General features: G+C 41.5%; 1 protein-coding gene and 1 long non-coding RNA gene across 5 annotated transcripts; one reads left to right on the plus strand and one right to left on the minus strand.

Annotated features, from left to right (window-relative positions):
• Nucleotides 1–41895: 41895 nt before the first annotated feature.
• On the minus strand, nt 41896–42600 carry LOC117723764 (uncharacterized). The gene is made up of 2 exons (XR_004608738.2): nt 42290–42600; nt 41896–42166 (listed from the first exon to the last, which is right to left on the minus strand). It is a non-coding gene; the product is annotated as an uncharacterized LOC117723764 (long non-coding RNA).
• Nucleotides 42080–109039, plus strand: Npr3 (natriuretic peptide receptor 3). 4 transcript variants are annotated; one of them, XM_034523320.2, is made up of 8 exons: nt 42080–42204; nt 54349–54471; nt 65821–65987; nt 91635–91770; nt 98695–98789; nt 100906–101041; nt 102732–102819; nt 103802–109039. In XM_034523320.2, exons 2-8 carry the CDS (start codon nt 54357–54359, stop codon nt 103911–103913), a joined length of 849 nt encoding a protein of 282 aa, XP_034379211.1. In that variant the 5' UTR covers nt 42080–42204; nt 54349–54356; the 3' UTR covers nt 103914–109039. The 4 variants fall into 4 exon arrangements, with proteins under 4 accessions (XP_034379211.1, XP_034379210.1, XP_034379206.1 ...); XM_034523319.2 differs by lacking the exon at nt 42080–42204 and adding an exon at nt 42602–42663; XM_034523315.2 differs by lacking the exon at nt 42080–42204 and adding an exon at nt 43088–44381.
• Nucleotides 109040–144179: the final 35140 nt, after the last annotated feature.

Below are 144179 nucleotides of genomic sequence, written 5' to 3' on the forward strand. Positions count from 1 at the left end.
CCTTTGACTACTTGTCCTTGCTAAGTGGGGTCTGAAGCAATCTGCCTTTGACTACTTGTCCTTGCTAAGTGGGGTCTGAAGCAGTCTGCCTTTGACTATTTGTTCTTGCTAGTCACCATTGTGTCTGTGTCCTGTGAGATTATAAAACTGAAATATGTTGTTAGCCACATGCAAATGCTGGTTCACAGTCATTTTCCTTGAGATCAGAACTGGCATCTTGATTTGGATGGATATTTTTGGTGGCTTCTCCCATGCACAGATACCTTCTCTGTTACTTCGTGAAGAGACCAGGCCAAAACAATTCAAACCCTTCCACTCTTTCTCTCCTTTGCTCACAATGACCAGGGACAATCACTAGGAAGTGATTTTCACACTACCATTGCAACAAGTGTAAAGATGAGTTCTCTAGGGCTTGCCTACCTTCCTCCAACTCACTTAAGACTGAGGACACCTGTGGGAAAGCAAAGGAAGTTCTAGGGCGTTTGATGCACAGTTACTCTTCCCCTGAGAGGGTAAATTGCATCAGTAGGCGCTCCATGGGCTGTCCTAGAGAGCAGAGGATGCCCTTGAGAGGAAAAGACAAAGAACATGTCTATGGAGGAAAGAGGGGTTGACCTTGGGGATTTTCTTAAAGAGAATACAAGGTCTAATTAGGACACACAGGAAAGGCAGTGACCCTACAGAAGCATCATAATCTCACTTGGTTTGGGGCAGAATTATACAATAGAATGTTATGTTATTATTTTTAAGATTTTAATTTAGCTATTAAGTAGAAATGAATTGAAAAATCTTATTTTGTAGCTTAGTCACATCTTACATTCTTAGTTGGCACATGTATTAGTCAGAGGTCTAATGAGAGAAACAGAGCTGAAAGAGTAAATATATATTCATATCTACAAATCTAAACATATATTTGTAGATATGAATAAATATTTGTATATATGAGTATATACAAATATGTATAATGTGTATATGTATATGTACATAAATATGTATCTATGTGTGTATATATACATATACACATTTACACTTAAAGGGAATTTATTAGAGCAGCTGACAGGCTGTGGTCCAGCTAGTCCAATAATGGCCATCTCCCATGAGTAAGTCCAAGAATCCTGTATTCAGTCCACAACTCTGGATGTCTCAGCAGGTCTTCAGTATCTGTCACAATCCTGAAGAAGTAGGTTCTAATGCCAGTGAATTGAGACTGAGAGCAAGCAGGTAAAGAACAGAAGCTTCTTTCTTGCTTGGGCTTTGTATAGGCTGCCATGAGAAGGTGTGGCCCAGGTTTAAGGTAGGTCTTCTGACCAAAATTGATCTGGACTTAAGGTGAGTCTTCCTACTTCAAATGATCCAGTTAGCTAAAAACCTCTCACAGGTGTGCCTGGTGACTTCATCTTAGTGAATTCCAGATGTAGTCAAGTTGGCAACCAAGAATAGGTATCACACTTAGGTGACTAGTGGTCACTATATGAGGATGATGAAGGTCTATATAGCAACTGCTTAATGTGCCATGGTGCTATTGTGCTCTCTGGATCAATTAGGCCATATGTTGGTATAGGTAAGAGGCCAGAGATTCATGGGTTTCTAGGAGCTAGACATGGAAAGAGAGTCCATCGTGGGGCTCAAGTATACTGTAGGAGGGGCTGTACCATGGGACTGGCCAGCTTGAAGAGCTTGTGCCCTGCGTTAACAGGCCACTACTGAGCCACAGCCAAGGGCTGCTGTCTGGAAATGTAGGCCCAGGGGTGCTAGATCTTAACTTTAACTTTTATTTATTTAGTTTTTAATTTTAGTGATTGTAATGAATGTGTGTGTGTGTCCGTGTTCATGTGTGCACTTGTGTATATGTGTGTGTGCTCATATGTGCAATGTGTATGTGTGTATGTTCATGTGTGCACATGTGTCTGTGTTCATGTATGTAAATGTATGTATGTGTTCATGTATGCACATGTGTGTGTCTGTGTTATGTGTGCACATGTGTATATGTGTGTGTCTGTGTTCATGTGTGCACATGTGTGTGTCTGTGTTCATGTGTACACATGTGTGTATATGTGTGTTCATGTGTGCACATGTGTGTATGTGTGTGTCTGTGTTCATGTGTGTAGAGGACTCTGAGGCCACCCTGGGCTATATAAGATCCTGTCTCAAAATCAATTGAACAAACAAACAAACAAACAAACAAATGAATGAACATAAAAGAAGGAACTTAATTTAAGAATTCAGCACTGAGAAATTGCTGTATCTTTAAGTTTATTAACTACTATTTTTATAATTATTAAAATTTATTAAAAAGAACTTGCAAATAAAAACATCATAAACCAACATTAACCTGGTCCAAAATCTATACATCTCAGTGAACTTCTATTTAGTTTGTGTCATTATATTGTATTTATTTGTTAGTTCCGGTAGTGTAAGAAAAATGATGCATTTGGGTTTTGAATTCCAGAATTGTGTCTTAGTTACGACTCAGACATTCTGCTGATTGTCTTAAAACTGTTGTTTTTATAATTTTTTTTTGACATGACACCAAGAATGTTGGGGAAAAAAGAGCAGATTGAGAAACTTGAGTCAAACTGAGGCAAACGCCAGCAAATTTCATCCAACTGTAGAGGGAACTTGCAGTGTTCATCAGCTCTTGCAACAGTCTGGATTTCTGTCTTTTAAATTTCACTGCAGTAGCTAACATTTATTGACGGACCGCTGTGTGGTCTCAGCTAAGAGCTCCTATATAGGGATAAATTCACCATTCTCATTCCTAAGCGTTACAAGGTTGAGCATCAGAAATACCACTAGCAGTTTCTTCTGACCTGCTGTTCAAGTTGACAAATGATGAACAAGGGTTTAATATATTGCAGGTAACAGGTTAGGTGTTTGAGACTCATTTTAGGCTTCAAACAAATCAGCTTATCGAGCAATGTCGTAAAGTACCACCAATGTATTTGCAGATACAAGAACTCAATTCTTTCTCAGAAAAGAAAACGCCATTAAACCACAAACATACTGTCACCGTTTGATCACAGGGTCCCTTTCTCTTTGGAGATCTGCTGCACACAGTGTACTTTGTTCAAGCCATCACAGAACTTGTGGAGATGAGGCAAATGTTCAAAAGAAAGCTTTATTTTATGTTTGTTTTCAGACAATGATAGAAGCCAGGAAGACAGACACACTCCACAGTGTTTCTTCAAACAATCAAACATCTATCTTTATGCCCGTAGAAGAGAGTAGTCCTCACCCATCATCAAGAAAATGCCTCTTTGCAACAGATGGAGATCATTACAGGAAATCACAGCCAACCAAAATGCAGAATTTATCTAGAAAACACTCCCACTTTTCAGCTCAGGGAACATTGCAGAGACGGGATAGAAAGATTGTCAGAGCTGGAAGATCAGAGTTTGCTGTGAGATTTTATCTCCTGGCAATATCAAAAGCCTCACCCATAGAGTCTCACCAACTTGACTGTCCAAACATGAGATGAACAAGGATGACAGAAAAGAACATGGCAAACGGGAGGGAGAGAAACCCACAAGCCTCAACCCTATACAGGGAGCTATGTGCAGTGGTGGAACGCTGGGATAGGGGAAGGTGGTCTTCCAGGGAAGAGCACAACAACTGGTTGTCCAGTGACAAACAGTCAGCCCTGGAAACAAGCATACAGTAGTGTAATATGAACTGAACAGGCTATATTTAGAAATATATATGTTTATACATATATGCATGTAATAATTAGTAAAGAAAAGAGGCTATTAATTTGAAGAAGAGTGGAAAGGGCTTGGAGAAGGGAAAGGGAGGGGAGAAATGTAATTATTTTACAATATCATAAATTAAAAAGGGAATAAAACTCATTAAAAAGTGTTTTATTTTTATGAATTCAATTTGGAGTAATTAGTCATGATGACAGGAAAAAATTTCTTCAGCCCAATGATCTCTTGAGCCCCGCCATCATTCAGTCTACCATAGGTTCATCAGGAATCACATGTGTGCATGGCAGGGTACCACACGGGTCCCGAAGGATGAAGAAGTGGCAAGTGTTGACCTTGCTTCCTTCTACCTTCTGAAGGTTTCCAGTCATGGCCTTCACTGGGTTGAGGCATCTTCTGAGGAACCATTGTAGGTGGTTTAGCCTAGTGCATTATGGGAGAAGGATGGCTGTGTGATGTAAACAATTTGAGCGGACGTTTGCTGTGTGTGTTTTAGAATATGAGTTCCTGAGTGGTCACAGGCCTTTGAGGAAGGATGTGAATAGGAAAAACATGGCTGTCCAAATGCCCATGTGAATTCAGTGTGAGGAACCAGAAGGAAAATGTCGTGTTTAATGATTCAGTAAAGATGAGGAACAAATCCATGCTTTCTGGTTAAACATGACCTACTTACAGGGAAGCAGAGAGAGGCAAAAGTCTGTGTGTGTTTGTGTGTGTGTGTGTGTGTGTGTGTGTGTGTGGTTTGCTTGTGCATACCAGTACAAATGTAGAGGAATCTTTAAAGCAAGTGGACTTGACTGGAAAAGGGAAAGCTGAATGCGTTGGGGAACTTTAAATAAAGGCTCTACTATGGTGCTAGATCTCGTGAAGGACTATGGGCTTTCATCATGTTAGGGAATTAACTTCCATTCTCTTTCACATTGTACAGGTTTTCTAATTTCTGCTATTTCCCTTTGCTATTAATTTATTTCATCTTTTAGACCACCCATAGAAACCACCCTCTCCCATCTAACATTCCCTTCAGTTCTGTGTCATCTGTTAGGTGACAGTGTCTAACGTCAGTAGATGTCACTAAGAGTCAAGGAGTTCACTCAATGAGCCTTTGGGTAAGGAGCTTTGTGTTCCCTTTCATGGATTAACTCCCTTCTTGGTTGGCTTTATAAGGCCTAAAGCCTGTGCGTAGTAATGTCCTTAAGACAGTCTTATAGCCTTCTCTCCATTTCAGGTGTGACGTCATTGCCAGGGTCTGTGATGACTGGCCCTCAGTGGCCTCTCGCTGCAGTGCATTGCCTCACACACTAAGAAGCCCCAGTTGCCCTTCAAGCCTGATTCAATGGCGTATAATGGTATCTAACTCTGGCCTGTTGCCCTCTGGACACAGAACTTAAGTTGTAGCCAAAATCTTAGCTCCGAAGATGGAGACGGGATCAGGTACCACACGGTCCCAAGTGTAGGAGCCAGTCTGAATGTGTCCTGTCACTTGATAGCAGACAGACGCTCCTCATGAGCTACTCAGGACTCCAGGCGCCAGGAAGTAAGTTGAGGTCAGGGAGTTTGTTTTATCTACTGATTTGGAAAAATATTTAGCCTCCCTGGAACAGGGATGTACATTCCGTGAGCCTGAAGCCATGAAATTTGGCAAGTCCCGTATCAGATGCCTAATACTGTTATACAACACAGTCTCATTTAGATTGTAAGGCTGCCAGAGGGACTTAGGTCTCCCCCTAGGACCAAAAGTCCCCTCTGACAATTCTTTGGGCTCAACAATCAATTACAATTATTAGTAACCATAAGAGTGATATCCACTGCCCAGATTTGACCTAAAGGTCAATACGAACAGCTTTGCATAATTAGACATTAGTATTTGCCCAGAAGGACATGGGGGTGACTTGTATAATGATTTGGCTGTTCTACAAATAAAAACAAATAAATCTGACACTATGAGTAAGTTGAAATCCTCCTGAACTATATGCTTTCTCTCTATCGGCTCTGCCTATTAGAAAATGAAAGGAAGCTTCCTTGTTATCTTTTACCTAAGAGGCCATTATGTGTCTCAGATGATACTTTTTCCAAACTGTTACAAAAAAAAATATCACTTTAATTCTGCCACTTAAATCCTAAGGGTGTGTGTGAATCCTCAAGGACAAGCTCTTGAAGCTGTGACAGTAACACAGTTTGGGAACAACATAAAATGGAAACCCTTGTGTTCAGCACTCACCCTTCAAAGCCTCAATGACAACCGTGCATATTTGCACGGGAACAGAGTTGTCGGAAGAGCACCTGTCATACAGTTGAGCAGAGCTGGACTCAGCTTGCAGCCCTTAAGACTCCTCAGTTGTCTTATCTGGGTGTTCCATGCATTTCAACACAGCATACTTTCTGGAAAGCTACTTGTGAAGAACACGGAGAGGTCACGAGAAGAAAGACTACTTGTAGTTAAATATGTTTGGAGTTGCTCTGTGGAATAAAATCCCACTGGCTTTTGAATTGCAGGCTTCCTCAGGGCCTTTGAGCACTAATGTAACTCCCAAAGAGGGAGAAATGTGTAAATTAAAATGCAGCAAATAGCTAAATGTTGCCCAAGCTTGCCCAACTATAGAAACTTTTTTTTTTCATTAAGTATTTCACGGGGTTTAGGAATTCGGGGAAATGACTATGTCTCTCAGGACTCTTCAGGTCAAAAGTGATAGAGGCCAACTACTAGCTCAGGCAAAATGTGGAAGCTATTTGCTCTGGGAACTGAGTCAAAATCAGGACAAGGGTAGGGATAGTCTTGTGGACAAGTAGAAGAGTTTATATTTATAAACTACTTTTACTTATTACATTTATTTAAAGCATGTTGAGGTTTTGCATGCTATGACACCCTTGTGGAGGTCAGAGGACAACTTGCAGGAGTCAGTTCTCACCTTCTACCACGTGGAGGCCTAGGGTTTGAACTCAGGTCTTCAGGCTTCGTGGCAAGCTCCTCTCCCTGCTAGGCCATTTTGTCTGTCCTATTATTTGGTGTTTACTGTGAGATGACCATGTGTCAGGCATTGTTCAAGATGCTAGATATGGATAGATTCCTTTCATTCTAATATCTCCATGAGCTAAATACCACTGTAACCTCCTCTTCACAAACAAGAAACTCGACTCCAAAGAAGGCAAGTTCTCCATGGTCACTTGGGCACTCAGATGTTAGCCTACACTTGCAAGCACTGTGCTTCTCATGGGACTGAAATGCAGTCAAAGTTCATGTTCTTGCCATGACTCTTCGGTCTTTGGCCTACTTCATTCTCGTCAAGGTTTTCTCATGAGATCAGAGACCTGGCTGTCTTCATTGTGCCCCTTCACCTCCTTCAGGAAAGGGCACCTCTTCCAATTTCTATGGAAACATTCTGGCAACAGGCTACTCTAAGATTAGATGCTGACTTGGGTCATTTGTTCAATCTTGGGCCAATTGCCAGGTTGGGGTTGAGGCAAGCACACCAATCAGTTCAACTCACTATCTCTGGAACACAGGGGCCCTGTGATTAGCCACATTCACTACATCAACATGGTCATGGTCTATGGAGAACAGTTATTTAAGAAGGATGATGTGTTCTCAAGATAGGAAGTCTAGGGCACTGATATTATGAACTCTAACCTTCCCTGAAATCTGTTGGTTGGTTTTTGCTTTTTGAGACAGGGTCCTGACAGGTCCTAAAAGCCTGACTCTCTTGATTCTGCCTCTGAAGTATGCTGTGATTATAGTCCACAGTATCTGTTTGTCTCTTGTGGGGTCTTCTATGATCAAATCATTTATACATATATGATCATATATGTTTGCAGTAGAACTAACATAATTCCTGGCATGGCAATAGGTAGCAGGCAGTTCATTGTGTCTACTGTTTTATTCAGTCTGCAGAGATAAAGATCTTTCTTTTGATGGGGGGGGGAGATGCTAACTCTTCCAGGTATAAGAATGAGCAATGAATTACAATGAATGCTACTTTTATGTAGGTCTGAGAGGTAAAAGGAGACCTTGAAGGCTGAATCGAAGTCTAGGTCTGAGAAGTCTGCATAAGCTCGAAGACACAAGAAGAAAGGTCACAGAAAGTGGTCACCAGATTCGCATTGCATAAAGCAGAGACATGTTCATGGAGCAGGCCAGAGGCCAACATTTGGAGGCCCAATCTAGATGAGAGGGTACAGGGTCACAGGCAGAGATCTAATTTAAATCAAAGTCTGGAGGGTCCCTCAGGGGCTGGAGTGAAGGTTTCCAGGAAGTTGGGGCAGCTCTCAGGTGTAGAACAGGATGACAGGGGACTCTGAAGATGCTGTGAAATGAGGCTGTATATACCAAATTAAGCAGACAGAGCTAGCTCCATTTCCTAAACAGGGAAGATATTTGCCCCAACACACATTAATTTACTTTCCACCAGCTGCACCTGTAGGGTTTGCAAGGTTACTGTTCATTGTCCACAGAAGCAAACTCTCAAGTCACATAATAGGGACATGAAGTATGCATTACAAAAACTCCCCTGGGTGTCTTCCACAGCGTGTTCCCCTCCCCAGCACCTCTTATGAGCCAGCCCTGTTCCTCCTCTATGAGGAACAGTGAGTCTTCTGTGATTGTCTATGAGGTGAATACTCTATGACCTTGATTGCTCTAGCAGATCCCAGTAAACCTAGTAGCTTACACAGTGTGAATTTATTATCTCATGGCTGTAAAAGACAGATGCTAAAAGTCCTTGAACACCAAGGTGTTGGGAAGGCTGTCTTCTTTTTGAGTGTCCCTCCCTCATTCTTCCCAGCTTCTAGATGCATCCAAAGTACTTGACTGTCAGTACCCTTCTTCCATCTTCAAAGACAGTGGCATCATACTTTCTAATCTTTGACTCTGATCCAGTGATTCCCTCTATTATGGTTAATATTGTTCATCAACCTGACAAAATCTACAACCACCAAAGACTCAAGTCTCTCGGCATGCCTTTCAAGGACAAACTTTATTACGTTATGATAGGGAGACTCACCCTAATTGGGCGACACCATTCCCTAGGCTGTGGTCTTGAGAACTCTAGATGAGCAGCAGATGATTTGAGGATAGATGCCTGAAGATCCTGCTGCCATGACTCTCTTCTCATGAGCGACTGTAGTTTGGATGTAAGCCCAAACAAATCATTCCTTTCCTAAATTGTTCTGGTCCTGCAGGGTATTTTATGGCAGCATCAGGGAGATAGTCTAGACACCATACTTACAAGGATCCCTGCAATTACATTGTATTTACTGCTTTGGTTGGTGGCATGAACCGAGGAGAGTGGTGGCCTAAAAATATGGTGGACTAAAGTCTCATGCAATAGTCAACTTTTCAGGGCACCAGACAATTTGTATCCTGAGGGTTAGTTGAGCAAAATTGATGAGTTTAGGCTGTGTACAGTCACAAGGATAACCTGTGCTTGGAAACATTGAATAACAAAAGCAAGATTAATCTGAAGCAAAACCCACTCCTATTTACTACACCCAAGGGGCACAGAAGCACAGTCCAGGAAAAACCCATGGTATGGAGAAACAGGTTAGAAGGCTTTTGTCTCATTTCCTTGGAGTCATCTCACAAGTACTCAGAAATCTCTTCACACAGCTTTACTCATGGACTGTATTCTGAGAACATTGGATTTATCATCCCTGATAACTAAGAATAATAACTTCATCTCAAGGTCTTTAGTCGCCCATTAAGTGACTTCTGTCATGGGAAACACAGGTGTCAGAGATCTGGGTATGACAGTCTACGGATGGGTATGTTAATCTGCCTGTCACAGTTGTCATGTTTAAATTTGAACCTCTAATAGCTTTACAGATTTGACATGTATATTGTTTCCTAAATGATTCAATTGGTCTGTCCTACATTTTATAAGCATTTGTCTAGATACACCTAGGATGGGGGCTGCATATCTTGTTTTTGTTTTGTTTTGTGGAGGAAGATGGAGCTAGAAAGTATTTGCTGTTTCCAAAGTTTTGTCATTATGGCAAAACAAACAAACAAACAAACAAACAACAAACAAAAAACCCCAAAACAAAAAAACCCAAAAAACAAAACAAAATAAAACAACAACAAAAAAACCTAACAACCTCCCACACCCTCCAGTCCTGAGGTAAAACAACTTAGAGGCAGGAAGATTTGACCTCTGTTTCACTGTCAGGCATGGGTACTGGCCTCAGCATGGAGGCCCACCAGCGGTGTGGAGCCATCATAGTGTGCCAGTATGTGGTGGTCAGATGGGAGAGAAAGAAGCGGAGCAGCCTGAATACTATGAAGAAAGATGGAACTGGAGACTTGAGTGTGGCGAGGAGTAGCCTGTTGTGAGTGGCCAGCCCCCTGATGCTATGGTGAGGCCCCAGCCCGAGCTGTCACTGAGGGACATGTCTGAGTATGTGGCTATGCTGCGGCAGGTGTTCATGTCTATGATTCATATTGACTAGAAAACGATGGGGGTGTCCCTGGTTGGGGCAGCCACCGGGGACTGCGCGGATGTCTAGGAGCTGGGCATGACTGACGTCACACCCCACTGGATGCTGTGCTCTGGAGAGTTTGCCCCATCTCTCACTGGCAGAGCAGGCCCCGCACCTGGTCCAGGCAGTACAGTGGAGTTGGTCCTGGTGGTGGGGTTGTGGGTGAGCCGGCCCCCAATTGCATGAGTATAGGAACGCTGACCCTGCTACTCATCTGCTGTGGGGTCGCATAGGCACAGAGGTGATGCTCCTCATCCCCCTCTTCCCCTTCAGCACAGTCATGAGCTCCGTATAGCTAGTCTTGCAGCTCACCAGCTGCAGCACTCTGGAGAGCGGGCCCTACACCTCCTTTAGGCAACATGACGGCAAAGGCTTTGATGAGCCAGCTCCAAGAATGGGAGAGTAGGAGAGCTGGCCCAGCCCCTCACAGGCTGTAGCATTTGACAGGGTGGGGCCTGAACCTTGACTGGGCAGTACAGTGCAGCCAGCTCTGGCGGCATGGTTGCTGGTGGGCCAGCCTGAGGGTACGAGAGCGGGCGAGCTGATGCTCCCTCCTGCCAATGGTGCCATTAAGCAGTGCTGCAGAGCTCCCCCTGGTGATGCCGATAAAGAAAAGCCAGAAGGGTGACCAGCTCAGCTACCACCCAGACCCAGATCCAGGCCTCTGAATTGACCTATCCCCAAATTTTTATCATCTGAATGGTTGGAGAGCATTAAAGATCCTGCTGTTCCAAAGCTGCCGGATCTCTATGACACAGGGCAAGAGAAGGAGTCCCAGTGAGGTTCCAACATTGATGGTGTCAGAGAAGCCAGAGATCATGAACCAGACCAATGCATTGCGATGAACATTTGCAAGTGAAGATGTGTGGACAGAGGGAGATACTGTGGGACACACTGTGACACACTACAGCTTCCATGATGAGATGTTTTCTGTGCTTTGTTTGTTTGCGTGTGTGTTTTATTTTGGTGGGAAGGTTGCAAGGGCAAAGGGCAGATATGAGAGGACAGGGAAATGAGCGGAACTGGGGTCCATGATGTGAAACTCACACACAAAAAAAATCAATGAAAAAGTAAACAACAACAAAACAATTGCCATTTTGAAATTTAATGCAACCTTCCCTTTCTGCCCAGCCCACTGGTACCTTGTGTGCTTACCATTCATTATCATGGTGTAGTATTATTTTCCTAAGATCACACGTGTGTGGCTCCCTACACCCTGCAGAGTAGAAGAATTCATAGTTGAAAAACAGTACTTAGTGGAGCTGAGTGAGATTGGACGTTGAACTCTCGCACGGCTTTTATGCCAACTGGGTTAGAGCCGTAAAAATAACAGATTTGAGTGGTTGTTGGGTGACACAGCTCTTCTGAGCAAAATTAGGAAAGTTATCTTGTTCTTTGAGTGGGCTAGCCCTCATTGGGCACATGCTCCTTCTGCACTGCCCCACAATCCTCCCGACTCTGGAACAGGGTCTCACTATGTAGCTCTGGCTGTCCCAGAACTTACTATGTAAACCAGGCTAGCCTAGAACTCACAGAGATCCACCTGCCTCTACCTCCCAAGTGCTAGGATTAGAAGTGTGGACCACTCTGCCTGACTGGGTGTGTGCCTTCATGGAGAACACACCATGCCTAACCACATGTAGTTCTGTGATGGTTTCAATAGCATTAAAAAATTTAAATTCATATATAATAATTGTGCTGACATGAGTACATGGTGATATCTTGGAACATAAATATAATGCACAATGGATAAAATAAGGGTAGTATGTGTATCTTTCTCAACCAATCACACTTATTGCGCTGGGAATACTCAAAATCATTTTTTTGTAGGTGACTTGAACGTGTATACTTGTATATAATTTATATGTACAATGTGTACACATTAAATCACGATTACCTACAATCCCCCTACAGTAGTATAAAACGTTAGAGATGGGCTCTCGCTGGGCGGTGGTGGCGCACGCCTTTAATCCCAGCACTTGGGAGGCAGAGGCAGGCGGATTTCTGAGTTTGAGGCCAGCCTGGTCTACAGAGTGAGTTCCAGGATAGCCAGGACTATACAGAGAAACCCTGTCTCGAAAAAAATAAAAATAAAAAAAAAAAAAAAAAAAAAAAAAAAAAAAAAAAAAAGAGATGGGCTCTCCTGTCTTAAGTGAATTTCCATATTTGATGATCGCTTTCAACATCTCTCACCCCTTAACTCTCTCCAGGCCCTGGTTTCTCTTCTGTTCTCAGCTTCTATGAGGTCAACATAGCTCCCACGAGCGAGTGAAAACCTGTGGTGTTTGTCTTCCTGTTGTAGCAGAGAGTTTTTGCTACACTACTTTGGGTCCCGGCAGATTTCATACCCGCACTCACCCAGAAGCTATCTTTGGATCCACAAATGAAAGACACACACACACAATAGCTTATTTTTAAAATGTCCTGGCTACCTCAAAGGCTGGACACACCTAAACCTGCTACCCCAGTGGCCACTCACCCGAATTCTCACAAGGCTCATTCCTCTTCTGTTCACACTGCCCATGCCCCCAACCCCCATCCTGGTGATTCTGCTCCGTTCCTCTCTGGGTCTTACCCACTCAATTCTAAGTGTCCCACCACATGCCCAGTCATTAGCTGCTGGTATCTTTATTGATCAAACAAAAACCAAATGGGGACAAAGGACCTTCAGCTTTTGGACACACAGAGTCCCAATTGAATCAAAGCATTAGCGCCAATCTCCAGCATCCTGTGTCTGGCTGATTTCACTTAACATAGGGTTCCCCTCAAGGCTTATCCATGTGGCTGCAAATAACCAAACTTCATGGCTGTATAATATTCCATCGTGCATATACTCAGCATTTCCCATTGGTGAATGGCTCCAAATATGATGTCCATGGCAGAGTCTGAGGAAGCAAGCATCTGCTCAGGGAGGCAAGCCACAGAATTGCTCCGAGGCACCTGAATACAGAGGTGCATGCAAGGTGGTCCTGCAAATACCCGTAGGTGGAGATCAAATAGCTTCAGTGCCAAGCTGTGCCTCCCGAACACTGCATGTGCAGTGCTCACATGCAGGTGTACCCAGGAGGCTGAAAGTCAAAGGCCCCGGAAAATTGGAATTTGAAACTTAGTAAAACATGATATAAACAACTGTGTTAGAAATCATATGTCTTGTTACTCAGTATGCTCCCAACAGTCGACTAGGGTTAGCAAATTCAGAAGAAAAGGAACGGAAAATACTGCCCCCCATCCCTGTGCGAGCATGAATTTTGTTTTCAATAGAAGTGAATTAATGTTTAGGTGAGCTCTGAATACAGGTACAAATGCAGAAATCCTGCCAATACAGTAAGGAGAAGCCCTCCCCGCAGCATCTCTCTGTCTCGCTCTCGCTCTCTCTCTCTCTCTCTCTCTCTCTCTCTCTCTCTCTCTCTCTGTATTTAACAGGCTTTTCTGTGTGTGTGTGTGAAACTTTGAAGTTATGGAAATATGAAGCTACACTTCACTAAACTTAAAATTCACCTGTTATCAATGTTAATATAAGGTCACATGCTTGGGTTATAATCAGTGTTGATTGTTATTCCTGTTGTGGTCCCCTTTCAGGGAGGCCCTCTATCCTTCAAGGCTCCCTTGCTTTCTGACATGATGATTCCATCCCATGGATCCTCTGTGTCTCCTAGAAACTCTGGTTCCTTTCCCTGGACCCTAAAATTGAGATTTAAAAAAAATCATTGTAGATTTGTATTTGGTTGTAAAAAAAATCATAGAGGGATTTCATGTGACCCAGTTCCCTGAAATGGGAATGCTTGTACAATTATATCACAGTGTCACAACTGGGACACTGAAGGTTTAGCTGCCACAAGTCCCTATAGGTGATCTGATAGCCACACTCTCCTTTCTCTTTTTCTTTTATTTAGAGTTCAAGACCTGAGCTTTATGTGTATTTGTTGCTGTTGAGTATGGTTGCATTTAGTAAACTGATGATCTATCTATCTATCTATCTATCTATCTATCTATCTATCTATCTTATATAATGTATGTATAACATCTATGTATATATACATTATGTATGCATATGTATATGTATATAAATACACACTAATTACCGTATCTCTGTACCTACTTATAGACAACTGTGATTTCATAGCAATACCTCCAACCCCGACTCAACACCATAGGCTCACTCCTTTTACGTATTTGTACATGGCTTCTGTATGACAAATCTGCCTGTCTTTCCTACATTGTTTCCCCTTTGTCAGCTTTCCTGCATGTAACCAGATTCCAGTCACTTCTCCAGAGAAATATTCTCCCTTCTCCTGGTGTGCTCATTCCCAGCTGGGTTGACCTTCTACAAAGACATCTTCCTACTCTCATCCCAGTCCCTTATTGGGTGCCTTCTTCCTATTTGTGGTTTGTTTTTAAGTGTCAGTAGGATGTCCCCGTCTGCGAACACTGTGTTCTTGTTGCTACTGTTTTGGGCTGTCATGACTCGGTGTCACCTTGATGCTGATACCTCCATGTGCTGTTTCATCTAGAAACATTTTTTCTTAGACCCCTAAAGACATCAGCGGGGACTTCTCTATCAGTGTACTTGCTGAATGTGTTATTTGGTCCTCTGCATCACCACATAGTGTAAGCTGCAATCCTGTCCAGATCCTGATGCTCCAGGCAATACTCCTTTGCACAGCATCTTCCAGCATACAAAAGAAACAGTTCAAGGAGGAAGGAGAAGAGGAAGGGATGAAGAAGAGTTGAGTGTTCTCTCTAATAAAATCCAACCCTCTCTAGGAACAGGCTGAGCCATTTAAAAATAATAAATCCATTGGAAGACATCCCCCAACACTGGCTTCTCAAGACATCTTTGTGTCAGCGCTGGGCCCTGACTGTCAGACTCTCTTGCATAGATCATGGTTCCTTCCGTCTGTACAATCCCAAAGAGGTAGGCTTCTCTACGCTTCTGTTGCCTTTCTGGGCTTCAATGTAGACATGCTCAATGCTTGCCCTTTATTTTCTGTTTTAGATGTTCTCACTCCTACCATGTTCTTGATGCTCTAAGTCTGGGATTGACTGGGTTTGCTGGAACCAGAACCCTCAGACTTTCCAAAACGATACATAACAGTCAAAGTTTGCTGCCACAGTTTCTAAGGAGCTTGTGGGGAATAGAAATACACTCTTGTTCCCCAGCTGAAGGCTTGTGAAGGTTTTCTCTTGGTGGTGGTGGTCTTTTAGACTTGGCATCATCTCTGGTTCATAACAGACTATGAATGAACACTGACTGTGGTGTAACAAGTGATCTTGACTAATGGTGATCCCTGTGACCGGATGCTTGATGAGCTGGAACTGGAGAAGATAGGGGTTTTCAGGCTCTCGACTTTTGGTTCACAAAGCAGACACTCCATTTATACCAGGAAACCAGTCAGCATAGGCCTTGGGTATTGATGTGCAGCAAAGGAAGGCCCTCTTCTGAAAAGGAGAGGTGTGGTCTGTTGTTTTGTGTAGCTATATACCCACAGTGGCCATTTCTGAGGTCAAAAGTACCTTTGTGTCCTTCCTTCTGAGGAAGTTTTTATATCAGTAACACCACGGATGCTCAGAATACTGCAGCCATGGAAACCTTTGCCCCTAGACAAGAAGCTGAGACCCCAAGAGTCTCAGACACATGCAAGTTACAGTTTTTTCTTTCTTTGTGCTGAAGAAGAGGCAGTGCCAAGGGACATTTCTTGGAACACAGGGACTTGGGTGGGGTCACAGTCCATCCTGAGTTGGGAAGGATTGGATAACCCATTTGGCAAACACATACCAATTGAGAAGTTGAGGCTCAGGGTGGTCAAGGATGACATTCATGATCTCACAGCTAGTAAATGGCGAGGTCTCTCTGTTCAACCCTTGACCTGGTTGGGTTCAAAGTGCATCTGTTTCATCCCATTGCTTGGAATCCCATGAGCTTCCTAGTACTCAGATAATTACATCCTCAAGCATCCTACTCTTCAGATAATTAAGTCCATGATCTACTTGGCAATCTGCAGAAACTCTGTACCCCGAATTAATGCCAACCAAGGCTCAAACCACAGATTTTCTTATGTTTCTGAAGTTTTCTGATCTTTTTCGTATGACGTACTACAAAAGATGACATTTTAAAGTGAGAGATAATGCAGAACTATGTATTTTTTTTTATAACCCAATTACTAACTCATTTTAAACTGTGCAAACGAATTTGCCCAACTCCACATTCTTTCAGTATGACCAACTCCATCTTGGGAGTTTTCACACAGAGATATAAAATGTTGCCAGAACATTTTACTCTTAAGTGTGTTATTATTAAAGCAAAATTCTTTAAATTTCTGACCATGGAAGTTAAGGGTAATTGTATTTTATTTCAGATGAAACTAAACATTGCAGAAATGTTTCTATGAAGCCAGTCTATAGAAGCTAAGTAATTAACTGATGGTCTTGTTAACTCATCTGTCTTAGCCATTGTTCTATTGCTGTGAAGAGACACCATGACCATGGCAATTCTTATAAAACACTTAATTGGGGGTTGCTTACAGTTTCAGAGGTTTAGTTACAGGGAGGATGGCAGCATTCAGGCAGACATGGTAGCTGATAGTTCTACAGCTGGATCCATAGGCAGCAGAAAGAGAGAGTCTCTGGGCTTGGCATGAGCTTCTGACACCTCAAAGCCCATGCGCATTAACATATGTCTTAGGATTTTACTACTGTGAACAGACACCATGACCAAGGCAACTCTTATAAAGGACAACATTTAATTGGGGCTGGCTTACAGGTTCAGAGGTTCAGTCCATTATCATCAAAGCGGGAACATGACAGCATCTAGGCAGGCATGGTGCAGGCAGAGCTGAGAGTTCTACATCTTCATCTGAAGGCTGCTAGCAGAATACTGGTTTCCAGGCAGCCAGGAAGAGGCTCTTAAAACCACACCCACAGTGACACACCTACTCCAACAAGGCCACAACTTCTAATAGTGTAACTCCCTGGGCCGAGCATTTCAAACCATAACAATATATTTCCTTCAACAAGGCCATAGTTCCTAATCCTTTCAAACAGTGCCACTCCTTGTAACCAAGAATTCAAATCTATGAGCCTATGTGGCTATTCTTGAGCATACCACCACATCATCCAGTCAGAATCAGTTTGGTATTTAAGAGTGCCTTTTCTTCAAGGACAACACCAGAGGTATTCTTCTCTGATCTATTCCTAGTACCATTTGTCCATGCTTCATTTCATTGTCCAAAAAGAGTTACTTATACATTCATTTCATTGTAATAAAATTCATTACATTGTAACAAAATTCATTTCATTGTTACTTATAAATTTATTTCATTGTAACAAAAAGAGTTACTTATAAATCTACCAGTGATCATCAAAATAGTTCTTGTTTGAGATTGGAAAAAAAAAGAGTTTTTTTTTTTTTTTTTTTGTGGGTGAGGGCGTGGGGGGTGGGGGGTCGGAGGTGGGGGTGGGAGCAGGAGGAACACTTGAGGGATAAAGGCTCTTCAGGGAAGTGGGGTTAAGGAGTGAGATGGGAATCAACCAAAATGAAACCCCTGTGGATTTGTTGCCTTTAATAATTCTGATGGGGTTTGTGGGTTTTTTTTTTTTTTTTTTTTTTTTTTTTTTTTTTTTTTGCCAGTTTGGTTTCTAAAGAGAGGAAGGAAGAAATCATAAGGTTGGATGGATTGGGTGTTGTGGAGTATCTGACAGGAGATCAGAATGCACTGTTTGAAAAAAATTTAATAAAAAAATGTATACTCACAGAAAGTTTTTTTAAAAAAGATAATTACCATTTTTATACTATGGATGGACACCCAGTTAGTCCCCAGCATGCTAGGAAAAAGTCGTGTGGAGATTCTCTTAGAAAAAAAATGAAAATTTGCACATTATTACAGAATGACTGCTTTTATATCACACAGGAAAGTATTTATTTTTTAAGAAAGTTTTTCTTTTCAATTATAAGTTTCCTGTCCCTGTTTCCTAGATGTTATAAGTCATCTAACTCAGCCTTACAGTTTAGAATAATACTTAGAATTAATTTAGGAAGCCAATGTACAAAATGTCTTCTTTTGTTGATTTGATCTTTTTAGAAAAAACAAAAACTTCTCTCAAGCCTTCAGAACCATCTTAATTATGAAAGAACAGTTCCCCGTATGTGCCTTTACTTAGAAGAATTGCCAGAAAATTATTAGCTATTGATTTTATTGACATGTTTATCCTTATACATTACATAGCTTACAACCAGAGGAGTTGTCTGAATCCCAGTATGTACCATGAAGTCTGTTTATGTGGTTTTCCATACCATTTGACAATAAAGTTACGCCATTTTACAGGTGAATGTGTTAGTGGGAACAAGACACGAATGAATATACTCATAGAATCAGGGGGTTTCATGCACTTAATAAAATCAAGAGCCTAGCAAGTGTGTTTCCTTTGTACTCAACAATATGCAGAACACCGGGGCATACGAGCAATTAAAATGGATATAGCACTTTTACGCCAGCGACGTTTAGGAACTTATAGCTCGAAGTGATTCTAATGCCCTTCTAAAGGTTCCCCATAAGAAGCTCCACATTGTCAATGTTTCTAACTTGCACCCATGGTTCTAAGCTTAGCTCAGAAATGTAGAATCAGCGAGTTGTAAACCATCTGGGTGACTGTTTCATAACTGGCTCTTGCCTAGAATTGTTAAGGCCTTCCTTTGCTTCCATGTTTTCAGCTCCACATCAAATAACACTCACTCTAATTATCAGGGGCTAATAATTAGAAAACAGTAGAGATTGATGAGCAGACAATTTATTTATTTATTTATTTTTGAACAAAATAATGACCCAGCCTCACAGTTAGCCAGGCCCCAAGTGGATTGATGTGGTAAGCTGGTGGGCAGACTGAGTTATCACTGTATACAGCAGCCCAGTGCAGCCCAGCCCCACGACCCTTGCCGGGGTTGCTGTCCAGGCACACAGATTCGCAGCCCTTCTGTTTCAGGATGCAAGCTATTTGAGAGACATTGTTTTTGCTGCCTTTTTTTTTTTTTTTACTTGCATCTTAAAATTTATCATGGCTTTACATTTTATGTAAAATTATAAATCCGAGACTCCTTCCTGTCCAATTGCATGTTTATACACACCAAAATGCCAGAGCAGCGAAGAGTTATTTCAGTACTAGACAATACTAGACATCTGTGAGAGCTTTTCCTTGAAACTTTGTTTTTTTTTTTCCATTAAAAGTGGCCATTTGTGAGACAAGGCTGTATGCATACATGCCTGCTCTTTAAGAGCTGTCTCTGTAGTACGTTCCTGAGTATGTTTTTGGTAGTATAAGTCTGGCTTTTTAGATTACCGATACATTAAAGCTGCTACAACAGACATATCGATTTGCCTGCCCATCACCCATAAAACCTCTTGGTTTTAATCCCTGATTTCCTTTCTGGAAAGCAGTCTTGGTGACCTGTCAATCAGAGCCCTCGCCCCTCGCCGCGGCCCAGGCAGCCCTGCCCCAGGGTAAGGGCTGGACAGGGCATCCAAATGGTGTTGGTGAGAAGGCCCCACTCCGCTTTCACCATCGGCTTCCCTTCCCCTTTTTTCTTCTCTTTATGACAAGAAAAAGGGAGGTATGTTGGCATCAGGCTCCGAACTCAGTGACATCACATCTAGGCGACAACCGCCACACATTTCCCAGAATCCACGTGGCTCACCTTCCAACTTTACCTGCGAGAGGCTACACTACTCCCCATATAAATAGGCAGAGCACCCTGATCTCCCCTCTCTCTTTTCTCCCTCTTCTTGCCTTCACCTTTGCCCTTATCTCCTGAGTAAGTCTCATGTGGAGACCAACAACACCAACCACTTTATTTCTTTTCTCGGTCTTCTTACACCTACTCAGACAAAAATTTCTTTAGAAATTTACCTTAGAGATAAAATGTTACATAAAATGGGAGTTACAGAAGGATATGGATATTAAGTTCAAAACAATGTTTCATTATAATATACTCATTAAAAGTTGAAAGCAACAGTTCTTACATGGCCTTGCCTTATCATAGTGCACACCTGTGGCTTTATCCTTGGGCTTAAATTTTTTCCTTGAACAAAATTGTCCCAAGTCTATTCCCCTTTTTAGTGTGATTATGATACCTCATTGTATTCCTTATTAGGCAGGCTTTATTTACTATTCTGAGGAGTGGGCACATTCTATTCTTGATTCTAACTTTATCGCATCTTTCTAGCAACTAAGACCATCTCTAAAAACTTACCTCCTAAAATTATTTGAATCAAATCAGAAATTCTATAGAATTATTATCTATTTGTCTGTATAGCATGACTACAAGATACTACATCTTTGTAGGTCTGCATAGATCTGCTCAGAAGGGTGGGCTAATAGCTAGTTATTATATATATATATATATATATATATATATATATATATATATATATATATATATGCAGAAAAAGAATATTAACAGGAGAAATCTTTCCTAACATGTATTTTCCTGGGTCTTGCCTACTAGAACAAATTTATCATAAATTTTAATCCAAGGCAGACACATCTCAGGAAGATCATCTGATAGTTTTCAGCTTCTCTTATGAAGGCTCCTGACAGCTGGTACTCAACATGTGTAGAATTTTCTTGTCATCATTCTTTAAATAATAACAACTCTTCACATAAAATTACTTTGCATTATGTGTTATAAGTGACATAGAGATGATTTAAAATACCCAGGTATATTTTTCTGTTAGTATAATAAATGCATGAAGCAACTGACTTACAAAGAGAAAATATTTATCTTGACAGTTTTGGAGCATTCGTGCATGATCAACCAGCCCTTTGGTTTTGGATCTGTGTTGAGCATCACATCAATGCTGGAGCGTGTGGCATTTCATAGCTGCCAACCTTCTGAATGGGGAGCTAAAAAGAGAAAAGGACTTGTGTCTTACTACTGCCATTCATAGACATGGCCCCAGTGACTTAGAGACTTCTCCCTAGGACCCACCTCTCATTAGGCATGTGGTGGCATCGTGGTTGTCCAAATCATCTCTGTAATCAATGGAGCAGTGAGGTAAGGACACAGGGAGGTTGCTGGTGGTGGGACTTCATTGCTGCAGCAATAGTAACATTTTGTAAAGAGTGCACATAGTGTTGGGTGTCACATAGACAATTTCTTTCAAGTATGCTGTGCATGTTTACCAGACTTCTTGTGACCCTAAATGGTACAAGAGGAAGGTCAAGCTGAGAAAACAGAATTGACAAAGCACAGCAGGAAGCAGAAGGTCTTCAGATATCTTTGGAGGAATTCTCCCTCTTCTATCATCTTGGGGTTGGTCTAGCTGAGGAGACAAAGGGAAGAGTCACAGTACCAAGTGGATAGTCCAACTTACTAGATTTCTTACCTACAATAAAGTCTCCAGAGGATCTTGGACAGGACACTTGGGCAGACATGGACAAGGCTGAGAATGTGGGGCCTGAACATTCTCAATAACTTTCTTGTCAGCAGAGAAACAAACTCTCCTCCCATCAAAGACTTTTAAATAAGAACACCTGGCACTGGCCCTGTTGCTATTGGTACTACTCACTGCCTCTATGTCATTGCAAACTCTCTGATGATGGTGCCATTATTTACCTCTATGTCCCTGATAAGAACTCAGATGGCCAAGGTATCAGCTAGGTACCAGCTATATTGCCCAGTCTCGGGAGAGAATACTTATACACAGTTACGAGATGTCCTTGATCACTGTGTGCAGGAGTCAAGGAAGGACAATGACCTTGTTAAGGGACAAATGGAGGTAGAAGTGAAAGTGACTGTGTCAGGTAGAATGTCCCAAAGAAGCAGTCCTATTAGACCTTCCTCCTCACTCTTTAATGAGTGGTAGAGAAGGATGGAGAATGCCATCTACCATGCATCTTTATAATAATGTAAAAGTTATTCCTGTTATTTAGGTGATTCATCCGCTGACCCGTCTGTCTCATCACTTCTTATCAATGTCTCACACAGAACCACGCATGATATGCATCAATGATATAAATCTTCCCTTTGCATTTTTCATAAAACTTGACATATCAAATGATAATTTCCCTGTGGAAAATTTGTTTTTGGTTAATGCTGCCTAAGAACATTTGCTTGGTAGTTGTATTAATAATGTTGATTTTATTTTCAGTGTTTTACTTTGGTATTTTGCAGCATTTCGGAAAACGATTTCCATGTTGGTATAGCTTTCACGTTCAAACCAAATAGTCCCAAACATGTATTCAACAACATCCTTTCCCAAAATACTGCAAGGCTAGGTAGCAGGCAGAAAGCTATTACATCTACAACCCAGAGTGATCTGAAATCAACCTACCTACTCCATTTCAAACTCACTCAAACTTGCATCTTCTGCCCCTCCAAACATCATCATCATCATCATCATCATCATCAACAACAACAACAACAAAATAAAAGAGATGGGATCCAGTAGTGATGACTCCCTCAGAATGTGCCCCACTATCACAAATGACCTTTCTCTCTCTCTGGAGGAGAAGAGGAAAGACAAGAAGAAGTACTTGGTGCAGAGTCACAGTTTCTACTGTGACTCTGAATGAGACTGAGAATGGCCAGGATGCTACAACATCACCACAGTCATTAGCCATGTGCTAAAAAAGGTAGTCTTGTGTGTTGCCTGGACCACTGTGTTCTGTCAGCTGACAGGTGGGAAAGTAAGGCCAATAGTGGATGTTTTTTCAGGAGGCATTGCTAAAAGAACCCTTGATCAAGATGAGGAAACCATCCCAATAAACACATTTGGGTACATCTGTCCGTGTGTCTATCTGTCTACTTATTTATCTACCTAAGCTTCAGGCTAGCTTTCTTCACTGCTCCTTCAACTTTTGGTTGGTTTGATGCTTTATAGCACGAGCCTGCATGATGTAGTGTGTCTATTTATCTTGGGGGATGTAGGTGAAGACTTCTTTCAGACATGATTTTTTTTTTAATCTATCTCCTTAGCATATAGGATAAAAGGAAAATTTGGGGACATTTTAGAGTATTTTGCTTTTCTTCTTAAGCATAAACATCAAGACTTCTGGGGTCTTCCCAGGCCTCTGCCAGTCCTTTTCTTGCATGGTCTCCCAGCATGCAGCAATACCCACTTTGGGCTTGGCATCTGAGGGTTTACATGGCCCCAGCCTATGGTTCTGTGCACTGTGCAGACAAGGTTTTCTTCCATAATATAGAACATCCTTTGAGTATTACAATTTATTTTTGTTTTGCTTGGCTTTTAACTGGATCTGCATGGTGTTTCCTTGTTCAAAGGAAGAAAACAATGTATCATTTTGCTTCATCGTCTTTGAATGGCTTCCTGAAATGAATTTTAAGTGATGAAAATGTCTGTAGCCACCCAGATGCAAATTTTATACAATGTGGATCATTCCCCAAAGCCCAGTAACTGGATGTGTAAAGGATGTGTTACTAATGCTTCTTTGATCTCTGCATTCTGACAGCTCAGAAGTAACCCCCATCGAGAAACAGAAGTGTCTGCTCAAAGCAAGATTTTGGGACAGTGAGTGATTTACTAGGAAATGGTACCTCAAACAATAGAGTCGAAGGGACTAAGTGTTAGGAGCTATGTTTATGAAACTATTTTTAGTAGATTTTCAAGACTGACTTGTTAGATCAAATGCTGAACTGAGAAGATTCAATTAGCTTGTTGTTCAGCTGTTATAACATCCAGACGTAGAACTTCAGACACAGAACAGAAACTCCCAAAGTTCTTGATGATGTATCGTGAGATGCATATGTTGAGGTGGAATAGGTCCAGGAAGACTTGGTGTTTGGCTTGTTCATGTTTGGTGGCATCGAGCATTCACAATTAGCTACTCAGACCCTGTCCTCATTTCCGAATAGATTGGACTGGTTTAATCCTCCCAGTTCTATATTGTTAATAGTATACGTGAGATTCCTTACGTAACCCTTTCAAGTGGCTCCCTTTTGACTTTCAAATAGACAATCCCACTAATCGAGAACTTTGTTGTTTATTTTGATGTGTCAGGGTCTTAAGTCTAAGGCCTTGGGCCTGCTAGGCAAGCACTCTATTACTGAGCTACATCCCCAGGGACTGCTCTTAAGTTAACTAACAGTAGCTAACAGTTTTAACATATATGGAACCAGGTACTCATATTTTGTAACAGAAAGAAAAAGCTCTTTGACAGTGATTTTCCAAAATGTAGACGATGAACAATCCTCTGTGCACTAATGGAGCGAGGGAGCCCCATTAGTCAGACAGATGGAGACTGAGTTGTTTTCCAGGGTTGGAGTGCCAGTGAAGTGGGCAAGTTCTATTCTTGCTTTGTCTGAGTTGAACTCCCACTCCTCAACCCCAGGGACTGTTTTCTTAGGTAATTGGTTTTTAGAGTTAGACAGGATCCAGAGCCCATCCCTCCCACATAATGCCTGGGTGGCTACAAATAAATCATTAACGTTTTGGAGTGTTTGTCTACAGCGTCTCTGAATTGGAGTTGACAATAATGCCTATTTCAGAAAGCAACTGTAACAATGAAATGATCAAGGAGGAAGACTATCTTGTAGTACCTTCTACTGAGTAAGGGAATCCCTAAGAAGCAGTAGGGTCTGGAGGTACTGCTCAGTGGTACAGTGCTTGCCCGGCATAAACAAGACATAGTACTGAGAAGTAGTAGGTAACCTGAAAATGCAAATTAGTTTCTTTCATCTCAGCTCTATGTTCTGAGTATCTTTCAGGATTAGAGAAACTCAAGAAAATGTAAAGTCTGTTTGATAAGTCAGATAAAGGGAGGTGATCCAATAAAAGTGAAAGATGAGTTATTCTACAAGTAGAGAAAACAGACCGTGGTTGAACTTACAAAGGCAGAGAAATTGACTTAAGTGGTGGCTTACAAAAAGATAAATAAATAAATAAATAAATAAATGAATAAATCTGTATCACATTGAGAAAGAATGCAGAATTTTTATTCCCTTGAAGCCTTAATTCCCAGATACCTTGTTAAGCACAGGATAAAGGATGTGAGAATAATTTTGTTGGTGTCATCAGAAAACAGCCAGGAGGCTTCATTATCCTCTTTATGATGGCAAAGGTTCTTGGTCAGGCTTCCAAAGCTTTTCTTATCTGTTCTCTCTGGTAAAATCCAGTTTTATCAAGAAGTCCAGCTAAATTATGTATTCCCCTTGATACAGACGCCTCAAGTCTCTTTTGATCTCATTCCCCACCCCTACCACTCCTCAGGAGATGTCTGGTCATCGAGGCCAGCTTTCAGTGACAGTAAAATGAGGACAGTTTAGCCAGAATCTCTCCCTTGCTGAGCACGCCTTCAGTAATCTGCCAACACATTCTACCATGATCCCTGGCCTTGCATTCCTATATCTATTGCGGTGCCTTGACTATAGTGTGCATTTCTCTGCTTTATCCTATACCCCTTGCAATGCCTTGAATATGGTGTGCATTTCTCTGCTTTAACCTATACCCCTTGCAATGCCTTGAATATGGTGTGCATTTCTTTGCTTTAACAAGGGCCAGTGAGGATTTCTCTTATATCCATTCCTAGATACAAAACCACTAACTAAATTATTTTCTGCTTGGAGTGGTTATGTGCTATTTTTCTTTACTTTTCTTTTCCTTGCAAGAGTTCAACCCTTCTTTGTAACAGCTCTCAGCTGACACTCCCAGTGTTCCCCAGAGCATGGTCTTGATGGGCTATGGCAATACCTTGGAGGCCAAAGGGATCACTTTTTCTCTTCCAATTGTACCCATAATATGAGGTAGACTGTGGCTTGGACTTTGGCAATGAACACTTATTTTGGTTGATTTTCTGTGACGGACATTGTTCTTCTAGTATCTAGTCTCTAGAACTCTGGCTGGTTGGTCAACTCAGCTGTTCTGACTCAAAACTCCTTTCCATGCTGACTGATTCAATCTGGCTTCTTTCAGCTTTTGACTGAGTTGTTCTGCTTAGCCTCATACAACTTTGGCAATCTGTTCTAATCTTGTGGCTCCTTCTCATTCTCTGGCTCATTCTGCCTTCCCCTGTGTCTAGCTTGCTTATTTTTCTGCAACTGTACAACTGTCCCAGTAGAACTGCCTTTTCTTCTCTGACCTGCTCTCTCTTGTCACCTCTCTTTCCTCTCTGTTCTCATGAGAGTTAAGCATATGTTATTCTGTCAAATCTTTCTCTGACTCATCACTTTGTGTGCCACTCAACTAGACAGCACTTTCAAACATGGATGCTTTCTTTTACAAGCTAACTTTACCTTCATTGTTTGGGATTAAAGGTTGGGCTTGTATGCCAGCCAGAGTAGCCATGTTGCTGGATTAACACCCCAGTACAGTTCCATTTTGCCAAAGAGAACTTACTGAGTTTGATTTCTCTCAGAGGAAAAACTTTGGATGTAAGAAGCTTATCTGGGTGGCTTTGAGAACAGAGAGATGAGATTGGGGCTGAGGAAGTGCATAAACTTCTCTCTCACCATGGCCTTTGCAGTTAACCTTGAAAAGGGAAAGTGTGGGTACCCACATCTTAGAGACCCATCTTTCTGGAGTTGAACAGCACCGGACATTTATGGGTTGGCTCCTGCTTGTGTTGGGCTTATGAGGTTGCTCAGGGGTTTGACTATTGTCTGGTCTTTGTGGATGTCATTAGCATAAGCAGCCCCCTGTTTTGAGCAAAGACTCCATTCAAAGATGCAAGTTCTGACAATTGATTGTTGGCTACAGATAGAGACAGTAGAATCCAGCTGACATGGGTAGATGGGGATAGCATCTTTCACATTGCCTGAGCTGCTTTGAGGTTCTCAAGAGTCAGAACTGTAAGACATGGCATAGCTCAATTACAATAAGACCTGCCACTTCCAGGTCAGAGACACCACCACTATTACTATCTCCTGATAGTTCCATGTCTTCTGTATAGTTCCATCCACCTAGGTGTCCCTCTTTCTAGGATCCTGGTTCCCAATAAGAGCAGACCACACAGCTTGTATGCAGGTTGCTGAGGAAGAGGAGGATGGTCATTTCTGATCTGATGTCCATAGTGGGAAGTGGAGTACTGTGTCCCTCTTGCATCATCTGAAGCTGGACAAAAGAGTTGGGACAAAGTAGGTGAAACCTTGATCTGTATTCATTGGAACAGTCACTTTGACAGTTCAATTTTTACCTGCATTTATACTATACATCCAAACAAAAAGGTCACATACCCAACAAAATGTGTTCCTCAGTCAGTAAAAATTCATCCAGCATTTATGCCAAAAGAGGACATCCAAAACTGGGTGGTGGTAAACAGCTTTTGGATCAGCATTGGTAGGGTCCATTATTTCTCTATTTCTCTAGTGATTCTAGTTTATAATTTATGGACCATATTGCAAACCTACCAGTGAGAAACCCACCTTAAATACTTGCATATCCATGTTTATTGCTGCTCTGTTCAGAATAACAAGGAAGAGGAACAGCCTGGATGTTACTATCAGTGGATGACTGGATAGTAAAAATGTGACATATTTACACAATAGAATTTATCCACTGGCCAGAAAAAAAAAACATTTCAGAAAGACGGATGAATCTGGAAATTATTATAGTAAGCAAGGTGATCAAGACTCAGAAAGACAGACACCACAAGCTCTCTCTAACATGTGGCTCTTGGCTTTTACACATATATAGGTGTAGATGTAAATTGTAAATTGTAAAGACGTGCAGCTCGGGTGGGTGCTGTAAACTTTTGGCCACTAGCTGGGCCATCTTTCTAGTTCTTTCAATATTATTATTTTTATTTTTTTCTGAGTGTTTTATTTTACTTATTTTATTGGATATTTTTAAATTTACATTTCAAATGTTATCCCCTTTCCCAGTTTCCCCTCTGAACCCCCCATCCCATCCCCCTCCCCCTGCTTCTATGAGGGTGCTCCCCCCCAGACCTACCCACTCCCACCTCCCTGCCCTGGCATTCCCCTACACTGGGGAATCGAGCCTTCACAGGACCAAGGGCTTCTTCTCCCACTGATGCCCATCAAGGCCATCCATCCTCTGCTACGTATGCAGCTGGAGCCATGGGTCCCTCCATGTGTACTCTCTGGTTGGTTGTAAGGCCCTGAGCTGCCCCACATTGGGTGGCCAAACTGTAACTGAGCTGTCCCATGTTAGGCAGCCGAACTGTAACGGCCCGCTCTGTTCCGCAGGTCCGGGTCTAGCAAGAGAGAGTGTGGGGCAAGCGACTCGAAGAATGGAGACAAGACAGAGGGTCTGATCAAGTCTCAAGTCTCGTTTATTGTGTCTCTCTCTGTTCTCCGGTATTCTCTTTATTGTCTCCTCTTGTAGGGAAATCTGGGGTATTTATAGGCTTTTACCACGTGCCTTGTAGGCGTGTGAATACCACATGCCTTGCAGGTGTGGATATGATGTAAGCCTTACAGGCCTCTATAGCGTGGATAGCACGTGCACCGTGCGCCTTGCAGGCGTGGATACCACTTGCAGCCTTGCATCTGGGGACACTAAACATCAAAACAAGATATGTGGGATATCAGAGTGTGCTTCAGCTGTTGTAGGCTGTTGAAAAACAAGTCTCATGTCAGGGTATATGGCTTGAGATGGCTGCAAAGCTGATAGCCGCTTTCTGCTAGAAGTTGGCTCCCAACAGTTGATGGGCCATCTTTCTAGTTCTTCTGATATTATTATTTTTAATGTTGGAGTAGAAGTGATCTCTTTTGAACGATACAACCACTTATAACTTACACTTCTTTAAAATGTTCACACTAATTAGATCAATGTAGTGCAGGCTGGAAAATATAACTAGAATTTAATCTGTTTTTCAGGAGCTGGGACAGCATCAATTGAGAGATATGGCTTCTTTCTTCACTTGCTTTCACCTGCTGGTGTGGAAAGTTTCTGGTCCAGTTGATACATGAGGATGGGACAACAGAAGATTGGTGGAGGTAGAGAATGTACATGTGGCTTTAAGAAGTAAAAAAAAATTATGGGGAGGGGCATAGAGGAAACTTAATAATCAAACACAAAGTCATTTCCAATGGTTTAAAAAGCACATAAATCTTCCTGTAAAAGTCTGTTCTACTTGAAATATCTGTGGTGCTTCCATTTTCTGCAGCAAAGCATGACCAGCCTGGAGGAAAATAGATCTCAAAGAGGGAAAGGTAGGAAAGATGGCACATTTATTGGCTTCTGGTTTGTGAAATCTAATTAGCATCCAAGAGGACCCAGAAATTGCAGTAACATTAGCTGTGCATCCTAGACACCTGTAGGGATAAAATGTGGGAAATATCATGACTTTGTTTTCCATTTTAAATAAAGATGAGGAGAAACTCAACTTTAGGACTTAAAAATTCTTCGTTCAGTTTTCTTTTTGTGAGCAGGGTGGGTGGAGACCTTGGGAAACAATCAGGGGGTCGATTTGCACATTTCTTTTGGAGATTGAATCAACACAGCACCTCAGGCTCCTGTAGAGACAGGAAAGTTAGTGCTGAATGACTTTCAGATATGTGTTGTGATACCTGATGTAAACATTCATATCTGGTAACAACTTCTAACATTTCTTAGTTCTTTTTTTTTTAAATAAAAGTTTAAATAGTCGTAGGAGAGTCAGCATTTTGTTTGTAGTTTGAAACCATTGATGTCCATCCTCCTTTTCTTAGTTACACTGTTCTGGTGACTTCCTTCTAAAGTGTTACTCTCTTGTTCATCATAGCCATCACCTTAGTCCATATAAGAAAATATTATTTCCTATTTTGAATATTATAAAAAGCCCAATATTTTCCTCATGGTTAGACTCCTTCAGCTCCAAATGCATTAATATCAGGCTGGTATTAAAAACCATTAGTTACATCATTCTGTCTTTTTGCTCAGAGATGGCCAGGCTCTGCTCTGTAATTTTAGGAAGGTTCACGTTCAAAAATTCTGCTGAATACTTTCTCTATTTTCTTTTTGCTCTTCTCTACAAACCAACTTTTCCTGATGTTCCAACATGAACCTTTTCTCCTAATGAGTTCCGTCAGTCAGTGCCCAGTTAACCTACCACATGGATACAAAGCTCAGTGTTATGTTAAAAACCATGTTTGGAATATGTTTTGTTCCCTAGTGTCTGGGATTTCTCATGTTAGGCTTTGTTCATCTTTTGCAGAATGGCCCAAGGCTTATCTGATGACTCCCTAGAGTCCTGGAAGAACATTTACTTCTTGCCCAAGGATAGATAACTTAGTAACTTAGATGTTCAGTGTTTGTCCTACAATGCATTCAAATGAAAAGAGAACCCCCTTTGAGGTTTTAACTATGATCCCTCATGTATCTTCTCAGTTTGTTATTACCACCACCATCCTGGCCACTACACTGACTCCTTGACAAGCTACATACTTTCTTTGTACAGGCAGAGTCTGCTCCCCTTGCACCCCCTGGGTAACAATGAAACAATTGCAGATTTCAAAAGACATTTCTATGTAACAAGAAAGTACAAAAGAAAATAAACATTGAGTTTCAAGAAGCCACAAACAACCTAATTTATATAGTCCAAGTAACATTGTATCTTCACGCATTAGTCTGGATTAGGTTCAGATGTGTTGATCTCCAATTCAAAGAATAGTATAAAAGCTATCATGCTTGTAAAAGAAGACTATAAATCAATCAACAGAGGGTCCAGACACCATTTTTTCTTCTGTATGATCCCTAGTAGAGGGACTGGTAATCCCACCAGATGAGAATAAAACCACTACCACAATTTTTGAGCTAAAATTGAAGCAAACTTTATTATATAATGGCTAGGTCCATGGATACTGGTCAGGTCCAAACTGAGATCTTCAAGGGTGTGACACTGAATTACACCAGTCAGGGACTGTATATAAAGACAACACTCACAAGAATATGTACATCCCAGCTTTGCCCAATCAAAGACAAGCATACATCCTGATGTACTTCCTGCTTACATACCACCTGCTTATGTGAGGTTAAGCACATGCTGAGCAGTTGAGGCAATCAAGCTTGTTTACAGAAGCAGAAACACAAGGCTTGTTATCTTACATCAACAACAACATCCAGCATTTCAGGAAATTATTTATTCTTGGGCAAGTGGAGATTATGGATCAGAGGTATTTTTGTTTTATAGATCTCTTAAGCACAATAATTTAAGTTTAAGACATAACTTTAACCATCACAGGGCAAAATCCTCAAGGTCATTTAATATGGTTGCTAGAGATTCAGCTCTCTCACACACATTCCAGGAATGAAGAAGGGAAAGAGGCAAAGGACCTTAGCGACTGTAGACCTTTCCTCCACAGCATTCACTTCATTCAATTCACCATACTTAGTTTCAAGGGAGACATGCCAGTATAGTTTGTAAGCAGAGCATATTGCTGCCCTGAAAAAGTAGGACTGTTTCCTAGAAATGACAAGGAAGCTACATACATGATACAACAACAGGGTTGCCTAAAGAAGAGTTTAACAATGATACCATCAACAGACAAGCTATACTCTTTGTACAGGCACAGTCCATAATACCCAGGGAGTACAATGAAACAATTGCAGAATTTCAAAAAACATTACTATGTAACAAGAAAGTACAAAAGAAAATAAACATCAAGTTTTAAGAAGCCACAAACAACCCAATTTATATAATACAAGTAACATCGTATCTTCAGTATCTCCACCCATTAGTCGGGATTAGGTTCAGATGTGCTGGTTTCTGATTCAAAGAATAGTATAAAAGCTATGAGATAAGGTGGGAATCTCACTGTGACCTACCCCTAGACAAAAAACTATAAGCAATTAATGACCGACAAGAGAGGAAAATTAGTCTTTCCCAAGGATGAGCCCCCTAGTTGGTTATTCAAATACCAAGTGGCTAGTCCTAAAATAATATGGACATAAGCAGCACTAAACAGAGTGGAGCAGGCTGTGTTTATGCACTTACATGCTTATATAACAATAGTATTCAAAGGAGTGAGAGGGAGTGAGTGGGAGCCCGGAGAGTGTCCAAAGGAGGATGCATGGGAGGGAGGGGAGGAAAAAAAAGGGGGGGGGGGAGAAGTGATGTAATTTTTTTTAGTTAATTAAAAAAAGGGGGGTTATGTTTAACAAAGATAGAGGGGAGAATGGATGTTGACTGGGCATGCAATTAGCTACCTCTGCTATCACAGATCATTTCTACAGCAGACATTTCTACAGAAGACTTGTTCAGTAATGTTTCCATCTCTAAAACCCTGCTCCAAACTAAAACACCCATTGTCTTTTTGAGTTTTAGCTTTTTTGACAGTAGCTATGTGGCTACATCACTATAGAGCCCACTACCTGTTTGTACTATGTGTTGCTTCAAAAGAGGAGAGCCAGATGCCTTTCTGGGATTGTTATAGCTGCTTCAGTTATTGGCTTAATACTCATACAAATCACCAGTGACTTTCTGCAGGTCAGTTAATCACTTGTTTTGTTATTGTGACAAAAGCAACTCAAGGGAGGAAGGAAGGCTTTATTTTGACTTACAGTTCCAATGGAGAACAGTTGACTATAGCAGGAAAAGTATGGTAGCAGGAGGAGGCAGTGGCTGGTTACTGGTCCACAGTCATTAAGAAGAGAGTGAAGGATGCTGGTATGAAGCTAGCTCCCTCTTTTACATGCAGTTGCTATCCCAGCCCATGGAATGTTGCCAACTACATTTAGGGTTGATCTTCCTACAGTGATTAACCTAATATAGATAACCCTTTACAGTTGCACCTGGAGGCCTATCTCCATGGTAATTCTAGATCCTACCAAATTAATAATCAAGATTTACTATCACATTCAGGATATGGGGCAATGGAACTGTCCAGTGGCATGACATATTGATGTGCTATGCTCTCCACCAGATAATGTTCCTAACACCTCTCCACTTGTGGCCATGTGATCTATTGTGGCCAGTGAGACTTCAGTAAGTGTCACGCATGCCACAGACTTGAGAAGCACTTGTACACTGTAAGTTGCCTTACTAGAATGGAGTCACCACTCTCTAAGAAACCCAGGGTGACCAGGTGGAAAGGCTGTGTGGCTGAGAGCTGAAACCTTAGTTGATAGCCCTAGCTCTAGCTTCCAGGCAGTTAAATGAGGTTCAGCTTTAGCCATGTTAGCAATCTTAGAACAGACACCAGAAGAAATAGACAGCAGAAACTCTCCCCCAAAGACTTGAAGTAGATGTAATACATTGTTACTGTTTTAAGACACTAAATGGTGGGTTGTTACACATAGATTGAAAATGGAGACATTTTGGATATTGTTCAGGGAAATTATGGTTTTGGATTGTTTTATGTGCTAATTCTATAGTTTATGGTCTAAGCTTACTAGGCTAGACCTAAGCTTGACTAGAAGCTGTAGTTTGAAACACAGACAGCTGGCACTCTCTACTGCTGCTTCTGCATGTGTGGATTCAACCAACTATGGATAAATATATGCAGGAAAATACCGCACCCAGGTTGAATATATACATACTTTCCCCTTGTTATTACCTCCTAAACAGCACATTGTAAAACTATTTACATAGAATTTGCATTTTTATATATTACATGTAATCAGGAGATGATTTAAAGCACATGGATGTGTGGGTTAGACTAACTACTTTTTATGGATTTTGCTAAGTATCAGAATTCATAACCATGGCTGCAGAGGGAACACTATATTCAAAGGCTACCCTTTGGTTTGGTCACTCATTCATTCCTTCCTTTTCTTTCTTTGTAACAACTCTATGATTTTCCTTAGGGCAATCAAGTATTTGATTACTATATGAAATTCCTTTTACCAGTGTTTGAACAGCAGGAGGAAATTATGATAGAATGTTATATATTATGTACATCGAGGTATAGATTTTACATTTAACATCAGCATGAAGATGTATCCACATTCCCTGAGAAAACAAGACGTATTACAATATAATTTCCATATCAAAATGACATGCACAAGAAGCACACCCTCTCAAGGATACTGATTTATTTGTGGTATGCATTAAGCATTTGTGGAGGGAGGGGATATGAAATGAACATAGGACAATGAAGAGAAAAAGTCAAATTAAGGCAAGAAGCTTAAACTGTGCTAATTGAGCCTGATGGTGATCGAGAGTGTGGTTAATTAAAAAGTGTATGCCTGAAATTCAAGAAGAGCCTCAAAGGGTTCTCTAGAACATGGTTGGTTTGTGAACTGTTTGCAACTTGAGGCCATGTGTGCACTTACATTTACTGGATTATGAGGAACTTGTCAGGCTTCAAGCTAACCAAGAGTGTGCAAAGCCACAGGATTCATGTTAAAATTGAAGAGAAAGCACGACAACTGGATGAAGCAATTCTCCCCAGCAACTCGAGGGCGAAATTCGATGTCATAACATGATTACCAAAAATATGAGAGGGCAAATGTCAGGAATTTTCCTGATGTTTTCCTCATGGCGTTCTATTCTATTTTAGTCTCCTGTATCAGCTATCCATGTTTTAAAGCCAAGTGGAATGTACTTGCTGGAAAGAAAGAAAAAAAAACCCACCTGACAACATTACACATTATAATAACAGATATTTTCCACATCACCTTTAATTCATGGTCAGAGCATGATAAATGATAGTGCATAGATTAACTAATATACTTACTAACTTTTTCTCATTAGCAGAGATCAGGCACTGACTCTGAATAATGGTGGGCTGGTAGATCAACACAGTACAACCACTTAAAGCTGGTAGTTAGGGTCCTGGCCTCTCATATCTGAGATCGAACAGGATACTGTTTGAATGTTTTGAAAAATATAATTTATGTTTTGAAAAATATAGTTTGTGCTATATGAGCTAAATTCTCTCCAAATTATCTTCTTTCCTTTAATTGATTCATCATTTCTTTTCAAAAATCTGCTATATAGTGGTCTTTGTGTTCTTCAGATTTATCATTGTTAAAATAAAAATTAAAACGTCTCCAAATTGTTCTTGAGCGAGACAAGGTGTAGAAGTAACGAAAAAATGCCATCCCTATAATGTTTATATTCTATTGGCTTGTTTCTAGTTATTTTTGAGCATAAAATATTTGATACTATGATATAGTAATATCATAAAAATGATTTTTATAATGTTTTTTTGAAATTTGGTAAAATTTTGTCCTGATACTGTTCATCTGGACCTTAGGATATTTGACTGTTTTAACATGACAGTCTATCACACAGATTTAAATATAACTTGGGTCAAATAATATTCCCAGACAAAAGAAAAAATATCTGAAATGATAGATTAGAGCTTGAGAATATTTAAAATTTGACATTCTTTATTTTTAACCATAATTTTTTATTTTTGACATTATAATAATTATATTAATTCCTACCTTTCCCTTTCCTTCTTCTAACCTCTCTCATTTATCTCTCTTGCTGTCTCTCAATTCATGGCCCTTTTCTTCAGACATTTATACACATACACACACACACACACACAAACACACACATACAAACACATACACATAGACACAAACACACACACACACACACATGCACGCATAAACATCAATATAACCTGCTCAGTCTGTATAATGTTACTTGTATGCATGCATACATTCTAGGGCTGATCACTTGGTATGGGACAACATGTTGCAGGACTCTTTCCTGGGGAAGACTGTTTCTCCCTCTCTTAATATTCTTTAGTTACCTGGAGTTCTTAGTCTAGGGTTGTTGCGGTAATATTTTAAAATGGCGGCACCCTACTGTCTTGTGTTACAGAGCTGCCATGTTCCTGACTAGCCTAGGCCTGAGTCCATGAGTGGCAGTGGTGCTGCTTGGCTCAAGACACCCACTCAAGCGGCCAGAGACACTGGCCCTGCCACCCATGAGACACCAGCATGGGAGATGGCTCTGCCAATCTTCCATGCTGTCTCCACAAGGCTGGGCTGGGCCCAGATCATCCCACCATCCACTCCCACCCAGTAGAAATGAGACTCTAATTCTTAGATTAACCAAAGACTTTATATGTTTGGCAATGCTCAATAAATAACAAGATGCCCACACAATAGCAGGTGTTTCCCAATTAATTAACCTAGATATAAGTTGTTACCCAGGACTGCTCTCAATTCAAGCATGGTTCTCAATCCTCCTACATTGCTGCCTCCCTAGCTCCTCCTCTTCCATTTCCTTTCCTCTCCTTACTCCTTCTCTTCTTCTCCTTACTCCTTCCACCTTAGCTCCTCCCAATTTTCGGGGAAAATAAGGCACTACATAGGGTTTTTTGCATTTTGATGGACTATGGTTTTCTGTGATGATCTCTATCTGTTGCATATGGAAGTTTCTTGGATGACAGGTAAGAGTTACAATTACCCGTGGTCATAAGGATAGATATTTAAGATGAAGTTAAAGATGATGCTGGCTTAGTGAAGTGGTGGTTGTAGGTTCTCTTTCAGGATCCATGAGTTTTCTAGCCTGGGTAGTTGGCTAGGTTTGCAGAATCAGACATGATTTTCCTCTTGTCAAGTGGGCCTTCAGTACAACTTGAAAGCTGTTGGTTACTGCCAAGACTCGAGTGCCACTATTGCGGCCTTGGTGTTATTACACTATGCTGGTAATTGCTGTGGTTCATAGGCATATTTTTAAATTTTTTAAAAAAACTTTTCACACATGAGTATTATATTTACATCATTTCCACTTATCCAACTCCCCTATGTCCACTCCCATTCCTCAAATCATTGACCATATCTTCTGTAATTATTCTTGTCACACACACAGACATATACACACACACACACACACACACACACACACACACACTTCACTCTGTTTATTTAGGTTCATTATCATTTGCTTATTAGGTTTATTTAATGTTGCTTGTGTTTTATATCTGTTTAGGGTTGACAACTTGAGATTGGGTTACCTATCAGGGGTCTCATCCCTGGAGAAGACTAAGTCTTCTCTTAGAAGCTGTTAACTGCCTATAGATTTTTATCTAGGAGTGGGTTTATTCGAGATTTGCCCCATGACAATTGGTATTTTTTAAAAACATCCTTTAGATGTTTAAAAGGTATCTGTTTTATTGGACAAGAGCATCAAGCTTGGTGCCCTACATTTTTATAGCTTAAAAATACACTACATTGCAGCATCCTAATCTTCTGAGTTGTTTCTCTTCCTCCACCATATAGGTACTGGGGATTAGAATCATGCTGTCAGGCTTAGGAGCAAGTGTCTTTTTCCAGGGAGCCTTCTCTCGTTATTTATGGCAATGTCTATGATGTATGAAGAAAATCCATCCTTTCCAGTACAATCTTGTTTGCGTCTTGTGCAATCTGCATCCTGAACTCCTTCCTCCCCACCCTCAACATTCAGGGTTTTGTACTCATTTCTCCCCTTGTGTATTGCTTCTCCATCAGTTCCTGCTTTCTCTAGTTCTCTGTCTGGATTTCTGAGGGGTGCTGTATCAGTTATAGGCAGCTGCATGGTGGACGGGCAAATGAACTCCTACAGGAGGAATATTTATCAAAGCTCTTGTCAAGCTTAACAGGAAATATCTGGTTGGGAATCTAGGGCCAATATCAAAGTGATATTGCCAAACAGTTCCATTCATTATAAATTAGGTCACTTGTAGCAGTAAAGTTATCTTAAACAAGGTGCACAAGGGCTAAGTATTTTAGAGTTTTGAACTGATTTTTTTCATTCCTTGCAAATCACTAACTCAAAATCTATGGTGTGTAGCACTTTAAAAACCAGGGATTACAATAATTCCATGACAATAATGACCATTAAATAATTTCCAATTGTACATCAAGACGTTAGCTTCTACTTTCCCTCAATCTTATGTATACAAAATTAGATTAATATCTAGATTTAAAAGCTAGGAAATTGCTGTGTGTAGTGGTCACATCTATGATCCCAGATCTTGGTATGCAGAAGCAAGAGAACTAGGAATTCGAGGTCATCTTTGGCTATATAAGGAATTCAAGGCTAGCCCGGGCTACAATGAGATCCTGTCTTAAGAAACAAATGAACAAACAAAACAAACTAGAAAACTGAAGGTTTAATCTATTGGACGACAGCTTGCAGTCTGTTTGTGAGATTTCTAAGTGCATGCTAACTACTCTGGAGACTGAATTCCAACCTTCACCCAGATTTTTTTTTAAAAAAAGTAAATAGCAATACAACTTAGTGTGATCACAGACTTGAGGATTGCTGTGGTACTCAGATGAAAGAGCGAACATCTCTGAGGACTAGGGCCAAGTCTAAAAGCTTAAGGAGAAGAAGATCTTCAGATAGCAAAACCCAAAAGAGGAGGTTACTCACGTGCTTAAAATTCCATTGTATGTATTTATGCACTTTCTCAGATTCTTTTCCAAAGAAAGTGTACAGCTGGGCTGGAGAGATGGCTCAGAGGTTAAGAGCACTGACTGCTCTTCCAGAGGTCCTGAGTTCAATTCCCAGTAACCACATAGTGGCTCACAACCATCTGTAATGGGATCTCATGCCCTCTTCTGGCGTGTCTGAAGACAGCTACAGTGTACTCATGTGCATAAAATAAATACATCTTTAAAAAATAATTATAAAAATGTATACAGCTAAAAGAAAAAGAAAAGGAAAAAACCAACCAAATATAGTCAGTACTGCTGTATATGAATTTAAAGCACATATAGTTTTCATATTTTTTAAAATTACAGAGTGTCTATGTGTGTGTATGTGTGTGTGTGTGTGTGTGTGTGTGTGTGTGTGGTTGTAACATGAATGGAGATCACAGGGAGACTTCTTTCCTTCCTCAATATGCATTCTAAGGGATTGAACTCAGGTTATTAGACTTGGTTGTAGGTACCTTTCCTGTGCCATCTCCCTGGCCCATATACTTGTTTTTAGTATGTTAGACATGTTGTCTATAAATTAACAATACTATATTATTTGCATGTCCTATGTATGTACTCAGGCCAAGTCTTAGATGGGCAATATGGGTTTCAGAAATCTTTCTACTGTCACACATCCCAGAACATCTCCAGAGAAATGAAAACAGTATTGTAATAGATGGACAGTTCTGCGCTTTCAAGAGAAATCCCTGAAGGCCATATGTAACTATAGCTTCTAATTAAATTGAGTCATACATTTAAATACAAATACATACTTACTGTTATTTGTAAAATTGGCTAAAAAAAATCACAGATTTGTATAATAGAAGAAATAGGGCCAATTAATAGAGTCCTCCCAAGGAGAACGGAGACCTAGAGGCAAAATTCTAATTTAATTTTTTGGTTTCCACTGATTTTTCTCTCATTTCTTCAATAGTGTTCTCTAAAACATTAACTGTATGCTTATAAAGGAAAATCTCAGTACTCTCTGAACTTCAGAAAGGGTTTTTGGATTATGTGTCATGGCCTTTCATCTTTTCTGCCTCTAGGGGGAAGTGTGTTTTCAACAATTCTGTTTTGCAGAAGGGATTTTCTTGGGTCTTAAGGCTTCACTGTGGTATTCCTTAGTGTGACTTTTGGATTGGCTGGACAAGATGGAAGGACCTTGAAAAATCTGCAAGGACCCTCACTTCACAAGTTTCAGGCCAGAGTTCTGAGGCGGGGGAATTATGGAGAAAATTCCCCAGAAATTTTTTTTTTTTTTTTTTTTTTTTTAGTTCATTTCAAAGAATGATTCTTTGAAATGACACCATAGCTTCTCCATACTGTATGGCTGTAGCCAAAAACCACCTGGACACAAAACTCACTTGACAGAACTAGAAACAAAATAGCTCTTGGATATTGATGAAAACTTTTCTAGATCCTATCAAATGTCTATGAGTTTCTGTAAATCACATTTAACACTAATATGTTCAGGCTTTCAACTAGCTAATTTTATTCCTTTGTTTCCTTTGATAATTGGAGTTGATAACTGAATTCTGAATGTGAAAAACATGGCCCTTCCCAACTTCAGTGGTTAACTTTTTTTTTTTTTTTTTTTTTGGAGTTGAAAGGAACAGTATTTAAAACCTGAACTCAAGACTGTTTCTATTTATCTTTTTCGTTCTTGCTTTGCTAACATTTATGATAAAAATGTTACACAAGTTATATTTATTAAGTGGTGTCCAGTTTTACTGTTTTGGAAAGCCTGAAAATATGTTGTTAAGATATCACAAGATGGTGCTTATGTGTTTGTGTGTGTGTGTAGGAGTGTGTGTATGACTGTGTGTGTTACATTGCATCAAATTAATCATGGGCAAGTAACTCCTGTCTCCAGCTTTTTTTTTTTTTAACCTTTTATTGGTGACTGGACCTTGTAAAATGAAGTCACTCAGGCTGGCCTTGGATTATTCTGTAGCCCAGGCAGCCTTTGATATCCTCTGGAGTAGCTTGTGCCACCAGGCCCAGCTAGAAGTGTGATACAAAGAATGTTTCTTATAGTGGGAATCAGCTTGGTTACCAACCCTGTTTTATATAGTATTTAGGTGACTTTTCCCAATAGAAAAATATCCTGAGGAGACAAAGAGGTGTTTGAACGTATTATGTACAGTCTTTGGGTCACAGTTCTTCATTTTTCTGGCCTAAGAAGGCGGAACTACGTGATAGTTTCACGAGATATCACACATGATAGTTTCAGTTGGTTGCTCAAAGAATTCTGATGGAAAGTAAACAAACCCTCCTAACACCCAAAATATGTAAACAAAAAACTCCCAACATCATTCCAATAGGCTTGTATTACTGTTAATAATCTTGCTCTTGTTGGCATTGGAAGACGTTTCTTTTAAAATCTCAGCTTCTGTTCATTTGGAACCCGCAAGGATGTGATGAACAAACACACGGACAGCAACTTTGTGGCTCCCTTCCCTCTGTTTCTGGGTTGTTCCACAGTTTCCTGTTGTCTGTGCTCTTTAACAACAGGCTGGAAGCTGAGTGCTTCTACCCAAAGGCCACGAGGAGGCTATGGTGCTAGCCATAACCTTAAGCGGACTGCCCTGCTGTTGACCCAAGGGCGAGACTGGGCAGCGCCAGAGATGCAAGAGGCACTCCATACCCGGTGCCATTGAAATCCCAGACTCTTCCAGTGAGCCCACACCAAACACTGCAGAATCATACCGCTTTTGGCTGCTGTTACCCAGACACAGGGCATACCGGGTAGTAATAGGAAACCTCCGTCCTTCACGTCTCCTGGCAACCAGTTGAAATCCACTAAGACCCTCGGAATCCAGGATTTAGCTGTTGTCTTTTTTTTTTTTTCTTAAATAACTATGACTCTATAAACAAATTGCTCTCCCAAGAGTTCAGGAAGGATTTAATTGCTGCGAAGCGCTAAATGTCAGTTTCCAATGTAGGTGGATAACTCTTCAGAATTAAATTTTATGTATCTACCTCTCTTAGTAAGGGTTAGCAGCTCTAATTAAATAAACAAAAGCTCACCTAAGATTTAGAAGCCCCTACTTACAGTGAAGGCTTAGGGATCACTGTACAACTGAAATCTAAACAGCTCCGGGTATGAAAAGTTACCCTCGATTGCGTTTTCACTGCTAGAAAGGGCGACGGAGAGAGAGGGTTGTTAGCCAGGAGGAGGGCTGATGCCTGGATTTGCCATGTCCTCCGACACCTCGATTTATCACTTCATAGTCAAAAGAGAGCAAGGACACTTTAGGGGGCTCGTAACTATAAAAACCAAAACCAAAACCAAACCCAAACCCAAACCCAAACCAAACCAAAAACAAAACAAAAACAAAACAAAACAAAACCTGGGGGAGCGGATGAAGAATCGCGTTCACGTTCCTGCCGAAAGAGGGCGTAAGTTTAAGACTAATAGAATTCGAGCACACACTGAAGCCCAGCCAAATGAAAGAACATTTAGAAACATTTTAAGTTAACTTTAATTTGCGGGGCTTTGGTGGCAGAACTACCTTGTGCAACACAGCCTGTTCTCGCTGTAAATGTCTTTGCTGCGTCACCACTAAAAGAGGGTGCAGGGCCCCTCTGGACCTGCGCAGCTGCTCGGTCCTGAGATGCGCCTCTGGTCTGAGACTTCTCCATAGTCCTTTCCACTCCGCCTGCATCGCTGTCACCAGTGGGAAGACTGAGTCTCCCGGGCAGGACCTTTCTGGGCATCCCAGAATATCGGGCATCCTGGAACAGAAGCGCTGGGGTTGGCAGACTGCTTTTCGGTACTTAGGGATTCTCTGGGGGAAGATTTGGGGGTAAGGGGGGCGGGAAGAGTCCCTTTTAGTTGCCTGGTTTAGCAAATAGTACCTTTTGGGTGATGCTTTTCAAGATCCGGGACACTTCCCGGAGCGGAATCTTTCCCCCAGCATCGGAAGCAACAAGTTTCGCTTTTCTGGTCTCGGTGACCCCGTGGAGGGGCTGCTCACTGGGACACGGTGACGCTGCGTCCACTGTGATTCTAGCGTATCCCAACAGCCCAGAGGGAGGGCACCCACGCCGGGTGGGGGAAGGACCGGTGCGGGGACCGCTCAGGCCACACGGACATACCAGATCTGCAAATGAATCTTCCTGCACTGGGACCTTGTTCCTTGTTCCCTGACCTTGCTCCAGGGACCAGAAAGGTCAGGTGCCGGACAGGACTGGGCGCATCCAGACAGAACGTGGCCAGATCAAGAAAAGAGGTGAGAGCCTATGGAGTTTTGCAAGGAAGCCACCAATTTGGAGAAACGCCTCCCCTCCGTTTTTTGCAGAGAGTGTGTATGCGTGTGTGTTTTGTGCATGTGCGCGCGCTCATTTCTTTCCTTTCAAACATATGCACGTTAAAAAAAAAATCCCGAGACAGGAGAGAGCGGAGCCAGGGAGAGGCGGGGACCTTAGAGTAACGCTGCGCCGTGAGGGCTCCCGCGGGTGTAGACGTGGGCGGCTGCGGCTTTGGGCCAAAGCTGAGCACCGGCAACCAGTGGGGCTTAGGGACCCGGCAACCGCGAGTAGGCCAGGGGTGCGGGGAGGAGCCCTGATGTAAGAATGTTAATGAGAGACTCCCCCAGCCCAGCCCCCACCCCTCCCCACCCCCACCCACCCCACCCGCTGCAGAGACAAGTCCGGCCTCGGCGCGCCATGTGTGGTAACGCGCTGCGCCGCTGCCACGCTATTTAAACACCGGCTATGGATCCAGAAACCCGCGCGAATCAATGGCATCAAACGCGAAGGAGGTGCACCGTCAATTACAAGCACTTGGACAAGTTTAACTTTTTTTTTTCTTTTACAAATAAGGCCTTCAAACGCAACCTTAGCAACGCCCAAATAAGAAGCTACCTCTAAGCCAAATAGCCTATGTGCAAAGGGAGGGAGTATATATATATATTTATAATAAGCCTATATGTATATTACAGACGCACAGGTTTACATTCTGTGAACTTTTTTTCCTTTTTTCTTTCTTTGCTTTTTTTTTTTAAACCTAGGGACATTGCAGAGGACTCTTCCTCTCTATCTTTTGGCGCTTTACTGAAGGGGTATTCTGTTTTCTTGGAGCGCCCAAGGGGGCGCAGGGACAGAGGAAAGACAAGAGAGGGGAAGGAAAGGGGCAGGGTGGGTGGGGGGCAGAGGGCGAGCCGGCGGCCAAGGCGAGCGCTCTCTGGCAACACGATGCGGTCCCTGCTGCTGTTCACTTTCTCAGCGTGCGTGCTGCTGGCCCGGGCGCTGCTGGCTGGCGGCGCGAGCAGTGGCGGCGGGGACACCGGGCCAGGCAGCAGGCGCCGGGAGAGAGAGGCGCTGGCGGCTCAAAAGATCGAGGTGCTCGTGCTATTGCCCCGGGACGATTCGTACTTGTTCTCGCTGGCCCGGGTGAGGCCGGCCATCGAGTACGCGCTGCGTAGCGTGGAGGGCAATGGCACCGGGAGGAAGCTGCTGCCACCGGGCACTCGCTTCCAGGTGGCCTACGAAGACTCAGACTGCGGCAATCGTGCGCTCTTCAGTCTGGTGGACCGCGTGGCGGCGGCGCGCGGCGCCAAGCCGGACCTCATCCTGGGGCCCGTGTGCGAGTACGCGGCGGCGCCGGTGGCCCGGCTGGCGTCTCACTGGGACCTGCCGATGCTGTCCGCAGGAGCTCTGGCCGCAGGTTTCCAGCACAAGGACACGGAGTACTCGCACCTCACGCGCGTGGCGCCCGCCTACGCCAAGATGGGAGAGATGATGCTCGCTCTGTTCCGCCACCACCACTGGAGCCGCGCTGCCCTGGTCTACAGCGACGACAAACTCGAGAGAAACTGCTATTTCACCCTCGAGGGGGTCCACGAGGTTTTCCAGGAGGAGGGTTTGCACACGTCTGCCTACAATTTCGACGAGACCAAAGACTTGGACCTAGACGACATAGTGCGCTACATCCAGGGCAGTGAGCGAGGTGAGCAAGAGCGCGACAGGGGTCCTTGGCTCCGACTCAGTCGGTGGCTTCCCCCACCCCCAAACCCCACCAAGTCAGTCTTCTGCAGACCCCACCCTTCCCCGCAACCCGAGGACCGGTGGAGATTGCGCGCGGGGGCTTGTTCAAGTGTGAGCTGCCTGACCCAGGGGGCGGGCGGAGGGTAGCCCATAGCGGTGGAAGGGGTGTTCCTAGACAGTCCCGGGGAGGTGGACCTGGCCAGTCGAGGGGACGTCTGAGCCGATTGCTAGCGCCGTCCCAGGTATGACAGGTGTGGCCAAACACTAAGGGTTTTTCCCTCTTCAACAGCTCCGGGGTCTCAGGCGTCCCAGGAATTCGTTACCCTATCCATTGCTGTCGCGCGCCCCCTGGTAGGGCCAAAACATCTGGGGACGCCCAGCAGTGGCTCGCAGCTTCTTGACTAGCTGGGGGTCTCCCGGCTTCCCTGGCTGCTCTTTCCACAGACCCTAGGTCTCTTTTCAAAGCCTTCCTTTCAAATTCCTGCCATGTCCTTTTCTAGTGTCTTATAAACAAGCTTCTGTACAAGCACCAAAGTGCATCGCTGTGTCTGAATTCAGGCGACACTCACTTCCCCCGGGCGCGTCGGGCTTCGCAGCCTCCGAAAGCGCGCAGAGCTGAGTTTGGGCGGAGCGCGCGCTGGAGGATCGTGCGCGGAGCTTCCTTCCCACGGGTCCCCTTCCCGGCCCTTTCTCCGCAAGTCGCTGAGGGTTTGGAACAATTGCCAAACTAGACAGAGAGCTCAGTATTAAGGATTGTGATCATGGCTACAGGGAGTGTGGGAATCCCCCACTGCTGCCCAGGTTTCTGTCACGTAGATAGAGAGGGAGTCCGAATCCCAGCATAGGGCAGTGAGTCGGGACATCCCGGTTGGGGTTTGCCACATTCGAGAAATCCCGCCTTTGTTTCCCCTTGGTGCGCAGGCGCCCAGAATGTCCGAGGTATTACCCTGTTCCCATCTCCCCACCCCCCCACCCCCCGTCCCCCGCCGCAAAGCTTCCGATGTCCCCTGGTGAGACCTAGGGGGAGCCGAGCCAAGCCAAGCCAGGCACCCGGCCTGCCGGCGTTGGTCTCAATTCAAATGTTGAGGACTTGGGCTTGGCTGCTGTGGGACAGCATAACACTAAGCTTGCAGGCTCAGAACAGGTGAGCTGGGCAGAGGAAGAATGGGGCCACAGCTACCCCTCCTCTCTCCAAGTTGGCTACTCTACAGTGCGGACAGGGCAAGTTTCGACTTAGGAACTCCAGGCTGTCTGCACAGAATCACTGTTAGGTGCACAGACAGGGCGTTGGTTATGTAAAAGGAAAGTTCTGTCCTTCGGTGGCAGATTTGCCCCTGCTGGGCGAGAAACCCACGTCTACTTTTTCCCTCTACTCCCAGTCCTCAGGCTGCCGCACCCTCTCCCGGCACTGGGTACTGTTACTCCTTCAGTGCTGGGCTTCCAGAGCCTTAACTAAAAGCTGGAGACTTCCCAGGGCAGGCTGGGAATGGGGGCGTGTCCTCACGCCTGGCTAGATCGGAGCTTTGCAAATCCTGTCATTGCCTTGCTGAACCCAGAAAGGCCATGACCTTGGTATGGTGGCTTGGGATGAGAGGCCTGGCGGATTTGTCTGTTCTGCTGTGGGGCCTTTGAGCCGCACAGTGCTCTTGGAACCTTGGTGCTGGGAAGACCACAGTGTGACAGTGGGCTCGGGGTTTGGGGAGGCTGGTGTGTTTTGGTTTAAAAGGACTTCAGCCTGCGTACTGTCATTATTATTATTTTTAAATACACCAAGCTTGGTAGATGTACTTAGGTCTCCTCACGTTTTTTTTCCTCGTTCAATTTAGCGGTGCATGTTTGTTAGTCTGGTGTGTGTATTTTATAGGTGAAAATATTACGATATTAGGATTCTCTAAAATCCGTGTCAGCAGCAATTAGGCAGATTCTATTAAATATAAATAAAAATAGTTGCTTTGCCAGGCTGCCCTCAATTTCTTACTCTTTGTAGAGAAAGTTGAGAGCTCTCAGGGTGCTTCCCTGTAGACCTGAATCTCTAACTTCACCGTGGCCGCTCAAGGTGTTAAGTAGTAGGGGTGTAGTGTATGGTTTCAGTGGAGTCTGTGGCTCAGCCACTTGCTAGCTGGCGAGATCCTGGGATTTTAAACTGTACCTCAGCCTCTTCAGATCAAGCAGGCTTCCTGTACAGTCACATCTTGGGGATGCTGGAAGGGTTTAATGAACGAGGTTACCAGAATTCCCTGAAACAGTGCCAGACCCACGCAGTAAGTGTGTGGCTTCATTGTAGTGTGTCATTGTGCTATATTTGATAATAATCACCTTCACCTAGAAGGGGAAGCCATGTCCTGGAAAGAACTTTAGGCAGAGAAGCCCACACGTCTGGATTCAACTTCTCTGCCTTGCAAGGCACTGGGCTTGAAACGAAGAGCTAGATAAGAGAATCAGGCCTCTTCCAACTGCTATTCGGACCTGAGTCCTATTCCTCCAAATGTAGAAGTATCTGACAGCACTTCTGTCACAGAGCATCTACTACGTTGACAAGCCAGGCCATGCTTTAGAGTCCCTCCCACCCGTCTTTTGGAAAGAACATTTCAACTTTAAAATCAAATTATGGCTATCTGAATATTTCCACAGGTAAAAAGTGACCCGTGGCCATCTCAGTAATGTGACTAAATTTTCTTTTAGCTATGCAATGCCTTTTAGAAAGAAAAACTAAACAAACAAACAGTCCCCTCCAACGCCCCCCCCACCCCCGAAAATCATTCTTATCTCCTAGGGGATTTGTCATCTAAGTTAATTGAAAAACTTTAAAAAATCTAATATAATGAAAACACACACCTGAGTATGTGTGATTTAATAAAATAACATCCACCTCACAGCATGTATTTATATTCGCAGGTAAAATGATAACCCAGAAACAATTTCAACTCCCAGACATGAGGGCAATAGAGAGTTTCTCAAGAGCAAGCCAGCATCAGGCAGCCTTGAGTACCAGGACGCAGTAGATGAGATGTCACAAGGGTTGTTTGGCTGTGCATCCTTGTTTATTACAAGATGGTGACCAGTTTTTATATACAAGGTAGGGGGCAGAGGATACTGCAAGTGATTTTTTTGAATATTCTGGTCTTAAAAAAAAAGTTTCTGTGTTTAATTCCAGATAAAACTTTGAGTTGTAAGGAAAATATTATTTTTTCCCCAGAAATTCCACTGAAAACTAGACAAGGTCATTCTTTAGGCTAAGGTAGCTAAGCTATGCTAACCTTTTACAGTCAGGATTGGTCTATTTCATGTACTAAAGGTAGTTTACAAATGCTTTAGGATGTCAGTGCCAGAAATACATACATACATACATACATACATACATACATACATAGGATCTTAGATGGGCGTGGTGGCACATGCTTGTAATTCCAGCATCCAGGAAGCTGAGATAAAAGGCTAGTGAGTTCAAGGCCAACCTGGGCTATAGAATGTTCCCTTTCCCAAAGTATAAACAAACAAGCAATAGACAAATACTTTGTATTTAGTGCCAGATTTATTTTTACAGTTGGCTACTGATCTTGATACATCACAGGAAATGATACATTTACCATGAAAAGACAGAAATACATTTTTTAAGCAGAGAAGAATCCCTGTGTTATTGTGTTCATGTGCTTTCTAAGATGCAAAAGTAGAAGTAACTTACACAATTTTTTTTTTTGTATAAAAACTGGTTTTATTCTTTTAGTTTTTGCTATGTTATTATTTGGGCCTGGAGAGTGACCACAGAGATAGAAACACTCAATGAATACAAGAACAGCTTACTTTTAAATACTCTGGTCTAAATGACCAAATAATTTGTCAGCAGAATTTTAAAGCAAATAACTCTCACAAATCTCCCTAGCATACAGTACTGGGAAGAAAAGTGCTAAAGGCCACAGTGTAGAAGCTACAAGAGTCTTTGGAGTGGATAGAGCTTTGAAACCAGCAGAAATAAGGGCATGGTCTGTAGTTTGTAAAATGATATTTGTTACTTTGTAGTATAGGAACATAGAAATCTGCTTTTGAAAGAAATTAAGTTTTTATTTTTATCCAAGTTAGGTATGCATCTATGTAAAGTTAACTCCTCCCCACCAACCCCCCCCCCAAAATCCCCATGTTGTCTGGAAAAAATGCTTCTTGTCCCCTACTGCTTGTTTCAGACTTACCAGAGCATCTGACTCTTGTGGATGTCCCATAGCACTTTTCCTTTAGAACTCCAAATTATGAGCTACTTTCAACTCTTCTTTTCGGTTGTAGGTTTTACCTCATGGCATGCTTGTGGAGAATGGTTGTGTTCTCATCCACTACACATTCAAGTGTGTTCTTCTACTCATTCCTCCACTGTGATCATGTCAACATTGTTGTTCAGCTCAGTACTGATAGTCATGGTACTTTCTAAATGCTGTTCACAGTGAATCCAGTTGAGGATAAATATTTATATATATTCACATATATATGAATATTCATACATACACACATATATGAATATATATGTATATACACACACACATATCCTTTTTGTTTGTTTAGTCTGCTGTGGAGTGACTGCAAAAATCATAGGTAAGTTCTCTATTCCAGGCTCCTGAGCTGTTTTGGCTTAGTCATTTTCTTGGCATTCTATTCTATCATCATCCTGAGCTCTTTGTTTAGTGTTTCCCAAGACTTCCATCAGCTATTATTTTGAGCTTGTTCCCTGTGTGTCCTCCTTTCCTTGTTGGTGGACTATGTCCTCCAGGAGCTTTCTAAGGTTACATAGAGATACGTTTTGAAAGGTTTCGTGACTGAAAACGTATTCATTGTACCCTTTTACATAATTGTACAGTTCTGCACAAAACTCCATGCTGCAAGTAATTTTTCCTCCTCAAAATTTGATGGTATCGCTCCATTGGCGTCTAGATTCTGAAGTTGCTGTTAGTTCGAATTGATTTATTCTGGACTTAGAGTTTATTATCACCACCCCACCCCCACAAAATATTTTAGAATCTTCTTTTTGCTCTCAGTAGTCCAACACTTCATCACAGTGCACACTGCTTTTGCCTTGGTAGGTCCCTTTTCTCAGAAACTTACACTATGTATGTATGTATGTATGTATGTATGTATGTATGTATGTATGTATGTATTATTTATTTATATCCCAAATGCTGCCACTGTGCCGGGGCTTTCCTTGTAGAATTGTTTCCCCTTCATCTCTGAGAGGATGGTCCCCCACCCTAGGGCATCATGTTTCTTCAGGGTTAGGCACATCCTCTCCCACTGGGGCCAGACAAGGCAGCCCTCTGCTACATATGTGCCAGGGGCCTCGGACCAGCCCATGTATGCTCTTTGGATGGTGGCTTAGTCTCTGGGAGCTCCTAGGGGTTGAGGGTAGTTAACGCTGGTTCATCTTCCTATGGGGTTGCCATCCCCTTCAATCCTGGCCCCAACTCCTCCATAGGGGTCGCCACTAATGGTTGGCTGTAAGTATCTGCACCTGTCTCAGTCAGCTGCTGGTAGAGCCTCTCAGAGAACAGCCATGCTAGGCTTCTGTCTGCAAGCACAACATAGCATCAGTAATAGTGTCATGGATTGGTGCCTGCTCATGGGAAAGATCCCAAGTTGGGCTGGTCACTGGTCGGCCACTCCTTCAATCTCTCCTCCATTTTTGTCCTTGCATTTCTTTTAGACAGGAGTAATTTTGGGTTGAAAATTTTATAGATGAGTTGATGTCCCCATCCCTCCATTGGGGGTCCTGTATGGCTACTAGAGGTGGTCTCTTCACGTTCCATGTCCCCACTGTTGAACATTTTGGCTAAGGTCACCCACATTGAGTCCTGGGAGCTTCCCCCATCCTAGGTCTCTGGGACTTCCTACTCCCTTCAACCCTACCCCAGGCAGCTGCAGATTTTCCCCTGGCCCTTTGATCTCCTGTCTCTCCCCATACCTGATTCTTCCCTTAGTCCCCTCCCCCTCCCCTTTCCCACCCAGGCCCTCCTTCTGCTTCCTATGACTATTTTGTTCTCCCTTCTAAATGGGATTCAAGCATCCTCACTTGGACCTTCTTGTTAAACTTCTGTGGGTCTGTGGAGTATATCAAAAGCTAATGTCTTTAATTCTAAGAAAATTTCTTAAATTATTTCTTTGATGATTTATTTCCTTAATATTTAGTGTATATTTTAAACTTGATGTCAGACCATTTGTCTGATTCTTTCCATTTCTTGTCCCCTACATTTTGTCCTCTTTAAGAAAAATGCCTTTTGTTTGCTCTCCAAAATTACTATTGCATTAATTTTCTTTTTAGGTTTATTTTTTTTTTTATAATTTTATGGGTATGAGGTTTTTTTTGTTTTTGTTTTTTTTTTGCACAAATGTATGTCTGTGTATCACATGTGTGCCTGGTGCTCAGGTGCCAGAGGAGGTGATGAGTCTCCATGTGGGTGCTGGAAATCGAACCTGGGTCCATTGCAATAACAAGAAGTACTCTTAACCACTGGAGCCAATCCCCCAGCTCCTATGTTAAATTTTTCATCTGTGTGATCACACTTTCAGTATGCAGCATAGGCTCACCCTGCTCTGAAGAAAGAGCCCAGCATACCTCGCCTGCTCTTCTAGACTCTTCAATGAGATAATTTGTTACTTTCCGTCTTGCTATGACAAATGAGAGCTACTTGAGAGAAGAGGAATGCCAACCCATTGGAAGCTTTCTTAATAGAAGATCAAGGGCAGGGAAAGGAGATTTACCATAATATGTGCGTATAGACACCACTTGGAATGTGATTACCTCTCTTAATTAACATTTAAAGCCATTCCTGTGTATTTAACCCCTTTGATTACAAGAACATGCTGCATTAATGAGAAGCCATTTACGGAGGACAGTGTGACACCCAGATGGGGAGAGATGACACCTAGTGTCACAAGTTAAAGTGGAACAGGTTAAAAAAAAAAAGCCAATAAGAAGCACTCAGCATCAGCCATTATCCTTTCTTTCTGAAGTGTTATATTTTGTTTTCAAAAAATAAATAGTTATGTATTAAAACCAGGCTTGGTGGCACATGCCTTCAACCCAGCCCTTGGAAGGCAAAGGCAGGTGGATTTCTGTTATTGGCAGACATTTGCAGCCTGTTCTATATAGCAAGTTCTAGGACAGAACAGGGTTTTATAGAGAGATGCTGACTAAACAAAAAGTTGATATTTATATAATAAAACACATATTGATACAACAAAAGCAGTCTGCATTGACTCCCACTTGTGCAAGAGGATCGGCAGGCCCATTCTTCTGTCAGTCTCACCTACTGTTGGTAGGTCTGGGGAGCTAGGGAGTTTATCTCATGTGACACACTTCTGCACGTTTCTGTGCACTTCCTAAGTTGTACCTACTACCATAAGTCACTTGTGCTTGTCAACTAAGTAATGTGGTTACTGTATAAAATGATGAATTATGAGTAGGAACAGAAAACTATCTCAGAGAAAATAATTCAAGCCTTTTGATAAATTATATAAAGGAAGCCCAGTTCAATGAGGTATGAATGAGTCAACCCTGAAAGGTTGAGGTACACGATAAAAAACTAGGGTTCTTTATTCTGATGGCTTTGTTGGTGGTAATAAGTGATGTGAAGTGGTATTGCTTCTCCTTGATCTGAAACTAGATGATGATGATGTGTGGTATGGATTTGGGTTATTTGAAAAACAATGTCCTGCACCTGACCTTGTGGATGAGGGTGGTTTTTTTTTTTTGTTGTTGTTTCTTTTTTTTTTTTTTTTTTGAGCAAATCATATATTTGACACAAAATGGACAAGATTGAGAAGAATGAAAGTCTAAGCAGATAGACAAATGTCACTAACACACTTTCTCAGTCACAAATGGTTAGTAACACTTCAAGAAAAATTCATCATCAGAAGTCATGGTAGAAATAGGGGGAGAAGAAAAGAGGCAAAACAGGAACATAAAAAAAAGAAGGACCAGAGTCTGAGAATCTTTCCAGGACTTAGGGATGCCAGTTCTCTGGCCTCGGTACGGTCTGTTCTATCCTAGGGCAGGTATCGCTCTCAAAAGGATGCTTGGGATTAACACCTGGTGCTTTTGAATGCTTGAGTCACCCCACTGGCTTCTCTGATTCATGTTCCTTCCTCTGTAGCATCCTGCGACTTATAATTTGGTTCCCCAGTCAGCATGCCTAGATAGAGGCCATATTGAATGGCCTTTATTCATGACCATTCTAGCCCCCATGGAAATTAAGCAATCTGCAGTTTTGATAATCTATTTATAAATACCATGCAGGTTATTTGCCCATTCTGCCAGCAGAATCAGTTTCTACATGTAGCTATTGAGAGACACTGAACTCTAAACAGTTGATACAAGTTGATAAGACTTCCCCAGTGGACAGCCAATCGGACCTTCACGGATCCCACTGGAGATGCCCATTCTGGGAATCCGGACTCCTTGACTTGTCCAGCTTGAGCCTCCTATTAGCTATTTTATGAGATACCCTCCCTGTGATTTTTTTCCATTGAAGGACTTTGATCTAAAATGAGGGCCCAAGTTGGTGATTAGGAGCTTCTTTGAGACCTTCTTTATTGAGACATCTTGGGATTTAAAAAAAAAAATCTCAAATATGTAAGTATAATTCCTAAAGAAACAACACCTACTCTCGCAGTTATGGGCTTCAGGTCTTAAAACCGTGTTTTCTAGTGTGGTTACAGTGTGCATGAAGCCTTTCTATAGTTAAAAATGTCAGTCATATCCCGGCACGCTGAGCTAATGGGTGCAGGGAATGACAGACATATCAATTGGAACCCGGGCCTCCATGCAGGATGCCAAGGCTGTCCAGGCACAGCCTGCATTTGTTTTATGTCTTTCGGCACCTATACTTTTACAAAGAGCACACACCTCTCAGAGGACTGGCATGAAGCTTGGTAAGTCGATTTACGGCACCCAGGGTTCTGTGGGCCTCCTCTCACTCTTGTGTAAGAGGGAAATACAGTTCTCCTGGTCATGGGGTCTGTGAGCCAAGATCCATCAGATTGACTGGACAGTGGCCAAGATCCCCCACTTTACTGTAGCCTGTGTCTTGCTTAGGCCACGGGCAACAATCTCTTAAAAATGCTTCAAGCCTCTTACAGTGTGACTACAGACTGATAGAACACGGATTGTGTGTGCATAGGGAAGCCATTTGAGTAGCATACATTACTTTTAGCTTTCTCTTATTGCCTTTTTCTCTTATTTTAAGTCTCTTGCTGTTTAGTTTGTTTTATGGACTTGCCTTTGTTTCTCATTAATTTGAGTATTTTAAGGAGCATAGATGGGTCACTCATCCTAGGGTCCTCTAGGTTGGGTTTGATGTTGCTTCCTCCTGAACAGATGCTATTTGTATAATTTCCGGTCCTCTCTGTGTTCTATCCAGAGGCTGTTGTGTTTGTGAAGTTGGCTCCTATCACTTGGTTGTGGTGCTATTTGCTATGTTTTTTTAAAGTTAAAATGATACGTTTCCCTTTGTCCCTTTTAAATATGGCTTCATCTTAGTATTTAGCTACTCATAGGCAATTGTAGTTTGAAAAATTTAAATAAAAATTTCTACAATACCAACAATGTGTAGGTTTCAAGTTACTTTTGTGATAGTATGTTGTTATAACTGTTCTATTTTATTATTACCATTGTTAGTCTGTCACAGTGTCTGACTTAGAATTTAAGTTCTATCATAGGTATGTATGTTTAGAAAAAAAAAAACCATAGTATGTTTTTCTACCCAACTTTTGGGAATCCCATGGGATGTAAGAATGTCCCTCCTGTGGATAAGTGGGGACCGTTATTAGGTAGTTTATGAGGAGCTACTCAAGGTGATATAGATGACTCATTCTGTGCCCGTTGTCCCCTGGTTGTTTTGGTCTGCTTTCTGCCTTCTGTGTTTGGGTGACTCACACATTGTTTCTCTCCCCAGTGGTGATCATGTGTGCCAGCGGTGACACCATCCGGAGGATCATGCTGGCGGTGCACAGACACGGCATGACCAGTGGAGACTACGCCTTCTTCAACATCGAACTGTTCAACAGTTCTTCCTACGGTAACTGTTGCCACCTTCTCCAACTCCGTCAATGTGTCAGAAAGAGGAGGGAGGAAGAGTCGAAAACCTTAGATGCTCTTTTCAGTTACTGTGGGAGCCATAGTTGATTCTGGAAATTTGTGATTCAGAGCACTCCCATGCATAATGCCTCATGGTTTCTCAAGCTTTTCGTCTTCTCTGAGAATCCGTTGGGAGCAAGGAAGTTCTGTGTGCATCAATGTAGCCCATTCCTAACTCCACAGGAATGTACACGCAGGCTCCAGATGTCATGGTCAGGGTGGACTGTTGAAATAATTTAGGTGTGATTTGGGATAGAATTTTAGGTGGCAGGAACAGATTAGAACATATGTTATAGAATAGGATATACCAAGGTGTGGCCAAAGTTGGCATACGTATTGTTTCATAAAACTTTTAGTATATGATAGTATGTGACTATATATTTGTATTATACACATGTTTCTTATAGGCGGCAATACAAAAGAAAATTACGATCATTGCAAGTTGAGATAAAAGCATGTGGAAGTCTTTGTTCCTAATTCCTCTTCCTAGTAGCTTACTCTACCTTAATTCTCTCTTAAGCGAAATTTCATGAGCCACAGATATATAGGTCAAAGACATCTGTGATTCCTTAGAATGGATTTGGGGAAACTCCCAGGGTCTGTGTAATAAAGGAGTGATTTTTTTTAAAATTAAAATAAGTATTTATTTTTACCCATTTGGGTCATTTTGCCTGCATGTATGTCTGTGCATCACATATGTGCAGTGTCCAAGGAGGCCAGAAGAGGGCGTTGCATAGCCTGGGAACTAGTGTTACAAACCACTGTGAGCTTCCATGTGGATACTGGGACTTGAATCTGGGTTCTCTGGTAGAGCAGCTAGGACTCTTAACTGCTGAGCCATCTCTTCAGCACCTATGTAATGGAAGAATGCTTAAGGGGCTCACCTTGATCACAAATCCAAAGCCTTTTCCTTCCGTGGCAGTTAGGACTCTCGTGAAAGTAGTCATTTCAGGACTATAGGACATTTTCTCAACCACACACATTGTCTGCTCAAAGCTACACAGCTTTAGAGCTGTAAACATGCAGATTACAGATGGCATGTTTATGGCGAGGTCCACTTCGGAGTGCTTGCTGATGATATATAGTTATTTAGATAGGATCCAAGCCTTTAAACATTCACCGTGGTTTCCTGCCCCAATTTCCTGGTTTACTTAAGCAGTGATCATTGTGTATATACAGATAATATAACACACTTCTCCCGAGGATAAAGAAAGTTGATGAGACAAAAGTAGCCACTGCTTCCTGTGGTGGACAGCAAGGGGGTGTGGTGCTTGTAGGATGAATACAGAATTTCATTCTACTCACTAACATTCTGATCTTTCTCTCCCTCCCTTCGTTCTGCTAAGTGGAGTGTTGTTAGGCCAGAATATTGTTATACTAGTGGCTGTAGCACTGAGCTCTTTAACACAGGGATAAAAGGATGTTAAAAAAAAAATCAATTCTGTCTTACAAGGTGAAATATAGAATTTAAAGTGATGTGTAAGAACACATGCTATAAACAGACAAGCACCTTTGTGCACATTATGCATGTCGTAATGGATGCAAGTGTTACTGCTAGGATTGCTTTCATCTACAGATAAAACTTATGTCGCTTTACCCTGATATAACAATACATGAGCATTGCAGAAAATGTGGAAAATGTAGTAAAAAAAAAACTGGAAGGAAATAAGTTAAAATCCTGCAACTCAGACAAAAAGTTACATTGAGATTTCTTAGAAATATATGTTGTTTATTATATGTATGTATATTTCCCAAGAATAATTTTCAATAAAATGATAGTATTATGGTACAGATGCATACTATACCTTTAATCAATCTCTATTTCTTAACACCGCTTCTAGCCTTTTGTTATTAAGAACAGTGTATGCTGAATAGTCTGATGTATATATACTCTTATAGTCATAGTCATATACTTATGTATATTACATAATATAAATCTCTAGAGGCATAATGGTGGCTTAACGGTTATATGCAAGCATTGCTAGAAATTGTCACTGTTTCCCATACAGAGGTTTTACCAATTTATATTTTTATATACCAAATGATGAAAGTTTTTATCCTTTGTCAATCTTGTAAAATATAACTTTATCAGAATTTATTTTTATGTCCATAAGCAAAGTTTCTGTAGTTTTAAATTTTAATCTATTTCTCTCTGTGTGTATGTGTGTTGTATGTATGTTTGTGGTGTGTGTATGTGTATGTATGTGGTGTGTGTGTATGTATGTTGTGTGTGTATGTGTCTGTGGTGTGTGGTGTGTGTGTATGTGTTTGTGGTGTGTGTGTATGTGTGTTGTGTGTGTTTGTGTTGTGTGTGTATGTGTCTGTGGTGTGTGGTGTGTGTGTATGTGGTGTGTGTGTATGTGTTTGTGGTGTGTGTATGTGTGTTGTGTGTGTTTGTGTTGTGTGTGTATGTGTTTGTGGTGTGTGTGTATGTGTGTGAGTGGTATGTGTGTATGTGTGTGGTGTATATGTGTGTGTGTGTGTGTGTGTGCATCTGCTGTGGTAAGCATGTGGAGGTCAGATGACCATTTTATGGAGCCGATTCTCTTCTGCTTTTATGTGAGTTCTGGGGGCTGCACACAGACCATCAGGATTGGGTAGCAGGTGCTTTACTTACTGAGCCATTGTGGAAGCCCATTTTTATTTATTAATTTTAAAATTTTTATTACATTTTATGTGTATAGGGATTTTTCTTTTGTCTGAGCGTGTGCCCATGTACCACTTCTGTGCCTGCTGCCAGAGGAGGCCAGAAGAAGACACCAGATCTTCTGGAGCTGGAGTTACAGACAGTTGTAATCTGTCATGTGGGTGCTGGGAAGGAAACCTGAGTTCTCTGAAGGAGCAGCCAGTGCTCTTCATTCTGTGCTTCTCTTCAGCAACCCCTCCAGTTTTATTTTTAATATCTATATTTTAAAATTATATTTAAAATTTTAGAAACAAAAATTTAACCTTTTTTTTTTTTTTTTTTTTTTTTTTTTTTTTTTTTTTTTTTTTGCCAGTGTCTCTCTATGTAGCCCTGGCTGTCCTGGAACAGCTAGACCAGGCTAGCTTTGAACTCACAGGGGTCCACTGGACTGTCTTCCAAGAGCTGGCATTAAAGGTGTATGATGCCAGGCTTGGGTAAAATTAACTACTTTAAATAATTAAATTATTGATATGTTAGAAACCTTATTCCATGGGTTCAAGTTTTGTTTTCATTTTGTTTTAAATTCCTTCCTTCCTTCCTTCCTTCCTTCCTTCCTTCCTTCCTTCCTTCCTTCCTTCCTTCTTTTTAAATGTGTGTGGCCTGGCATGTGTGCATGTGTACCACATGTGTGCTTACTGCCCACAGAGGGCAGAAGAGGGATCTTGTTGTGAACCACATGTGGGGCTGAGCACCAAATTCAGGTCCTCTGCGAGAGCAACCAGTGCTCTTAACTGCCAAACCGTTTCTCTAGCCCCGGTTTTTATTTTCTGGAAAATTTAATCGCAAAATGGTTTTACACAAATCACGATGAATACTTGATGTTTCTGACTAAATCTGAGTCGTTCACTGCACATCTGCTCGGCTTTGGGCTCTGGTCTTAATTAGCCCGAGAGAGACTTTCCTATCTACGAACACATAACAGCTAAGACCTAAGAGTTAACAGCTACAGCTTTGATCTTTGAAAATGAGTCAATCTGCCCTCCTCTGCAGCCTTAGTCTGGTCTAGTGACTCATCCATCAGGCCGAGTAACAGATAAACACACTAGAGGATTTGGGTTAACTACCCAGCAGACATTATGAAGCATAGTAAGCATTTAACAGATGATATTTGTCACATTCATTATTACTTTTAGTTGGCTTTGACTACTGCAATGTTAAATGGAATGTTAAAAATTGTAGTTACGTTGTCAAACTTTTCTCTGGTATGTGTTTTATATACATATTTCAGGTGATCCGTTTTGCTACTCCATTCACGGGCTTACAGCTAATCCACCCTAAGGGGCTGTGTGCATTATGAATTATACTTGTAAATGAATAATCATACATTCAGCTACAGTGACGCACACATAAAGGTTTCTTGTACCTGAAAGAGCTCTGGCTGTGGGAAGTCCAGAGTAGGGATCTGATTTCCCAAGATCATTAGTGTTACAAAAGTCATAGGTTTCTTGTCTCCATTTTCAATATCCAAGGTTGTGACCACGACTCCTCAGGTCATTCCTTATTTCTGGTTTGAGCAGGTCAAGAATAGCAGACAAGAGAAGATCCTTCCCGCTGACTCTGTTCTTTTTGTTGGCTACTACGGAAGCTCTGCTCAACATCTGGTTGTACAGGGTTGGCTACTCCTGGATAAAATTCAAAATTGTATTCTCAGTTGGACTCTTTACTATCAAAACTTGAGTGGGATTCTGGGAGTAAGGAGGGAGGGAAGATGGCTATAGTGCGGTACTTTTCTGTGTCTTCCATAGACCCTGAGCATCTTTCTCCTCAGAGTAGAAGTGACCAATGACACCATCCAGTGGGCTTCTGAACTTTCATCCTGGAGTATAAGGGTTGACAATCTAACCCTCATTATCAGAGCTGTGATTCCAAAAAGGTTTTTCAACACCCACTTTTCCCTATGGTTCTTCACACAAACTGTATATTTGTTCTAGATCAGAGGTTCTCAACCTTCCTAAGGCTGTACCCCTGTAATACAATTCCTCATGTTGTGGTGACCCCCCCCCAACCATAAAACTGTTTTTTTTTTTTGCTACTTTGTAACTGTAATTTTGTTACAGTTATGAATTGTGATGTAAATATCTGATATGTAGGATATCTGATAATGAGACCTCAAAGAGGTCATGACCCGAAGGTTCAGAATCACTGCTCTAGAGGATGGTTATCTGTTGCCACTGGTACTTTTAGAAAACAGTTGACAGTGTGTCTTTGTTCTCTGATTACTAAATGTCTCAATCTTGGTAAGCCCTCCAGGCCTGTCCAAATTTTATGGCGATCAGAGTTCAGTGTATAGTACAACCTGGGGGAATTAAAGTGTTTAAAGAGATGTTAAGATTGTGCTTTAAAAAAAATCTAGAGAGTAGATGATAGTCTTACAGGTGTTTTTGTAGCACCTACCAGCATTTCTTTCTGGTCATATTAGTCTCCTTATTACCTTCTCCAAAGCTAAATAGTGGGAACGTACTTGCACAATCCCAACTGCAGCACCAGGATTGTTGCTGCGCTCACCTTGCCTTCCTGAGAACTCAGACAGCAAGAACTCAGGTGAGGTTTCAAGTAAAGTCGAGCACAGACACCATAGGAGGGATTGCTTTTATAATGCTTTGCCGTAAAGGCAATATAGGCACATTAAAGTCAATTAGGAACAAAGAGGAAAAAGAAAGGAAATCTCATATATTCCTTCGGCTGTGGTGGTTGCCTGGCAGGGTTAGGACTTCTCCTGGGTTTGCTGTGCTACTCTTTTCTTTTAAATTTATGCGTTGTGCTCTGCAGTCTTAAACCTTGGGGGGTGTTTCAGCTTTGAGTAGCTACACACAGGTTGGGCAAGGCTTAAGCATCTGGCCCCTGTTTGAATTTGCTCCCGTTTCTATGATCAATCTCCTGGATTCTTGATTTCCTTATTTGTAAGCATCGACTTTCAGTCTTTCTCATAGAATTGCTCAGAGGATTGAAGGATACCAGGCTGCGGGCAAAGCAGCTGTACAGAGCCCAGTGGAATACTGATGGGTGTGTCTGGGAGCCTAGCCCCTGGCCCTGTGTGACACTGGGGCTGTGGGGAGTGGGTAAGATGAGGCAAGACTAGTGCTTTTCTTTCACCGACAGTCACCAGAGCTGAAGAGCCGCAGAGGTCGACAGGCTGCCTAGGTTCTTGGGCAGATTCTGTGATGTCCTTTTAAAGACCTACTGTATGCTCAGTCCTTGTTAGGTGCTGGGAGTTGTAGGCTGTCCCAGTTATTGGAGCAAAGGCAGCAGTCACTGGAGCCATTGTCCTGGTTACAGAATTGCTAAGCATGGGCTTCCTTCCCTTTCATACATGATCTTGATTTTCTTCACTCAGTGCAAGAATGTTTAATGTTTATTAATTAATTAATTAATTTAATATTAAAGCCAAACAAAGCAAGGCAAAGCATGTGCTTTCCTTTACTCTGAAGTGGTGATGGAGAACCATCTTCTTTTCTAAGCTACTTCTCAGGAGCAGACTTCTTTTTCTTCTTAATTCCTTCATCAGGACAGTTGTGAAGATACTACACTGGGAGCTTAGGACGTGGCTTGGTGCTTAAAAGCTCTACCAGCCCATCATGGGGATTGGGGCTTAGATCTCAGTACCCACATAACGAACTGGGCATCTCTAATGTGCATGTCATTCTAACTCTCAGGGTTTTGATGTCATCTTCTGGCATTCATGTATGCACAGGTGTGCATAGATAGTCACATCTACACACATGTACCCCTCCACTCACATAGACAGACAGACAGACAGACAGACAGACAGACAGACAGACAGACACACACACACACACACACACACACACACAATTTTGTTTTCTCTTGTTGCGATAAAATAACCTGACATTGTTGGGAAGTCAAAGAGACAGGAATTTAAAGCAGCTTGTCACGTTACGTTCACAATCACGAGCGTAGAACAATGAATTGATGTGTGTAGGCTGGCACTCAGCTCTCATTCATACACCATCCAGACCCTCTGGTCCAGGAAATGATGCCACCTTCAATGGCTCTGATTGAGACTTCATTCCCAGATGATTGTAGATTGTGACAAGTTGGTAATTAAATAATCATCAATACATACATAATTTAAAAAACAGCATTACTATCTATCTCGTCTCCTGAAAACCATTCCTTCAAGGTCACAAGAAGCTTTTTTGACAAATTCTTTAGCCTTGGTGAGGGCCATGCCTCTGAATAATGCAGTTTAATGGCACTTTCTATTATAGTACCCCTACTTCCTTCCTACATTTTCCCTTTCCTTCCTTCCTTCCTTCCTCCCTCCCTTCCTTCCTTCCTCCCTCTCTCCTCCCTTTCTTCCTTCCTTTCTTCCTCCTTTCCTTCCCTCCTTCCTTTCCTTCTTTGTTCCCTTTCTTCCCTCCTTCCCTTCACTCTCTCCCTCTCTACTTTTCTCCCTTTCTCTCTCTTCTACCCTCTGTTCTTTTCTTCTTCTCTTTCTCTCTTTCCTTCTCCATCTTGTTCCACGTCTCCCACTTTTTTTGCACATGGCCTTGCTTAATTGCCCAGACTGGCCTCAAATTCATCATCCTGTAGTCCAGCCCTCTGAGTCCGATATGTATACAGTACCACACTGGGCTAACCACATTCTATTTGTGTTGCTTGAGTGACCACTGGTCACATGCCACACGTGGCTGACTATTGAACACTTGAAATGTGGCAAATGTGGTGTAGGAACTGAATTTTCAGTTCATTTGAATTTAAATCATAACACATGCAGCTGGTGGCTGCTACATGGGATGATATAGCTCCAGGGCAGCCCGGGGAGGTTTTTAACTATTCCTTTCAGGAAATCTTATGCTCCTGGTTTGGAGGCTTCTGTTAAACTTCTGGTTCTGTTCATGCCTCTGTGCCTCCTCACTAACAACAGTCTGTGCATAGTCCACTCCTTTTCACCTTGCACTTCTTTTGAGCAGATAGCCCCTGGGCTCCAACCCTGATTTCTGTAGGATTGACACTCAGTGTCTCTTTTAGCCATACTCTTTCTGGCTTCAGAGCTGTTTCCAACCTTAGCCTGGTGGTGGCCTTTGGGCCTTCAGAAGTCACTTTGGATCTGCAGTGCCACTAATCAACACTATCATTTCTTCCTCTCCTTCACTCTGCTTTTTCTTCCAAGGATCACTGTTCTTCTTCTTCTCCTTGATGCCGTTTGTGATACGTCTTCCTCTCTGTTGACCATCCCTCCCTAACCATTGTAGAGTTTGGGAATTCCTCTTGTACAGTTATCTTGTTTCCATTCTCACGGGTGCTATCTCCGATGTTTTTGATTATAAAAGTAGAAACATAGTTATTTTTGAAAAATGAACTATCATATTAAAATTCCAAAAAAAGAAACAAAAGGAAAGTAAAAAAGAAAAAGAAAATAAGAAATAAAAGTTCTTAGTGAGCTTGGCCTCCTAGAGGGCCTGCTTTGTGATTTTGGCATGTGACTTCCCACATATGACCTCTCTTAACCTCTTGCCTGGATTACTGTGACTGAGAATGCTCAGTGTCTCCCCACTCTAATCCACTGCTATCCCCTAAGGCATGCGCCTCTCCTGTCATTCTTCCATTCTGCTCATAAATCTTCAGAGGCACCTAGTTGTCTGCTGAATTAAATTTGTCCCCACTGATGGGACACCGTGCAAAATCAACCTCTGCTTTCCCCGTGTTCAACAGCCCCAGTGTGGGAGAAGAGCTCACTGCAGAAGAAGTTATGGCTGTGAACAGATATCTACCTGCTTAGGTTGGTTTGAATTTACTAAGCATTATCATTTCTACATTTTTCTAGAAAACCCAACCTTTAAAGTTATTATATTCTAGGTCATGCTTGCTGACATTATTAGACTGGATTTTACTCATTTTTTGAAAAATATATTCTTTTTCTTTTTATTTACTGAGATTATTGCTGCTCTAGTTCCACATATGTTTTCTAAGATAGCATAAAAGCCCACAAGGTTAAAAATTTCTCTTAAGTCCTTGAAGATAACAGAACTCTTCTCCACTGATGAAAGACTATAATTACCTTTGTCTAGAAACACCAGAATTTGTATGCATCTCTACTTATGCCTTCTTAAACTTAGCTGGGACCAAATTTAGGCATTCATGTATGATAGGAAAGCATCATGTGTTATGTCCTAGTTTCAGTACATCTTGAAACTTTGATTCAATCAAAACTGAGTCAGTATGGCCTAGAGTGATGGCTCAGCAGTTAAGAGAGTATGTGTTGCTCTTACAGATGATCTGAGTTAGGTTGTCAGCATCCATATTTTGCAGTTCACAATCCCTGTACCTGTAGTTTGAGGAGATACACTGTTCTCTTCTGGTCTCTGTCATTTGTATGCATGCGGTGCATATACAGATGATCATGCACACATACACATGATTAAAAACAAATGCAATGGAGAACAAGAAAATCATTCAATAAGTACTTACTGCATGTCTATAGGAAGTAGGCTCCTCCATGGAGACTCTTGGACTTTGGGGTCATCCATGGCTACTGACTGCAACACTCTCTGAATCTTGGGTACTGAATACCCTTCTGGGCTTGCTCACCGGTTCCAGAGCTGGGCATGGCTTCTATTATCTTGTAGTCTCCTAAGGATTTGGGAAAAGTCATAGAAGAGGAAGAAGAGGGAGGATGAATCTTGTTAAATTTTGTTTGGTGGCTTGAATTGAATTTTGTGGTCCTTGAACACAGATTTAGTCTTTAATGAACTATGTTATCAGCTCCGTCTTATTTATCTCTAAGTAGTTCCTGGGCATAGTAACCAATTAATTAATGGTTGCTATTATTAGGATTGTGATAAAACAGATGTTTCCATAAGCACACTCTCCACTTCTGTCCTTTCTCATCTTCCAGACTGAGGTCCATCTTCCACTCACTGCCTGCTGGATGCTATACACACTTGTACATTTTCCCAGTGGTATCGGCTCTGCCAGACATGCCTTTCCACTGTCTTGTCTACCTATTAAAATTCTATTTACACATTTAGGACCAGATTCTTTGTCTTCACATGAGACTGATTCTGTTTGAAGCTTGATGCCTCTTCTCTTTGCTTTGTTTTTCTGTCCCTGACTTTTATAGGAAGCTATTTGCTTGTTTTTATGGTTCAAACCTCATTTTCAAATTTGGCAGAGTCGCTTGAAGACATCTACGATGTCCTCTATGGGTATTACAGAGTCGTGCACATATGTGCACAGTTCAGTCAGATGCATCTGGCTTAAGCTGTGCTAGAGATCCCAGAGGCAGTCATTCTTTAGTGGACTTTTGGACTTTTAGAGTCTATACCATAGACCTGTCCACATGCTCAGAGGTCCCATGAGGTGATAGAGGTCCCCTTGCTTTGGAGCTGTTAGGTTCAAGCTACTGATGCAGACTGGGGCTTAAGGTGCACAGTTGATTTATGTGGTACTCTATCGGGCTGTTACTTTGTTTTCAGAGAGCTGCAGGATTTATGATGTTGATTCATTTGGAAAGTAGTTTATTATTATAACTTAGAAGTCTACCTTGTGTTTTGGGGCCCTTCAAGCCACCAAAATAAAATCAAGAGAAGAGAATGAGACTTCCCCAGATGATTAGCTTTCACTTTTGTGAGGCAAGAGCTGTGAAGCAAAGTGTCTCTGTGTTTCTGTTTCCACATCTGTCAAGTAGAAAGGATATTTTGAGGATTGAGTGTATACATATAAAGTGTTCAAGATATCTAGATATCTATCATCCATCCATCAACTGTGTGTTTGTGTCTGTGTATGTATGTATGTATGTATGTATGTATGTATGTATCTATCTATCTATCTATCTATCTATCTATCATGTATCTGTGTATCTATTGATTATCTATCAATTATTATCATCTATCTATCATGTTTCTTCTATTATTGCTATAAGTGTACTCAAAATATTCATGATTTTTACACACTGATTTAGCACTGTTTAGTAGTTTTGATGACCTTGCCAACACTGTAGAGATATAAGACCCCAGGTCTGCCCTTTTCATCCTGAAAGATGAAAGAATTATCACTAACCTCCAACTTTTAACAGAATGACTTTGTATATAATCTATCTGCATGCTTTACTGTAATCTGCCATTCTAGGACCAAATAGCATTATGTTTATTCAGCCACACTAGTGACTTGGTTCATTTCCATAATGGATTGTAGACATTTGATAGATAGACAGACAGACAGACAGGTAGATAGATAGATAGATAGATAGATAGATAGATAGATAGATTCATATATACATACACACAAACACACTCATAATGGAAAGTAAGTCTGAATAGAAAGGAAGAAAACCTTCCTTTTGCTTCCGCAGTGCTGCAGTTCCGGGGGGCTGACAATTGCAGCTCCATAGTTATTATAAGGCAATTACATCAACAGAGCTTGTCTGTCTCTCTCACATTTCAAAGGAACATGTGTCCTAAGAGACAGCTTCTCCTTTAATGATTTTGACATTGTCATTTATACCTAAGTGCAAAACTATGACAATACCTCTTGCCTCTGCTGCCAAAGGTACCATGTAGGGACACATTGCAGTCGAAACGACAGAATGGCCTCTTTATGGTGACTGGCTTGGAATTATAAATATTTTCATTTCTCCCGTAGGAGATGGCTCGTGGAAGAGAGGAGACAAACACGACTTTGAAGCTAAGCAAGCATACTCATCCCTCCAAACAGTCACCCTACTGAGGACCGTGAAACCTGAGTTTGAGAAGTTTTCCATGGAGGTGAAAAGTTCTGTTGAGAAACAAGGGCTCAATGAGGAGGATTACGTAAGTGCTTGATTATGAGCCTCGCCCTCCAGCATCCTGAAAGCAGGCTTCTAATTAAACCAGAGGTGACAAAGTGTCCCATTCTGAGCCATTCAAAAATTCCGAGTTCAAGTCTGAATGTCGCTGTCGCCTCCTGTGTGTGTGTGTGTGTGTGTGTTTTTTCCCCTGCCCACTTTTCCTCTTCCCAACCCCCACTCCATCCTCATTCCTGTGATTCACTTACACTTCTCCCTTGCAACTGCAGAAGGTGGTGGTGGTGGTGGTGGGGACTGCCTTTTCCTGGGGGTCTGTGATGCAGAAGAGGCTGTCTGTAGAGTCTCATCATTCACTAAGCTGAGAGGGTGTTGGGGGAGGGGGAGGAGGCAGTTGAAGGAATGCCCAAGCTTTGCATGGCTAATTTGTCCAAGGCTTGGTGGCAGAAGATATTTTAGGATTTGGAGCCACTTTCTTTGCACAATCTATGTCCTCTTCTTGGTTGGTCCGTTCCTGTCTCTTGCAGGCATTGGATTTTTCTCCTCTGCCGATCAAGCTGCTTCCTCCTTGGGTGTTCTAGGTCTTCCTGCCCCAGCAGTGTTTTTGTTACTAATGCATTTTAAAGAAGCTCAGCCTGGGCTAAGGGTCAAGCCCTTCCCTGTTGCTATTGTTCGGGCAGCCTTTGGCATAGTTAGCTATGTTTCTGAGACGTTCCCAGTGTCTTAATGGCAAACCCATTCTTAGGGTGGGATGAGCACAGGGCTTTTTAGTTACTGGGCTGAATGAGTGTGCTGGTCTGTCCCCGCCTCCTGCCAACAATGGAAATGAAAGGTATTTCATGTATGCCTCTATATTATTTTACCTAATGTTCCGTATTAACTGATTTTAAAGCTGGGCGACAGTGCCATTTTGTCTGGCTTACTTTCTGAAGTTGAATCACCATATGTTGTCTGACATAATGAGATACAGTCGACAGTCGGCTTCTCAGTAGACTTTCTGGACATTCTGGGTTATCAGTTATTCTTGTTCAGAAAGCTAAATCTCATTGAGAAGACATTGCTATGACAAAGATTCACAGTATTTTCCTAACTTTAGTATTTTCAGCAGTAATTGCATCTACGAATTATAATACTGCCTCTTCATGCCGACTTATAAAATTTATAATTTTAAGTAGAGTTGAGGTTATTATAATAATTTACTCTAATTCTGAAGATACCTTATTTCCCCCCCCCCTTTTTTTTTTCCAGTTCTGGGAGTCAAACCTAGGGCTTTGTGTGTGTGTGTTCCACCACCCAGCCTTTCCTTTCCATGTAGTGTTGCGTATAAGGTTAGTTCACACAGGTGGCTGAGCTGAGCTCTGAGAGAGCAAAGGAACTAGAGTCAGGAGCCTGGGCTCCCAAGGATGGGCCTTAGAATGTTGCAGTGGGTGGTGCTTCATCAGTGCAAGGCCTCACATGGACAGCTTTGCTCCAGGTTCTTTAGCTTCTCAGGTTTGTATTCATGGGCATATATGTTTGTATAGAATGTAATTTCATAGAGCCTTGTGTGGGCTCTGCACCTGTCTTCATCTCATACCCAGTAAGTGTGGTGGACTCACTAGTCCTCATATGCACGATGTGGTCCCCAGATAACCATGTGACTTCCGGGTAGGCTCTGATTTGTTTCCTTTAAACACATTTCTTAATGCTTATGTTAATGTGTCTACTCCTAAATTAAAGTTATATTTAGCTGAATTAAATTATTAAATCATTAATTATATTGAATGAAAATGAGATATAATAAATTATAACCTTTACGGCACCAGTGAGGATCCCAACAAGGTATTGAATCATCTGAGCTTTAAAATGTAACAGATTTCTTATCTGTGTCACTGCAGAGGACATCATTTTGTCTGGCTGATGCATGAAACATGGTGCTAACTGTAAGGGGTTGAGACAATATCTCAGATTGAGAAATTCCCTTTATTTTTCTTTGGTGATGGTTTTCTGCTTTTTAAAAATGACATGTTTTCTCAGCATAACAAATAAAAATGGCACAAGCATTAACGATTGCCTACACCAGGGTGAGGAAAGGCCGTGCACCTTTGAAGCTTTGCTTTAGGATTGAAAATTGAATGATATCCAGAATCCAATTTTATATTTATTACAGTCACATCCATATTAGCATGTTTCTAGCACCCCTGGAAAGGCTATGATCTTTTAAAAAAATGAGAGTATATGAAATTAAAAAAAATTTTTTACAAGCTACACTGCAGCACTAGAATGGCACAGAAAGAATAATTTTTAATAGTAAAATTATTTGACTATTTTAATAGCATAGTGATTTTATAGTTTTGCTTAAATTTGGATGCATTAATTCAATTTTTATGTGTACATGTGAGCATATGTGTGTACTAGCATGTGTGCCTGTGTGTACATATATGTTGAAGCCAGTGATCAATGTAGGGCGTCTCCCTCTCTCTCCATCTTACTTATTGAGGCTGTTTTTCATGGAACCTGGTACTTGTTGATGCAGCTAGCCGGCTGGTCAGCAGCTCCTGGGAATCTTTCTGCCTCTGCCTTCCCTAATCTAGAATTACAGGTTCATGTTGCTGTACCTGGATTTTTGCATGACTGCGAATGGTTGAAATCAGGCCCTCAAAGATTTTGCAGTAAGGACTCTGCCAACCGAGTGAGCCACTTACCCAGCCCCAGTTAATACAGTTTTGTTTTTGTAAAATTAATCTTCATTTCCATAACTTTCTCCCTTTAAAAAAAAATTAAAAATTTAATTGAGAAAAACAGGAGAAAGAGAGTCATTCCTCATTGAGGATGTGGCCATGTGGCCACAGGCAGGTTCCAGGCTTCAGTGTGTGGCCCTCAACCATGTACATGTGGACAACAATAACTGGGATTAGTGGCTTATAAAAAAACAGAAGACATGAAGGTGGGAACAAGTATGTTCAGAGGATATAAGAAGACTGGAGATGGGTGGGAGGTAGATAGGATTATACATATATATACATATGTATATATGTATATGTATATATGTATATATACATATATATGTGTGTGTGCATATATATATATATATATATATATATATATATATATATATATGAAATTCACAAACATAAAGGGAAAAAGGTGAGAAATGAAGATGAATGTACAGTTCCTCATTCCCCTTGAGGTAACATTCAGGAAGATTATGCATAAGATGGCAGCCAGGTGATTGGCACTGATATAGTCCACTCAGCACACTCAAGATTCTTGCTTCCTTATGTCGTGAGTGTGGTAAGCTCTGTGCTTTATCACCTGTGTAGATTTTCATGTTTGAATTCCACCCAATGTTTTGAATAATTTTTTTCTTTTCACTTTTTGAGACAGAATCTCATGTAACTCAAGCTAGACTTGAACTCACTATATAGTGAAAAATGGCTTTGAACTCCCAGTGTTTCTGCCTCAAACTCTCAAGCACTAGGATCACAGGTGTTGCTTGCAACACTTGGTGCTATGCTTATCGTGACAATCAGATTCTTTATTCTGTTACAAGCTTATATATTAGTTTGTTTTCTCATTGTTGTGTGTAGTGGTTTGATAAGAATGGCCCCATATGTGTTTGAATGCTCATATATTTGAATGCTTGGGTACTGGAGAGTGGTACTATTTGAAAGGATTAGAAGGATTAGGAGCTGTGACTTTATCAGAGTAGGTGGAGACTTTTTGGAGGAAGTATGTCACTGGGGGGGTAGGACTTGAGGTTTCAAAAGCCCACATCAGGCCAGGTTCTCTCTCTCTCTCTCTCTCTCTCTCTCTCTCTCTCTCTCTCTCTCTCTCTCTCTCTCTCTCTCTGCCTCTCTCTCTCTCTGTCTCTCTGTCTCTCTCTGTCTCTGATTGCACATCAGAATGTAGCTCTTAGCTACCAGCTCCAGAGTCATGCATGCTGCCATGTTCCTTGCCATGGTAGTAGTGGACTAAATCTCTGAAACTGTAAGCAAGCCCCCAGTTAAATGCTTTCTTTCTAAGACTATCCCTTGTCTGAAATGCTTAGGCCATAGGGGTTTCAGATTTATTTTCAATTATGATAATTATATATACACATATTATTTGGAATGCAGAATCCAAGTCTAATTGTAAAATATACTGATTCCTGTATACCTTAGACATATGGATTGAAGATAATTTTGTACACTATCTTAACTGCCCCTGCCTTTTGACTGCAAGCCACCACAAGATATGAAGAGCTTTTTATTTGTGATGTAATGCCAGCACTTAAAGTTTCAGGGATACTTAACCTGTTTTGTTCTTACATTTTTTTAAAAAAATTGCTATACTGGGAAGACATCAACCCTGCCCTTTTCTCATTCAGCCAAAACCTTTTCCAGGCTCTGTCTTTGTCAGCAAGGCTCATCAACAATGGGTTCTGTGTATGGAGCTCCTTAGGAACACAAAAAGTTCAGTTTCACAGATGGAGATAGTGTCAGGGTAGTAAAAGTGTCCACAAGAGGGGTTCTGAAGACAACTTGGGGTCATTGGTAAGTGCAAACTGAGAAGTAATGTTGCATTGGAGAGGCCCCTGGGGCTTGAGGCCTGGATCAGAAAAGGTTTTGCAAAGTGCCTGCCTGGCCTCCACCATTGGTTTGTATTGGGTCATCTACATGTGCAGTGGCTCTCTCTCAAGGGCATTTTAATGGAGCTGCCTAGCACTCTGCCCTAGGAGTGGTTCCAAGACCAGAGTGCTGGTATTTGGTTTTAGAATGCGCTGTATAGTGGCCAAGCTGAGATTAGTTGCATCCCCTGACTTCTGGGTCAGTGACTTTCTTTTTCCACTACATCAGTCTGATCCTCTTAACAACAATGTGCCCAATAAGGACGCAAACTTATGACCCAAAGATTAAGTGTATCAGGCCCTCTGTGTGTACCTGGCAGGCTGAAGTATTTCCTTTTTTTTCTCTGTACTCACCAGTCCAAAGTACACAGTTTTAACATATCAGTTTCCCTTTACTCTCTCACATACTTGACAAAATGTGTGAAGATTCACTGTCCTCTCCACCTGCAGTCACCCTTAGGCCACAAGTAAACCATCATTTTCTTGATAATCAGATATTGTTTATTGTGCTCTCTGAGGAGCACAACTGTGAACCCCATCCTGGAAAATGTGTGCTCTCAGATGGAATCCTAATCCTCTAAAAACTCATGAGTCCGAAGAAAATATCCACAACCTTGAGCTTGGAGGTCCCACAGTAAATACATTCCTGTGTCAGTTCACAGAAAATGTTATGTTCCTTAGCACTGTGACATGTAGATGGAACTCAACTCCAGCAGAATGCTGGAGACGGAGGGCCCTTTCGCAGGCTGTCAGGTCTCCATAGGAGCTTTCAGGGGATACCAGTCTTTGTAAGTGCACAGTATTTATATTTGGAGACAGGAGTCAGTGTTTTCACCTATGTGATCCATGTAGAAAAGAGATGAGAACCACTGGGCTAGATCATGGCTACAGCTGGATAGTATAACATTTGATTATTGTCCTGAGCCATGTTTATTTTCATGAGTAAGAACAATATTTGTGCAGGATTACACTGGAAAAAAAAAATCATTTCCCCAGAAGAAAAAGGAAGAAGACACTAAAGTACGATCTAGTCTTATATTTAGAGAAACCATTAGTTTTATTTCTGAGATGAAAGAGATACTTACTGACCTGTTCCCGTTTTACACATTCATTCATTCTGCACTAGTGAGTCAGCTGACTTTCCAAGACCTGCTGTTCTCACTACTATTTCTTAGGACTGGGTGAGCCAAAGTTGAAGACACTTTTCTTGGCCCTGGCAGCATCCCTGGGTTCTCCTTCCTGTAAATCCCACTCCTGGCCTTGATCCATTCTTCCTATTGTATTTGGCACTTTTGAGACCTATTCACAAGCTGGATCTTTAACAGTTGGCTTTTCCCTTGGGTGAACTTTACCTTCTTTTCCTGATGTTGTTTAAATAAAAATACCATAGATTTCCAGATTGAAAGGGCATGATACAATGAATGAAAAAAGTAGTATGTTCAATTAAAGATACTTTATAGTACCATAAGAATTACAGACATACATAAATTCTTCCCTGTCTCCTCCCTTCTGTGCTTCTGACTACACAGAGTTTATTATTGTTTATGTTTTTCCTAATACTGCCTAAATGCTTTTAAAATTGGTTATTTATGTTGTTATTCTTGATAGTAAAATTTTAATACTATATCTTGATTCCTGAAATGGAAAAAACTATCAAATTATTTGACACATTCCTTTCTTTGAAAATATTTTTTTTTTGTTAAAAAAGTTTTCACAAAATAAAGTTTGAAGAAAAGCTAAAAGATGATATTCAGAGGTTTTTTTTATTATTATGCTTGTGTAAAGATTACAGCACGATCATATATTGTTTTATGAGTACATGTTGTTCCTCCTGTACCTTCTCTGGAGTTTTATGACTGTTATATTATTTGTTTTCACATAGTTCTTACTATTTTATTTTAGTCCCTCAATAAAGGGTTTTATGTAATGACATTAATGTTTTGAACTTTATCTTTCTCCTCCAGTTAGGAATAATTTCTTATTTTAACATCAGTTTGGAACTGTCTTTTAGTTCTCTCTTGTACTGCATGATCATTTTCTTAAATATCATTTCTCCTTTCTTATTCTTAAAAATCTTGTTTGTTTTGAAGAAAGGGGGCATTAATGAGAAAAAGGTTTTGATACTTTACACATTATACAACATTTTGTATTATATTAATAATACTTTCAACATTAACTTGACAATTTAGCTGGGTATAAAATTATAGTTTAAAGATTATTTTTCAATAAGACTTTGATATCATTACTCTTGTTTTGTAGCTCTTATTGTATCATTTTAATTCTTTTTTTTAAATTTTCTTTTCTTTTCTTGTCTATCCTTTAAGGCTTTTAGTATTTTTTTTCCTGTATGATTGATTGCATCAGTGAGGATCTAGTAAGGAAAATAGAGCCAGTTCAGCAGGAGTTTAATAGAATGAACAGAATTCAAGGTGTTAGAAGAGCTGAGATTCCAAATGAAATAGTAAAGCAAGCCAGAAATTAGAAATTGCAAAAAACTCACCAGCATTCCTAGATCTAAAAGAATCAAGGAAGAGAGACTTTAATAGGTTCCCAAAGTTAGGGGTGCCTACAAAAGCTAGAAGGATGGAAAAAATATAGTTTTTACTAGAGATATTACTCAAGGCAAAGAGAGAGTTGGGGAGGGGTGCATGTCCTGGCTTTCCTCCTCCTGGTTCTGTTCTCCTGCCTGTGCTTTGTAAAGACTGAACTAATCAGGAGTCACATGACTGTGAAATACGACCAAGAGAAGTTATCTTTTAATGATATAAAGCAAAGTGAAACAGAAGAAGGAAGGGGAATAAATTAGAAAACAAACAGAAAACTGGATTGATTGGTGATTTAAAAATTTACAGTGTTCAGTCCTGGTGTGAGTATGTTTGCTTATCCATGTAATTTTTATATTTTGGGGGACAGGGTCTTGCACTGTAGCCCTGGTTAGGCTGGGACTCTGTGTAGCTCAGATTGTGGAAGTGTGGCAATCTTATTGTCTTAACCTCCCAAGTACTGAGATTACAGATGTGAGCCACTGTGCTGGGCTTGGTGTGTGTATTTCAAAATCTTGATGTCATGCCCTCCTTTTGTAACTTTTAGAGTTGAGTGTTAGCCATCCTTAGCTGATTATGATATTTTCTGTCTTATCTTCTAGTAAATGTGCTGTTACAGCAAGTGTTTCTTCTAATTCTGCCTTTTTCTTTTCATTTCTGAGAGACTGTTCTAACTTTCTTTCAAACTACTGGATTTGAAAAATGTCTGTTATATTTTTAATTTTCAAAAGCTTTCTAAGTGGGTTTGGTGGCACGTGTCCATGATGCTGGTACTTGAGAAACCAGGGCAGAAGGATCACCAGAACTTCAGGTCAGCTGGGGCAACACAGTGAGTTCCAGACCAGCCAAGACGATGTAGAAGATTCTGTCAAAAAAAAAAAAAAAAAAAAAAAAAAAAAAAAAAAAAAAAAACCTCCATTCTTTTTGCTTGTCTGAGTGGATCCACATTTCAAAAAGCACCTTAACTTTGGCTCTTGAACACAGAGGCTCATCTTCCTGGTATTTTTTCTATTATTTCTATTAGTTCTAGAGTATATGTTATTTTCATTTAATTTATCCAAAATTGAAGCTAATTTTGTAGCTGATGCCCTGTCATAATTTAATAAACAATAAAGATAAATATTATTCTGTCAAAAGGCACATCAAATGAGTTCTTTCTCACAATTAATGCTATTTACATTTGTTGAGATAGGATTCTTGCCATCTTTTTTATTGTCTTATTCGTCCTACATTGCCAGTTACTTCCAGGTTCTTATTTGTTGCTGTGTTGTTAACATTTATCTTTTTGTCTTTTATATCAGAAACATTTCATAAGTGTTTTTCTCCTTTTATTTCTGAGTGCACCATTCAGTACTCTCCAGGGCTTTGTGTATATAATGAATCTATCTAATGGTGGCCTATGTTGGAGTTCTATGAGTATCAACTCAGCTATTTCAAATTATCCCAAATATTATTGAGTACATTTTCTTATAGGATGGTCAATCTCATTAAAAAATTCTCTTCTGAACCCTCTGGAGGTCATTAGGCTGTATTAACTTTTGGGAGCCAGGAAAGGAGTGTCATCTAAGATCCCAGACTTACAATTGTTTACAACATTCTCAACTTCATATTTGGCCTATCTTCATCTGTTCCAAGCACACTTTTCTGTTCCTACATCTTACTCAGTGACATATTTGTTTTCTGCCAGGATGGAGAGGAACAATTTTTTTCCTCTCTGTGTAAGCTTGGTGGAGGGATTCTGACTGTGTGTGTGTGTGTGCGTGCGCGTGTATGTGTGGTAAGAGTGCATGTGTGTATGCGTATGTGTGTATGCAGGTGCATGTGAATATATATGTACACATGCATGTAAAGCTAGAGGAAAACCTGTGATATCATTCTTTAGGTGTCATCCAGTTGTATTTTGGAGACTGGATTTCTCACTGGCCTGGAACAGGCCTAGTAGGCTGGACTGGCCAGACAGAAAACCCTAGAGATTTCTCTGCCTTCTTGGTCACGCTTATCCTTTTTTTTTTTTTTAAGACCTGGATTCAGGGGGATTAACTCAGGTTTATATGCTTACAAGGCAAACACTGTACTAACTGAGACACCTTCTAAGCCCAGATCTGAATTTTCCAACATTTCTGTTTTTACCTGTACTATGCCCCACCTTCAGAAGTTACCCATGTCTCCAGGTGTGCAGCCATCAACTCCAGTGCCTTTACTTCTTAGAACCCCTTACTATACTCCCATGCACACTGCAGTTTTGGTTTCATAGGTCTATTGACCAGTTTCCCTTTCCCCACATCCAGAACTTTATGTTTCCACCTACAGTTTTCTTCTTGTACTTGCAGGCTTATAACTTACAAATCCACTTACTTTTTATGGGGATTCTAAGGGGAGTGTGTGGTTGATGAGAAGTCTTGCCTTGATTGTTTAATCTCAGTACAAGTATACAATGGTGTTGGTATCTTTTATGGGAGAGAGAGAGAGAGAGAGAGAGAGAATGTCAGAGTCTGAGAGAGGAAGTGAGTGAGTATTTTTCTTTTGGTCTAGAATTTTTTGACTCATTTGGTTATATTGTTCTTTTAATGGCTACTTTTTCTTGATTTACTAGATTAACATTTTTTTCTTGTCCTCAAAGGCACAACTCTGCCTTCTGTGATTATTTGTGTGTGTGTGTACATGTATGTGTGTGCATCTGTGTGTATTTTGTGTGTATGTGTGTGCATATGTGTATGTGTGCATGAATGTGTGTATGTATGCGCATGTGTGTATGTGCTTATGTGTGTGTATACATGTGTATGTGTGTGTGTTTGTGTATGATGCTGTTTTAAACCAAGGACTTTGTGTGTGTTAGGCAAGTGTTCTACCACATGCCTCTCTCCTCATCCCTCTTTTTACTTTTATTTTGCAGCATGACCTTTCTAAGCTACTGAAACTAGCATTAAATTAACCCTGTAAGACCATGTAGGCTTTAAATTTCCAATCCTCCCACCTCAGTCTCTCGAGTAGTGTGCATTATAGACCTGTGCCATCAAGCCATTCCTTCCACGACTCTCCTCTTTAAAACAACAGATGAGCCACATTGTGTGTGTTTGTGTGAATATGAATGTATATGTGTCCATGCCACACAATAGAGGTGGAGGTCAAAGGATATGTTTGGGGAGCTGGTTCGTGAGTTTTATCTTGTTTTAAGACAGGGTCTCTCTTGTTTTGGCCCTTGGTTCTATGCTCTAGGCAAGATGCACCATTAATTTCTGGGTGGTTAACTGTCTGGTCTCCGCTTTCCTTTTGAGGTAGGAATACTGGTGTTGAAGATTGCATTCAGCTTTTTAGACTTTTAGCTTGCATTTAGCTTTTTAGCATTAATTAATGCTAATTCTGGCATAGTTATATAAAAGTAATTGGAGACCTTGGTGTCCTGGGAGGGTATAATCTTCATTATGCTGGGATGCAGAGGTTGTACAGCCTTTCTAGATGCCATATTGTGAAGTAAAAAAAAAACTCAGGAACAAAACCTGAGACATACAGGAACATAAACACCTAGAATACCTTAGTATAGAGCTCTGTCCTTCCATCAGAACCTGAGCTAGCAGAGGCCACCTCCTTACTAATCTTGAGTTGCAGAGAGTATTATCCTAGTGCCAAAGGCTGGGAGGAAGAATCCCAGTCTTGGACTAGTGCACTGGGTTCAGGCTGAGAAAGCCCTCAATCAGGTTCCTCAACTTCTCTGCTTAACAACTGTAGATTCTAACCGGGTCTTCTCATGTTTGGGTCTCTGCTATTTAAAGCTCAAAGTTATTTCTGTCAAGTCTTAGTTTCAAAGTTAAGTGTCATTGTCATTATCTGGGTATGGAATTTGTTCATTTTTTATTGTAAAATTACTTTCTAGTTACCAAATGTGCAGGCCACCATAGGTTTGTACACACAAGTACACACACTGTAGGAGAATTTTATTACATAAGAGTATTCTGCTGTTCGCAATACCACATCAGAAATGCTTCTTGGAAATATTATTCTTGATTTAAAGTATACAGAACCAGCTTTTTCTTAAGCTGGCCACCAGCTCATTTTGTTTAACTGCAAAAGGAATCCCCACTGCTGGACTCATGTGTTAAGGAATTGCAATGTTCTGTGCCTAGCTTGTTTTACAAAGACACAGCCACAAGGCTTGGAGATGTAGAATTGCAGCCTAATTCTAAAGAATGGATCAGGATTCCTGTGATGAATTACACCAACAGTATCTTTCTGAGGACTAGAGTCTGAGCCCCAGAACCACCTGATGGGTGGTTCAGACTCTTGACTGTTGCTAATTGCTCTGATTCTATATGGGCAGCATAGCTTGTGTGGATTCCCTCAAAAAACAAACAACTGAATATTAAAAGAAAAAATGAAAAGAATGTGTAGTGTACATTTAAAAACAGACAATTCTGGATCTTAGTGCTTTGCGGTTTCAAGTTCAGTTTTACAGTTCTTAATGTGATCTGTTTTTAACTTGGGGTAGAATTTGGTAAATACCATTTTGTATTTCTAACCAGGTATTCAGAGCAGAAGGGGATTTTATGACCTGAGGTATTTGCTCATTTCTGGTTAGCAGGCCACCCATAGCTTGCTTTTTCCTTTTCTTTAAAAGTTGAAAATTTGACTATTTAAACAAATACTGAGGGAGAGACTGATGCTTGGAAGTGTGGCAGAGGAGATGGGGTGGTGTCTTGGGAGCATACTTCCCATCCCAGGTCTCCCTCTGAGGCTCCCAAATGAATTTGGGGTGGGGGGATGGGCGGCTTATCTAGGCATAGTATTTGAGAGAGACAAGGTTTAATAAATAATTGTTTAAAGAGGTAGGTGTGACATATTGAGACACTTAAAATGTTGGAAAAGAATACTGCAATTTCTCTGAAGGGGAAGGCCTAGCCATCATGGTATTTAATCTCAATTGTGTTTTGATACAAATTTTGCACAGAAGCTCTGTAGGAAGTGACATTAGTTGGAAATTATTGATCATCAATGAAATCCCGGCTGGCCATTTCACTCTCCTCTTGTCTCACCTCATTTAATTAGATCCAAAATTTCTTAGTTGAAGAATAGAAAAGTTAGGTCTTCAGCTAAACTAGTGAAAGAGAAAAGAATTCAGTTGATGCAAAATGTATTTGCCCACTCTGGCAACACTGCACAGTCAAGCCTTTCTGTGAGGGCTGCATCAGAATAGAGGGGGCTGCCCCTTCCTCTGCAGCTCATCTGCCTAAGCTCTCTCCTCATCTTCTCAAAGCCAGCCAGGGATGGTTTGTCCAAATGAAAAGGCCTTTTCAGATGCAGGAGGTCCTTGCTAATTTTATTTGTGAGACTAAAATCAAACCGCAAGCTGATTTTAACAATATAAGAATGATGAGTCTTCATGCAAACATATTTATAAGATTAGTCTTATTAGGAAAATGGATGAGGGATTTTATTAGGAAAAAAGAAGGGGGGATGGAGACATTGCAAGGGTTTTTTTGCTAGCTGAGAAATATCGGTTGGCCTTCAAAATGCTTAAAAAATGAAGATATTTGACTCAAAAAATCACTTTATTTTTTTTAAAGGGGGAAATGGTCTTTAAATTATTCTGGTAACTTTTAAGTAGTGTTAAATAGCACTAATAGACTATTTGAAGAAGTTGAAATATTCTGGGTTAAAGCGTTTTTGATTATAAATAAGTGCTCATTTACTTGTGATTGTTACACATCGGTAGGTGTGGCTTTCTAACTGTAAAAAGCTTTGACTTAGCACACTGGGAAAACACAAAGAGGCCCAGGGCTTATGCCAAACCAAGCATCCAGTTTCATTCCTTTGAAGGGCAACCTGTGCTTGGTGCTGTTGTTAGTGTTTGTGGTGATACAACTAACTTGAGACACAAGGATGTTTGCAGGAATGGTGATAACACACTCAAGTATGCACAAGTGAAATAGCAAAGCCACCCTCAACTGAAAGGCTAAGGAGTTTTCTTTTACTGTTTGGAGAAGAAGGGCATGCCAGCTCATTTGGATAACTTCCAAATGTCTGAAATACAATGTAATCATTTTCTGAGAAGTCTGGTCACCTCAAATCCATACTGTGGCACAAGACCAGTTTGACCTGTAGGAAGAATGTGTCTACGGCTGAAGAATGGCACTTGTGTGTGTAAAGGCTTTGGAGAGAAATATCAGAGGATGAAACTGCTTTTTTCTGCATTTCTCATTTTTTCTAAAGGCTTTGTGTTTACCTGGGGTCTTGCTACCCCTTCTTCACTCACTGAGGACTCTTTACGCAGTGATGTTGGGGCAGTAGATTAGCTTCCTCAGGAGACCGAGTTAAAAGAGAGAACCTGAAAAAGGAAGGTCTGAGGCAAATGAATATAGAGGTGGTATTGGTATTGTGTCACCAGAGAATCTTCTCTGAATGCCAGGCATTCCCCCTCTGCTGCAGGAGAATAGTAGTAGACCCACTCATGAAGTCACCCAATGGCTAGAGAGGAATATGGTGCTTTCATAATTTAACTTTCCTTACATGTTTGATTTTAACTCAGTGTCATAGCGAAATAACTTTGGACCTCAAGTCACTTGGCAGGAGCTAGAAGAAAAAGACATACGTAAAGACTTCCAGCTTGGAAGCAAGGAGCTGACCTGCCAATTTCAGCATCTCCAGCCACTTGGCTAACGGGGGATTCTGTTGTTGGATGCTGAGTGTATCCACAGGGGTTTGTAACTATAGGCCAGAGATCTGGTTCAGGAGGTCATTGTTCATTGATGCTGCTGTCTTCATGGGTACATGAGGAGGGAGAGCCCAAGGCAGTGGTTCGATAATGTTGGTTGACCTTGTTCAGCTCATGTTTAGACAACCACATTTGTGAGATGTTTGTGGGTATGCCTTTGAGGAGATATAATCTTATAGCAAACTCCTTGTTTCTCCTGCTCTTACAATCTTTCTGTGACTTCTTGCACAATGATCCCTGACCCATGTTAACGTGAAAGAGGTTGGAAGAAGTTCAGAAATCTCAGCCCTATACAAAGACCTATAGATATGTAAGGAATGAGGAGACAGTGGGAGATAGAGGTAGTCTTCCCTAGGGTAGAGCACATCGATTTTTTTTTCTAACACCAAGTGGTCATCCCTGAAAACACATATACAGGTGCAATTATATAGACCAACTAAGTTGCACTTATTATTTAGGAATACATACATACACACATACATACAAACATGCATGTAATAACAATTCATGAAAACAGAAGCCATGGATTTAAAAAAGAACAAGGAATATAGGGAAAGGTTTGGAGGGAGGGAAAGGAACACAGAAATGACATAATTATAATCTCAAAAAGCAAAAGAAATACTAAGTCAGCTGATGGGTGAGGTGGTCATTTTTAATTGTTATTTTGACATAGTGTAGAACTACTTGAGAAGGGAGATTCATTGAGGAATTACCTAGATTGGGTTAGCCTAGGGGCATGCCTCTGAGGGACTTTCTCCACCATGATAATTGATGTGAGGGAGACAGCAAGAAAAGTGGGCAGCACCAGTCCCTGGTCCTGGACTGTATGACCTAGAGGAGAGACTGAACTGAGTACAAATCTGCGTGTGTCTGTTGCTCTCTTCTGACTGTGGACATAACATGGTCAGTTTTTTTCACGCTCCGATCACCACAACATCCCTGCTACTGATGGAATACAGCCTAGGGTTGTGAGTTAAGTGATCCTTTGTCCCTTACTTTGCTTTTGTCAAGGTATTTTATCGCAGGAGCAGAAGTGAAACTAAGACAATGACCATGAATACAACCAATGGCACAAGGGCACCCGTGTGCCAGAAACTGTAATTTGCTAAACGGATAAAAATCATATTAAATTACTCTTGGAAGTCACAAAAAAAAAGATTAAAAAAGGGATTTTATAACTGTAAATGCACTGGGTGAGGGTGTCCGAAGGAAACAGCCCAGCAGCTGCAAATAGAACACCCTCAGGCATCATGTCGGAGTAGTTTTAGATGACATCTTTTCTGGGGTTCAGCAAATTGTGAATAAGAAGAACAGAATAGTATATTACTGAGGATTCAACCATTACAACCACCTTGAAATTTGAAAGTGGATTGAGCTTTAGGATATTATTATGAATGAGTCTGTATGCTCTAGTTGTCCACTGAAACAAACTTGTTTCATTTGATAACAATCTAAAAATGTTGGCCCCATGGATTTCGATTTAGAGGTAGGGATTTTATATTTGTTATAACACTTTGATGTTGGCTTCAATTTGAGAGCTTTATCAATGATTTCATCCACTCTGCCATCTCTGTGGGGTGATTACTAAATTACTGAAGTCAGTTATAGGTACTTCCGTTCTATCCTAAAGATCTTAAAGAGATTGGAATTTTTCATTAAGAAGTCCTGTGGATCATAGTAATGTAGTAACTTGACCCCTGTAATAGTATAGACACCATTCACCTTAATCTTTGGTCTTTCTCCTTTTCTGCACTCAGTGGTGACGTATATTGATGGCAACCATCTGCTCACTTCTTGAATTGGCCAGATTGAGGACTGTCTTATTTGGTGTCCTCTAAGTCCCTTCTAGTGACCACTCTATTGATCTATGAGACATCTGGAATATGTAGTTGAGATGAATGATGTTTGTTGACTGAGCCTCTGTGAATACTATCAAGCAGTTACTAAGCTTCTCCTTGAGGTAAAGTCCTAGGTACTCTGAGGACAGATCAGTGCCTGTGCAGGGCGCTTTTGATAGGTAAGGAATGAGGAGCCTTTTAAGTGAGACAAATAAAAGGAACACAAGCTTAGGAGCAGGGATGCATTAGACACAGCTGGGTGTTGGGCAATGAAGTAACAGCTCAAGTGGAGGCCTCCTTAAAAGAGTTGCTTGAAAAGATGTCTTTCTCATTTGGAGAACTTGCTCCTGCCCTGGCTGCCCAAATACCACCATGTGCAAGTTTCTCTAACCAGATCTCTGTGTCAAGTCTTCTTTCATGATTTCTCTTTTGTCACTTGTTCCACAAATATTGCTTCTTCACAAGTTTCTTCCTCTGGCCCCTTTTTCTCTAAACACATTGTGTGTGTATGTTTGTGTGCATGTATGTGTGCACACACACACATGTGCATATGAGTGAAGTATGTGCATTCATCTACAGGCAGGGGTGACTCTATAGATGACATTCAATTTGTGTGTCCTACTACAACCTGTCACCTGAGTGGCAGGCAGGCTTCTACTTGTAGTTTCCCATTGGCACCTGGACCTGAATGACATTTGTCTACCTACTTTGTTGTTGCCTCAACATGTCTCCATCCAGAGCTCTGAAGCCAAATACAGAGGAGGAGGGAAGTCCAAGTCCAAAGAGCTTGTTTTGCACTTCGAAGTGTATGGGAGGACAGGGGATTGTTCTAGTCCCAGGACTTGAGAGTTCCAGATTATGAATCATGGGACAGCCTTGCAAGCATCAGTGTCAGTAGCATCATTTCAGAGACTATGGGAACAAGGACAGTTAAATTCCCAGCTCCATAGATTTGATCGATCGAAATGTATTTTTTTGAACAAGGTTCTCAGGTAAACTATATGCATTAAAATGTTGGAGAAACATCACTTAGGAGTATGTAGCTCTGTGTGTGTGTGTGTGTGTGTGTGTGTGTGTGTGTGTGTGTGTGTGAGTTGAGGGGACCCACTGCAATGATGACAGCCAAAGTGGAGTATGGTGCTGAGTGAATGGGTGACGCATGGGGACACTGAAGTGGTCACTGTGAGTGCAGAGACAGAGTGTGGAGGAAGAATGTGAGTCAGTGCCAACTTCCCTAACTGTAGTTATGATGCTCTGGGAGTGGGTGAAGGCCTTTGTATCCCATGATTGTGGTATTTGACACAGACTCCTAATGCCTTTGTTTCTTGAGGACAGTATCTGGCTAGGATGCTCTTTAAACTCTGTCTTGACTCAATGCGTCATGACAGGTTCTTAAATAACAAGAGCTGACTTAAGAAGCAGAGAATTTAATGAGATTAAGCCTTGTTTTTTTGTTTATGATTTTTTTTAGATTCATGACAATTGACAAGTTTTGGTAACTATTATCTATTATTACATCTTCTATTTTATTGGCAACTGAAACATAGTGTTTATTAGAGAAGCCATCCTTAACGCCCCAGCTTTCCTGATGTGCAGAAAGCTGCATGCAGGCTGTTATGTGCTTACAAAGTCAAATTAAAGGAAGTGAATCTTTCGTAGGAGTGGAATACATTAGCCTAGTTTTTTTTGTAATGTTCAGTGCTTTTGGTACTTTCTCATTAACAAAAATTTGCCAGTGCCAAAATCACAATGATATTCCATTTTCTTTCAGAGTTTATAAAAGTTTTAGACAGGATGCTTATTTCTATGAGTTATCTCAAGTGGGTTTTTGTATCTGCCGTGATCTGAGAGTCAAACTTTAATCTTTCCTGATTGTTTTCTGTAGTCCTGCCACATGCTGGAAAGATTTTGTTTCCCCTGATGAGGTGTCTCAGTGAAACTCAGAAGACTGTGTAAGTGTGTGTGTGTGCGTGTGTGCGCGTGCGTGTGCGTGTGCGTGTGTATTTTAGATTATTTACTTTGTTCTATTGTTCTGATTTTCTTTACACAACACTCACTCTGTAGGCATGTAATAATAATATAGTATGCCCCGAAATTGCCAATAATTCTTTAGCTTCATCTATACATAATTTCCAAAATGTAGAACACTGGGCTTCCCGTGAAGGCAATGCTAGTTAATTCAGTTTTATTAGTTTGGTAGCAGCCTTGATGGGGGAAGATCTCATAAACAACTATTTAGCTCTAATTCACTGATTGAGATCACCAGCTGCAGTACGAGCCTGGAAGTCCTGCCCTTAAGCAGTAGGTACGAACCCATAGTACAGCAATCTCAGCCAACAATGCCCAAAGAAAGCCTTTGAACAGCTAAAACACAGTGTGATTTATTGGTTTTATCATGGGAGAGGACTTCAAATCCCCCCTTCTTTTTTGAATCCATTTATTCCATTTCTGTTCTGAGTTTTAGATGGGAATCTCACAATGTTGCCCAGACTGGCCTCAGGCATGTGAGCTTCAGTGATCTGGATCTCAGCCTCCTGAGTCACAGGGATGATGGTTACACAATCCCTGTTTTACCCTCATTTTAAATATCACTGTAACAAGCGTTGGCATTTCTTCCCCTCATTTACAGAACACCAGTGTTAGCAAATAACCAAGATGGCCACATGCTAGAGGCAGGCACAAGTGAGAGTAGTGGGAAGTGGCAGGCGACAGGTCAACTCAATCAAATGAAGTTTCCGTATTAGTGGCTGGGCTTTAGATCTACAAAAAAAGAGATGTACCTATAATATGGCCAATATACTCAGTAGCGGTGAAATGCCTAGGTACGCAGCCATGCAAATATACCAAAGAGACTGGCAAGTGAGATGATTTAAATTTGTACTAAGTGCAGCTGCAGTGGAAAGGAGGCTTTGGGCAGCCCGAGGAGGGTTTCGGTGAGATCAAGTGTGAGTGGATCCATGAAAGTGGGTGTATCTATGGACATCCTGGGAGGAAAGAGAAGACCTGCCTAAGGGAAATAACAGGTACTGTTTGCAATGGGGCAGATATGGAGGAGAAAGAGAGGGGTTGGGGAAAAACAGTATAAAATGCCAAGCTATTATAGACCTAGGCTGAAGGAGAGAAGGAAGAGAAGATTACCAAACTGTAAGGCCTATAGCAATTGGAAAGTGCCTTCTGTGTATTTGTGGAAGACAGTAGGTCCTGACATTCAACCTTGATCTCTCTCTGACTTTCCTGTCTTCCTCTGTCCTGGTCTCTCCTCTCTTCTTTTTCTGGTGTCTTTGTCACTGTCTTTCATGTCACCTGTTGTCTGAACCTGCCCTTCTGTTGAGTTTTGATTCATGTCTTTGTCCACGTGAATGTTCTCCCTTGAAAAGGACACAGATCATATTGGTCTTTGCAGTGGCCTTATGGGGATTGGGTCACCGGCTTTCTAGGGACATCTAGATGCATATAAGTGGGCTATCATGGCTAGGGACAGATGGTCCTCATGCACTCATCTGAAAGCTAGTCATAATTACACCATTATAGATAGTCCTTTTCAAATAAGCTTTCCAGTGTTATGGGTGATGAGATACATCTGAAATGTGTGTGTGTGTGTGTGTGTGTGTGTGTGTGTGTGTGTGTGTGATACATTCAAAGGGCAAATATAGCCAAAGATGCAATTTCTCAAGTGAGCACTGGAAGTTTGTAAAAAGGTCATTGAGACTTGAGCTCTGTGTTAGGCCTACAGTCCTATTCATTGACTGCTCTCCTTCAGGAAATATTCTGGGTTGATTTCCTTACTGGAATTTGCTCATGTCAGTGAGTTCCACGTGCCACTTCTGAGATCCCCAGTCTACATTGTCATAATGAATATGGACATAACTCTATGATCTTGCAAAGACATATTTTTTTCCCTAAACCCTTCTGCTCTAGGTGATGAAGGAGAAGAAATCCTCCTTCTGTCTGCCAACAGCTACTCTCTGGGCTACATGATCAATGTCACTTGCAAGTCTATAGCATTGATACAAGGGTGGAGTTAAGCTCAGGATGGAGACAGTCATAGAACTTAGGGGGAAAATCCTACCCGGAGGAAGGCAGTTTAGGAAGGAAGAGATCTCCCATGCTAGAAGCAACAGCAATATTTTAGCTATGTGCAGAGACATAGGTTGGGAACCTTAGCTCTACTGTTGATAAGATGTCTGACTTTCCAAAAGCTACCCACTTTATTTTCTCAGAATTCAGAAAAGGCTCAGTGTGTTTAGATTAACTTCCCCCAAGGCTAAAATACATCAATAAACGATTAAGCGCCTTGGTCTGTAAAAGTGAAACCTCTCTTTATGAGATGTTGGAGAGTGTGGTAGCCCTTGGAACATGGTGCTTTCTACTGTTGCCAGGGTATAGACTGTTAGTGTTATATAGGAAAACAATGAAAACTGATAACACATAGAGTACATTTGTGTGGTGTATGTATGCATGGAGGTAGACATGTGTGTTTGCATATGTGTATATATACATGCTTGTAGAGGCCTGAGGTTGATGGCAGAAGTCTTCCTTAGTAACGTCACATCTTGTTCATTGAGGCAGAGTTTCTCCATTAAACCCAGAGCTTTCCAAAATAGTGAGCACAGCTGCTTCCATCCTCTGAGCACTAGAGAGCCAAACTCTGGTCCTCATGCTTCCTAGAAAGCAATGTATCCACTGACTCTTCCTCTCAGCCCCAACTAACGTATACCTAAAGCATAAAGTATAGAAGTGATGCGTTAAGTATTTACCAAATGGAGAATAATCTTGGGCTTTTGAGATACCCATGTAGCATTTCCAAGTCACTTCTGATGCCCGCTATCTTCAGCGGTAAGTGGGAATCAGACAAGATTCACTTCCAAGGCCTTCTTATGTCCGTTTGACAAGGCAATGCTATGAGGGGGAGAGGGCAGACCACGGCACATCTCTTCCGTGCACTCTTTCGAACTTCCACTTTTTTCTTATGTGATCTTTGGCTGAATGAGAGGTTCAGAAGGTATGTCTTTTTCCAGAGGATCTTGAGAAATTAACACCCACAACTCTCCTCATTTGCATCGGGAACCAACAGTTTCTGGTAAGGAAGATAGAGCCACCGTGTGGCATGCTGGGTTTCATGTGAATGCCACAAGCAAAACCCCAGGACTGTCCAGCTTGGCACTCCCTTTCGGGAGTGTTTTTCAGCAGCTTCCACCTGACAGCTTTGAAGGCTTTTCTGGTATCCAGGCACCCCCTTTTTACAGGTTTCTTTCATGGTATGCAGCATTTGAAGTAGCATGCTTTACTTACTCACAAGCATTGAGCAACTCATCTAAACATGAATTTGCCTCCTCAGAAAGACACGGGAGAAGATACTGGGCTGTGTAACAGAAGGGGCCCATGCAAGAATGCCAAGTGTTATCTACGCTCATTTGAAAAAGGAAAAATATGATCACTTTTATTCAGAGAGAATGTGGCTAGCAACGCTGGCAGACAAGAGGTCATATCATGACTTCATGTGTACAGCCTGTCTGCTGGTCAGTGATGCTGTCTGGTGGAGATTGCAAGTCGCCATTTTTTTTCTTCCCCGATCCAACCTTTTCCATTATCTAGCCCGGGAGCCAGTGCACTTAGGAATTTAAGAGCTCAGCAGATGATGCTAAGGGAGGGTTTTCCGGCTAAAAGGATGTTATGATGCTGGGTTTTGATTGTCAACTTTCGAGGATCTGGAATCTCAGAGGAGACAAGCTTCTGGGCACGCCCAAGAGATTATTTAGATTACGTAAGTCTTTGGACATGCCTGTGAGGGAATTGTCTAATTGAAGCAGGAGAGGCCACATGAAAGGCAGCTTTCCTGAACTAGGATCCTGGGTTGCGTCAAAAGGAAGAAGCTAGCTTACACAAGCATCCACTGCTCTCTGCTTCCTGAGGACTGCAATGCAGTGGGAGTAACCAGCTCAAACTGCTGCCACCACACTTAGCCTCCATGATTACTGTTCCCTTGACCTGTGAGGCAAAATAAGCCTTTCTGTCCCTCCGCTTGCTCCTCTCCTCAGGGTACTTAGGTAACTAAAACAGATGATGAACACTCAAACAAGTTGCCTAGTTAAGGGCATCCTATTTTCCCTGATTGGTAACAACAGTGTGATTTGACAGGACCTTGAGGTTCAAGTGTTGTTATGTCCAGAGACAGGGAGGCACACCAAGTAATCTGGCTCCTTCTAGCTGGGAAGTCCAAAGGAAAGTGTTCCTAATACAACTTAATAATGCCTTCTCCTCCTCTCTCATTGTTTTTCTCCTTAATTTGCACTTGCAATGTTCTGTGGCTGTAATGTGCTAACGGGCTTCCCTCCCACTAAAAACCGTGTGTGAGAGTGAGAATGTTCTCCTCGAGAAAAGACAGTGTCTGGGGAGTTTGCTTCTGACTTGAGGGCTTATGAGGTAGGTGTGATGAAACCTCCTCCGCAGGCCAGGGTGCCAGCTTCAGTGGGGTCAGCATCCCTTCTGCTAATTGTGGCAGGAGAGGGAGACACTCTGCCACTTTAAGGAGGTAACTGTTGTAATCCACTTGGAAATCAAGACAAGGAGATTTCAGACCAGAGCTTATTTCCAGAGCCTATCTGTCCTGTTTGGTATCAAACTTTTTAGGATAAAAGCAATTCAAGTTCATCTTTTTTGAGCCGACGATAGTTCCTCCTATAGTGGATGGGAAAGAATGCCTCAAGAAAGAAGGACTGGAAAGGGGCAGTTAGGGCATGGTGCCAAGGTGTATGACCAGGCCCATCAACGGCCAGCATCAGTATGGTGTCTCTGAATGAGGACTTAGAAGGATAGAAGGAGGAGGAGAAAGAAGAGGAGGAAGAAAAAGAAGAGAAGAAAAAGAGGGAGAAAAAGAGGATGAGGAAGAGGAAGAAAAGGAGGAGACAGACAAAATAAACAGGGTGAGACCCTGGAACTTGTGTCATATTTTAAGCAGGGATGCCATAGGTGTCCCAGGAGCAGGATTGTACAGAACATTACATTCAAGAACAAAACTCAGGAAGACTGAGCAAAACAATGGTACTCCTCATGCAAGTGTTGCTTACGTGAACATGGGTGGGGCGTTATTTCCTGGAGCATGGGCAACTTGATAGTGGCTATGCCATTGAGGAACACGACTCCTTCTCTGGAAGCCAACAGTTAGCAGCTGACAGCTCTTCAGGAAGATGTGAAGTCTAGTGCTCTCTTAAGGCACCTAACTCCCTTACATGTTCCAACCAGGATTCCATGCCTTTCCCCTGTAACCCGGTGGTTTCTATAAAGTTATAAAAGAGAAGATAGACCCATAGGGGAAGCATGACCATGTCTTGAGAATTAAGTTTAATAGCTAAACTCTTACTTATTAAAATTCATCAGCATGCATGCATTCTCAAATCATGATGACTTCATGGTCCAAGTGAAAAATTTGTATTCCTTTGGAAAATTAAATGAGCATATTCAAGGCAGCCGAAAATTATCTTTGATTGGTAGATGTTATTTCTATAGCATTCTCTGCCTAAGAAAACAGTGTCTCTGAGACTTAAGTTTGGCAGCTAACAGTAAGAACCCAAGGCATTCATGCATGGTGTTTCATTTTAATCCCCAGAAAATCTCTGTGAGGTGATCCAGTGCTAAATTAAGTCTTATACTTCACAAATGAGGAATCTGGAGATTGAGGGGTTGAGTGATGAGTCCCAGTTAGGAGTGGACTACAGATCCAGCTAATTGCCAACTACAAGATCTCTGTGACCTTGAACCTGTCCTATATGCCCTGAGGGTCAGTGGGATAGACCAGTTTGGGCAGTGCTGTGCTTTCTTTAGATGGCATTGGGATCATGGCGCTGTAAGAGATCTGCCTGGGGTACCAGAGTCTGAATGAGGAGCCCTACTTTCCATCAAGAATAAAATGAGTCAATAAAAGAGGTTGTTTATTGGATGCTGCTTCTCAGAATTAGAAGCTAAGCAGAATCCTTGGGTTTAAACTCCTCGTCTCTAGACAATTGCAGCAACAAAAGCTAGCAGGGGTGATGGTGGCAGAAACTGTTTGAAATTCTTTACATTTCTTAACCCCGATAGCAACCCCAGGAGGAAGGCACTGCTATTTCTTTAAGGAAGAGATGAGGAACTGAAGGCCCAGAATGATGAAGGCACACAGCTACGAAGGGCAGAGTGGAAGTAGCCCAGGTTCTGGGCTTCGGCATATCTGAAATATTTGTTCCTATGATGCAAAACAGGACTCAAGGAGGGGTGGAATGAGGACAAACAAAATTAGGTGTTGAGCTGCCCTCTGTGGGTGTGCTCATGGAAGAGGTGATACCATTTGTGAATGTGTCTTTGAACCAGGAGACACCATCTGTGTATATGCCCTTGAGTTGGGCCATACAGAAGGTTGGTGGAGGCATTCTTCCTGTGAGTTCCTCTTTAAAATAACTGGGCCGGCCGTTTCTCACACGAGCACCTCCCAGGTTCCCTGATGAATGCCCAGTTCTTTCTGTTCTTTCTTGGCTTTCTGTCATTAACTCCAACTCTTGAAACAAGGTATGACTATTTTTGCTTTTTATACAGTTTGCAAATTACCCAGCATTTCAAGATGGTATTTGATCATTTCACTCTGATTTGTGTTGTAGTTGTATACATGTGGAAGCAGAACCTACCAAAAAGGACTTTCAGTCTTTCTAAGGAGGAAATAGTGCAAGTCAAATTATCAAGTGCCTGCTACAGACAGGCCAATTTCTCCGGGGAGGAGTTCACAGAGATCTGAGTTTCCACTGGTTGTCTCCATGTGGTCTCATCCCCCTGGCCTCAGCTCAGCAGAGCAGTTGCTTCTTTTAATGGAGTGGTGGTCAGGATATGCTTTAACCATGTTATTATATTCATATTTTTTTCAAACCTTTCTCCCTTCCACAATCTGTTCATTTTCAAAACTCATTTCAGCATTTGCTGCCGCCATTGAGCAATGCATAATACTAACTGCTCTATTTATGTCTTCTTACTGTATTCTGAATAAGACTCTAGTACACTACTGAGAACAACATGTGGCTCACAAAACTAGTGGTTTAATACTTGATATGCACCAAACACTTTATGCTGTTATGCCATGATTCTTGTAATTACCCTCGAAGAAGGTTCAACACCACGTGCATGGGTACAGATGAAACAAAACACAGCATGATGCAGCAACTTCCCCTAAGTTCAATGGCCAGTGTTTCCATTTATTAAACTAAGTTTATGGAAACCAGAGACACCTTACTGGAGTCAGAGATCAGACGGGACATACCAACAGTCAAGACTGCATCCATTTCTGTCCTTGGAGTCTGGCAGAGGGTGGAAAGAGAGACTGAGGTGTTATTGCCAATTCAGAAGATAGTATGGCCCCACTCCCTAGGATGGTAGAAAGCACCGTGTTCCTTTTTTGTATATTGGTATGTATAAGCAATTGACATCAGTTTTGAGGAGTATGAACAAATGGATGCCTAAATTTTTTTTTTTAATATTTTGAGACAAGGTCTTGCCATGTGGTGTAGGCTGGCCTTAGACTCCTGACTTCTCTGCCTCAGCTTGCCCATTTACTACTATTCTGTTGGTGTGTCCTACACTCAAGGGTGTAGAGATCTTATGGGCTGTAGAAGTTGGAGCAGACTTCACTGGGGAGTCAGACTCATGTCGAGGCTGACAGAAAATGTGGGAAGAAGGCTAATTGCATGGAAAAAACTGTCTGTAAGGGCTGAAGTTCCTGGAATGATTAACCTGGACAACAGAACTGTTTCTTTGCTCTGTAATGCTTTGTTTGCTCTGTGAATTCCCAAAGTCAGGGTTTTTCCTACTCAAGCAGTGCCAGGAAAACATAGGACTCTTGGTAGTTACTTTTGATGGTTTAGTCCACTTCTGTCATGGATCTCGAAGACTTCCAGACTCAGGTTGGACCATTTTGCTTGCTTGTGTCATTTGACAAACAGGAATCATTGGGGTCTCAGGCTCACCCAGTGGGTTTCCTTTGCAGGTGAACATGTTTGTTGAAGGGTTTCATGATGCCATCCTCCTCTACGTTCTGGCTTTACATGAAGTGCTGAGAGCTGGCTACAGCAAGAAGGATGGGGGAAAAATCATCCAGCAGACTTGGAACAGGACATTTGAAGGTAGGGATTTGGTTTCCATGGTAGCAGCACAGCGGCCAAATAAGCTGCTGCTTTTGTGATTGCTATCTGCTGCAACTAAGACCCTTTCTAGAGTCTTTCTCCATTTAAAAAATTTGTCTCATATATATTACATCCCAACCACTGTTTCCTTCTCCTTTCCTCCCAATTTCTCTCCCACTTTCCTTCTTCCTTTCATCCATTTCCCTTCTGAAATGGGCAGGCCTCTTAGGGATGCCTCTCAACATGGCATATTAAGTTGCAATAAGACTAGGCACCTCCCCTCATATTTAAGGCTGCCCAAGGCAACCTAGTATGACCAAAAGGGTACCAAAAGCAGGCAAAAGAGTCATTGACAGCCCCAACTCCCACTATTAGGAGTCCTAAAGAAGACCAAGCTACATCAGAGAGGCTTCATCCAGCAACTTATGCAGAGAACCACAGCCAAACGTTAAGAGGAGCTTTTAGAATACTGTGGGAGAGTGGAAGGATTGAAGGTACCAGAAGGGTCAATGACACCACAAGAAAACCCACAGAATCAACTAACCTGGGTTCACAGGGACCCAAAGAGGTTGAACCAATACTCAGGGAGCCTGTATAAGTTTGACCTAGGCCCTCTGCATATATAATATGGTTGTGTAGCTTTCTCCATTTTTAAAGTAAGGATAATAAGTATATATTACATATATAAGTCAGTCTTGTGAACATAAGACCAAATAATGCAATGCATGTGGACATGCTTTGAGTAAATTGTACTGCAATAAAAATGATCCTGTTCCTGCTTATTTAAATAACAAGTATACTATGGGGTGGGTACACGTGCATGTGTGCATGTGTGTGTGTAAGCTAGAGATTCATGTCGGATCTTACTGTTCTATAACATAGTTTTTGAGGCAGAGTTTCTCATTGAATCAAGAGCTTACCACTTGGATAGACTGACTGGGCAGCAAGTCCCTGAGACCTGTCTGATTCTGCCTCTGCCAACACAAGGATTGCAGCTATGAACAACTGTGCTCAGCTTTTTTATGGGGCTGAGAGACACAGAGCCATCTACCTAGCCCTGTGTATTTAAAAATCACATTCAATGTAAGTGTTATTCACTACAGAACCATCAGTGTGAAGGATCTGCAGTCAAGAAGTGTGTTAACCTGGGTGTACGTTCCCATGATCAGACCATGTTGGCTTTAGTGGAATGCAGAAGATCTTAGCTGTCATATCCAACCTGGTGCTGAGAGCTGCCTTGCAGGTCCAGGCTCTTGGCTTCTATTTTACTTTCAAGAAAGTGAATATTTAAAAAACAACAACAACAACAACAACAACAACAACAACAACAACAACAGCAACAACAGCAACAACAAGCAGAAATGTGTAAGAATAACATCAACAAAAAGCACACCATCTCATCATTGTTTGTTAAAACAAGGTTGATGTTTAAATATGAGAATATGCTTGGCTAGGAAACTTAAACAGAGTACAACAGTACAAAATTAAAAGTGAAAGCTTTGCTTCCCTCTCCCGTCTCCTTTCCCCAATGCAATCGCTAACAGCAACTTTTTTCTAGATGACTCGAGAGGTGAGCGACACTTTCTGGTAGCATCATTATAGACCCTGTAAAACTTTTATAAAGCGGGTCTCATTGTCATCACCACTTTTCATGGTAGTTTTATTTATTTTACACTTTTAGTTTTTTTTTTATGTCAAAAACATTCATACAGGCACTCAGAGATCTATTACATTTTAAAATGAGAAATGTTGGTTCTGCCTTATGGCTATATAATAATTTCTGTAATTCTTTTTGTTTATTTGTTTTGAGAAAGGGTCTTGCTATGAAGTTCCAGGTCAGTTTATATATACCAGACTGGCCTTAAGCATGAGGCATTCTTCCTGCCTCTGCCTCCAGAGCACATGGATTACAGATACCCCCAGCCCCAGCTTGTAATCTATCTTTGGCTGGTGGATACTTCAGTTGGTTACAGTTCTTGCCACTCTGCAATATGGTGTCATAGGCTTATTGCATACCTTATTGAAGTTTTGTGAATATTTCTCACAGAGAACTTTCCTAATGTGAAGGATTTGGGGTCTTGACATATGTTGGTGTTTTATAAAGTTCAGTGAATGTTGCCAAACTAAATGGCTTCTTTTTTAAATAAAAAAATTTGAGGTTATAATTATATTTCTCCCTTTTTATTCCTCCCTCCAAACCCTCATATACACCCCTCCTGTTCTTCTTCACATCCATGCCTCCTTATTTTCACTAGTTGTTATTGCATGCATATATATGTATGAATTTATATACATATATGTATGCACACACACACATATTCCTAAATATCGTCTGTTCAGTCAATATAACGTTACTTGTAAGTATGTTTTCAGGGTTGGCTATTTGCTGAACATCTTACAGAAAATTCTGCTAATCTATATTTTTGTTAATAGTGCATATAAGACTCACCTCACTAACATTCCAAACTGGCCTGAGCTAGTTCCTAGAGCAGCCATCAACTTTATGTTCATTTACCCAATCCATTCAACAGGCGTCTGCGATGTAGCAGGCATTGTTCAAGGAATAGGGGATGAAGCATTGAAGTAAAGATGTTGCCCATAATCAGTTTCTCTCATGTGCAAGTGCGTGTGTGGGGAAAAGGCAGTAAACACACAGCCCCTTCCAGGCACTGTAAAACAAGGCAGGGTAGGGAGATACAGAAGGGGTGGGATGAGACTGTTGGCTTAGAGTGGCCAAGGAAAGGTCTCTGAACGTGGCAGCGGAGTGAGAACGGAGGCCATTTTGTTTAGGACACCATGCTGCAGAGGGAGAAGCAATTTCATTGTGGTCTGAGTGTGTGTGGTAGGAAGTTGTCAACTGAGGAGCTGGGAGGTCTATGTGACTATGCATATATGGGACAGTGTGATAGGACCCAGTGTTTAAGATGCAATGGGGCCAGACCCATGGACCTGAAAATCCTGCTGAAATAGAAAGCTGCTTTAGTCTCCAGGCAGATGGTATGTCTTATGGCTGCTCTGTGGCACATAACCTGTAGTTTGCTGGTGAGCATCTTATGAGAACCATTAATGCAGAGTGCAGACTGGGGAAACAGGAAGCAGGAACACGCATCCTTTAGGACCACATTTGCTCTGGAGGAGGCTGACAAGTAAGTTAACTGAAAAGCATCTTTTTAATTTCTGCACTGTGCCAACTCGTCCAGTGAGCCCTTGAGTGGGCTGGGGTATGCTTATTCTTGTTTGTGAAACTTGTCATTGAAAAGTGAAAAATTTTTCAATGACAAGAACAAAGCCACGTGTACATTTTCTGGAGGAGTACAGGATAGTAGTGTCTATGTTCTATGGCTTCAGTTCATCCACAGACATTAGAGAGAAGGGTGGTAGGAAGGAGTGGAGCTCCAGATAAGGTTGTCTGGGTAGTAGCTATGGTAGCTACTGCTAACTTTCTATGGTATTTTCAGTGAACACCATGTTTTACTCTTGCCACGAGTGACAGCTTTCATTTTAGACACGTCGTAGTGGATTGGGGGTGAGTAAGCTTTCTGGATGAACTCGGTTTGCCTCTTCCTGCTTCAGCTGAGGGGCGGGAATCAAATAAGGTAATTCAGGGAGCATATTAGGACAAAGTCAAGTTTCCCAGAAGTTGTGCACAATACACCGAGAAGCTGGTGTGTGGGGACACAACCTTGGTCAGGCACATCCCATTCTTAGCTATTACTCACTGCATGGTGTGGTCATTTGTTCTTGGTCTTCTGACAGCGGGACAGAAGCCAGAGTTGGGGATGCTGAAAGGCACCAGTGAAGGAGGTTGTTGAGAGAAGGGCAGGTGCCCACAATGGCTGGGATACAGTTTTATTTAGAGCCAAGACATGCATTAAATTTTCTCTTACGCCATCTTGATATTTCTACTTTAGGACGAGGTCTACACAGTAAGTTTGCACAAAGAGTTTAAGTAATTGTATAGTTGAGTCTAAAACTATAACCTTATGTGTCTAAAATGTAAAGATTGATGCCAAGGTAAGTTTGGATTTGAATGGTTTGGAGTCTATTTTATTTGTTAAACAATAATGCATTTGAAGGTAGCCCCTCAAAGAACTCTAAGGTAGATGTGTGAAGAAAAACTCAAACCTTCCTAACATTAAAAACAATTTTAATTTTAGTGGTTGCTGTAAGTGATCATTAAGTTGTCAGGAGAAAAAAATACCCTGGATGTTATTTGACAAAATTGGATTTTATTGCCATGAAACCTATGATCAACTCTGAAGACCTTCAATAAATGGTCCAAGAAGAAGCCGTGTTTCCTCTGTGTGAGAGGTCAGGGGGACAAAGTAAACAGTACTGTGGCATAGGACACAAGCTTCACTCTAAGCAAACAGAAACTGAGGTGAAAGAATCATTGCTGATATACAGGAAAATTCTGCTCTCAGCCTGACAACCTCACCTTCGGCTTGATACTCTCAGGTGAAGTCTCACTTTGCAAAGCAGCCACCCCAAGAGTTCTCACCCTATTTTCTGGCAGAATTGCAATCATTTAGAGGTGTAATGAGGTCTTGGAATACTAAGGCCACTTAATCTTTATAAAATACTCTGCAACACACTCAGCAGGACACACCTTCCCAAATGCCTCTGAACAGAATGATTTCAGATAGTCACAAGATTTGGAGAAGAAATTCTATACTTGTCTATATTTATATATGTATATTCATATGTACATATGAGCATGCAAACTATATGTATGCTGTTTGACGTATTATATGTCTCCAAGGATGCACAATATGGTAATAGGTGTATCCTTTGCAACCTGCCTGTATTAAGAAGACAAAAACTGTAGACGAATGGTACCTCCATTCTGTTTCCAGCAAAGTAACCCAAAGTCTGGAAAAATCAGTGGACCTTCAAACCACAGCCCAAAGGACAGTAAACCCAAAAGACTGCCTCTCCAAACCACACAAGAGGATGGAACTTTCCCCTGGGATGCTTCTCAGTAGACACTCTTTTTTACTGGGGCAGTCATTACTTCTGGATAGAACCAAATCAATGGAAGCACCAATTAAGAACAACACAGACTTCTCCCACAAAGAAAATGAATGGCTTTTGCTAATTAGAACATGGCTGGTGCACACATCTTGCTGCTTAGTGAACAAAGACGAAATAACACACCATTTATTATCAGCCATTGTTCTCTGTTGGCCTTTCGGGGATTAGCTGCTGTGAGCATCAATCATTGCTGGTCAAGGTGGGTGGGTCCTCTGTGTTCTGGCTGATTGGCTATAGCTTCATATTTCATTGGCCCTGGTTATAAACACAGACATCCTTCATTAGAAATTTTACAGTTCTTTGGTTCTTTTGTTGCCTTGGGGCCTTTGTAAATTAAACCAGGTCAGTTAGTTACACTTCTTGATAGTGGTTTGAATCATAGCTTTCCTCCTATGTACTTTCATGGGGATTTTATAATTCCTACTCTTTTACTGAACTCCACTTGATGTCCTGAGTCAGCATGAGTGACTGAACACTGTCACGTGCTTTCTGTGACATTGAAAGCACAGGACTGATAATGGTAACTTTAGATTTTTATCCTTCATTCTCAAATCCCAAGTTCAAAATCTCTTAAGTGTCCAATGGAAACTTCCTTACAATGGATGTTTGTTTCATGCAAAACATTTTTTTTTAAAAAAATATTGAATTAAGATTACCTTCTGGCTATGTGTGCAAGTGCTACTCGAAACTAAGCTTTATTGTGTTTAGGCTTGTGTCTTACCCCCAAGATGTCTCATTATGTGTATGCAAATATTCAAACAATTAGAAACATCTGAAATCTGAAACACTTCTCGCCCCAAGTACTTCGGCTAAAAAAATACCCAACCTGTAGGAATAATAATAATAGCAGTAGGGACAGTGGGAGATGAAAACAGCTGGCTTCACTTAAGTATCTGTTGCAGATGCCTGGAGTGTTTTTATCTCATGCAATTATGTCTATGTCCTCTTGGTAGGAACATGATCCTGCTTATGCCAGTTGTAGAGAGGTTCAGGGGACCAATACCTTATATTCTCTCTCTCTCTCTCTCTCTCTCTCTCTCTCTCTCTCTCTCTCTCTCTCTCTCTCTCTCTGTGCGCGCGCGAGTCTGTGCGCGCGCGTGTGTCTATAGGTGTGCCACAGTGTGGGTGTAGAGGTCAGAGGACAACTTTTGGGAGTCAGTCTGCTCTTTCTCCCATGTGGGTCCTAGAGATCAAACCTTCGTCCAGTTTGGTGGCAAGCACCGTAACCCACTTCACTGGCTCCTCCTTCACTGGACTGAATCCTCAGTCTAGGCCCTTCCTTGAGCAAAGAATCCATGTGCTCTAACTTAACCTCTGCTGCAATGCTAACTCAGCCTCCCAGGAATCTTTTGGATAATGTTTGGATAACCAATGAATGAACACACATTAGTCAATAATCTCTAGACCTTGGCTCCAGAGACTCAACAGCCAGGTCTCCAGCTTTCCTGCGTGTTGATGCAGCCTGTGTGATAATCACTCACCCACTCCTGGGCCAGACTGATTTTCTTTGCCCAATGATCATGTCAAACTATGTGTGATAAGACATCTTTATTTCTCTGCTACTTCTTAGGGGGGAAAAAAAAATCAAAACTTCTAGAATGAACACATTGCTTTGGCATTGACCTTAATTCTTTTTTTTTTTTTTTAAGTATTCCCCAAAGATCATTTATTTCTTTTTCTTTTCTTTTTTAAATGGAGAAATGTTAAGAATTTAGGAATGCAGACACAGATGAAATTACAATGTCTTTCCAAATGCCAACAAAAATGCTCCCAGTCTGATGTGATTCCCTGTGGCATGAATTTGTTTTTAAAAAAATCCCATTAATTCATTTTCTTGGCAGGCAGAGGTACTATTAGTCTCTAACTTGGAGTTCTTTACCTCTCCTGTAGGTATCGCCGGGCAGGTGTCCATAGATGCCAACGGGGATCGATATGGGGACTTCTCCGTGGTTGCCATGACTGACATAGAAGCAGGCACCCAAGAGGTGAGAGAAGGTTCTGCTTTGGCGACTCTTGCAAGTGGAGACTCCAAGAATGTATTTGTCTTGGTGTTCAAATAAAAATGAGCTTTTCCATGTAGTGAAAGCTTACTGTTGATTGAGGGATCAGAGAGAAGGCAGGACATGGTGCCATGTGGATTCTTCTTAGAGAAATTCTACCTTTCAAATGGTCAAGAGTCTCTCTTCAGAACTGGGTAATAAGGACATCCATTGACAGGAAGGGCAACTTACTTGCCTCTTGCATTTCTGGATTTCTTTTTCTAGTGGTTGTTACAGATTTTCAGGTGATACTATTTCAAAAGACGGTGGAGTCTCAGGAGAGAGAAGTCTGCCATGTATGGAAGATGAGCCTGTGACAGTCACTGGGGGTGGGGGGTGTCTCTGCTTCAATTTCTTTAACTATAACATGGGAATTGTAATAGTTTCCTCACTGGTCTCATGACATCGTTAGAACCATATACAATGAGATCTAGAAAAGCTACATATAACCTGTAATTGACAAATATAGAGAAAGAAATGTTAAATAAATAGGTATTTTTTTTTAGCCAATAGCGATGCTTGCCCTATTTCCTTGGGAGGTCATCACTCTTGTTGCCTTTGTGGACACAGGTGTGAGAGACTGTTTTCCTCTCCATAGGGGTACACCTAGCCTTTGGTGACAGAATAGGAGTCCTCTCACTATGTTCACTGAATGACTTCATATCCCACCCCATCCCTTCCCCCCAATTCTGGGTTTCATCTGCAGCCCAGCTTCCCTCTCTGGAGAAGGTGGGAAGTGATGACCCATCTCATTTCATTGTGAGGTTGCAGTGCACTTGGGATTTGCTCAGAACATAGCAGTAACTGTCATATTTCAGGAGGACCTAGGATTGTTTTGACTATGACCATAGATAAAGCCTATGAGGACCTGCTATGGCTCAGTCAGTCAGTCAGGAGGAGAAATGTCACAGGCCACCCAGGAGCCACCAGTTTGTGCCCAGACAAAAGAGGAGAATCCTTAAAAACTGTGGGTGAGAAAGCACTGCCAGACTAGCTCATGTGACTGATCTGCTAGCCATGTAACTGGAGCATGACCTTGCAGTTACATCATGAATGAGTGATGACTTTCCAGGTGTCTAAGGTGACAGCTGAGACAGAGTTCAGCCTGAAAATGGCAGAGCACAAGAAGTGACTTTATCAGAGATGAACGTGACCTCTAAAGAAATGGCACTAACTAAAAGGAGGGTCAGAGAGTTCCTCAGTGGTACTCTAAATTTTTAAAAATTGCATTTATTTATGTATCTATATATCTATATATGTGTATATGTATCTATTTGTGTGTGTGTGTGTGTGTGTGTGTAGGTCAGACAACAATTTGAAGGAATCAGTTATCTCATTCCAACATGTGTGTCCTGAGGATCAAATTTAGGTCTCAAGCCTTAAGGCTTGGTGGCAAAGGCCTTTATCTCCCAAGTTATCTTGCTGTCACCCTAAATATTATATATTTGTATACCAATCTAACTAAGGAATGTGGGCTGTGTACCTGTCACATGCTTAACTTGAGCATGTACGTAGTGGCATTGGCTCTGTCTCATATCCATAAGGGAAATGGGCCTAACACATGGCTGACAGTGTGGACTGCTCTGTGGCAGAAGGCCTATGGGATGAGCAAGAGAACCACCTGCAAATTTATAGATTATTGTTTTGTAGGGAAATGAAAAAAAAAATCCACCTTTCCCACTATGCAGTGGCAACTGATGAATACCTAGGGACAGCAATGGTAGGCTGTGACCTCCCGAAGGACCTCAGGTGGCACTGTCTGTTGTGTCTACACCTTTCTAAGCCTTCTTCCCTGCCAGGAGGAACCATGCAGAAGCAGTGACAGTGTGCACAACATGGGAGCACTCCTGCCATTTCCCGTGCATTTCTGAAGCTCTTGCTGTCAATTCCTGAAGGTGGTGATGTGCAGAGGCAGTGGTATAGGTCAGGCTGTGTGTTTTGGAGAGTGCCTGCAAGGCTGTGAGCTTTGTGCCTCCTTTGGGAGCAGGTACGTTTGGCCTTAGCTTTCGTCTGTCTGATTTTTTTTTTTTTTTTTTTTTTTTTTTTTTTTGCCTTTCTGTAGGTCATTGGTGATTACTTTGGAAAAGAAGGCCGATTCAAAATGCGATCGAATGTCAAATATCCTTGGGGCCCTTTGAAATTGAGAATAGATGAAACCAGGATTGTGGAGCATACCAACAGCTCTCCTTGCAAATCATGTAAGTTCAGAGACTTAATTCACTCACTGTCCTTCTTCTCCAATCCCAGGGTCATGTGAGTCCGGAACACGTTTCTCTCAAGAACTCATGTTTTGAAAGCATTTTTCTGATGTCTTCAAACCCATGGAAACAGCTCACAAAATGGCAGACCCTCTTCCTTTACCGAAAGCTTCCATATTTCTTTCCTTTATTCTATTCTTACAAATGGTAGTATATTTTACCTGGATTTATATCTCTCACTACAGTCTTTTAGTTATTAGAGGTTTTCACTTTTAGGAAGAATAAAAATATTATTAGCTGTCCGTTGTCCATCTCTTATAAGAAATTTCAATATTGATTTCAAAGTTCACAGTTGACCTTCAAATCCTCAGGACAGGGCAGATGATGCCCTTAAATGCTTGACAACTTGCAAAGTGGTTAATAAGTATTGAATATATTACTAACGGTCAGTGTCTGGGTGCAGATAGAGAAGTGAGTATTCTTAGGAATAGTACAGCAACAGAGATACTTAGGGAGGTGATTGTCTTTGAGGGGCTTTGTAATTGTAAGTAAGAACAAGTGATGCCAATCTTGCAGGCCAGTTAGTGATTTTAGGTGAATATATGAATGGTCATTTTGTCTCAAGGCCATCCTTGAATGATGAGGAATTTATATCCATGTGATAATTATGAGAAAGAATTAAGGAGAAAGTGTGTTGACCACATAATTGCCAGGCCTGGATCCCAAATCTCTCTTTTCTTGCCAGTTTGGAGACCCTAGGAGACTCCCTTCAACTCACCAAGTCTCACATTTTCCATGTGTAAAGGGAATTTACCCAGCTTTGATCTGAGGAGGCAAGGAGTCCATATACTGTAGGCTTATTCTAAACTCTGCAAGAGCTGTTGATTTTTTTTTTTTTTAAACTGAGATCCTACTGAGAAAGATTTAATTCAAATGGTTTACATTTTCACAAAGCTATATAGGCCGTTTTTGGATGGAACTCTGGCTTTGGTGAGAAAACATCTAAAAACAGAATACTGACCCAATGCAATCTCCCCTGAACTTTCTAGCACTTTGAAGTCTCACCACCCACCTGTGAGACACGGAAGTGCTGGGTCAGTGCCTTTGTCCATCCAAGAGCAGGATGGATGTGTGTGAGATCTTCAGCCTGCGGCTTTCATCAGGTCCACCTTGAGTCTGTCTCTTTCTCCATCTGTTATCCTCTCTGACCCTCTTTTCTTCTCTCCCCTTTGTTCTCTCCGTTCTCCTTCCCTGCCACAGATCTTGCTATGTGGTTCAGGCTGGCCTCAAACTTGAGAGCCTTCTGCCTCATCCTCCCAAGTGCTAGGATGATTGGTGTTTGTCCCAGGCCCAACTTTGAACTTGTTTTGACCTTGTTCTGATCACTCTCATGTTACAGTGCATTTATCTAGTGTTTTCTGAAAACCTTTTCTCAGAACATTATACATACATATTTTACATTATATGTCACATACATTATATGTAATATGTAAATATTATATATAAATAATATATAATAATATATAATATAGTAAAACATAATATATATTACTATATATATGTATATATATATATATATATGTATATATCAAAGAAAGGAAAGTCAGTTTCAACTGGAAGATGAACAAAAATCAAAGTATTTTTACTTATTTCTCAAAATGAACTCTGATTATTGATGTTTCTTTTCAAGCAGGTGGCCTAGAAGAATCTGCAGTGACAGGAATTGTTGTGGGAGCCCTACTAGGTGCTGGTTTGCTAATGGCCTTCTACTTTTTCAGGTAGGGACCGTTTATGGAGTTACAATTCACTCTGCCTTCTTTGCCTTTGTCTCCTGTCTTTGCATAATGCTCCCTGTGATTTGCCCACACCCTTCTTTTAAACAAGAAAAATAGTGGTTAAATTATCAAAGCCGTTCTTTGACTCCCTCTTGGGTTTGGCAGGCAGTGAGTACTTGATTCCTATGGTACTTGCTAGAAAGTGGCTGGGATCTCTGGATCACTGATCCATTTATGAGAATTCCTTCTATCTATCAAATACAAACATGAAGAGGGAATCTGCACAAAGAATGAACTTCCTATCCTCAGGCTTTCTTTGATTTAGAAACAAGTGACCATTTTCACTTGAAAGACTGGAAGGAGCTCCCAGTGCTCTGTGATCCCAGGCTGCAGTATGTTCTGTATTTGGGGAAGTCACATGTTTAGCTGTTGTTGGGACTCAATGTCAAGGCTCATAAACTTATAAGATGCATATGTGTTCGAGACTACAGTCATTTGTGGCAGTGACAGTGGCCCATCCTTTTGTAATCTTCAGTGGTTGAATTCATAGGTCATTATAGGTCATCATGGTTTATTTGTAATATTTCTTCATTTTTACATGGAGATGTAAGTCTGGTGTATGTGGCTCTTTGTGGGAACAATCGTGTTCCTGTTCCTTTGGTCACAGTCTTAGTCTGATTTTTATCTGAGGGCATATCCTGGGAGTCAAGCAGAGCTTCTGGGAAGGAATAGATAAGGCTCCCAGGGAAGAAGGGGAAGGCTTGTTCTGTGGCATTTCAGAAAGCATGCCAATTTTCCTCCCTGAATAAGGACATGATGCCTTGGGGCACACGACTTTAATCTCTGACCAGGGTTTCATATTGTGTCACTTGTCATTTATCAAACCTAACCCAGATGTCCCTGGAGGGCACTCTTTGTAAGAGGAACCATAGTATTTTATAGTCAAGTGAAGTTTTATTATTACATTTGTTTTGCTTTTACCCAGGAAGAAATACAGAATAACCATTGAGAGGCGAAATCAGCAAGAGGAAAGCAACATCGGGAAACACCGAGAGTTAAGGGAAGATTCCATCAGATCACATTTTTCGGTGGCTTAAAAGAAATGCCCCTCTCACTTTGTCTGCTTGAGATTCCTTAAAGAGACAGATGCAAGAACAGACATCAACGGAACAGAAAGGGTGTTCTCGGAGAATTCATTCTTCTAAACAGTAGTCATTTCATTTTAAATTTTCTTTAGAAGCTCAGGAATGATTATTAATCACTATCTGCCTCCTGGCCTTTCATCTCATGGCAAACAAATATAATGATATAACGTAATCCTGTTAAGTGTTCTCGCTGCTGGAGGGGCATCGGAGTAGATTTATGTCTTGAAAGTCTGGTGTCTGCATATCTTGATTGCTTTGGGAGCATTTCATAAGAGGTTATAAAAATGTGGGTTTTCTAAAATGAAAAGTTTCGTAGCTAGAATAAAACAACTTTTACAAGTAGAATATTCTTGGAAAGAATTTAACACCCACTAAGAGGACGATGGAATGAAAGAAATCTCAAGGCTGGGAATGCAGTGCCCCTCTCTCTGGACCTGGGAAACAGGTTTGTAGTTGACGAGGGTTGCGCCCAACGTCCACATTCAGGTCTGACTTCATATCTCAAGAAAGGATCCCCCCTGTCTCTTTTAGTGTTTCATCAAAGCTACTCTGGAAATCTGTAAATATTAGTGAGCTAGGAGGAATTATATAAGAAAAATGAGTCTAAAAATGTTTCTTTTATGATGTAAAAAAAAAGCCCTACTTCACACTAACATTTTATTTTTAAGTATTTTAATCTTATATTTTGGTATTAGAAATGTGTCTATTTTTTCATTTTGAAGATTAAATTTCACTTATATTTTAAGAGCATGAAGGAGGTGTGTGACAAATCTGTGGTGAGGAAGGAATGATTCTCTTTTTCTCTGCTGTCCTCTGCCCCTTGCCTGTGGCCAATACGAACTGATGCTCTGACTGACGACGCATGGGAAGTCTGTTCAGCTTAAGAACTCTGAAGGGATACATTGATGTTAAGCCGTTGTTCATTTTCGACTGTTTTAAATGTATGTTATTGGAGGGCTACATCCCTTCTAACTATGGTCAAATGATGCCCTTCAAAACCAGTAGACTTAAGCAGAGACTAAGAAATGTTAAGAAACGCTTCCCTTCCCCCTCAAGAACAAGCAGGATTTGATAGCAAGACACAGTGGTGATACATTTTAAAAAATTGCATGTGGTTTATCAAAATATGAGGTGATGATTTTGACTAAAGGGAATGTTGGTATCTGCTGTGTCCCTTTAACCTCATAGAGTTTTGCAGCCACCAAAAATCACGCATAGCTTGGACAGTGAGCTAGGACAGAAAAGGGCAGCGCGGTCAAGACTAAGCCAATTTTTGCTGGGAATCCTCTTTGCACTCAGTTTAAATTCGGGCTCCTACTTTATCGTTTGAGGAGAGCACAGGGGTACCATCTTGTAATCAGGCCTTTCTTGTTGACATCTTGAGCATCTGAAACCCAGTTTAAAGGGGAGAAGCTAAGTAATTCCTTGGAGGTCATATCCATTAAGGTTAACCGTGGAGGAAGCCGAGCGAGCGCAGCAAGCTCTGGAAGCTAGCTTTCTGGAGGAGTGTATCACATCTTATTCTCTTGTCTTCAGCTTATTGAGTCAAAGTCAATGGGCTGCATCTGTTTGGCGTGAACTTCTTTATGGCTCAGGAAATGGGCTGTAAACCACATGGTAAAACAAATTAGCTGTAGAACAACGGAAGGAGGTACATTGTGGTTCTGCATGTGGGGTATTGAGGGAAAGGTGCTGACTTCAGAGAGAGCAGAAAAAGTAGGCCAGAAAGGTAAACTTCAAAGTGCTAATCCAGGAGGCAAGCTTGTGGAGCACAACTCAGGAAGGCAGAGGCTGATGGTTAGGGACTCACATAATGAAGACAGATGGGCAGATGCCAACCACCCCAATTCTCAGAACCAGACGTCTGCTTGTTTCTCTCTTTCATGTTCAATGATGTTTTCCCTGTGTTTCCGAGATACTCATTTTTTAATGTTTATTTTTTTGAACCTGTGTGTTAATTACAGGAGGGTGGCAGTTCTTTACCTGCCTATATTACTGGAGGGAAAGTTCTCTACCTGCCTATATTCTTTGGGTGTAAATGTGTCTAATCTGTTTGTGAATTTATATAGTGGCCCATTAATGGTAGCATTGTTACAGCAAGTATCTTTTATTTCTGCTCCCAGCTAGAGGAATTGTTCCAAGGTTAATAGCATATTCACAGATTAGATGTTAAAGATGAGAAGGGATCTAGCCTTTTTTTTTTTTTTTTCTTTTTAAAGCAGGGTGAATCATGAAGTCCCTGGAGTCATTTCTAATATTATTAAAGTTCATTGCTTATTTACATGTCTGCTGTATAGTTTGTCTTTCTTGAATGTCTTTACATGGCTAGGCAAGGTAGCCCATGTCTTTAATCCCAGCACTTGGGAGGCAGAAGCAGGGGGATATCTGTGAGTTTAGGGCCAGGATGGTTTGCATAGTGACTTTTAGGGCAGCTGTAGTTACACAGTTAGACCTTGTCTCAGAAAGAATAAGTCTTCATATGAGCTGCCAAGACGTCATTAAGTTTTGAAAACACCACTAAGTTGGGAAACCTTCTCTGAGAGTATAGATGTCTGTTCCATGGTGGCCTTGGGATAAGAACTCTTGATATTGTACTGTAGAACTTAAATTCCTAACTGCTAAGCAACAACTTTGGCAATTGGTCATTCATAATCTGCCAGTAGTCAACTATTACATAATAAACAAAATGGATCTTTCGTTCTTAAGCCATTCTATAAATATTTACTCTTAAATCCAATGATCAAGGTTTCCAAGGGGAGAGTATTTTATTGATATTTTTCATTATCTGGTCAAATATAAGTTCATATGCAAGTTAAAATAAGAATATACCTATGGTGATGGAAATAAACACAAATTTTTATAGCCAATATTATTGTCTTAGATTTGGGAGAGAAGCTGAATTCAGAAATAAAACTTTCTGGGTAAAGTCATATCTATTCCCAACACAAACAGAGGTTTCACACTGAATCTGTCAACATGTATTGTTTTGAAGAACAGTAAGCGTGTCTTTTCCTGAACCACAGATAGAATTCCACATGTCTTGAAATAGTTGTTTACATTTCAGAATTCGTGGAGGAGAGGGAGAATCCTATGGAATGAGAGCAGATGCCCCACCCCCACTTCCTCTTTCTCTTGAATAAAAAGCTTTGGAATGCCAAGTCACTTCCCTCAGCTTATAGGCTTCCTGTGACTTTGCTGAAGGCACATATACCTTCTGTGTCCCTAACTTACCTTTTTTCTTCTGGTTGGGACTGATTATAGGGGTCTAAGACAGGCAGTGGAAAGTGAAAAGGGAGACCTTTTATATCTCAGACAGAGAGTGGGTTCAGAAGCTGTTTCCAGTGGCGTCATTGCTTCTTGAAACAGAGCTACTTGTACAGGTTTTTTAGATATCTCTCTCTCTCTCTCTCTCTCTCTCTCTCTCTCTCTCTCTCTCTCTCTATCTCTCTCTCTCTCACACACAAGAAAAGAACGAAAGAATAGTGTTTATAAATTGGAAAATACCAGGGCCTATGTTTGTTGAGACACAAAGAGCTCAGCTCCCTAATGGGTGCAGCTACAAAGGCAAATGCCAATTGAAATTTGGCCCTCTACCTGTTTGTGTAGTTACACCCTGTGGTTCAGGACTTCAGAAGAAAGCTGGTAATGAGCTGAATTTCTCCTTCAGTGGAAAAAACAGAAACTGTCTAGAAACACAGGATGCTTTAGGGGCAGCATAGAAGTAGAGAGAATGAGCCAGTGGTACTGAAGGGACCCGTCTCTCTTCCAGTTGGTCTTTAGAACAGAAGAATAATGAACAGTTTAGGCCTTCAAGTGCTGGACATGCCCAGAGAGAAGAACTAGGAGCTTATGTCTCCAAGGTGACAGAGAGAAGTTTGCAGCTGACACAGGCTCTACTTTTCTACCCAGAGCTCCACCTGCCACCCATCATGTCTCTATGGATGTGTTGGATCATGTATGCCTTGGGACAGTTCACATCTGTGAAAGCTAAGGAGCCTGGCTTTGTTCTCAGCATACAGATTTCTCAGATGTCTCCTGCAGGCCTATGGGATGAAAATAATCCTCAAAAGGCACCGAGTTGGAGGTTGTTCAAATCTCTCATTAACCACTAATGTTAATTCATCCCAAACTTGGAGTGTTCTGAGCCAGCTGATGCTGGTGTTTCTGTTTTACGTCACTTCAAACATAACCAAAAGGATTTTGATGAGAGCCGACTCTCAGAGGTAAAAATAAATATGTTACAAAAATTCTTCACTATACCAGGTATCATATGATTTCTAGTGGAGAGATTTGAAGAAGCAGACTTTGTAGTTAATAAAACCCGTTCCATTTCTTTGATTCGTATTTAAAGACAAATTTATATGCACAGGAACGAAGGGTCCATTTACCCACATGTGAATCACAACAGGCTACCAAGTTTGTTTTTATTTTCTAGAACAAAGTTGTCAAAGTGTATACTTATTATTGGGTAGAGAAAGAGTTATTTCTGCAAAGAAAGAGGAAAACATGGGTTTTGACATGGACTATCTTAGTCATTATTCAACGCCTGTGTCTGAACGTGTTCAACATGGTGTAGCATATAAGTCAGCAATGAAGTGCTCCCAGCAGGCTAGAATCAGAGCTTTGTTCCCTGTGCAAAACTGAAACCAGGGGGTCACGAGCTAGACATTGCAGAAGGTCAGTCCCACAGGTCTCTGTCTTTTGAGCCATTTTGTTCATGGATAATTTAAATACAGGACCATCAAACAATACAAAGTCACCCTGAATCCGGTGGAAAAGTCAAAGCCGCACCAGCTACATATAGCTTACTACTCTAATGTAAGTAGAACTATCTGCATATAATGTGATTTAATTTATTGTTGTCTTGTGTAGAAAGCGAGGACTAATGACTGTGGATATAGCCCTGTTTTGTATAATATATTTTATTTCTGGTGCAAAATTGGTCATTGAAGCAATATATTTCATTTGGTGTTTGGATATAAATGTGTATGTGTTCTTGTAAAGGTTTCTGTTCAGCAAGAATACCGCATAGCCCAAATATAACAATATGTTCTCATTAAAAGTATACTCTACAGAAACAGTTTCCTGTCTATAATTCAACTAACATATGCTGCATATGTCCAAGTGTTCTGAGGACTTTCTGTTCTCTTGGATAAGCAAAGTAAAAGATCAGTTATTGAGGATGATGTATTGTAACGTTCAAATGAAAAGTTGAGTCCATGAAAGGACTCAAGGATATCTGCCCCACAAAAGGAAATTTACAGAGATTGTAACATGTCATCAGTATAAGTGCCAACCCCAAAACATTGACTTATGCAGCTAAGGGAGGCATGGACAGTAACCCCCTCTTTTTGAACCTGGGCACCTTTTTCCCGTTGATCTATTTATTTATTCACTTTACAACCCCATCATCACCTCCACCTGTCTCCACCTCACACAGTCCCTCCCATTATCCTTCACTCCCCTCCTCCTCTGAGAGGGTAGAACATCCCCTGGGTATCCCCCCACCCTGATGTATCAAGTCCCTGCAGGGCTAGGCACATCCTCTCCCATTGGGGCCAGACAAGGACGTCTAGTTAGAGGAAAGAACCTGGGCACCCTGAGACATTATACACTCCAGCCGATATCATTGATTCATGGTATTGTGTTTATCACCCACAGTACAGAGAACTTCAGTCCTATTTTGCAAAGAGCTCTTAGGCTTCTGTGCACCAGGCACAGTGAGCAGCCTTCAGCGTTTCTAGTTTCATCTGGACTGCAAGAGGCCATCTCACTCTCTGGAAAGGCACACATTCTTATGTCTGAGAAACATATAGTAATTGGCATGGCTGGTCCTGATGGTCAGGGAGGTTCCTGAATGAGGCCACAGGTGCCACATGCACTGGGAACATGTTTGAGGTGATTCTGTAGCAGGATGTTGATTGGAGTGAGGCATCATGGGAAGGAGTGGTGGGGTGAGGTGCAAGGCTAGAGATGACCTCTAGGAAAAGGTATTCATTCTTGCTAATTTCCCATCCATCTCTGGGGCCATGGATTCTTCGATTCTTTTCCTCTATCTCTATAGCTCAGTCCCCTCAAAACATGATATTCAGCCAGCAACTTTTGACAGGCCAAGGATGCCTTATTGGGATAATGGACTTACATCTTATCAAGGATCCTCAAGGAGACCTAAATATCACTGATTTAAGGATGTGACCCATCCTTAAACCACAAATATCTAGTGTTGCCTTAAGTAGCAACTACTGAGATCAAAGGTACCAATGGCTTCACACCTTTAAAAAGGAGCGTCTTCCCAAACCATCTGCTAGCATTAAAACAGAGCCAAGGAAAGAAGTTCCTTGCACAGGTTTAGTGTAACCCCCACAGTCACCAGAGGCAGAAGTTCCCAAGGAGCAGAGAGGAGGAAGACCAGAAGTGTGTGTGTGTGTGTGTGTGTGTGTGTGTGTGAGAGAGAGAGAGAGAGAGAGAGCAAAGACCTGTGGACTACATGCTTTGTGAGAGTAGATACACTGCTTCTGGGTCACTTGCATCCTTTCTGTTTTATAACTTGGCTCTGACCCTTGAGCTATGTGATCTTGTGTGGAAAAAAGATGAAAACAATGCCAGTTACGACCTCACCAGATCGCCATGACTTCAGACTTAGACTCCTACCCGGCATACCATTAAAAAAAAACATTCAACAAATTTGTCATATTTCTTTCTTTCTGTGACATAAGACAATCCTATAGTAACAAGGAGGGCTGTCAAGGCCAGGAAAGTCCTGGTAAAAGTCGCAGTCTGTTTTCTCTCTTCTCAGTCTGGTTTGATGGCAAGTGGCCTCTGTGTCTTGATAATGAAGTGAACCTCTGAAGAAGGCATGGAAAAGACTAAAAGGGAGGCTGTGGTAGCGGGGGATGATTTCAGAGGGTTGAACACTCACATCCAGATATGGGTTCTCTCATCAGAGTGGAGGAGCCAATGTTGAGCCTGTGGCCATGCCATGCCTGCCTTCTGCCCCCTCGATTGCTGAGGTAGTACTTTGGATTCTCCTCAGAATTCACTCCCGGGAAGCTGTGGTTTGCTGGAGAAGACCCCTGTCTCTCAATTGTCATTAGGAGTAGCTTTCCTGCTATTAGCTGCTCTCAGCCCCAGGAATTCTGTGGATATAATGCTTTTGTGCAGTTGTGACCAAATTATCTGACAGAAACAGGAGAAAGATTTATTTTGGCTCTTGGATTCAGAGGGCTCAGCGCATGGTTGCTTAAACCCATCTTTCTGGGCTTGTGGGAGGCAGAACATCATGGCAGAGGGCACCTGTAGAGGAATAGGTAGGCTATTCACAGGAACCAGAGGAAAGGGAGGAAGGAACCAGGGTGAGCCATAGTCCCCAAACATACACCCAGTCATTTACTTTATCCGCCTAGACCTCAGCTACTTTTAACCAACTTCCAATAGCATCACTGTATTCTGATTCCACCAAGGGACCAATCTATCTCCAAAATTCCACCATCTGGAAATCAAGCTACCAAACCTGATCCTGTTGGTGACAGTTCACATTCAGATACTAATAATGGGAATGCTGTTGAATTCTCCCACCATGCCTCACTAAGAGGATGAGGCCCCTAACTGGTTGTCCTATGCAGAGTGCTCAGCCTGGAAACTGCATGCACACAAACAGTGAAAGTGGACCCAATCGTCCATATGTATGTATATACACATACAGACATACAGACATATACACATATGTGCATACATACATGTGACAATAATAATCATATAAAAATAAGCTATCAGCTTGAAAATTGGGGAGGCATGAAAGGGGTTTGATGGACAGTTGTTGGGAGGGGCTAGAGGGAGGAAAGAGAGGGGAAATGATATAATTCTATTTCAATTAAAACATTAAAACTTTAATAAAGAAAAAAAAGAGAGTGTTACCAAGTGTCACTATCAGTGTTACCACTTATCAGTATAGACCAAAGATTTTTTTTGTTTGTTTTATTACATATTACATTCCAATGGACCAAGAGATGTGAAGCAGCATGCAGGCTGTGAGAGCACTCTACAGCGGAGGCCGTGTGATTTCTGGTCTCCAGAGAGCCTTCCTTTCCCCAGATCTAGCAGTCTCAAGGCCAGGATAAGTGAAGACAGAGAGGCTCAGAACAGGGCTGCCTTCCAGGCCATAGCAACCCTTCTGCTGTGAAGCAGAGTTGCTCAGTGCCACACCCTCTCTGGTGGGGCAGAGGTTGGCCTTGGGGAGGCTTGAGAAAAAGCAGTTGTTCAGGAAAGACATCCCTCAAAGCAGAAATATCCTGGGTGGTTTGAAAGGCATTTTATGCTTCCAGGCAAACGTCTAGCCGAGACCGAGCGTATTAAAACAGAGCTTGCCGCCTCAGGTCGTAACTGTGAACAGCTCAGACTATTCTCAGCATTTCACTCAGAAGGAAAGTGAAAAGCAGTCGGAGTGCAGGAGTGCATGCGCCTCTTTGTTGATGCTACTGATGCTACTGAGCCACCCCCCCCCGCCACCCCCCCCCCCCCCCGCAGCCCCGCAGGCCAGGGTTGGGCTCAACACCTGTGTTCCCTCCTTCAATTTCCTCAGCTCTCTAACACGGTTGGGAGGCACTTTGGTTTTCCTCCTCACCTCAGAGATACATAAAATGATGCTTCGAAGTAACCTGCTTTGGGTCTCAAAGTGCTCAAGAGGCCAGAGCTACAGTCTCAAGTCAGGATGGTGCTCTCGATGGTGGCGTCACCCGTCAGTTTAGTAACAGGCAATCCTCATTTTCTGTTCTCTGTGAGTGACCTCTCTTTTTGTTCCCTTCCATATCTAGTCAGATCCCGGCCCTTCATTTCACAATCACTATATGATATCTTCGTCTCCTGATCCCAAATAAGCAGGAACGAGCCGATTTCTTCCCCCTGTTTCTAAGCATTCTTTTCCCTTCTCATTTCTCACACAACTGCTGTATCTGCATTCCTGAAATACTTGGTGCATTTGATACCTTGAGCCTCTTGACTCACACTCTCCACAGGTCAGATTCCACAATCTGTCCCTCTGATTCTTTGAGTCTTGTGGCCCTGACTTAGTCACTATTTGTCTGCTTCAGCCAAATTGTGCTGAACTTGATTACAGCCACTGAGTCCTTTCTTGCCCAGAAAACATCCCTTTTACTTTCTTGTCAGATATTTTAGTTTCGAAATGGTCTCATGCAGTTTGGCTGGCCTTACACTTGCTATAGAGCCAAGGCTGGTCTTGAACTCCAGATCCCTCATACCCCAACTCCCCAGTAGACCTGGATCACCATGCCTGACTGCCTATTTAAATCTTATTTCCCACAGTTCTTCCTGCCTAGAGATTCTTTACTTCATACCAGTCAAACCTTCCTCCTGAAGTTCAAATCCAGTTTCCTCCACAAGCTTTCTTGTTCACCATAATCTCTAGTGATGGGCTATGAATTAGTAGTTTGTGGATTTGATTTGTTTGGGAAGAGGGTACTTAGGAAAGGAAGGGTCTTTCTTTGGGTGGAGCTAGCTCTCCAATTTGCCACCCCCGAACCCCACCCGCACTCCTAATGTTCTGATACTTTTCCTCACTTATTTGTATCAAGGCTTTGGGTGTTGCAAACTCCGAGTGCACAAGTATACAGGCCTTGTGGCTTCTCTCCGGTCTAAATTTTCTCTCAGCGACATGCATGCATCTAAGCTTCTGGTTGTTATAGAATTTCCTGATGCTGCTTCTTTTCCTTCAGAGTCTCTGTCAAGCACTGCTTCCAAAAAAAAAACGTTTCTTACATCTGGGGAATTATAACATAAAGAAAGTCTAGTATGGATTTTTTAATGCTAATGTTTACTCCATGATGCTGGGAGGATGGCTCAGAGGACAATAGTCCTTCCTATTCAAGCATGGAGACAGGAGTGAGTTGGAACCCCCAGAACTTTTGTTAAAAAGAACCAAACAAACAGAAAAGCAGGCATGGTGTGTATGCCTTTAATTGTAACACTGGGGCACAGAGACAGGTAGCTCCTGAGAGCTCTCTAGAAAACCAGCTTAGCTGAAATGACAACTTCCAATTCAATGAGAGACCCATGACACCAAGATAGAGAGTGATTAAAAATAAAAAGACATTCTATATCTTTCTCTGGTCTTTACTTCTGTGTACATGCTGGCACACACAAACACGCACATGCACATGCATGCAACACACATACACACATGTACAAACATACACACACACACTCACCCTGTAACATTCCTTGTTTCTAAAGCTAGTCCCTCAAGAAGGGCTTGAAAGTTCTAACTCTCAGGCTTCTGTTTGACTGTGCTTTCCCAATCCATAGCATCTTTCAGAGCCTCAGTTTCCCTTGTTGTACAAACAACAAGATAATGAAGGCATTGTAAGATTTAGAAGCACTGTGCCCAAAGCTCAATGAATGGGTTGGCTCATATTTTCATGTGGTAAATCTTACCAACTGTTCTTCACGTTCTTAGGCTCCGAGGGTCAAGTCTGGCTCATAAGTGGGAAACTGGAATCTTGTTAGTGTACGACCTTGGAGAGGGAGGTCTCCTTTCCAGTGTGTAGTTTTGTTCTTCACCTGGAAACACCAGGCGCACACAGATTGGGTTCAGCTTTCTATTGTGTGCTGCTCTAAGCTCTGCATATCACCAGTCTCCACTTCTGTCCTAAGGAGGTAGGAACTATGGTTACCTCTTTGACAGAGTGACTGGGCAACTCACCTGTGTTATGCAACTGGGAACGGAGATCCAGAACATGCCAGTGAAGCATGCATATCAGAGCTTACATGCCAGTCACTCAGAGCTCCTTCAAGGGCCACACAAAACTTATGTTTCAGCCTTCTTCCTGTTTTGTCATTTTCCTCTTGAGAAATCTCTCACATTCTGACTATAGTCAAGTGATCAATGGGTCACCCTTAGACCTGAACTATGGAGAGATGAAACTATCTCAGACAACTGTCTCTTTCATGGAAAGTTTCTTGGTTTTCAAAAGATTGAATTTCTGTGTTTGTGAATGCAGTGCGTGTATTCATGTACACACTTATGGAGGTGTGCATGCACGTGTGTTCCCTGAGTGTGGAGGCCACAGATCAATGTGATGTGTCTTCCTCGGCCTCTTTCCTCCTATTAAGCACACTGATTTATTTTGGGAGTGTGTGACCGTATCAGGATCATGGCACATGTGTGGAGGGTAGTGGACAACTTTCTCTACTTTTATCATTTGGGACCTGGGTATTGAACTCATGTTGTTAGGCTTGGCAGCAGTTTTCACCTTATTTTTTTGGGACACAGTCTCTTACTGAATGCAGAACTCACCAGTTTGGCAATAATAGTTGGTCAGTGAGCCCCAGAGAATCCTTCTGTCTCTGTTTTCCTTGGGCCAGGACTACAGGTCTGTGCCACTGTGCTCAGCTTTTGGTGTGAGTCCTAGGGATCTGAACTCAGGTCCCCATGCTTTCAAAGCAAGTACTTTATTAACTGAACCATATCACCAGCTCCAAACACTGACCTTCTAATTACAACAGAGTAGATCGCTACAGAGATTACTTGAATGATAGCATTAAGACACATCTCTGCTTAGACTTTCCAAACCCTGACATGGATGGACACTGCTATAAACTTGGCTCCTTTGGCTTAAGAGCCAAAAGGAAAGTCCCTGATTCCAATTCCTTGCTTATCAGGGTGGATTTTTTTTTTCATTTTCTCCTCATTTCTACCCATTCAATATCCAATATCATCACACCCATGGAAGCTGTGATTTCAAGCTACTTTCAGAGTTTATTTGAGAATTAGTTGGTTTGGACCGAACTACCTTATGAGTAAAAATGATTGTGATTTCAGGAATTTTGAGAACTGGCTGGTAAGCCAGCATTCTTTAAAATCAAAGTTATAATTAAATACATTTTGTAGAAAGCAGAAGTAATAAGACAATTCCCAACACATTGCTTGCTAATTATCCCAGCACCCATAACTATGGTATGCATACTAAGTGATCGCCCATCTCCGTGCAAGCAATAGCATATTCTTATCTTTAAAGTGTCCATGATATCAGTATCTACACCACAGGAATCCACACTGAAGATCATGGCACCTCCCCCCATACCTGGTTATTGCAGGCTGACTAACGTAGCTGACATCCATCCTCCTTCTCTTCTTACTGGGATGACCCATACACCAGTGACATCATTCTTTTACAGAAGAAAAAGCCTTGTTTGATGCTGAGTGATCCATTCATGGACTTTCATTGCCCAGAGCTCCAAAGACTGCCTCTTGCACTCGGAGCTGGGAAATGAGAGATTCTTCCTACCTAGAAAAGAACCTTCAACTGGAAAGAATGTCTCAGTTCAACAACAGGCCTGAAGAAAGTCCTGTTGCAGAGATTTGCCAAGACATCAGCTATTTAGATGTTATGTGTGTGTGTGTGTGTGTGTGTGATAAAAATATAGAAAATAAACAAATGAGTGTGACACAGTAGACTTCCCAAGTAAAGCCACAGTCCATACAACTTGACATTGCAGTTGGATCTATTAAATATAGTGTTTATAGCATATCACTGATATAAACTCATTGTTGAGCAGAGACTTTTTTTTTATAGGCTTCCCTGAGATTAGGGATGATGATTTCCTTAAAACAACAAAATGCACTCCATATTCCATAGGGCTCACTGACCAACTATTATTGCCAAACTGGTGAGCTCTGCATTTTGGGAACTTTATGTATTAACCTGTCACTATCAACATTTCTTAAAGGGCAGAAAGTTTTTAATATGCTTGCTTTTATTTCGATAAGATTGATAAAACTATATATAGTTGACAATGAATCAATGATTGACATTGTATTTTAAGGATGTTATTTCATAGTCTAGCTACTGTCTTCAAAACATTGGTGCTTTTGTGAGTATTGATACAGAGATGTAGGCTAATGGTCCTTTTATAACTTTTCAGTGAACAAAATAGTACTGTCGTGACACTTTCAAACACGCGAAGTATTGCATTTAACTCATAATTACCCCATTGCCTTCTCTAAATGGTCGTTCCCACCTCCTCACAAGTCACATACACTGTCTCCATAGGCATCATATACATTTCCATATCAGTCTTTCTGACTCAGGGCACCATATTTAAAACCCAACTTCTTACCACTCAAATCCTATCTTCTCTGCCTAAGGAACTTGGGGCGCATTGTAAATCTTCTAACAACCCTGACATGGCTTGGGTGTTTGTGTACATTCCATGTTATCCTAAATTAAAAAAAAAAAAAAAGGTTGAGAATGTTCTTTATGACAAGCCATGGACTTGTGCATTCAAATTTCAATGATTCCCCTGAACCATAAAGTATGAAAAATGTTTTGTTGTATATGCGTGTAAGTCTGAGAATAAGAAGAACATGAGAAAAACCCACCCTGTATCTGACTGGCCACCAGGCACACTGTCATGTCTTTCCCATGTTCCCACAATTCTCCTAGTGTCATACACAAACCTATACTGGGTAGTATAGGAAGCTTCTCTTGTTATAGTTAGCACAGAACTCACATTTAAGAGAAGACCTCTACAGATAACCTAGGTAGGGTTTTATACTGCTGTGTCTTTTGTCATTTAGAAGATAAAGAGCACATGCCCGTCCTGCCTCACTGAAATTCCTCTCTAAACCATCACTATATTTGGTGAGGAGGATTCTTCATACGACCTGGAACTCTCTCACCTTCTGCTTGAAGGTCCCTAAGGGCTTCATTCTTTAAATCCCTTTCCAGCATGTACAGGGGGCATTCCTGCAGCCTACTTTGGAAACTATTTCTTGAGGAATGGTCATCATATTTCTGAAAAATTATGGTGGCAGCTGATCCAAAACCTTGGCCTTGAACTCCAGCCAATGTTTTTTTGACTCCAAAGTGTCCTGCCAAAACAAAGTAATTGCACAGCTGACAGAACCTCTCTTGTTACCTCTTAGGAATGACCATAATTTACAGCCACTAATGCCAATGGGGGTCTCCCGGTGAGCATACAGCTACTCTGGGTACATGTTGGTGAGTCATGTTGAGCTAACTGACCTTCTCATATTTACCCTCTCAGGGAAACATGGAATTCCTTGTTTGAGGAGAATGAATGCCACCAGTAAGGAACTCTGTTCTTGTACTTTAGCATGGTTTCTTTCCCTCTGCACACATGTAGTAGTTCCCTGTCTTAAGGATTTGGTGTCACTTTTTGAGACTTCCAATTCTTCCAGTTTGTAGGCCCCAGGCCTGACATACGCATGACCCAAACTACCACTGTTGAGATTTTCTTGAAGGAAAGGTATATTTTGCCTCAACAAAAGACCAAATTCTTCCTTCTAAAGAGAAGTAAATCATATTTCAGAAGGAACAGCTAAGGTTTGAGAGGAAGCCTCTTTTATTGCAAAGTAGATTCTAGGCTACTGGTTCTAGAATCTAAAAATCATTCGTAGCAGGCAAGGATAGCAGAAGATGCACTCTTAAATTTTGTGAGTCTGAATCAGTTGAGGAAGTCTGAGGATTCTTAGGCCACCAGAGGCTGCCAAGGCTGAAGGGCACCAATGTTCTCTAGTATGTGTCACTGCCGCTTACATGACCCATGGTTTCCCAAAGAGACAAGTGTAACTAGGAGAAATATCAAGGTAATTCATGACATTTTCATTAGAACCTAAAAATAGGAAGACCCTAACAATAAATATGTGGCTCGTTCCTACCAGGAAGCAAGATGTCACCTTGGGTTGCCCATAAGAGATCCTTCATCTTGGCCTATTTTTTTCCCCCACTTTAGATATTTCTGTAGTGGAATCACATAGCATTGTTTTTTAATGTATGACTTAAATTGCTATGCTGTCCTCAAAATTCATCCATGTTAAGGTAATTGATGAACTGTCTTCTTTTCAAAGCTGATTAATATCCATATATACATCTACACATGTACATATAAATGTCAAATTTTGTTTATTCATTACCTGTTGCTCAGTATTTGAGTTGTTCCATCTCTGGATTGTTGTGGATATTGCTGATGTGAACATGGATGTACTTATAATTCTTAGACTCTTTCTCTTTAAGTTTTTGGAATATATTTTCAAAAAAAGAGTCATTGGGTCATGTAGAAGTTCTACTTTAGACGTATTTAGGAAACTCCATTCTGTGTTCTACCAAGGCTGAACTATCCCCAACCCCTCAAACAACACACAAGAGCTCCAGTTTCTCCATGTTCTCACTGTCATTGGTTGTTACTATTATTGCTTCGAATGTGGGCATCTTAATGAGTCTGAGGTAGTAACATCTTTCTTACATGTCTTCATCTAATCCCTGGAATTAAGGTTGTGGACAGGTAATCTAATTAGTCATCCGTGGGCAGCTCTGTTCTACTTTCAAAGGCGGTAGGAGGTTCAAATCGTACTCAGGTTGCAAAGGCATTTTGACAAATTAAGAAATTTCTGATCAAGAGCAGAAAGCATGCAGAATATTCATGCTTGGTTTCCTTCCAAAATTGTCACTCAGCTAACATTCATCACCAAATTCCACCTGGTTTCATTACATAAACTGTTGAGCTGTCCTTACATGCCTTTTATTAGTGTCCCCAGTAATAGGATGTCCATTTCATTGTCACATTCGTTGTAGAGTCTTATGTCTTATTTTTCATCTCCTCAGGCTAGACTAGAACTATAGTCATCTTTCCCCTCCCAATACTAAATCTTTGTCTCTTCCCAAGCTGAAGTATCTGGCTTTATTTGGAGCTCACAAAAGCCATTTTGGGTACCTTTAAGGAATGGCCACAAACATTTTCATCTCTAATAATTTTCATGTTTATCTGATTTTATCTGTAGTTGGTATCAAATCAGAATGTGGTATGTTTAGTTTGGCAACTTTATGTTCCTGTCAGCATCCTGGAATTTTTAAGGAAGGAGAGAGGGGCATACCTTTGGTTGTCTTGTATTTCTATTCTGCTCAGTGTGCCTCTAAAACAATAAAATCACACTTTTAATATTCCCCTTTATTTCCTCATCAACTTCTGATCAGCACAGAAAGTACAGGGTGAGTGTAGAACACATGACTCATGGTTGGCGAAAATTTTACTTTATTCGGAGATAGCCCAAAGACATCTCAATGTGCCATGCACGCCTGACCAAAACAGGTAAATATTTCAAATACAACTAAATGCTTCTGATCTTGAAGCTTGTTGTCTTCTAAAAACAGGTTAGTATGGGGCTGTGATACTTTCTGGTCATGCGAGGAGAAACATTCTCAAAATTGTGCACCCTACTGAGGAAGTTGAACCCATGACCATTATGGATTCACAGTTGAAAATTTCTTTCAAAAGTAATAGTTCCATGAGGTACTGATAGGAAAAACATTTTTCACTATGACTAAAACAATAATGAGCCTACTCCAGATTTCTTCACAGATAACTCTAGGGAACAAAGGTGGAAGGAAACTGGAGTTTCAAGTGTTGATGAGCTTCTCCATCCACCATTTTCAAGCATTTCTTGTTAAGTGGCATCATTATTATTGAACCTAATTGAAGGTTGTGGGTGTTCTGCTGTTTTCAGCCCAAAGCATCTATAATTGTGCAGTCACATGGAGGATTTAGCCTAATGAACACGGGGAAGTTGCCAAGGGATTTTAGTAAAAAATGAGAGACCTGGAAAGATGTGGATTTAAAAAATGCTTCAGTGTGGGAAGAAAGGGTCGTCCAAGTTTAAGGACAGGAGGAAGGCTAAAAGTAGAGCAAGTTCTTCAATGGGAGGAATTATGAGGTACATCTAAGACATGTTTGTTGTAAGCGGCTCTCTGATTTTCAAGTGGAGATGCCAAACTGTCAGTGAAGTCCCTGGGTCTGGAGTCAGAATGAGGATTGGGTTGGAAAGAAAACAATATGTGCCATTAACCTTATGCTACTTGTCAATGTGAAATCCAATCTTGAATGTTAACTTCCTTGGACTCAGAAGTCCTAGAGTTTAGAAAGCACACCTCTGGTTATGTCTTGTGAGAACATTTCCAGAGCTGATACGGAAAAGGAAGGTTCCTGGCTGGGTGGAACTACCCAGAGATGGGAATATTGAAGGAGCAAAAAGGGGAAGGAAAGAGTTGTCTCACATCGCATGATATTTCTCTGCTCCCTGACTGCTACACTCTTCTCCCATGCCTTTCCTCATCATGCACAGAAACAATAGAACCAGAAGACTATGGAACAAAACTTCCAAAACTATAAGCCAAAATGCTCTGCTATGCCTCAGGCCCTGGGGTCAGTTCCACTGCATAAACCAAGCATAGTAGCACATACTTGTAATCTTTGCTCACAAGCAGCAGACAGGCAGGAGAATTCAGAGTTCAAAGTCACCTCTGGCTATGTAGTTTAAGGTTAGCTTGGAATAAAAGAGACTATCTCAAAAAGTATCTTCCTTTTAAGTTGTTTTCTCAGGTTTTACGAAATTATGACAGTCAACTTTGTGTAGCTGAGTTCAACCTTGAAGGGAAGGCAAGGATTTAAGTAGTTCTAAAGTTGCAGTGAAGTTTTGACAAAGGAAGCCTTCTGATCAATGACAAAAACCCTCCAGAGTATTCATTCTTGGTTTTCACCCCAATTGTCACTCTGCTAGTGTTTACCAGCAAATGACATGACTTTAATAAAGGATGAATGACATGAGTGGATGTGTGTGGATGGACCAGGAATCAAGGCTGCAGAGTGTCAGCATTTCGTGCCAGAGAGAAGAGGCTGAGTCCCCAAGGCTGAGAGTGAAAGGTAATGATGTAGAGACCTGAACACTGTGGAGATAGCCCATGGACATTCATCTTCGAACACACAGGGTGGAGCGCCAGATCTAATTCCCCCGCTTGGCTTGATCTTGTACAAGTCCTGTGCAGGCAGCTACAGTTGCTCTGAGTGCTGTCACATCCGAAAGACTGTTTTGTTGAATTCTTAAATATGATCTAGAAAGGATGACAACTCAATGATAAATGAAAAACCCACTCTGGAGGTATGTACAATTCACATGCCTCTGAAGGTCTCTACCCTGTAAGAGTGCGAATTGGCGTCTTGCTAATTTTGTAAGATCCGGACCAACCTCAGGCTCCTCAGGTTTGAATCGATCAAATGATCACAGTGCATTTTCTATACCGTGCTTGTTCTACATAAGGTCGAATACCAGGCATTCTTATGCCCTCCCCCTCCAAAGCTTACCGATTTTCTTTCTCATACAGTGTTCCCAAATTCAATTTTTATTCAGTTGAGGATGGAATTCTGCATTGGCTAAAGCAAACTTCAACCACAGATTTATCATACAAGGTAGCTAATTATCAGCTTGGTTACTACAGTTCAGTTTTGGTATTGTGTTTTAAGTATGTTCAACCCAAACAATACGTTTAGCATTTAACTGAGTTAATTACAAAATCCAAGAGTTGGCAAAGAGTTGATCCAGCCTCCTTATGAGTCATTTGACTAAAGAAGAGAATGGGAGATGAAATTTAATGTACAGCTAATAAAACTGCCTCTTGACTGAGCTCTTTGACATTGTTCTTTCATTTGGCAAGAGGAAAAAATGCATATGCACATATATTTTGTTTTATATTTATATTTCTAAGTAATTAAAAATTTGAATATTATTAGAATAATTATACATTTAAGATTAAGAGAAATTCAATTCAATGATTTTTAAGTCCTAGAGGTTTTAAGAACTTAGGATCAACTTTTCTGTTTTTGCATTTCCAAGAGTCTCTCAAAATTCCCCTTTCTTAAGCCAGCAGCCATCAAGTTACTCTTAAACCCACACTAAGTGCTATTTAACATGGGGGACAGAAAGTCAGATAGGTCCAGGTTTTTAGTATCAGTAGTGTCTTTGTTGTGGAGAGATGTCAGTTCCCAAATTCTCTCTGCACTGTACAGACCTGTGTACCCTGGGTAGCTTTATAGGTCAAGCCCTGTTCCTTAGGGACTTATAGCAACTTGTAAATCCATGAGGAATTTTTTAGCAAAGTTCTATTTCTTAGTTTATTCATGGATTAGGCTTGTAAGAGTGGATTCATTCGAAGGCCCTAATGAGCAGGGTTTTTTTTTTTTTTTTTTTTTTTTCACAGTGTAAAGAACACTTCTCTATTTTCAACATTCAGCACACTATGGTTTTTGAATTAATGCTTTCAGTTATATTTCCCATTGACTTTGAAATCTTAAAAACTACTTACCATGGCTCCATTGAAAGCCTTTCTTTATGTAGCATCCGAAAAAGGAGACCCACAAAACTATTTCGCATGAGTGTGCTGTTCCTGCTTACTTCTAAGAACATTGGCTCTGCTCTTCTACCTAACCAGAAGTCAAGACAGCGGTCTCATAATGAATCCATGTCTGCTATTAGGGAAGGGGTGTGCATGTGAAGTGGCATTCCATGCTCATTTTCTCAGAATTGGGCTGGCGGTGTATTTAAATTTTTTTTTCATTAGGAAAACAAAACAAACCCCAAAAGTTTTAATAGCTGATCCAATAAAAAGTTTCTTAATAATAATAATAATAATAATAATAATAATAATAATAATAATAATAATAATAGAAGCCTGGAAGTACCAGTAGCCCATTGGCCCATGTACTGGCTGGTTTTGTTTGTCAGCTTAACACAGCTGGAGTTATCACAGAGAAAGGAGCTTTCCATGAGGAAATGCCAAACATTTTCTCAGTTAGTGATCAAAGGTGGGAGGACCCATTGTGGGTGGTGCCATCCCTGGGCTGGTAGTTCTGGGTTCTATAAGAAAGCAAGCTGAGCAAACCAGGGGAAGCAATCCAGCAAGCGGCACCCCTCGATGGCCTTTGCATCAGCTCCTGCCTCCCAGTTCCTGCCCTGTGCAAGTTTCTGTCCTGACTTCCTGTGGTGATGAACACCAATGTGAAAGTATAAGGTGAATAAACCCTTTCCTCCCCAACTTGCTTCTTGGTCATGATGTTTTGTACAGGAATACAAACTCTGACTAAGACAGCCTACTTGGCAAATGTCCAGTTTATGGTTGGTCTGGATGAAGACATTTTACTGATTTCTAAGGGGCTGTCACTCAATGGATCCTCTGAATGCCTCCTCAGAACAGAATTTTATGTGAGTCTGTCAACACCTGCTTATTTCTCTTTTACCCTTTACATGCTAATTCCTGGATCAAATAGAATTAGAAAGGTATTGATTTCTTTTTGAAATGTAGAACAAAAATTTTCTTGACTTGACAAATTCATTGGTATTTCCCAATTATACAACTCTCATTTTACAGGTGAGGGAACTCAGGTGCAGAGAAGGGAAGGACATCACTGGACATTAAACTGCTCTCTGGGATTTGCCTGCATCTCACTCTGCTGAGATCTGACTCAGCTGAGAAGTGAGCCAATATAATATTTCACATGGGTCAGAACAAACACACATGTCTGGACAGTTTGTTCTTTTACTATATGGCCCCGAGTTTGCACTCACTGCTATGCCAAAACTGTCACAAGCACGGTATCTTAAAACAACATATGTTTGCATCTAATAATTTCTGAGGATTAGAAGTCTGACCAAAACCTGTCTAGAGACTCTGGATTCAGGATGCAACAATCAAAGTAGCAGCTGCGTTATATATTCTTCTGTGACTTGATGGGAGAGGATTCTGTTACATGCTTCTCATGCTGTTGGTTAAGTGTGTTTCTCCGTGGCTGTAAAACCGAGAGCCTTTAGCTTCGTTTTGGCCGTTGACTGGAGCTCACCTTCTCATCGTCACCGTCTGCATTTCATATCATGCCCACTTCCTCCTGTAAATCCAGAGAGACAGCAGTCCTTGGTGAGATGGAGTTTTTCCTAACAACATAATCATGGGAGAGACACAGCAACACTCTATAGAAGCAACATGTAGGTGATGCCAAAACTCAAGGAGAGATGATGCAAGGACCCAGATGCTGCTCGGTGAGACTCATTGGCATTTGCTTTAAAATCTATCTGTAAGGCCCCAGACAAAGGACTGATTCTCCAACAGGAGTAAGGTCTGGGCAGGTCATGTTTTCACCTTGGATCACTGTTAAGTTGAAAGTCTATTTCTAGTGTTGTCTCTCAGAGCCTTGTCTCTTACGCTTAATGACTCTATACCAGCAATTCTATGAAGACTCTATAAGCTGATATTTCAATTTTTGAATAAATGTAATCAGAGTAAGCAAGTCATTTGGGCGGCACTATTAAGGCCCAGTTTCATTTTACTAGTAATGTGAAGGGGGTAGAATTTTTGATGTTTTAGACTTTGCATTTGAACTTCTCTGTATGTGTCTTCGGTTGAGCAGGAAGGAAGAATCCATTTATTTTAAAGGAAATTAGGATTAGTAGAGTATGCAAATATAAAAGTAGTAAGTGACTTTTATATTTAAAATGTATTTTTTTTTTTTTTTGCATTTATAGACTTACAAAAGATAGAGTTTGGGGAAGTAATTGGTTTTCTAAATTTCTTCAGCTTTTAGTTCTCTCCTGTCTCTGTCTTTATCTTTCTCTGTCTGTCTGTCTGTCTGTCTGTCTGTCTGTCTGTCTGTCTGTCTCTCTTTCCCTCCGTCCCTCCCTCCCTCCGTCCCTCCCTCCCTCCCTCCCTCCCTCCCTCCCTCCCTCCCTCCCTCCCTCTCTGTCTTTCTCTTGACCTTCACTTGCCTCCCTTCTTGAGTCCAAGCTGACCTTGGTCTTTTTTGTAGCACGGGATAATCTCGAACGCCTAGTATTTCTGTCTCTGCTTCTCCCGTGCTGGGATTACAGGCAGGAACCCTCACACATGGTTTATTTAGATTATAGGCATGAGCCTTTGCACCTGATCTATGTGGTGCCTGGCTGGGAACACTTGACTTCCTGCATGCTCAATAATTGATCCACTGAGGGAGTTTCATCCCCAGCCCCCCATTCCTTTCTTTGTTTTGTTTTTTTGTTTATTTGTCTTCACCTTTGCATTTTACTTTGTTACTTCTGGGAGGCTTTCCCTCCTACCTCCTTCTTTTGTACACAAACAATAATGTGCTAGCTGAATAGAGATTCTAATGCATTAAACTCTAGACAAAGAATTACAGGCAAGAAGGAATGCTGGAGACATAGTCTTCTCCAGGAAAGAACCAACCAGTTAGTTATTCAAAACCAGATGGTCAGCCCTGAAAACATATACACACAAGTAACATTATACAGACTGAGCAGGTTTTATTTGTGTATTTGGGAATATATCTATATCTATATCTATATCTATATCTATATCTATATCTATCTATCTATCTCCATACATATAACAATTAAGGAAAAAGAGGCAGTAAATTTCAAAGACAGCAAGGTTGAGAGGTACAGGAGAGGGTTTGGAGAGAAGAAAGTAAATGGGAAAATGATGTAACTTTATTATGATTTCAAAAATAAAACATTAAAAGTTAATTTTTTTCAAAACTTTATGCAGTTATATAATGCATTCCGATTATTCTCAATCTTGCCCGTGTAACCTCTCTTCCTTCCTGCAAGTACCTTTCTCATGTTCATGCCTTTGTGTGTATGTTTCATTGAGTTTAACCAGTATAGTTTATACGACCATGGAACTGTCCACTGGAGCCTGGTAGGCTCATCCCTAAAAGATGATTTCCTTTCCCCAGATATGTGACCATGGCCATTAGTTTCCTGGGAGGGGGTAAGGCCTCACCAGCCCCCCCCCCTCAATTCATGGCTGACTATATTGATAGGAAGGTCTTCTGCAGGCCTAGTGTAGGCAACTGCTGCTGCTATGGGTTTATAAATGAGGAGGCTGTGTCATACAGAAGATGGTGTTTTATAGTCCTCCTCCCTGTCATCCTGCTTTCATTCTTCCTATTCCCTTTTTCATAACATTACCCAAGCCTTAGAAGAGATGATATAAAGACCTGTTTATAGGGACTCCGCAGGAAAACCAACAAAGTCAAATAACCTGGACCCTTGGGGGCCACCAGAGACTGAGACAGAGACAGACTACCATCCAATGAGTGAGCAGGGGCTGGACCTAGGCCACATATGTAACAGATGTGCAGCCTGGTCTTCATGTGGGTCCCCCAACAACTGGAGCACAGGCTGTCCCTGAAACTGTTTCCTGCCTGCATGGGAATCCCATTCCCCTAACTGGGCCACCTTATCTGGCTTCAGTGGGAGAGGATACACCCAGTATTACAGAGACTTGATATACTGGGATGAAGGGGAAGGAGGGATGTAGTGTGTGAGGGTAAGAGGAGGGCAGAATGGGGGGAGGATCTGAGTGAGGAGGGACTGAAGTTGAGCTGACATTGGGATGTAAAATGAATAGATAAATAAATTAATTAAATAAAAAATAAATCCTGGTCTATCAGTTCCATTCTTAATTACAGATGGTAAATGTAAATTATAAGGAAAAGAGAATTTAGGAATGATGCTTAGAAGCCTGTGACATGGAGGGGGCAGCTTACCTCTTAAATGCCCAAAGATGGGTGGTGGAAAGGAGGAAGGCGTCAGAGGAGGATATGAGAGTCAAACAATAGAGTTCTTAGGGACCTCCTTCAAAATAAACGTTTAGGACTGCAAAAACATCCAGATAGGTTACACTTAGACTGAGGGGCTTGTTTCCCTGGGTGTGGTAACTAGCAAACTTCATGAATGAGTCTCAAAATTGTTTGCACCAACATAATTTCCAATGTGTAGTCTCACTCACAAGGAGGCAGATCAAGAGACCAGTTCAACATACCACTCCTCCCATCCTGTGGTCTCACTTATCCCCAGACCTAGGAATTCAAGTATGGCCCAGGGAGTGCACACAGATGGAGACAGCTCTTGGAGTCACAAATGTATTTTGTAGAGGCTCCCCCAAGCCCTGTGGTTTTGGAAAACAAGTTGTGATAGAAGTCTGCTCCTCCTATATGTTGTGAAGACATTCTTGGGTAAGAAGCATCCTGCCCCTATTGGCTTAGGTTAAGAGTCATGAGGCTGTCTGTTCACTCAGGACAAGGCCAAAAATGTACCTTCCAATGTCCTTTTCTTTGGCCACAGTTAACCAAACAGTGTGTGTTCACTGATAAATCAGAACAAGACACTTGCTAATCATATTTTTCTTAAGATTCTTTTCTAGCCCTAGGCTTCTGAACCTTGATCTCCTTGAGTGGGAAGCAGCATTAGAAACTCATCCCCATGATGCAAAGCAATCATCTGGTTTCAGGATAAGCATGCTCCAGTCATCTGGTCTACCACCCAACTCTTCCATCCCACGTCTACAGAGCCACACAGCTTTTAAGCCAGGTTCATTTCTTTCTACAAAAAGTTGTCTTCGTATGTTGGGTCATGGATTAGAAAATCAGGCTTATGAGTCACAGCTAGTGGGTGTTTTTGTTCTTGTGGTAGTGGGGTTTGAAGCCAGGGCCTTGCTTATGCCAGACAGGCTCTCTACCAGTGAACCACATACCTCAACTTAATAGAATGGAATGATAAATAGAACATCAAAGTCAATGACATGTAGTAAGGAAGAATTATGCTTCATAGAATAGACTTTAGGTAATACTTGTATGTGTTTAGTTAATGTATGTAATGTATATCATATTTATATAGTTTATATTACATATGCTTATCTTACTTTATATATGATATATATATATATATATATATATATATATATATATATATGCACTTTTTAAAATGTGGGTTAGTCAAATACCTGAAAAGTGTTATCTTAAATTCAAATTTTAAGAAAGACTGATAGAATATCTTGCTTTAATGGACTAAGTTGGCTTCTTTGAATCATGATAGTCTTCACTAGTCCAGGCTGGTGGATGGTGGGATCTCAGAAGAACACTGTGAGATTTTCCATATTTATACGGGAGGAGCAAAGCTGCTCATATTTTCCAAGTCACCTCAGGAAGTGAAACATTAACACTTGTTGCTGACCCAAGTGAATGAAACAGCCCTCTCCCCTCCCCACTGTGAGTTTACCAGGAGACAAAACCTTGGCTCTGGCTCTGTAAGCAGCTTTGAGAATTAGAGTCATCAGAGGTGCCTATCTGCCATCGCCAACAGCAAATGCGGATTTCCTACTGGATGTTTCCCGTTGCGGAGGGCAGAAGGCTTGTTTAAGTTACACGAGGTTACTGTTTGAAGATCTTATCTTCCGGAAGAGAAGTGGGAGGCTGGAGTCCAAGGCAAGAGGTGATGTTTCAGAGAACTGCACACAAGTGTGCTCACCAGCAAGTATAGTTAGGCAGGAATAAGCTGCTTGCCACAACTGTCTCATGAAGAGAGCTATAGTGAATTCAACCAATCAAGATGCCGACTAAAGACAGTCAGACTGATTAAGTCTGAGGTGAAACAGAAGTTTGTAAGGACAGGTTGGAGAGTTTCTGCCCCAGGGAAACCACCCAGGATTGTGAACTGGCTGCTGGTGTCATGAAACTTGCCCGGAGCCTGTGCCCACCCAGATACAAACCAAACAAAACAGAAAACATCCTCCAGCCCACAACTGTTCTTTGGACAAACTTGCAATTGAGTAATGCTCAACAGAATGTTCTTTGTGTTGGCTCAAGGCCTAAGAGAAAGACAGCTAATCACAGGTGGCTTCCAGAGCCTTTGTGTCTATCCTCATTTCAAAAGAGATGAGAGCTAGCCATTTCTTTTCCTACCAGCCAAGCTCCCTGTTTTAGGTGTTATTTCAGGCCCAGTTGCATCACAGGTACAGTTACACCTTGATCACTTCAAAAGTAAAACTCTGCTAAGCAGTGGGCCAGTAAGCACTTCCGGAGGATTCTGACAATGGCCAGGCTCACAGTCATTTGTGGATGTATCAATACTATGACGCAAGAACATTGAAACATATCCTTGATGCTCCCTTCATAAAACTCCACAATCACATTCCACCATCATTTAGCACCAAGTTAAAGTCAAGGTTTCGAGGTTGTCTTGCAAGCATAAGGACCTAAATTTGGATCCTCACCTTTCCACAAAAGCCTGGATGCAGCAGCCTGCATATATAATCCTAGCAATGGCAAGATAGAAATAGAAACCAACAGAAGGACCAACATTTGAGGTTGTACTTTGATCTTCACAAGCACTGCTTGTGAGCTTGTGTGCACACGCGCGCGCGCACACACACACACACACACACACACACACACTCAAATATTTTTTTTATTGGATATTTTATTTACATTTCAGATGCCATCCCCTTTCCCCATTTCCCCTCCCTAGAAAACCCCTATCCCATACCCCCTTCTCCTTTTTGCTTTTATACAATTTTTTTAATGTTAACCAATGGCTTTATAAATTTGGTAATGCTCAATATCAATCAGAAGTGTAGCCTAATACCCAACCTAGATATATCAACTATCTTTGACTGGTGGAGACATGTGAACATCTGCCTCCATGTCTGACCCCCTCTCTCTTTCTCTCTCATCCCCTAGCTCCTCCTTTCCTTCTCCTCCTCCTCTCCTTACTCCTCCCACCCTAGCTCCTCCTACATATCACCCTTCCTGTTAAAATAAAACTTTTCTCTCAAAATACAGTTACAGCATAACTATATTAATTTATGTCAGTTAGGTACAAGATAGACCTAATACCCAGTCCATCATTTTGTTGACTAAGCAGAACCTCTGTCATCTCTCCTAAATAAAAGACTTAGTTCTGAACCTGGCTTTTTTTTTTTTTCTTCTTGGCTTTAAAATGAATGTCAGCTACACACTCAAATATTAAAAAAAAAAAAAAAAAAGACCATAAATTTAAAAGCTCAAGAAGGAGGGGGAGGCACAGGGAGAGGGTTGGAGGAGGAAAGGGAAGGTGGAAATGGTATAATTATAACCCCCAACAAATAGGAATAATATGAACAAATGAATAAAATTTATTAAAAAGGAAAAAGAATAGTCAGGGAAGGCTGGAAATCTCAAGTGTTACTAACATCCATCTCAAGTTTGGCCGTAGGAACTTCATATTGGCTTGTTCAATAAACAAATAAGGCTTTATGAAGAAGCCACACGCAGGGTCTCAGTAGCTGCTATTCTTGGAGGATGCAGGCCACCATGATTATCAGAGGGCACCGAGGGTGCTGTGATTGAGGACCCTGACAGAGACTTGGCACAGGAAGGTTTTCAAATAGAGAGGTTTGCTTCAAAATGAATGGCTTTCTCAGATTCTTGCAATTACGGGAATCAAATCAGAGGCAATCCAAGTTTTCACTGAAACAGTTTATGGACCAGAGGAGTATGCTTGGAGACACAGTTGAGGAAAATTCAGTCAAAGCTATGAAAGGTAAACGAAGCTTAAGAGGCTGGAGTCTTCCACAAATGTCTGTAGGATTTCTTCCCCAAGAGTATGCTGGGAATGTCAATCAGAATGTAGTTTTTGGTGTCTGCAGTGCCTAAAGTATGCGTCTTTCCTCTGTGTGCTGGGGTTGTTGTGTATAATGTCTCTGACCTGCTCATGAGAGAGCACAAGATTTTCAGGAACATCTTTGAAGGAAGGAAAAACAAACAGAAAGAAAAATGAAGGCTATAAAGGCAAGAATTAAGAAGGGAAAGAAAGAAAAGGAAGGGAAGATGAGAGGATGGAACTGACAGACAGAGGGAAACAATTCAAGTGAGCACCTAGGAAACAGAAGCAGACAGGGAAGGCCATCAAGTGTCCCATTGTCAGTCTGAGGCTGGGACTGGCATCGACTTCCTGGTTCTTGAGCAGTTGAGAGGTCTCTGCCTGGTCTCTGGGGTGAGGGTGAAGAATGGGATTCTAGGCATCAGTGCCCAGGAGTTGCTCTGGAGAACTGAGCAGTTAAAGCTGGTCTTAGCTAGGTACAAGGAGTGAGAGGAAAACTGGCTCCCAGAGGCATCTCGTGGGAACGGCACCACATGTGATCTGTAGGCTGGGCTGATATTCCAGACCTAAAGTTTGCTCATGGCATAAAGGAGGCTCAACAAACAGTTGCTGATTGTGGTCTAGTTAAAGAGTCCAGCTGGCAGAGTGTTAGGGACTAGACTCAGGTGGTTTTCAAGTGTGTTGGCATCTTTTAGGTCTCAGAATGATGTATATATTATAACTTTAGGTTGGTAAAGCTGATCCCATAAGGATTTGATGGCAACATATTCCTTTGTCTTTTTGTTTCACTGTGATCATAATATGGGTAACTAGCTCTCTCTCCTGTCCCTCCCCCGCCTCTTTCCCCTACCCTCCCTCTCCTCCCCCCTCCTCCTCTCTTCTTCTCTTCTCTCCTCTCTTCTCTCTATTCCTTGCCTGTCCTCTTCCCCTTCCTCTTTCTTCCTGTCTTCTTTTCTCTTCCTCCCCTCATCTTCTGCCCTGTCTCCTTCCTTCCTAAATCCATAATAGAAACAGAATTTATTAACAAAGTATTCACTTCTAAGGGAGTACACAGCCCTGAGCTTGGAAAAAGGTTAGAACCCCAACCACCCTGTGCCCACTTGCGATTTCAAGGCTCTCAAGTATTTTATTTTTTATAGTTTGGGTAACACAGTGGCAAGTCAGAGGCTCTGCTCACTCTCACCAGCATCACTACTTCTGGGAGCCATACCACCTTTATTTGCTCCTGTTGTCTCACTCAGTCCTGATCCATATTGCTACCCAGCAGGGACGGGAAGCACTGTGTACCTGACACTGTTTCTCAGGTTCACAGAAGACCTGGCTTTCTGCTGTTCCATCACCTGCCATCTCTTCTGGAGTCTCTACTACCTTCTGGTATTCCCTTCTTTTTGTTGGGAATCCTGCTGACTACCATGGACCAGTTAGAAGGAGTGAGGAGGGGCCCAAGCCACCACACTCTGAAGTTCTGATCTGCAACTTGGGTGGTTTTATTCCAAAAGCGAAGTTGAAGACTGAGAGGCTTCATGGTATTCTTATGGTATTACTATCCTTCATGCACAACAGGAGTTGAGAAGCTTCTGGAGATTGGCTCATGATATAACCACAATGTTTCTAGGGCAAATTGGTTATTAATTTGCCAGCAACTAAATTAGAATGAGATACACTGTGAATGAAATTGAGTGTAATTCTAATGGTTTAGTATTTTGTACAAAGCTCAGATAGCTCTAACTTGCCTGAATTAGTGCTTTCAAATAAAATTTATTGAATACATCCTATTCTGGCTGCTCTGCCCTCTTCCCAGGTGGCTCTGCCCGTAGGGAGAGACACAATAAAGTCTAGTACTCTGGTGGTGCTAACACCTTCATGGTGTTTGTAGAAGAAACGACCTTGGGCCAAGTGAACGAGAAAAGAGGAAGTTCCCCAACCACTTCCAAGGGGTTGAGGCTGAAGAGCAGATGTCTTCAGGCTGCCCAAATGTCTGCCACATGGCTCAGCAATGCTACAGTTGCTGAAACCCCAAGTCTACAGCTCAGGGTGGTCTGGAAGGGAAGGATTGTTTTCCTGAGAGTGGTTTCAAGAATGTAGCTCCTCACCTAATAAAAGGAATGTACGACGATTAACTGGGTCTAATATTAGTGTCTGCAAAATAAAGCACATTTGGGCCCCGGTAAGAGAACAGGCACCGTGTGCACCCACTGCCAGGCAAAATCTGTTCTGTTTCAGTCATAAGTCTTTCTTGGATGCCAGAGAAGAATTTCACTTCCGTTAGAAACACAGAGTGAACCAAAGCAAAAGAACATGTTTTGGAGATGAAAACATAAAGTTCTCTATGTCTTTTTGGCCTGCTTTGGTGGCTTCTTTCTCATAGTGCACTTGACTTGGCCATGGCTTGCCTTGTTTTGCACACGGTGGTGGAGCAGTGAAGTCAGCAGGATGAGCCATTTGCTTCTGGCATTTGCTTTAGTCAGAGAACATGCATTTGACACTGTACTTTACTAATCTCCTGGTGGGCCATTCATTAAGCTTCTTTGAACACCAAACCCTTGATCATTATTAAGGATACATCGATAGACTTTAGGGCAACTTCTACTTAGAAATACCACTGGCTACAATGTAAAAATTGAATAGACTCCTTCATGCAATAAAGTTACCACTCTTACTGAACTAAGCCTCAAGTTACTAGAAGTTAGTTTACTTACGCTATTTAACTTGACTTAATTAGCCTTCATGAATCCCTTTGATGTCCATTCTCAAAGTATGGTCCCTACAACATCAGCATCACTGGAGAAATTTGTAAGGAACATGAATCTTTAGTTTCTGGTGTAAACTTACTAGGGCAACAATGTGTGCTTTAGCAAACCCTTCAAACATTTCCCATGTACACTGAAGTTTAGGAATGTCTGTGTAAGAAATGTTATCCTAGGCTTTATTTTATAGCATTGTATCATGAATCTTTGAAGTTCCCTTTAGCAAAAATTTCAGTGTTAAGCTGTAGGTTACCAGTGATCTTCAGTACCATGTGTACAGGAGGCACATATTTTCCTGGGGCTGAAGAGATGCTCTTAAGAGCACTTGCTGTTCTTTCAGCGGACCCAGGTTCAGTTCCTAGCATCATATGGAGGCCCACAACCATCCTTAATTCCAGTTCTAGGGTATCTGATACCTGTTTCTGGCCTCTAAGGGCACCAGACACACAAATGAATCATGTGCATACATACAAATACTCATATAGATAAACTATAAATACATAAGTGTACACATTTAAAACATAGTCTTTTATAAATGTCATGTCTCAGGGCTGAGGCAGAAGACAACTTCAAGTTCAAAGCTAGCCTGGCCTATATGATACACTTCAGGGACCATTACTTTGTCTGGCTCCTGTTCCTCCTGGTTAATCAAAGTGGTCCAATTCTTGGATAGAAATGTGTCTTATATTATTTAGTATGTCATCATCTTGATGTCATCAGGCATAAAGGGACAGTGAGACTCTTTGGTGTGCGGGAGATCAATGTGGACACTGGTGGAGGGACTGTCTATTCATGACATTGTGATCAGCAGGAGAGTTTGCAGTGCTGGGAAGTCACTGGCTTCTACATGGAGCTGGTCTGCCTGTGAGTGTGGCCTCCTTGGATGTTAGCAAAGCTATCTGTTGGCAGGAGAGAAGGGCAGGGAGCTGAAATTCTCTTCTGAATCTGTAGATTCATCATGTCCTTGATGACCTTGTCAGTTCTGCTTTTCAGTTTCATATAAAGAATTCAAGATTCCTCGTGCCGAGAGACACCAACACTAGTACCTTTGCTTTATTGATCACAGAAATAAAAATTTGAGTTTATCAGACTGAGGTCCTGGAGAAGAAAACCAAAACCAAAACCAAAACCAAAACCAAAACCAAAACCAAAACCAAAACCAAAACCAAAACCAAAACCTAAAACAACCCTGCTTGTCATCATGAGTCACCAGTCATGATTACACATGCCTTCACAGGTTTCCTTCTGGATTTTCTATGAACATGTTAACTAACTTCTATCTATGCTATCATGCTGTTTTACAAAGATTTGCAAGTTCAGAGATCAAGGACTGGCCCTGCTATTGTTAACCCACAAAGGGGGCTGTTAGACCCTAGGAGCTCACAAGGAAGTTGGGCTGATGGTAGCAGAACTTGCATCTAAGGTGTGTCCTGAGGGCTGGATGAGGACCACTCTGTGTTTTATGTTAAGATATACTCTATAGCCTTGCCGGCATGAGCTGTCTTTTGTGTTATTAATCTTAGCCGTTCTGACAGGTGTAAGGTGGGATCTCAAGCCAGTTTTGGTTTGCATTTTCCCGGTGGCTAAGGATGTTGATCATTTCTTCAAGTGCTTCTCAACCATTTGAGATTTCTAACTGAGAATTCTCTGTTTTAGATCTGTACCCCATTTTAAACTAGATTTTAAAAAATTTCTAGTTTCTTGAGTTCTTTATATACTGTAGATTTTAACCCTCTATCCAATGCATAGTTGGTAAAAAATCTTTTCCCATTATACAGGCTGCTGCTTTGTCTGAGTGATGGTGTCCTTTGCTGTACAGACGATTCTCAGTGTCATGAGGTCCTATTTATTACTTGTTGATCTTAGAGCCTGTGCTAATGATGATCTTCTCAGAAAGTCTTCCCCTGTACTAACCCACTCAAGGATATCCCACACTTTACCTTCTATCAGGTCCAGTGCTTGTCTAGTTTTATGTTGAGGTCTTTGATCCAGTTGGAGCTGAGTTGTGTTCAGTGGTAAATATAGACTTATTTAGATTTTTTTCTTCACGTACGTATCCAGTTTGACCAGCACCATTTGTTGACCATACTGTCTTTCCCCCCCCCACTGTGTATTCTTGACTTCTTTATCAAAAATCAAGTGTCCAAATGTGTGTGGGTTTATGTCAGGGTCTTCAATTCAATTCCATTGATCAACATGTTTGGATAAGGGTTTGTCAATTTTACTGATTTTTTTTTTTTTTTAAAGAAGCAACTCTGTTTCATTGATTCTTTGTATTGTTGTCTTTGCTGAAGGTCAGAAGGTCTCAGACTACAAATACTGGTAACGGTTTATGAAGCCTGAGTGAAGCCTGTAGGGGGCTCTCACCCATCTGCAAGCTGCTGTATAGTGGAGATTTTGTCTATGGGACAAGCTTGGTCTAATGCCTTCTTTAACACAGAATTACTTTTCTTAAAAAAAAAAAAAAAAGCACATTTCTGTCATTCTAGATACTGCATTACCAAGAGATGGCAAACCTCATATTGCCAGATAAAATATAGGACACTTAAATTTGAAATTAAGCAAATAATGGATTATTTTTAGTGTAAGCATGTCTCGTGTACTGTGGGATATACTCATACTAGAAAAATTACTGTTAAATTTTAACTGAGTGTCTTATATTGTTGTGTATGAAATATGACAACCCATACGCTGGCTTCCTGGGCACTTTGGAGGCCTGGCTCAGGCTCTAGAATCCACTAATAGCACTGAGGGAGGCAGAAAACAAAGAGGCAGAAGCTGGGCTCTATTGCTTGGGCATGTCTTGGATCCACTGCTTAGTGGGCTCCCTCAAATTCTTGAGCACCAGTGTCCTCTGAGAGTCTGTGGATAACAGCAGTTCCTACTTCCACAGATTATTGCAAGAATTAAGTAAAGCAATAAAGAATATCTGTGGCATGAATTGTATGGGTTATGCTATATGCCTCCTCTCTCTAAAAAAGATGGTGACAACAATTCTATCTGTATAAGTATCTGTAGTTTGTTATTTTATATCTATCTGTATCTTCCACTCTTTTTCTCTCTGTTATATAATATATCCATATATAAACACCACATAAATATATGTTTATGCATGTACATACTAAAAGGACTCAGCAGCAATTTATAACTTATAGTTAGTCTTATGTCTGAGCCCAAATGTTTTGCTGTTGGCAATGGGCAGGGTAACAGCACATAGCAAAGTGTGCAAGAATAAAATCACCAGGTGTCTTACACAGGAAGAATAAAAAGAGAAGAAATAGTCAGCGGACATGAGGGTTTGATGGACCAAATTTAAAATCCACCTTGGGACCAGGGTTGTAGCTCAGTTGGTGCAGTGCTGTCTAGTGTGGGCAAAGCCCTGAATTAGATTCCCAGCACTACAAATGCTAGGAACCTTGTCTTGTGCCTTTAGTCTCAGTACTCAGGGGTGGAGCCTGGGGGTCAGTTCAGAGGTCATCCTTGGCTACACAAGCTGTCAAAAGTTAGAGATCCTGTCAAAATAAATAAATAAAAATGGAAGTACCCCCCCAATGAAAAAATAAATATATTGCATATGATAAAAATTTTAATATAGGTGTTATTAATATTACTTTTGTGCTATCTAATATTTGTAACATATAATATATTGCATACTTTAAATAGATATTTGCCAAGTTGAAAACTATCATTTTCTCTCCTTTCTTTGTAAATATTGACCTTCCCATAAGATCAACCCCAAAGGTCACATTTTAAAGTACTGTTCCATGCATGGCCCTATTAAACAGCACACTTAATGCTTTAAAAATTGTTTATAAGTTGTAAAATATTATAGTCATGCAAAAAGTATTTTTCAAATACTTTTCAAAAATATTCTCAAAAATAAGTTTTCATCTTAGATGTTTATTTTCAGGTTAAATCAGAATACTCTCTCCTTTTTATTTTCTTCTTTATTCCTTTTAAAAACATTTCATACAATACATATTTTGACCATATTCTTTCTTCTTCCCAACTTCTCCCAGATTCTCCTTCCAACTTCATGTTTTTTTCTGTCTTTCAAAAATAACAAGTAAACATAAAAAAAACAACTCAGCAAACAAAAAGCACACAACATTAACAAGGTACCATGGGATCTCTCTTGCTGGGCGATTACGCCTGAACATGAGGTTTTGTCCTGAAGTGTGATTGATACACTCAGTGCCACTCCATTGAAGAAAACTGATTTTCTCTCTTTCACCAGCTATCAATTGCGGAGCACTACTTTGTTAAAGGTGGGGGCTCGTGCTCACACTGGGGTTTTGTCTGGCTTTAACTTGTGCATGCTGTCACAGTTTCTGTAAGCTCACAAGGGCATTAACGTGGTTGTGTTTGGAAGATGGGGTTTCCTTGGTGTTGTGCAACACTTCTGGCTCCTATTATCTTCTTCGGCATAGATGCCTGAGCCTTGGGGAGAAGGGTGTGATACAGACTCACTCTCTGCACACTGCCCTGTCGTGGGTCTCTACTATTTACTGCAAGAAGAAGTTTCTTTGATGATGGTTGAGCGATGCTCTGATTACATCATCAGAGTTGTAGCATCTACCTGTCTTGTTGGCATTTGCTAGTGGCTCTGGAAGTCATGTCTTTGAGAAAGCAATCTGTTCGAATCCACAAGAGTCCTCAGGATGTTTCTACCTTTGCCCCAGTAATCCTGCATCTGAACAGCTAGCTTAGCAACACAAGAGACAGTTACAAACATCTAAATGCTCCAATGTATGTCCATCTATTTTCCTAAACACACACACACACACACACACACACACACACACACACACACACACACACACACATGCACACACACATGCAAGGAATACATGTATTTAAAAATATTTCTTCATTGTGTTTGTGTTATATATGTATCCACATGTGTATGCATGTGTGTGGGTCAGTACACACAGTGTGCAGGTCAGAGAACAACTTGCAGGAGTTGGTTCTCTCCACCATGTGGCTGCAGAGGATCAAGTCCAAGTCCTTATAGCTAGCCTTTGTTGGCTGAGTCATCTCAAATGTCTCAATTGTTCATGTTCGAATATATGTGTTTGCAGTAGAGGAAAGCAAAGCTAGTGTTACAGATAGCCAGTGGTACCAGGCCCCATGATCTGAGATGAGTTCTACTTTGGGGTCTAATGTGTTGGGGTTGCTATCCTGGAGTTTGTGCTACGTAGTGAGTCAGGTGGAAGCAGAGACTGCACACAAGGGTGTGAAACCTTGATTCCCTGTGTTCTCAGTCTCGCTACCCCTGTTTGGTGGGTACTCTGCCTCCCTTTCCCAGGAGTCTGTCAGGTTAGTGCTTTTTACCATCTGCCTCAGCTGGGAGCCTGGGAGTAGATGCAGGAAAGTATGGGGCCAACTGCTGTGTCTCCACATTGCTGGGTAGGGTCACAGACACCTATGGGGGCTTTCACCTGGAGTTCCCTGGTGCACCCAAGATCCTGTGGTGGTACTCAACATGAGAACACACAAGAAACAATGCCTTCAGACACCAAAGAGCTGGCCACAGGGGGAGAAAAGCCTCGGTGTTGTTTTGGACGGGAGTTCACTGTTTCATTTTGTGCTAGCTTCATAAATTAGGCCGTTGCTGGAAGAAAAATGCTAGTAGATACAATTTAGAGGCCCCAGGGGAGGACCCAGTACAGCTTCATCAAGAAATTACTCTAGATAAAGTAGGAAAAAGGAAAACTCCCCCTTTTAGCTTTTAGCTTAGGCGGCAGGAACTCAGCCAGGAAGGAAGAGAATGAACCCAGGGTCCCGGGGACAGTTTATGACTTTTCCCACACTGGGAAGAAAGCGACGTCAATTCTTGGCTCTGAGAATTATTGCTTTTCTGTAGTACATACGTGTGTGTGTGTGTGTGTGTGTGTGTACACAGAGGAAGGAGGTACAAAAGCCATCGTGTGTGAATGGATATGTGCAGGGAATATAGGATGCAGGTATGGAAGTCAATGTATGTGAGTTTACATACATGTTTGTGTAAGAGTGTAAATGTGCGTGTGTGGAGGAATAGGTATAGAAGGACGTAGTGAAAATCAGTGTGTGTGATTGTATCCTTGATGGGGAAGGGTATTGGAAGGAGCTATGGAAGTCAGTATATGTGAATGTTCACACATGAGTGTGTGTTTGTGTGAGTGTGTAGGTGTGCACATGTGAGTGTAGGAGGTATAGAAGCCAATGTGTTTGATTATGTGCACATTATATGTGTCTGTATATACATTATGTATGCAAGTATCAGTGAAAGTGTGGAGGTAGGAGGGAGGTATGGAAGTCAGAATTTGTCTGTATGTGTGTGAGTGTGTATGTGTGCAAATATGGAGGCCTGGGTATAGGAGCAGGTATGGAAGCCAGTGTGTGACTGTTTGTGTATGTGCATGTGTGAGTGTAAGGATGTAAGAGGAAGGTGTGGAAGTCAGGAAGTGTATGTATGTGAAAGAGAGTGTAGGTGTGTGTGTGTGTGTGTGTGTGTGAGTGTATGAGTGTTTATGAGTGTACTCACATGTATGAGTGTGCATATGTAGCTGTGTGTGTGTGTGTGTATGTGTGTGTGTAGGAGGAGGAGGTGAGAAAGCTAGTGCTTCTGATTTTCTGCAAAATATCTTGTAGCTTTCTGGTTTCCCTTTTAAAGTTCATTTGGAAGAACCATCCCATTATTATTATTTTTTTTTATCAGAATTGTATCTGATGAGGTTATTTTTCTTAATAAAGAGAAAAAATTAAACCCCAATGCCTCATGAAGGAAGATTCAGCACCCTAGGCCAATCCACCACTCTTGTGTATAATTGGGTCTGCCATTGCTGAGTAACCACTTGAGAGAAAAGTGTTCACACACACCACCCCCCACCCTCCCGTGCAGTGAATGAGCTCTTTCAAGGCCTCCAGCCTCAGGGAGAACTGTGTCAGAGCCTCCTGCCAGGAGGCATCCTAGAAGCCTGGCATAGCAGCAGGCTCAGTTTCAGACTTGGGGGCACTTTGTTTCTCTGGTCATGCAGATAAGCATCTGTTTGCTCCCTGTCTTCCTGGTCATCAGGGCTGGAGTCCCTTCAGAGAGGCATTGACATCTAAATATCTAGGAGTTTTAGTGACAGGAATGGGGACATGAACTCACCAAAGGCTTGGAGCACTTTTGTTTGACGCGGAGGAAGAGCTAGCAACAGTAGTTTCTGACGTCAAGGTGAAGGCTGCTGAGGTTAGTCTTTCTTCCAGCTCATCAGTCTCTGGGGGCATTTGAAACCAACTGTTTATAACAACCCTACTGGCAGTTTCTCCAGAATTGTTCTAGGTGGTTTGTTCTGTTTTGACCTATGACAGATAATGCCTTGTTGCCCATCCACATTAACAATGTCAGGGTGCAGCTTTCGTTCAGCAGCGGTGTTGGAGATTACTGAATCGATAAGCGGGATTCCTGTGTTTATGCCTTCAGACAGTTAACTGAAAGAACACTCTGCTGCCTCTCCTTCCTGTTTTCCAAGAACTGCCTGTTTAGGAGGCCGACGGCTGAGTTTACATCTTCAGCAGTGTGTGTAAGATTCTCTGTGAAGATCTCTTCCTCTGACCGGAATCCCAGAGGCTTTCATGTGAGATGTTTTGGTGCTTGGAAGAAATCTTCCAGTGACTTTTCTGAGGTGCAGCCTATGATGCAATTATAAGAGAATAATAAATTAATATAATTAAGCAAGACACAGGCTTTTCTGGGCTCATCCACTGGAAAGGATAGAGAAAAATAGTCTCCCTGGGAAAGGCTGAGCTAAGTGTATACGTGCAAACCAGTGAGATGAGTCCTTAATTCAGCCGAGGACAAGATTGCTGAAAAACATTCGGAAAGCACCGTTTTCCAAATCTCTTAGCAATAATCACCTTGGATTGTGGTTTTGTATCGACTTGCTGCTTCCATTTGCCTAAGTCTTCTAAGCTTAGGATCTGGAACAAATATATCCCTCTAAGGCTTTGTGAGTGAAGGAATGGACAAGGAGACTCATTTCTATATATTGCAAGATGTAGAAAGAAGAGGGGTGCTCAGGGTGTGGTGACATCCTGAGCCAAGCACTGGATGTATTTTCTAAGGCCCCTGTCTCAAAGAAGCCAAGAAAGCAACCAAGGGAAAGAATGCTCCTTGAGGGAAAAGGCCTATGGGCAACACCCAGACTTGCCATTCTTGATAGATGGCCAGGAATCTGGAGTGTGTATGCCCCTGGGAAATCAGCCAAATGTACACAGGGCTAGGTATCTTCAATCCACATCAACAGCTTGGACAAATCAATATTTTTTCTTGATTTTGACCCTCACAGGGCCTCTCCTTGGCCAAAACTGCTACCCTTTCCCTTGGGGTTCTCATTTTACTCCCAGGAAGAGAGCGAACTGTTCCCGAGAAGTTTTATCTTCAACTTTCTGTGGCCAGTGGGGAGAGCCCAAGGACATATGTCAGGGAAATGGAAGCAGGCAGGTGTGCAGTCCCTGTCTTTTTCACAGCACCAAATGCTTGACACTTTAACAAGTCTAAAATGAGCAAAACAAACCCGAGGGCTTTGTCCAATTTGGGGCAAACATCAGGTTTCGAAGAACGATGTTTCCCCTCTATTTGAGCCTCTTCACCAGAATCAAAGGCCTCAGCCAAATGCCTGAAGGCTTTTCAGTGATCATCTGCACAGACTCTCCAGAGAATACAGCATCCTAGAATAATGGTCTTCCGCAGCCAGCCTGATGAGACAGGAATGTTTATCAATGAATGAAATTCATATCAGGCATGGGCTTGTTTGGCTGCCTCCTTTGCATGATTCATTTGGTGTCCACTCATGGCTAATCTCTTCTCACTCGTTTTGACAGCTGCTGCTGTAGGACCATGGCATCCTTCGGATTCTCCAGAGGCAGGTTAACCTGTCTCATTCCAGTTTATGCATCACTGAGACAAGAGTGGAATTTGTTGCGAGTGGCACATATAGCTGAGAAGGAAAATAACGAGACCATGACACTCGTGAATGAAGGGATCAGGGACACAAATAGTCTCCCTTCTACCAGTGCTTTCTTGCTGCAGACCAATAGGATTAGCTTTGTAAGGCCCTGGAGGAGAAAAGCGAATGAGAAGAGAGAGGAGGGAGGAAAATGGACCTGGAGTGGAAACAGAAGATTCACCTCAGAGACCATGAGTGATGGAAGAGTTTCAACCATTTGCTCTTCCTGGAGAAGAGGGCTGCACCTAATTCCCGGCTCCATTTTGTTAGATACTTCAAACAGGCGTTGCAACCCAAAACCTGAGATGTGTGTGTGTGGCATATGTGAACATTTGATTGGAAATGTTCTCTTATTGTTTCTCATTGTGGGTCTCCATATAATTAATGCTCATCCAAATTGCCTATGATGGATGGATATTCCTCATTCAGTGACAGGAGACTTCCCCATGCCTGCTGGCTCTGTTGCCTTTGGATTCATGGGGACCAGGGGTTGGAAAGGTCAGCTTGCAGGGTCTGGACCTGCTGCCCTCAATGTTCAGTTCCTCTTCAGTTCATACACACATAGAACATGCTTTCCTCTGGGAAGGACGTCAGCATAATGAGCCTCAGTTCAACATTACTTGGAATAATCATTTCACTGGATTTGTTTAGAAAAGGTCTATATAATACTTTCTCTGACTTGTATCATAGCTTAAAAGTCTTATCTTTCCATCTTGTGAAAAGTGGCAAGATTTTAAATCTTTTAGCACAAAATAACGTGCCCTTGGGGAAAATGAATACAAGAAAGTTAAAATTATTGTATACCAAGAAGCAGAGATACAGCAGTGAAGAGTCTGAGAAAGATGTTGCTTATGTTCTAGTCGGGGAAAAAAATAGACAATTCCTGACATACATCAATAAGATGTGCACTATGGGAGATGAACATGACAGCTGACCATAAACCAAGAAGAGGATTGTACTGGCTGGTTTTGTGGTGTTAACTTGACAGAAGCTGGAGTTATCACAGAGAAAGGGGCTTCAATTGAGGAAATACCTCCATGAGATCCAGCTGTAAGGCATTTTCTCAATTAGTGATCAAGAGTAGAGGGCTGAGCCCATTGTGGGTAGTGCCATCCCTGGGCTGGTAGTCATGGGTTCTATAAAAAAGGAAGCTGAACAAGGCAGGGGAAGCAATTCAGTAAGTACCATCCTTCCCTGGCCATCAGGTCCTGCCTATAAGTTCCTGCCC

Source organism: Arvicanthis niloticus, chromosome 19 (assembly GCF_011762505.2).
Source record: "Arvicanthis niloticus isolate mArvNil1 chromosome 19, mArvNil1.pat.X, whole genome shotgun sequence".
NCBI lineage: Eukaryota > Metazoa > Chordata > Mammalia > Rodentia > Muridae > Arvicanthis > Arvicanthis niloticus.

Bases quoted from the DNA above. Each gene is read 5' to 3' on its own strand.
- Npr3 (XM_034523315.2), top strand. From the start codon at position 43,316: ATGTGCAAAGGGAGGGAGTATATATATATATTTATAATAAGCCTATAT. The intron at 91,771-98,694 runs GTAGGGATTTGG...CCTCTCCTGTAG, and splicing joins TTGGAACAGGACATTTGAAG to GTATCGCCGGGCAGGTGTCC. The intron at 102,820-103,801 runs GTAGGGACCGTT...GCTTTTACCCAG, and splicing joins ATGGCCTTCTACTTTTTCAG to GAAGAAATACAGAATAACCA.